A 144179-nucleotide genomic window follows, 5' to 3' on the forward strand; every position below is an offset into this window, starting at 1 on the left:
GGTTGAGTTTGTCAATCTATCAACAATAACCAGTATCCAATCCTTTTGCCTCCGCGTAGGATGCAAACCCACAATGAAATCCACATTAACATCTTCCCACTTCGAAGTGCGGACATCTATATCTTGAATTAACCCTTCCAGTCTCTGATGTTCGGCCTTGACTTATTGACAATTAGGACATTTGGCCACAAATTACACTATATCCCTCTTTAAACCATTCCACCAATAGATCTCTTGTAGATCTTGATACATTTTGGTGGCACCCAAATGAATGGTATATCGGGAACCATGAGCTTCTTCCAAGATTCGTCTTCTCAAGTCATTCACATCCGGCACACATAACCTACCTTGGTACCAAAGTACCCCATCCTCCCTTTGGAGAAGGATTCATTAGATTTTATATGAAACGATTCCTTCTTCTCCATCAATAGAGGATCAAGATGTTGATTCGACTTCACCTCAACCACTAAAGATGATTTGGAGTTATGATGAACCATAAAACCCCCTTTTGGAGAATCTTCAAGTCAAACATCCAACCGGGCCAACCTATGCACATTTTTTACTAACTATTTCTTGTTATCATCAACATGGGCTACATTACCCATAGACAACCGACTGAAAGCATCCGCAACCACATTGTCTTTCCATTGGTGGTACAGGACACTCATATCATAATCTTTCAAAAGTTATAACCACCTTATTTGGCAGAGATTTAACTCTTTTTGGGTGAACACATATTGGAGACTCTTATAATCAGTGAACACATCTACATGCACTGCATATAGGTTGTGTCTCCATATTTTCAAAGCAAACACTACCACTGCTAGTTTAAGATCATGAGTTGGATAATTCTTCTCATGCACCTTGAGTTTCCTAGAAGCAGATGCTATAACCTTACCATGTTGCATGAGGACACAACCCAAATCTACTCGAGAAGCGTCATAATATATCACAAACCATTTTTGTCATCCGGCAAGGCCAATACCAGAGCGGAGGTAAGCTTGTCTTTCAACAATAGAAAATTCCTCTCACATGCATCCGACCACTCAAACTTATCCCTCAAAAAACCTCCTATAGTACCCGGCCAAGCCCAAAAATCCTCGGATGTTGATAGGACTCAAAGGTCTAGGCCAACTTTTGATCGCTTCCATTTTTCTCGGATTGACTTCACTAGAAACAATATGACCAAGAAACAATCGATCTTGATCAAAACCTTCACTTACTATATTTAGCAAAAAGTTGGTTATCCTTGATGACTTGCAATACTATCCTCAAATGGTTCATATGATCATTCTCACTCTTAGAGTATATCAAGATGTCGTCGATGAAGATAATCACAAACAAGTCAAGATAACTTCTAAAAGCTTGATTTATAAGGTCCATGAAAGCCTCCGAGGCATTAGTAAGACCAAAGAGACATTACTAAAAATTCAAAATGACCATATCTAGTTCGGAAGGCCATTTTAGGAACATCATTACCTCTCACTCTAAGTTGGTGATACTCGACCTTAAGTCAACTTGAAAATAACTCGCTACTTGGAGTTATTCAAATAAATTATCGATTCTAGGGAGTGGATACTTATTCTTTATAGTGACCTTGTTCAATTGTTGGTAGTGAATACACATCCAAGAGAGCCATCTTTCTTTTTCACAAACAACACCGGGGCACCCCACGAAGATATGCTCGGTTGAATAAAACCTTTATCTAGTAAATCCTTAAGTTGAGCCTTTAATTTCTTCAACTCAATCGGGGCCATTCGGTAAGGAGGGATTGAGATGGGTTTTGTATCCGAGAATAAATTAATGCCAAAATCTATTTCCCGTTCAGGAGGAACTTCGGGCAAGTCATTGGGAAAAACTTTCAAAAAATCCTTCACTAAGGGGACCGACTCTAATAGGGGAATCTCAGACTTAAGATCCTTGACTCTCATAATATGATAGAGACATCCCATAAAAATCAACTTACAAGCTTTAAGACATGAAATGATTCGACTTTTTGGATCTAGGTTTCACCTCTTCCATTCTAAAACGGGTTCATTTGGAAATTGAAACTTTACTACTTGATTTCTACAATCGATGGAAGCAAAACAAGCATGTAGCCAATCCACCCCAAAAATGACATCAAAGTCAAACATATCAAGTTCTACCAAATCAACAAATGTTACTCTATTGGGCAATGCAATATGACAACCCCTAAAGACTCTCTTAGCAATTACGGAATCACCAACCGGGGTAGAAACCAAAAAGGGCTCATACAATACATCGGGGAGCATATAAAATATCATAGTCACTAAAGGATTTACAAAACATAAGGTGCCACTAGGATCCACCAATGCATAAACATTAATTGAAAATAGTTGCAACATACCGGTAACAATATTCGGAGAGCTCTCTTGATCACCTATGGTTTGGAGATCATGGAAACGACTATTTTTTGGAGCATCGGAGTTTGGAGAATTTATGGGAGCTTGGGTACATTCTCTCCCTTTGACCGCACAGATTGGACAATCCTTCAATTGGTGTCTAATTTCCCCACATCCATAGGAAACACCCATACCGACAAGACTTAGGGGTATTTCCTATTTGAGGCTTAGGGGTAGTCATCCTACCTTTATTTGGCTTTGGAACATTATAGGGACTTAGATTAGAAGACCTCTATTTGAACTTTGGTTTGTCTTGTACTTCAAACCTAGCCTTGGAGACATTTCCTTCATTGGGATTTGATCTTTTCAACTACCTATCAACTTGTTTAAGCTTTTGTTCCTCAATTTGTTTTGCATACCCTATAAGACAAGAAATTTCCATGCTTGGTATTAGTATAGACGACCTAAATTCATTAACCACAAGTTCTTATACCCCCATAACAAATTTATTCATCTTGGTCCTAGAGTCTGCCACCATAGTAGGAGAATGTTTGAATAGTTGAGTGAACTTGAGGCTATACTCCTTCACATTCATACTCTCTTGAGGAAGATTCATGAATTTTTACATTTTTCTCTCCCTTAGTTCCAAGGGGAAGAACCTATCAAGGAAAGCCATTTTTAATGTCGTCCAAGTAACCGGGCCTTCTCTAAACGGCCTCTCATCCTTCAATTGTTCATACCAAACTTGAGACACATCTTTGAGTTGATAGGCGGCTAGATCTGCATTTTATTGGTAAGACACACCCATAACATCTATCACTTTGAAGACTTCATCAATAAACCCTTGCGGGTCCTCCTCCACTTTGGATATAAGGAAAATAGGGGGATTCATCCTCGTGAAATCCCTTATCCTTGAAGCGGTTGTTCTAGCATTTGGGTTACTTGCACCCTAGTATCCCTAGGCACTTGGGTAGCCAACACTTGGAAACCCTTATCTCAACATTGGACACAACACCCTCTTCAATAGGGACTTGAGGGTTTTGGGGAGCTTGAGGGAGAACAACCTCATTCACATTCTCCTTTTCGGACAACCTAACGTTAGTCCTTCTTGTATTCATGACCTATAAGCACAAGAAACGAATTTGAAGGAAATAACTAGATAGAGTTAGGACTTCAATCAAGATCATAGAATAAAGAATAAAGAAAGGTTACTAATCATTCCATAGCTTTCTATTCATAGAGGTGGAACGCTTCACATTTATGAATAGAACTCTACTAGATATGGTGTGTGTGATATCAACCCTAATATTATCCCAAAACCTCATGCTCTGGTACTAAGTTTGTAACGACCATAAAGTGCCCACTAGAAGTTACTAGCGTACTCGACCTCAAAGAGGTATTATACAAGCCCTTACCATAATCATCGCTGCCTCATGAACTTGAAATATTGTGGAATTTAAAACTTTTTACTATAGTAATTCAAACTTCCTTTTCATAAAGCAAAATAGTTAGAATCTAATATCATTGTCACACATACACTATCTACTAATACGAGGTCAACATGAATTCTTCAAATAGGGTCCTTATCCCTTTAGACACAATAGTCCTTTAGAACAAAAGTACGTAGGAGAAGACTACTAAGTCTATTACATCAATAGAGAAATCATAAAGTGGCACCAAGTGCATCAGTCCTCGGATAATTGAGCACCTACCACAAGTCTTGCAGATAAGAAGTCCAAGCTTTGTTCAGGTATGTACAAGCAACCCAATTAGCCGGAACTTATACTAACAATAGAAAAGGAGAGAGGGTTAGTACAATTAATGCACTAAGTATGAAGAACTGCATAAAAACCTTTAAAACATGAAAAAGGACATTTGTATGAAAATATGCATTTATGAAGTTTTTGAAAGCCTTTCACATAATCAACACAACACACAAGGCAAACCCCCAATAATGTTCAATTACATTGAAGCAATTGATTTAGCACTTTCGAAGGTCCACTTGTGCAATGTGGAGTTAGCATCCCATAATACCAACCCCACCAAGCACCTCTCCACCTTTGTCACACACACATTATCTTTATATTCTATCACTTTTCATAGTCATAAGTGAAACACATGTATCATAGACCACATTTGAATATAGGTATATGCTTACTATAACAATTGTCTATTCAACACACATATTATCATATCCTTTCATAACTACAAGGAACCTCCTATAACACCTTTCCAAGCCTACTAGTGCAATGTACAAGTGAAGTCCCATACCCAACCTCTACTTAGTAAGCCTATTAGGAGATCATGGACTAGTTCATACTTCATTCATTACTTCATTATTTAGGGAAGATCAACCATAATCGATGTCGAAATTTCAATTAGTTATAAAAATAAATCACTAGCCACCAAGTGTCCAAAATGACATGTTTTAACAATGACAAACAACCTTATCACATAACATTGTGATAAGCTTTATTACATAGGTGAGACAATCAGAAAATGGCACAAGAGTTTATATACACTTAGGCCTTATTTGTTTGCACTTAATGGAGGTCTGAATCTTAATCATTCAGATTCAGCCCATTAAGTACGTTTGTTTTTAGGTCTGAATCTGAATCATTTAGATTCATCCCATTAAGTTCATATGTTTTATTTTTCAAGAAACCTCTTAATGGGTCTGAAGAGGTCTGAATGAATCAGGTCTGTAGAAGACTTTTAACAACATGCTGATTCATTTGATAAGTTATGAAATAATATATCATAACTTCTCTGCTTTGGGCATGCCTTTTTATCTCATTACTAAAAACTTTCTTTCTCTCGTTTCTCAATCAAACACCATTATTTATCAACATGTAAGTTTTCATAAATCCTTTCAAGGACTTTTATAGTAATAATTTTCTTGTATTGAGGTGTGTCAAGAACATTGGTTGCAATAATATTTTTGGTGTATGTTGATTATCAAGGTTTTAAAAGAAAATATTATACTCTAAATAAAGATTATTAAAATTTTCAAAACTTTTTTTTTATCAAAAGTGCTATATTTTGTTGAATGAAAATTTTATGATGTGTTATCAATATAATGTTCAATTTCACTTCCACATTCAGATATTAAAAACAAACTACATTAATTATTTAGTGTTCAGATTTAGAGACCAAATCTTAATATTCGGATGTGTATTCATATCAAAACACTAAAATCTTAATGCAAATCTTAATATTCAGATGTGTATTCAAATTTAGACTTTTTAATCTTAATGGAAACAAATGAGGCCTTAGGCTACCTACCTCCTACAATTATAATGTCAATAAAAAAGAGTCTTACATAATGTTCTAAGGAAATTCGAGAAGCATTGGAGAAAGCTACAACATCAACGGTATAGTTCTTCAAAGGAGTTATCAACAAATTTTTTTCTAAAGATCGACCTAAAATGATGAAGTGCTTCCCCATGTTCTCGGAGATCAATCACATTTCAAGGAGGTCTGGACCATCGTACATTTGAGAAATATGCTACTTTCAGTCCTCAAATCATGGAGAAAATTTAGGAAAGAAGAATCAAGATAACAACGAGAATGTACTCATAAGAATTTATCAATAAAATTATTTTTCCCTGATTATTTTAATGTAAGTTAATTTTTCGCCTCAAAATATATTGCAAAAAAATTTGGCATGCCGCAAAGGGACCAATTCTACTTTAATCTCTTCCTCTCGCAAATTTGTAAACTACAAAATCAACAAGTGTAATGGACTTCGAAAAAATCCATCATGCTTTACGCAAGAACTCTATTACTGCACATTTGCTTAGCTCAATCATGCTGGCCCCGTTACTCGATATAAGTCCAAAGCTAGTGGTTTTGATGGATCTGAATATTTCTCCTCTTTGGAGATAGAAAAACGAGGAAATCTCAAATGACAACTGTAACTTCGATCCCTGGGTCAAGCTTAGATCAATGTTGTTTGTTGAACTCTCTCATACTAGATTTACCTTTGGTGAATCTGAGGGTTCAACTGACTCACTAACTCTAACAAAGGTCAACACCTTGACAGATTATGCAATTGGCTTAAATGCAAAGTTCACAATGATGGACACATCATTGAGGCATTGAAAAAGTATGTGGATGATAAAAACTTCAAATCACTCAACTTATTAACAAGATGGAGGCATCTGCGCCTAGAGAGTCGAATCATTTCCTTGCTTGTCCTCATGGATTTTATTCCGTAAAATAGGGACGTTGATGAGCCACTAGCTTAGTCCGAATTTAAAAGGAGAAACAACATGCTTCAGTTGCAACATTGTTTATTCAGTAATTGACATGACAACAAATACCATCAGAGCTCTATATGGTGGAGCACCACAAAATTCATTGTAATACCCTAAGCTTTACACAAAGTGGATTGATCGTCTAGTCATGCCAATGAACTATAAAACATAAGAGTTTCAAAAAATTTATGGCAAATGGAACCCTAGGCAACACATCGTCCACTTTGTTCAAATTTGTAGGAATGTTGGAATGCATGATTACCATTTATTAAGATAGTTTATTCGTTCACTTAAGGTGAATAAATTCGACAGTTATATCAACCTAAAATATGACTCCATTGATAGTTATGAGCAACTGGACAAGGAATTCCTTAATTATTTCTACAATACTCAACTGAGCGTGAGAATTATAGAGTTGATCGGCACTAACAAAAGAAAGGATGAGCCTATGGTGGATTAAATCAATTGTTGGAGAACATTAAGTTTGGATGTAAAGACTGTCTTATAGATATATCTATGAAGGTAATATGCATTGGGGTCATTCGTACATCCTATTAGAAATAACATTATAAACTTTGGAGATCTTGATACACGAGCACATGATATGGAGTTAAGCATCATGTATCATGGGAAAGCATGTCCTTTTGCTGAGATGACAAAAGAAAGAAGGAGCTTAAGAAAGGTACAACCTTAAAGATTCATGCTAAAAACTCTATGGCGGTGAGAGAGACTTCTTTAAGGCTAGAACGCAAAAACTAAAGGAAAATCAACATTGAGTCAATATAAAAACGATGTCACAAAAGAAAGTATACCTAGGTGTAACACGACGTATAGAACCCTGAAGGCCCTTACAAGCCACTTATTATACATCATACAAGAAAATAGAAATACATATTTCAGAGAAACATTTTCATATTCAAAAAGAGTTTGACAGAACATAAGTCTAACATAGTCTCAAAAATCCATCTAAAACATAGAAAGAAAAGACTGAGACATAACCCATACACCACACAGGTCATCCAAAAATATTGGAAATATATAAAGCAAGTAAAAGTGTCTTGGTTTTAAGAATATGAGGACTCACCAGCTCTTGAATCTAGTAGGATGATTTATTTCACGTATCAGGACACTTCATCCAATACTAAGTGCCAACGATCGGGAGTAGTAATATAACCCCGCCGAATGGTTGGGTTCGTTACCACGGGGAGTGTTACATATTTGAGAATCAATATCCAAATGTAAATATGCTCTAATTAGTCATAGCTAAAAATATTTACGAATACTAACATGGATAAAATTATAGGATGACACAAGTATCAAATATCAAAAGGGGGTTTTGTATTCAATTATCAACTTAAACAACAAATAACACTAAAATACGAATATGGAGATGAGATTCATCGGATGTGATTGGATTATGGTCTAAGTTAAATAACGGGGTAATTGCAATTAATAGTAAATAACTGTAAATCAGTGAATAAGCTAGACTTTTGTGGGGATAAACTCTCTCTAGAGCAATTTACCTGAGATCAAATTGTTTTTTCTTGAACATCAATAATAAGCAATTAAGAACAACCTTCACTTTAGTCCATTTACTCTCTCGAGATAAACCCATGACAACCCAATACCCATACACTATCGATTCAGTAATCTTGGTTTTAACAACTCTCTCTCGAGCAAGCTGAAAATAGGACGGTATAGTTGCATTTACAACTGCAACCCTTTAGATTAGGCACAAATACTGAATGAAATAACTTTTAAACAACAAATGAACTATCAATTGACAGTACCGAACAGTTAAATCAATCCATAATCACACCTCAAGAATTGGGTTATTAGCTAGACATCATAAAAAGATAGAAATTCCTACCAAGTTGTGTTTTCATCAACTAGGTAAGATTAATAACGTCGTTACAAAGGTCTAAGATGAAGAATCTTCAATACCCACTTCCAGTTTTTCAGAAATGGAAATCTTCAAGTCTTCCAAGCTAAGGGAAACATCGTCTCTACACTCATACCTGAACAATAATGAGAACTCAATTTCTCATAAATGAAGAATTTCTTCTCACCAATGAAAAAGAACTCTTTAAACTAAGAATTCAAAAATGTATTTATAGCTGCCAAAAATGTGCTGCGAAGGACCATTCAACACAATAAGCCAGCATCCACGATCCGCCCTTTGGTCAGTTCCATCGCATTTTTGTTTTGGATTTCAGCATCTTTAAGTTCTGTAAGTTTGGGCGATATGACATTGCATTGCGGAATCGTTCGCCGACTGCTCCTTTTTATTGCTGACTTGATTTTCTCATCCAGGGCTTGACACACTAGAACATTAGTCTAGACCATCGCTATTCGGTGACTCTTCTAATGGTTTAGGCAAGCTACATGCCTTCTTTACTTCATTCTTTTAGTTGCGTTGTCATATTTTGCTCATTAATGTCCATGCTTTGTTCCTCAATCGAAATACCTGAAAATCAGGGATTTATATAAGTTATTATCACAAAATATGCATTCAAGGACATTAAATCTATGAAAACAAAGCCCTAAATGAGTCCAAATCATGGACTCAACAACACCTCCAACTTAAACTTTTGTTTGTCCTCAAGTATAATCAAGTTCAACAGTTCAAAAAGGATGTCTCAAACAGTACTACACAAGACTCAATCATGAATACACACAACAAGACTCAACTTATTCAAGCAAGGATCAATTGTGCACTCAATTATTCAAGTTGTGACTCACTATTACCAAAAATCTCAAGCTCACTATACTTGGTTCAACTGCAAGGTCAAACTCAACAAAGGTATTCAAATGCCCTCATACAAGGATTGATTCCATATCTACACACAATGGTTCGAAAGTTTAATATTTCGGAATCAAATGCAAAGCTCACACTTCCATTTAAAAATAAACACAATGCATAACTTCACCCATAAGTTTGCCCATATTTTCCAATCAACCCTTGTTTAAACTCACTCAAGATCAAAATGTGTTTCAAGGCTTATAACGGGTTCGAGTGCATGAGTTTGGTCTTTAGGATCATTGGATGTAATTCTCATGAAATACGATGTGAACAACACTTAATGTCCTTTTCTTCTTCATTTTTATTCTTGCTCATAAGTCATCCCATTATTAATTTCCCATGGACTGTTGGAAACCCCATTTCTCTTTGTATTTTCACAACTTTATTCCACAATTTATTTTCTTTCTTCTTTTTAATCTTGTTTTTGCATGGCTGCGTTCCATTTTTCTAAAAACATGGGTAAAAGGTTGACTTTCTAATGCTATTTGATTTACCTTCTCGTTACACCACACCCTTAACTTAGGATTTTTGCCTAAGTTGTCTATTTAAACAAACCACAAATCATGAGGAATATGGATAATGAATCAATAAAAAGGTTAAAATATCATCACGTTTATTCCAAGAAAAGGTTAAGATACAACGAAAGTTCAAAAAGGGTTTACACACTCACAAGGTAGGCCACAAAAAGAGGTATAATGTCAAATTGTTTCACACTCTTCAAAATTTTCAAAGATCATATGAAGATATTGCTTCACATAGTCAACCGAATCAACGATAGGGGTCATCAAATATATTTCACGGTAAGCTCATCACACAAGGCATTGACATCAATGTCATACAGGACTCCAGACTTTTGCTAGTGTGAAATGTTCATCACAAGAGACTCAATTTGATACTTGGGTAGTCACAACGAGATGCAAAGAGTTCACACATAGTCTTTGCAACTTCATTTTGCCTCATCGTAGCCACATATCCTATTTCCTTGATTATGAGCGCTATTTAATTCATCGATATTGATCAAAGCCGATACTCAAATTTATGAGAGAAAAACCACATTCAATACAAACAAGAGGTGGAAAAACTTGTTTGGAAGGGTTAAAATCATTTACAATTAAAACAAGGAGCCACAAGCTCAAAAATTCCACATAAAAGCAGTGCATAACACAATTCAACTCAAAACCCAAATATATAAACAAAATTTTTTTTCACAAAAGGTGGGCCTCACCCCCTCACAAATAAAAATATATGTCCTCAAATGCAAAAAAATAAATAAATCCAAAAGTCAAAATAAATGTAAGACAGAGAGGGAGGTAAAGAAGGAATCCTGTCTACACAATCGCTCCATCTGTTTAGGATTCAGTGCTTGGTGTATCAGTTTGATCTCAAGCCTCAATACCCGGAGTCACCTCAGAAGGACCTACTCCACTAGTCTCTTCCATGGTGGTGTCTCACAGAGAAATTTGACGTTGAATCTCACCCATGGCATCCTCTAGATCAACCAGATCTTCAAAGACTTCATTATGATGCATCTCGATTTGCTCCTCATCAATCTCTACATCCGAGTCATCAACTACTGCCTCACCCTTGTGTACATCTCCGGTGATAGCCGGAGGAACCTATGATGTCGTAGGAGCGTCCAAATCATATGCGGCCTCCAATAATGAGGTGAAGTTGGTAGACTTCAGATAGTCTACATATCATGTCTGCTACCTCGACTTTCAAAGCCGTAACCTCGGAGGTCTCTCCTTGACTGCTCTCACAAGCCTCGTCTTTTGTGGTGAGAGTGTCAATGGAAGTTTGAAGGGGGGGGGGTCACTGTAGCTAAAATGACAACCTCAATAAAATAAAAGGTATGTCTCTCTCAAGTCTGGTATCCCTCACGGCATCTGAATGGGCTAGATGCCCCATCTTTCGGATCATCCCCTAAGTAATCTTAGTCTTCTAGGAGAAGTGGATGTTCCTGGAGCATGTGAATAAGAGGTGGGGGCAGAAGTACTTGAAGGACCGGAGGCCAGAGTAGGAAAAGGTGCCTCTGTAGGTATTGATTCAACATCATGTGTCCATCAGAGCTGCCCTCCTCTTTTCAGCCTCCTCTGTTGTATATTTGGTTTGAATGTGCTAGATGTTAGTGGACGAAGAAGGGGAACCTTAATATCTCTCGTATCGTCCCAGGGAACTTCAACACATCATAATAACTTAGTGATCAGTACTAGGAATGTCAAGGAGGTCTCCCTCTGCTGGGCCCTCATGGTAATCTCTTTCTCAATGAGAAGTCTCATGTCTATGCTCCTCAGGGATAGACTCATTCTGGTATGGATAAACTCGTTCTAGTATGGCATGATCGTGCTGTTGATAAAGCTAAACCAGAGCTTGGAAGAAACACTCAACTCCCTCTTCTCAATAGGGGCTCCTGCCTCGATCCACCTCGGGGTGGTATAAAAAATCACAGGTTCCAGCCAGCCCTTCAATTCATCTAAGGACAGAGCAACATGTAATCCAACATAAGAGTGCATAGAATGCAGATCTCTACCTAGTATAGTGTTTATGTACTCACTATTACACCTAACTTATTTTCACTGTACCATGACATACTTAATCAGTCTGAGATCGCTTGCCTTCTTCTTTCTCATCATTGGGACCAATTCCCCGTAGGCTGTACAGAACTCTCGAACACATGAAAGAATGTAAGGGATTCGGGGCTTGGTAAAATTATCACACCTATGGTAGTGGAGAATTTCTGTCACATCTTAGTATTTTACCACCAAGGCCTCTGTGGATACCAACTTCTACTCGAGGATGGTTTTCTAACCATCGCCTTTCAATTTGTTAAAAAGTCTAGGCGGAGGGATGACGGGTGGAATAGGAGCCACAAGAGGTGCCTGAGCTGGAATTGAATATGCTGGTGTGGAAGCTGGAGGAACCCTGGTTGAGTCAGGGTGAGATCTAGCTCGGATCTCATCCCTCTGGGAGTGCAAAGGCTGGATGTCTTCAAGATCAGTTAAAGGAGCCTAGGAGCTAGTAGTAGCCCTGTCAGAGATTGGCCTCACCTGGTGGAGGATATTGTATGCTTTGTTTGGGGGATTTGATCCCCCTTTATTTATAGTGATACCTCATACTCTTTTGCATGGTGGCATATCTATGTTTGTTCTCACCATATTTCCAAAACAACAGGAAAAAGTTAAAAATCCTTCCAGCAAATTCACAGAAAAAAGTTACAGATAAACTCGCCGAATCACTTTGGCAAGCTAGATTAGGCTTTCCTAAAGTATTGGCGCTAAACTTTTAGCAAGTTGGTGATGTAAAGTCCTTTTAGATAATTGCCGACAAATTTCAGCAAGTAAAGATTATCCCGTCAAAATTTACAGTGTTGAAAGGGCTTATGGTTGCATACAAAAGGTGGTCAAGAAGACTTTCGGCGAGTCGCCAAGTGCCTTCCACGACCTCAAGTTTCTCTATGAAGGTTACACAACCCAACATTAAATATAGTATGAAATTAAAGGCGAGATCAGGACTTTCGGTGAACCGCCGAGTGGTTCGGCAAGATCGACCTAGCTCGCCAAACGACCCAACATGCCTACTTTCAACCCATCATCTTAAATTCTACCCAGCAACCCCCGAGAACATAAATAAAGCAAGCACTAGTTAAATTATAGAAGGACTCATAACACCCATTGCCCTAGAATAGTCAGACTTTGTTTGATTTTAAGCATTACGGGCAAGATTAACAATTCAAATTAGGCATTTAAGCATTCTACTCATATCAGAGAGTCCCAATACACTTCAATAAGAGAAAATCATTGCAAATGAGTTCAAATTATCAAAATAAACTTGGGGTTTGGAAACCAACCTTGAGTTCCAATTAAGATAAGATTGAAATGCTAGGTGGCAATGTAATACAAACCCGAGCCCAACTCAAAAACTAAAATACCATAGAAATGCAAAATACAAAAACTAATGCGCAGGTGTGAGTGTGACAAGATAAAAGGTGAGGGAAAGTGAAATTGTAGAAACTTTAAACCTTTCGCCTTTAAAAACTATCCATTTATTGCCCATTTGGTGATATTTGTCATGCTCGCCGATCCACTAGGTGACACACTGAGTGGACACTTACCTTGCCGAGTTTTACATGACCTCCAATTATTTTTGGGCGGTACAGACGACGGTCAGATTCTCAATCACCAACTCGGTTGGCGATTCACCAATCATCTCCAGGGCTCACCGAGTTTTACGGACTCCATTTTTATGTTTTCTTGAGTAAAACAGTGGCATATGTTGGGGTCTCCGACCTTTCGGCGATTCACCAACTAGACCTTTAGTTCGCCAACCTACACTTTCAAAACACTTTCCATACTTGAACCTTCAAAACCAACACACGATTATTCTAAAACAAAAATAATGCGATAAATGGTCTTGGGTTTCCTCCCAAGCAGCGCCTTAGTTAACGTCGTGGCACGGCACAAGTCTACATTCAAACTTTATTAGTGGGGTTGACCTTATTTTCATAAGGAAATCACTATTTTTGTTTTGGGAAGAGTTCATTCAGCACTTGGTCCATTTGAGATCCTAGTAGTTGAATGAGTGTGGAATAAGAGGTTGTTATTTGGTTTAGCATCAATATATTCTCCCTTAACTCGTCCAATACCCTATCATGCTCATAAGATTTTCGGAGAAGGAGTGTGAGCATTCCTTAAATTTTCCATCCTCCTTTTTTATTAAGTTTTCTTTGCTTAGAAGGAGGAAGATAACGATCCTTCTTTTTGCATTAGACTTTGAGCCTTCTCCCTTCTTGGTTAACTTATCCAACTGAGTTGAGAAGGCTACTATGCTAAAGTCCCATCCTACTTATTGGTTGGGCACAATCAGGTGATCAACCTGTTTGGCTGCTATCAGATATGGTTGTTGTACTAGACCACCCGAAATAAGTTGATCAACAAATCTTTTGTTCCCAATGCCAAGAATTTTATAGAAGTATTCCCTCAAAACTAGCTCGAGAATACTACGATTTGGGCATTGCATACCTAATGCTTTAAACCCCATCCACGACTCATGAAGGTGCTCACCTTTTAATTGCTTGAAGGTTAGGATGTTATCCCCAAACCTCATCACTTTTTGCGGAAGGTGATCCCTTTATTCACAGTTACTATTTACACTCATTCTTTCTATTTCAACACACAAACAAAACTAAAAATTAAGAAAGTTTCACTATAAGTAACAAGAAAAAATCAACTTAACTAAAAATTCTCAAACAACACCACTCCTCAGTAGCGGCGCCATTTTGATTTCATGTATCAGAACACTTTATCCAATAATAAGTGCCAACAATCGTGAGTAATAATATAAACCTACTGAATGTGTAAGAATCATTCCCACAGGGGTGGTACATATTTGAGAATCAATTACCAAATGTGAATATGCTCTAACCAATCATAGCTAAAATTATTTATGAATAAAATATGGTTTAAATTAAAGGGTGACCTAAATGTCAAATATCAAAGGGGTTCTGTATTCAGTTATCAATTAAAATAACCAATAACACTAAATACGAATATGAAGATGGGACTCTTAGGATGTGATTGGATTATGGGCTAAGGTAAACAACAGGGTAATTGAAAATATTAGTGAATAATTGTAAATCACTGAATAAGCTAGACTTTAGTTCGATAAACTCTGTCTTGAGAAATTTAGCCCCAACAAAATTGGTTTTCGTCAAACACAAGTAAGCAACAATTAAGAACAACCTTTGCTTTAGTCCATTCACTCTCTCGAGATGAATGTGTTGAAAAAGGTTTAGGATTCACTCTCTCGAAATGAACACCAGTAAGAAAAAATTAAGAACAACCTTTGCTTTAGTTCATTCACTCTCTCTCAAGATGAATGTGTTGAAAAGGGTTTAGGATCACTCTCTCGAGATGAACCCATGACAACCCGATACCCATATACCATTGATTTAGTAATCTTGGTTTGATGACCTCTCTCTCGAGCAAGACAAAAACACGAAGGTGGAGTTGCATTTGCAAATATAACCCTTTAGATTATGACATAAATATTGAATGAAATCACTTTTAAACAACAACAAACATTCAAATGACAATACCCAATAGTTAAATCAACCCATAATCACATAATCACAACCAATAATTGGGGTTTTTCTTAGACATCATAAAAAGATAGAAATCATTACCAAATTGTGTTTCCATCAACTGGTAAGATTTATAACATCATCATTAAGGTCTAACATGAAGAATCTTCACTACCCACTTCCAATTTCTCAGAAATAGAAATCTTCGAATCTTCCAAGCTTAGGAAAATATTGTTTATATATTCAAAACTGAACAACAATGAATACTCAATTCTCACGAATAGAAACTGTCTTTCATCAATTTAAAAAACTCTTTATACTAAGAATTTAAAAATTATTTGTAGTCGGTAAAGTTTCTTGCGAAGGACCATTTTGTGCAATAAGTTTGGATCATCGATGCACTCGGCGATATGCCCTTTGGTTAGTTCCATCGCATTTTTGCTTTAAGTTTTCAACATCTTCACGTTTAGTAACTTAAAGGGATAAGAACCAGCATAGTGGAATCGTTTAGCAAATCATCGGCTGCTTTTTTAATTGCCGACTTGATTTTCTCATTCAAGGATTGTGACACTATAACATTAAGCGAGACCATGTCCATTCGGCGGCTCGCCTAATGGTGTAGGTGATCCACATGCCTTCTTTACATCGTTCTCTTCAACTGCCTTGTTCCTTTTTTTTTGTAACACTCGTCAAAATAAAATAGGATGAACTAGATCTTCACATGGGTTTTAAGTGTTTTTAACTTGATGAAGTAATGTGAAATGAGATTTAGAAGTTAGTTTTGTTGTATTTGAGGTCAAACGTCAAGGGACGACGAAGACGTTTGGAGTCTAGTCTTATTGTGTGTTAGTAGGTCTTATGTGTTTTGTTGAAGTTAACTGTGTTGTTTGAGGTCTAAGTCGTGTGGAGGAGGATTATTTATAAAACATAGAGTTTTGGGGTTTCACTTCCAGGTACGACTCCCCGAGGACCCACAAGGGGCCCTTGAGGAGTACCCTATCTTGCAGCCAAGAAGCTGCCAGGCAACATCAATTGATGACCTCAATTAACGGCTCATCAATGAGGGGTTTTAACCAGTACTGTCAAGGCCTGCAAGTTTGAGCCTATAACTAAAATTATGGACCCCATTAACGGCCATTCAATCAATTGACGATCCGTCAATTGGGGGGGGGGGGCGTAAAATAGGACTGAAAAACTATCAACTTTTGGCCAAGTGTGGGGTGAGTTGGTATATTCACCCCACATTTTAATTAAATTATAGACTATTATTTTGGGTGTTTTAATGTATTTTATGTTAGTTTAAACACCTAGACCTAGAATTAGACTTCACTTCACAAATCGAAACCCCTCTTTCCAAATAAAGTTCCCTCAAGACCCCATGGGAGCATCAAACCAAATTGGAGCTAGGGTGGCAGATTCACATTGATTACTTCATCAATTTTTGTGGGATTTCTACTTATAAGGTATGGTGATTTCATCCTTGATTCTTCTCTATTCAAGAAACCAATTTCAAAGGTTTTTCAAAAGGTCTCAAAAACTTTAAAACCCTATTTTGAATTCTAAGCATGGATTATTGCATAAAAAGGTTTAAATTGATTTATGAAGTATACAATGTTAAGTGAAGGTTTTATGATAAATAATTTCGTGAACCTATGTATTCCTTGATTCCTAATTTTGGCTCTAAAGTGAGTGTATTAATTATGATCTAATTATGTTTAATTCAAGTTTAGATTGTTATGGGCTATTGAATTATACGTTGAACATTGATGGAATTGTTAATAGTTTGCCTTAGAGTATTGATAATTATCTCGGGCTCTTTTGAATTATTGATATGAATGAGTTAGAAGTCTTAGTCTTATGGGCATTTTCATTGGTAAGTTCTCATATTGTAGGAAGTTGTTGGAATGATAAGGAATGGTGATTGTGGCTATTGGAAGGTGGTGAGTTGACCTGATTCCATTATTTAATCGTGGCGGTGTTTAATTGTTATGAATGTTATGAACATGGCCTTGTTGGCATTATTATGTGAATTGTGGTGTTCTCAAGTTATGGTATATGTGAATGTATAAGGTGAAGGTGCTCAAATTATGTCTATGTGATCTTGTATGGGTACTATTAGGATATGATTGAAATCACTTCTTCTCTAATTATTGATATATGATGATAAAGGACTAAGAAGTCTTTATAGAATAATGTTGTATCTTATGTTAATAGACTTAGTTGTTCTACTTGGTACATAAATTATATTCAATAAGTGTAAGAATGAAAGTCTAGGATTGATATACCTAAAGTAGGTACCCTTCCATCAAAGACTAATATGGAATCTTGTATATGAAAACAAGGTTAATATTGAAGTGAATCGGATAGACCTAGTGTAACACTTCGAAAATCCAAGACGTGTTATAGAGCCTAACATAAGTGTAATAAGGTCTACACACTTTCTTAAGGTCCATTTTAATGAATATAAGTCGTTTAGGAAGTCTAGAAAATAAAACGTCCAAGAACGTCCATGACGTCTGGAAAGTAGTTCAACGAGGTACTAGCCTGCCTTAGCCTATTTTACTAGCTTTTAGTAGTTGTAAAATGATGAAAATTGGTGGAAGGGTGTCTAAAATGTGTTTGAGTTGATTCATTGTTGAAGGTTAAATATTGAAGTTAGTCTTAAGAGGATGTTCTTATGTATGAATATACTTATAATGCTATATGACATGTATATGATAAACTTGTAAATTGTTGATAGTATATGTTGATTGATGTCACATATGAATATGTGTTGGTCTATATTGTTAAAGTATGATAACATATACTCTTAAATGTTATGATATGTGAAGTGGAATGTTGGTCATAAATATTGGGTTACTTGATTGAGTAAGGTTATGAGGCTTTGCTTGGTCATTGCACTTGTTGACTTGATAGGGTTCATGGTTAATTATCTTGCTTTGCTTAGGTTGAAATTTACCCTTATTCATGCATGTTGATATTATGACTTGATGATAGAGTTATTTGACTATGTGTTCAATTATAGTATATGCATGTTTACTTGACTAGTTTTGATATTATTGGTCTTGTGATGTACATGCCAATGACTTAATGAATATGTCTTATTAATTTGGTATGGTCTTCTAGAATATGCATGTTTTTCAAAAGGGTAAACTAGCATGTTTTCAAGAAAGGTCCCTTTTTAGCATGTTTCGGTAATATGTGTGCATATGGTCTCATACAAAGTACAAGTGGCGTACTAACCCCATTTCTTCCTTTTTACAACATATTAGGTTCCGGTCATTGAAGTGCTTTGAAGAAAACTTGAAGAAGACTTGGATCTCTTGATCATCCAAGTAGGGTAGGTCCTCACTTTCCGAGGGAGATGCCACTATCTAGATAATGGAGTTGTTATAAGTTTAAGACTCTTATGTTTCTTTCTTTTCAATTGAGTACTAATTATTTGTATGACCTATATGTGGTCTTATTTAATTGATGTATGGGCTAGGCCAAAATTTGATATACTCTTATTAGATGGTTATGAGATTGGACGGCTATTATACTATGGGTCTATGTATACTCGATATATATCTGTTACGTGTATGTGGAGGTCTATGTAAACTTCAATGTAGTGGATGTAATGAAAAGTTTATAATTTTTGCTAACTTTGACCTATGAATGTAATAATGTAAGCTAGGAGGATAGTCCTAGTCCTCAAATAGGACGACGACGCCGGTTACGTCTATGGGGTAAACCCGGATGTTACAAACTTCGTATCAGAGGATGAGGTTAAATATCATTTAGTCAATGTCTCTCTCAACCACGTCTATGTAGGTTTGTATTTATAATTGTGAAGCGCGCCATAATTATGAATAGGAATCTATGAGATGCTTAGGAAACTCTCACTTTCTTGGAAGTCTAATATCGTGCCTTTAGAGTGTTAACTCTATGTGCTTTTTCATCTAATCCTCTTGTTGTGATTATAGGTAATGAATACTTGAAGGAATGAAGCACGAAGACTTGAAGAAGAGATTGCCAATGCGGGAGTTCCTTCGCGTGGTGATCAAGTTTCTTCTCTTGAGGAAGATTAGAATGATGACCAAGCCCCGGTGAATCCTCCTCCTTTGAAGGATGATAACATCAGGGTCGTTCTCTTGCAAATGGCCCAAGCCATTACTACCCAAGCACAATCCGCCACTACTCAAGCCCAAAGCGTGATGACCCAAGCTAATCGGGAGGTTGTACCCCTAGCTCATCAACAAGTTGCTACTTTGGCCTCTCGTCTAAGGGATTTAACTAGGATGAACCCTCCTACTTTCTATGGGTCCAAGGTTGGGGAAGACCCCCAAGAGTTCATCGATGAAATCTATAAGATCCTCTATTCTATGGGGTTGTCTACTAGTGAGAAGGACGAGTTTAGCTATTTATAAACTAAAGGATGTGTCTCAATCATGGTATGTCCAATGGAGGGACAATAGGCCTTTAAGAGGTGGACTTGTGACTTGGGAGGTGTTCAAAAAGGCTTTTCTTGATCGGTTATTTCCTAGGGAAAATAGGGAAGCTAAAGTGGTAAAGTTCATCAACCTTCTCCAAGGAGGTATGAGTGTTCATGAATACTCCTTGAAATTCACTAAATTGTCAAAATATGCCCCTTCTTTGGTTTCCGATCGTAGCGATGAAATGATCTGTTTTATGATGGGGGTGTCAGATTATTTGCAAGAGGAGTGTTATTCGTCTATGCTACATGAAAACATGAACATTTCTCATCTTATGGTCCATGATCAACATGGAAGAGTCAAGGTCTAGGAGGAACAAAAAATATGCTATGAGGGCAATATCTTTGATGGTGGTTCTTCAAAGAATAGGCTTGAAATACAAGACAAGCATAGGTGTAAGAAGCGGGTTTCTCAAGTTCCTTCTAAGTATCCAAAAGGGATGAGAGGGTGTCTAACCCTAAGAATAAAAAGGAAAAGGTACTAGTTCACCAATCGAGAAGCCAACTTGTGGAAAGTGTGGAAAGAAGCACTATGGTGATTGTCTTAAGGGAACGAACAATTGTTTTGGTTGTGGTGAAGGTGGGCACAAGGTTAAGGATTGCTCTAATGTGAGGGGTCATTACAAAGGTTGTGTTCAAGCTCAAGCAAGTGGTTCAAATGAGTCTCCAAAGAAGAATCTCTTCTATGCTCTCCGCTCTAGGGGTGAATAAGAGACTTCTCTTGACGTGATGACCGGTATGTTGAGAGTATTATCTATTGATGTATACGCGTTATTTCATCCGGTGCTACTTTATCAATTGTTACTCCTCTAGTAGCTAAAAAGTTTGACATTTTACCCGATATCTTACATGAACCTTTTGTAGTGTCTACCCTGATGGGTGAGTTGGTTGTTGAAAAAAAGGTGCATTGAAATTGTCAAATATTGTTGCCTAATAGAGTTTCTTATGTTGTACTAGTAGAACTTGATATGCTTGATTTTGATGTCATTTTGGGTATGGATTGGTTGCATACTTGCTTTGACTCTATAGATTGTTGAACGAGAGTGGTGAAGTTTAGCTTTCCAAATGAGCCCGTTGTAGAGTGGAAAGAGGGAAGTTCTATTCCTAGAGGTCGTATCATCTCGTGCATGAAAGCATGCAAAATGATCTTACAAGGGTGTTTATACCACATATTAAGAGTCCAAGATTTAGACTCTGAAATTCGTCCCATTGAGTCGGTCCCCGTAGTGAGTGAATTTTCGGAGGTTTTTCCTAATGATCTTCCCGGTATTCCTCCCGAATGGGAAATTGATTTTGGTATCGACTTGTTAGCGGTTACAAATCCCATTTCCATTCCTCCTTATCGGATGGCTCCGGCTAAATCAAAAGAGTTGAAGGCTCAACTCAAAGATTTACTAGACAAAGTCTTCATTAGACCTAGTATTTCTCCATGGGGTGCTCCGGTTTATCTGTGAAGAAGAAGGATGTGTCCCTTAGAACGTGCATTGATTACCACCAAGTCAATAAACTCACTATTAATAATAAGTATCTTCTCCCTCGGATTGACGACTTGTCTGATCAACTCCAAGGAGCAAGCTATTTTTCTAAGATTTACTTGAGATCAGGGTATCACCAACTTAGGGTGAAAGGTGAGGATATACCAAAGATGGCATTTTGGAAAAGATATGGTGTCACAATGAGTTCTTAGTAATGTTCTTTGGTCTCATGAATACCCCAGAAGTGTTTATGGATCTTATGAATTGGGTGTTTCAAAGTTCCTAGATTCATTTATCATTGTCTTCATTGACGACATCTTGGTATATTGGAAAAATAAGGGTAACCACATGAACCATTTAAAGATGGTGTTGCAAGTGCTTAAGGAGAACCAATTGTTTGCCAAGTATAGAGAGTGTTAGTTTTGGTTGAGGTTTGTGGCATTTCTTGGTCATATCATCTCTAGTGAGGGAGTTGAGGTTGATCTAAGGAAAAAAGAGGCGGTGAAAAATTGTCCTAGACCATTGACACAAACAGGAATTAGGAGTTTCTTGGGTCTAGAGGGTTATATTGGAGGTTTGTGGATGGTTTTGCGTCGATTGCATCTCCCTTGACCACTTTGACCCAAAAGACTAGGAAATTTGAGTGGTCGGAGGCATGTGAGAGAAGCTTCGAAATCTTGAAGGATAGGCTTACTTCCGCTCTGGTGTTGACTTTATCGGAGGGTACAGAGGGTTTCGTTGTGTATTGTGATGCATCCCGAGTTGGTTTAGGCTGTTTGCTTATGCAACATGGGAAGGTGGTAGCCTATGTTTCTAGGAAACTTAAGGTGCATGAGAGAAACTATACAACTCATGATCTTGAATTGGAGGCCGTGGTATTTGCCTTGAAAATATGGAGGAATTAATTGTATGGTGACAATGTTGATGTGTATACCGACCATACGAGTCTCCTATATGTGTTTAACCAAAAGGAGTTGAATCTCCGACAAAGAAGGTGGTAATTGTTGAAAGATTACGACATGAGCGTCCTCTATCACCCCAGCAAGGCCAATGTTGTTGAGGATGCTCTAAGCAGTTTATCTATGGGTAGTGTGTCTCATGTAGATTAAGCCAAGAAATACATAGTGAAAGATGTTCATAGGTTGGCTAGATTGGGTCTAAGGTTAGAAGATTCTCCGGAATGGTGGTTTCATTGTCCATCATAACTCCAAGTCATCTTTGATAGTCGAGGTGAAGTCCAAACAACACCTTGATCAATCATTGATGGAGTTGAAGAAATAAGTTCTTAGCAAGCTTAATGAGTCATTCTCCTTGGGGGGGGGGGATGGTGTGTTGAGGTATCAAGGAAGGTTGTGTGTTCCCAATGTAGATAATTTCAGGAGGAAGCTCATGGGTCCCGTTACTCCCTTCATCCGAGTGCTACAAAGATATTCCATGATCTTAGGAAATTGTTTTGGTGTGAAGGTTTTAAAAAGGACATAGCGGAATATGTTGCTAACTGTCCAAACTGCCAACAAGTGAAAGCGAAACATCAAAATCCGGGTGGTTTACTACAAGAAATCCAAGTTTTGAAGTGGGAAGACATCAATAAGGATTTTATAGTGGGTTTGCCTCGGACTTAAAGGCAATATGACTCTATATGGGTGATTGTGATAGGTTGACGAAGTCTTCTTGTTTCATTCCCGTCAAGTCTACTTATTTGGCGGAGGACTATGCAAGGATCTTCATAGATGAAATTGTGTGTCGCCATGGTATTCCGTTATCCATCATATCGGATAGGGGTGAACAATTTACATATAGGTTTTGGAGGTCATTCCAAGAAGGGTTGGGTACAAAGGTGAAGTTAAGTACCTCTTTTCATCCCCAAACGGATGGTCAAGTGGAGCGTACTATTCAAACCCTTGAGAATATGCTTAGGGCTTGTAGTATTAATTTCAAGGGAAATTGGGACAAACATTTACCTTTGGTGGAGTTTTCCTACAATAATAGTTTCCATTCGTCCATGTTCATGTCTCCATATGAAGCCTTTTATGGTTGGAGGTGTAGGTCTCTTATTCGATGGTTTGAAGTTGATGAGTCTTTGCTTCATGGTCCCGATTTGATATATAGGACTTTTGATAAGGTTCATATCATAAGGAATCACTTGCAAACGGCCTATAGTCGGCAAAAGTCTTATGCTGATCATAGGATAAGGGATTTAGAGTTTGAAGAAGGTGATAAAGTGTAGTTGAAAATTTTGCCTATGAAAGGGGTTGTTAGATTTGGCAAGAAAGGGGAGTTGAGTCCTCGTTATGTGGGTCCCTATGAAATCTTGCAAAGGGTTGGTAAGGTTGCTTATGAATTGAATCTTCCTACTGAATTGATTTTGGTTCATCGGTGTTTTCCATGTTTCCATGCTTAACAAGTGTAACAGTGATCCCGAGTCAATTCTTCCTATTGAGGGTCTTGGTGTTAAGGATAACCTCTCTTACGAGGAAGTTTCGATTCAAATACTTGATAGACAAGTAAAGAAATTGAGGATCAAGGAGGTGGCTTCCATAAAGGTGTTATGGAAGAATCACCTAGTTGAAGGTGCAACATGGGAGGCCGAGGAAGATATGAAGTCTTGTTACCCTCATCTATTTGACAACTATGGTTAGTAGTCCTTACTAATAATGAAATAATTATTAAAATTGAAGTTGCTTTGATTTTAGTGAAGTTTTCCAAAAAAGTGCATTTTGATGTAGATACAATGAATTAGTGAATTACAATGAATGTGCATTTTGATTTGAAAAATGTGCAATTTTGCTTGTTTTGAGTCATGTTGTGCATTTTGTGATAGTGAGTCTTTATGAGATGATATGTAGCATATTGATAAGTTAACATTTGGCATTATTGACTCATAATTGTTATGTTGAGCTCTTGTTGTTATGAGAAGGATATTTCCTCATAATGTAATGTTGATCCTTATAGGTGGTAATTGAAGTTTTTAATTGCCTCGTATAAGTGATATGGTTAATGTTTTCATTTATTATTTTTGGTTCAGCTTCTAGTGTTGAGGCTATTCCTTCCTTCAAAAGAATTGTAGTGTCATTTGGGTACGAATGTTCCTAAGGGGGGATAATGTAATACTTTTGAAATCCAAGACGTGTTCTAGAGCCTAACATAAGTGTCATAAAGTCTATACACTGTTTTAAGGTCTATTTTAATGAATATAAGTCATTTAGGAAGTCTTGAAACCAAAACGTCGAAAAACGTCCATGACGTCCGGAAAGTAGTTCAAGGAGGTACTAGCGTGCCTTAGCCTATTTGACTAGCTTTTAGTAGTCGGAAAATGATGAAAATTGATGGAAGGGTGTATAACATGTGTTTGAGTTGATTCATAGTCAAAACGTCTGGGTAAGACTCCCCAAGGACCAAGAAAGGGCCTTTGAGGAGGACCCTTGCGAATTGGCAAAAAGGCTGCCAAGAGGCAGTGTCTATCAACTGATTGCAGGCGACGATCCGTTGTTGAATCGACGGGACATCGATTCCACCCACCTATGAGTACTTAGCCTATTTTGTGGGAAGTCATTTTGGCAATGTCTCTGACCAAAATGACGGGTGTGCAGCACGGAAGGGGGGATTGGCCGTCGATGGACCAACGATCCGTCGATCGTGGTCTCATCGATGGGGTCTGTTATTTCCTTCACATTCTTAATTAGTTCCAAATAATTAATTAAGGGTGTATGTGGTTAGTTAGGGGTTAAGGTTGGTCTAATTAAGTTAATTGCTAACCTATATAAAGACCCTAACCTAAATTAGACTAACCTAAGCTCATAATTCCCAAACCCAAAACTCTCTTTCTTCTCTCTTCTTTCTCTCTCTATTGGAAGACTCCATTGAAGACCAAGCTAGGGGAGGGATCTAGGGCTGAAATCACCAAGGTTTCTCCGTCAATCTTCATCAATTAACAAGGTATGGTATCTAATTCACCTTTGAGACCTCTTTCCTCAAAGGGTTCCATTAAATTGATTTCCAAAGTTGAGTTTTCAAGTGGGTTTTCATCCAACACGAAATTGATGTTATGAATTGATTTTTTATGAATCCTTTTGGATATTATGAATAGATTAACATGTATTCTAACCTAATTTTGATACATCTTGATGGTTTTGTCTAGTTTTTAGAAGATGACCCTTAACCCTAAACCCTAGGTGATGATCTTGATACGAATTGTATTGTATTGGTTCAATTGACTTGGTTATTGGTTTAATTGATAATAGATAATGTTGTTATACTAATAAAGAATTAGGGTGATTTATGGTCTCTTCATGCTAGTTCTTGAGAATTTGATCTAGGTTATGAAGTATGTTATGAATTGGCCTAAGTTTCTTATCTTAAAGCTATGATCTAGTATTGAATTATGACGTAGTGATTCTTCTAGCCTTGTTATCATATATGTGGTTGAATTATGATGATGTTATACCCTAATTGTATTGAACTAAGGGTTGATGGTAAGACCTTGAAGATGAATTATGAAGGATACTTGGTAAATCTTATGATCCCTATCCTTTACTTAAAATTGTGGTTAATTGTGATTAAGTCATGATGTTATATTGGAGTATGCATTTTATTAGGATTTATAGGGTGGTAGGATGTTGAATTTAAATGTCTTGACTATGGTTGTGAGGTGTTGAGTTAAGATGTAAATGTTATATGGATGGTGAATGATTTACTGATGTGTCTTATTATGAAGTCATATGCAAATGTGCTAACATTGGCATATGATAAAATTAATAATGAAATGATGAAACCCTAGAAGGGTTAAGTAAGACTATGAAACACATTAAATGTCCAAGTCCATTGACATATGATGAAATTAACATTCACGTAATAAGTGGTGAGTAATAATGAAAAGCAAATGTGCTAAAGTTGAGGAATGTGGTGACAACATGATAAGAGGCTAATGTAAAAGATGAGAGAAATCTAAAATGAGCCTAAGTAAATGTTACCAAAACGTACTCATATATGAGAGTGTAAAAATAATGAAGAGACCAGTCTCTGTGAATACTCAAATGAAAGTATTGAGATTAATATACCCATAATACTAATGATGAGATGAGAAATCATCTATTGAGCTACGATGTCCTCATACTAGAAGCCAACTTCTATGACATATGAGTTAAATGTAATGAAACTTTATACTGAGCACTGATAGACTAGCTATGAGCAGTGATGCCTTCTTTTGAGAAGGGCGGAGGTTCACGTAACTCTCCTGAGATGAGACTGTACGGCATGCCGGGTATGGTCTCCTTATATCTCCTAGTCTTCGAACCTATACTGCCAATATAGGGATCTGGCGGGGTTTAATTCCCATGTACGGTAGCATATTTTTGGTCCCTTTGGCCGGTGATTCAACCTCTTTTTGGTGTGGGGGAGACACTGGATTTCATAATGCTCACATGATCTATGTCGGTTAAAGTTAAAGTTCCTAATGAATGAATAAGGCCAGTCTCAAATGATACACATAATGAAATGAATGATACCAAAGGTGTTAGGATAGGATAATCAAGAGGTGAGCTAGACCTAAGTAATGACACAAGGTCATTCTTGATCATTGCACAGCGAACCCGATGAAAGTCTTAAACTACATCCTAGGTATAGCTTGTGTTCACACTAGCCTATGAACGGAATAGAGTAATGTACGTATGAATGAATGAAGCAGACTCTGTGTTAGCTAAAGAAGGCTCCCTAGTTGACGTCCCATATGTTGAGCCCTCATTTTGGGAAGTCTTTATGTCTAGTCCATGATTCCAATGTCTCATGGCATATGAATGAATTATATGAAAGATGTTATGTGCTATATGCAAAACGATATGTGCTATGTGTAAGCTGTTATGTGCTATATGCAAAACGATATGTGCTATGTGTGACATGTTATCTGTTGTGTGCAGTATGATAAGTATGATGATGCATGTTACTCTCATGGCATGACTTTGCTAATCCAAATTTGGATAGCTCACTAACTTTCCTAATCCCATTTCGGCAAGTCCACTGACTTGATTTTCCATAATCATGTTGTTAGGAAAGAGCTGTTTTTACTCATGCATGTCCTTCGTGTGTGATTGCATGTACCCATAATTTGTACAAGTGTGTACTAATCCCATACAATATCTACTTTTAGGTGAAGACACATGTGGACGTTAGAGCATACGGTACGATGTTGGAGCAATTCGGACGTGGGCTTACATCCCGACTTGGTAGGCCCTCATGCTTTCGAGGATGTCTACTATTATTATCTAGATTAGATGTAGGCTTTAGCTATTGGAGTATGTTCCACTAGCATTTCATTTCCCATTTCATTTCAGACTTTGTATTGGTGCCGTTCTGGCAATAATACGTTTAATGCAATTATTAACTGCTTGTTTTATTTGATTATCTCTATATTAGATGGATGATTTGTGAACGTCTATGATGTTAAGTATAATATGTTTCACATGAAATAAGAAAACAAAAATTTCAAATTTTCCGCTAAAATTAACCTAGATGAAGTAAGTATGACGTATGTAGGCTTGTCTGCGACCTCTGAGAGGTCAACGACGCCGGTGTCGTCTAGGGTGCAGATTCAGTCGTGAAAATTATGATATATGTTGATGGTTTGGTCTAGTTTGTAGAAGATAACCCTTATCCCTAGGTGATGATCTTGACATGAATTGTATTGTATTGGTTCAATTAACTTGGTTATTGGTTGAATTTATACTAGCTGATGTTGTTATACTAATCATGAAATAATTAGGGTGATTTATGGTTTCTTCATGCTAGTTCTAGAAAATTTGATATAGGTTATGAAGTATGTTATGAATTGACCTAAGCTTCTTTATTTTAAGCTATGATCTAGTATTGAATTATGATGTAGTGATTCTTTTAGCCTTGTTATAATATTGGTCATTGAATTATACCTTAATTAGGTTGAACTAAGGGTTGATGGTAAGACCTTGATGATGAATTATGAAGGAGACTTGATTAGTCTTATGATCCCTATCCTTTACTTCAAATTGTTGTTAATTGTGATTAAGTCATGATGTTGTATTGGGTATGCCTTGTATTAGGATTTATAGGGTGGTATGATGTTGAATTGAAATGTTTTGACTATGATTGTGAGGTGTTGACTTAAGATGTAAATGTTATAAGGATGGTGAATGATATATCGGTGTGCCTTATTATGAAATGATATGTAAATATGAGAACTTCACTAATAGGAATTATAATGAAAGGATTTTTTTCATACAATTCCTATTGAGCTATGATGATGATGATGGTGATGATGATGATGTCTATACAAGGGTTAATACCTATGACCTACATTAAGTTATGATGATTAACAAGGGCATTAAAGACACTTCAGAAAGGGACGCTAGCTTAGTATCGAGTGAACTAGATTGAGGAGTGTCCCTTCCCACATAGGGAAGGTAGGATCACAAATGTACTCTTGAGATTGGGGACTACAATGCATGTATCATAAAGAGGGTCCCAATTATATCTCGTAGTTCTTGAACTATGTTGCCCCTTTAGGAATACTAGCTAGTGGATCCACGTAGTTGCTATGTTCATGTTTTGGTACTACCTTGGCAAGTAGTCCGCCTTCTTTCGGTGTAGGTTTATATGACACCGGATTCCATATTAGCTCGTATGGTATATTTCGATTAGAGATAGATGTTCCCAAAAAGGTAAAATGAATTAAAGGATTGAACTCTAACTAAGATGACCTAAGGGGTTTAGCTTAGTTGAGGTAGGGTTGTGGGATTCTACCTAAACATTGCACTAGTTAGCCTGTAAGGGAGTCTTAGGAGGATGTTCTTTTGTATGAATATGGTTATAATGCTCTATGAAATATGTATGATGAACTTGCGAATTGTTGATACTATATGTTGACTGATGTCACTTATGAATATGTGTTGGTCTATATTGTTAAAGTATGATACTAAGTACTCTTAAATGTTATGATATGTGAAGTGGAATGTTGGTCATAATTCTTATTGGGTTACTTGATTGAGTAAGATTATGGGGATTTGCTTGTTCATTGCACTTATTGACTTGATAGGGGTTCATGGTTAATTATCTTGCTTTGGTTGTGTTTAAATGTACTCTTATTCATGCATGTTGATATTATGACTTGATTATTGAGTTATTTGACTATGTGCTAAATTATAGTAATATACCTATACGAAGGGTCCATGTATACTCGATATATATCTATTACGTGTATGTAGAAGTCTATGTAAACCTTAATGTAGTTAATGTAATGAAAAGTTTTAAAATTTTCCGCTAAATTTGACCTATGAATATAATGATGTAAGATAAGAGGCTTGTCCTAGTCCTCAAATAGGACGACGATACCGTTTATGTCTAGGGGGTGAACCCAGATGTGACACCTAGCATGGTACCCGTTCACAAATAAGCTTTCCAAATGAAACTTGATAGATAGACCCTTATGGATCCTTTCTTGGTTGTGGTATTATGAGTTGGAGGGCTTAGAGATGGTACTTTCTCAAATACTCCTTTTTGAATAAACTTACTCTATGAGAACCAAGGCAAAGCACTGAGTGGATATGCTTAAGTTTGTAGCTCTACTTGAGTATGAGACTAGAGTACAAAGAAGAATTTTGATATCCCTTGAACCATTTACTTACATGGGATGTGTCCTTACTTCTACCTTTGGGAAGTAGAACACCTTCGGTGTGGTGTCTTATGACACCAGCTTCAATACTTAGTTTGTGTGGTCTATGTCATTTAATGCCTATTCTCATCATGTAGGATGTGCGTTCTACAACGTGAAGGTAGTGGAATGGGATGCTATCTACATATGACATGAGTAGGCTTTGAAGATGCTAGAGTGAGTTCCCTATCTCTTCCAAGAACATTATGTGAAGTCCCCAACTTGTTTAGTTGTCTCTTAAATGGCATTAATGAATAACGTTCACTTAGTAAAAGTATGTTGAATAGAAAGGTTCTTATCTAGGGTATCTTTGAGGATCACTTAGGTGTGCTTGAAGAGGGTGTATTGGCGGTATCTTCATGTCTTACTTAGGTGGGTCTTAGAGTGACCTTAGGTAAAAGGCTTACTTGTTGAATATGGAATTAAGTCCTATAGGGTGATGCTAGTTGAATATGTCTTATATGTGATTGTTTACTTGTATTATGTCTCTTAAACTCTTATGATGAATGTATTTATTAAAATAACATAAAAAACATATCTTTAAGTAAATGTCCCCTTTTTCATCATTTCATGCATGTTCACCATATTTAGTGCATTAATTGTGCTAATTTCATATGTTTCTCTATGTCTACAAGTGTAGGTGGTGGCAAGTGAGGATTCCTAAAAGTTGAAGCTTGGGAAGTAGATTTCTCTAAAGGTTGGTATGTCCTCATATGATCGAGGACATGGATTTTAATTCTAGTTTTCTTTTGTAAAATACTTTGTAATAGATATAAGTTTTGTATTAATGAAAGGGCTGTGACCGTATGATATTGACATGTGTCTAAGATGGCTCATGATGAGACTTAGTATTCTTACGTTTTACGAAAAAATTTCCTTATTGACTTTATTATGAAAAGTTTTAATACTGCAAACTACTTTTCATACTTATGTAATGAATGAATGCTAAAAGGTTTGTATAAGACCTACGAGAGGTCGAGTACACTGTCTGACGCTTAGGGGTTACTACTCGGTCGTTACATTTTTGCTCATTAGAGTCCATGCTTTGTTCCTCAATCCAAATACTTGAAAATCAAGGATTTATATCAGTTATTGGCATAAAATATGCCTTAAAGAACAATAAATCTATGAAAACAAAACCATAAATGAGTACAAATTGTTGAGTAATCAATGATTAAGTAGCCATAAGTGTGAGAGGTGGGAGCGTCAGTCCTACATTAATGAGATAATGTAGATATAAGTATGTATTAGTACATGGGATGTACCAAGTATGTAGAAATATACATAAATATATATGGTGACACAAAATATCTTAAAAATGTAATGAACAACAAGCATTTGAACATTTGGAATGTTTAAAAAACAACAACACATAAGTCATAAGATATAGTCAATACATTTAAAATAAGGGACATGAGGAAGCCTTGAAGAAACATAATTGTTTTTGTGCGATATTAGCTTTCGCTTTCAATAAGACCATGAGATATATATAATGGAATCCGGTATATCCCTCATACCAAAAAAGGGGATTGTATTTGCCAGGAAGAATCCATGCACAACAACTTTTGCTAATGTGGATCAACTAGCTATATTATTTAAGACAATGCTACGAGGGAAAGTAGTAATGAACTTGAGGTTACTACTAGATACTACTCTATTTGAGCCTCCACCTCAAAGTCATCGCGGTGCTAAGTTTTATCCCCAACATAATAGATAAAAATTAAAATATCATTATGGCATAGGAAGGGTAACGATCAATACCAAATTCATATCTTAAAGATCAACATAGAATAACTCCTTAAATTACAATTCAAGATACGTTAGAATGCCTTTGATCAATGTAAATCCATATGTGAGAAATGCCTTTCATAATCTTGATCATCTATGTAGTTGAGAAAACCTTTCACAGAAAGAAATTTCATCTAAAATCACCCTATCATCATAAACATCATTTATATAATACATGCATAACCCTTTAAAATTCATAGGTATAGGTTCATAGTTGAAAAATTATGAACCATGCATGGTTCGATATGATTTCAACTAAATATCATGTAATTACATTAAATCATTCAATAGAAAATAGATATAACAAGTTGAATCATTATTTGAGGATATTCCATGGAGACTTAAGAAGAACCCTAATTTGACAAATTGAAATTAAATTGAGAAATTGAAAACCTTGGAGACCTATGGAGGAATTGTTCTAAGGGTGAATATCTTGCTACTCAAAACCGAGATAAATGGAAAACAAGGACTTTGAGTGATTTATAGCTTCTTCTTCTTCTTTAGGTTGATAGGGAATTTAGGAGAACAAAACTTTCTAGACTTTTGGATAATAGGAGAATGAGTTTCAAGGGGGTAGTTTTAGGACTTAAAAGTCTTTATATAGGGCTTAGATGGTTTTGTATTTTCAACTAAAAACCCATTAACTTAAACAATGACCACTAGGTGTACTCACAATTAAAATGCATCTAATCCAATGAGAAAGCAAGATCCAACAATAATATCAACATATATTTGATACATCACACCCCAAGAATGAGGGTTTTTAGCCACACACAAAGCAATAATCAAATAATCACAAAATATATGAAGAAATCAAATGGTACAAGAAATTAAACCTTAATATGAGCAAAGTAAGAAGAATAGATAAGACCCACTTTCGATTTGAGGAAGAAGAACCTCTTTCTTTAAGTCTCCCACAAAACCCTCTCAAAATTTGAGAGAAAAATATAAAACTAGAATTGTAAAAGTGAAAAAGGAAATAATGTCCGGGCTTATAAAAACAATAAATAAGGCTAGTATTTATAGACATCAACTTTAGTGCTGGCGAATCCTTTCAGCGAATTGAGACACGAATCGCCAAGTGATTAAGTGTTTCACCCTTCTTCTAGTTCATCATAGTTTTTGCTTTGCCTTAAGAGGTTATGCATTTTGGATCATTTGGCGGAAGCATTCTGCTTTGCAAAACTACTTGGCAAAGTTTCCATTGCTTCTTTTCATCGCTTTTTTGATCCACTTCCTTTAGGGTTTCGCTTGCTGGAATAAAAGGCGAAATGTATCCTTTCGGCTGATCCCCAAGTATACTTGGTGATGCTTAGGCTTCAAAATCAACTGTTTTCATTCTTTTTATTTCCGTTGTGCGTCTAAGTGTCCATACTTACACTAAAACTTCAAATACCTGAAACATAAGAGTATTCATCAGATATTAAGATAAAATGAGCATTTGAGGACACTATTTTACATTAAAATAAAACCATAAATGAGTTTGAGGATTCATCAACATCTATAGACTTTTATGAACCGTAGAATAATCTTGTAGACCTGAACCAGTAGCAAAAATTCATGCAATCTGTTCCCTTTTAAAAATTTGAGGTGTTACAATAACTCTCCCTTAGGAACATTTGTCTTCGATTGGAACTCAAGTTAGCCTAAAAAGGGTAGGGAGAAGGGACTTAACAACCCAACGTGAATGCAATCATACAAATACACATAGTCAAAGAGAAAATTCACTCCAAGCTAACATATACTTTTAAACAGCTTTTTATAAAACATGCATGCATGCATATGGACAGATCCAAATGACTAAGACACATGAGTCTACAAGAAAGAACCATGAAGAACTAAATACCTCAACCTAGAGTAGAATAAGATGAAATGAGATGAGGATATTATGACATCAAACCAACCTTAGCCTAGGTACCACTGATCCACAACTAGTATTTGCAAGAATTGCAACCTACATGTCGTTCTGGTTGGCAACACTTTGGGCGTAAAGTTGGATAACATTCTGAAACACTGCATTCGAAACCTAATGGTGTGGGACCGCATCAGCATTGCGGGTATTGGCATTCCTTGCCTAAGATCTAAGGAGTCATGATCTAAAATGCATAATGTCAAGTTGGAAAGGAAGTCATACCCACACACAGTAAGAATAAAAAGATGTTAAGTTTTCCTTGAAACACTTTGTAGCCTCCCCCTCATAGGTATGACATACTTCGCACTTATTAAAGTGACTCTACTTAGTGAGGCTTTTTAGAAATCCTAGGAATCTTAAATGTGGTTCTGATACCATGTTTTTCATGTCCCAAGGCTACCTTATTGACGTAAACACGAGACCTAGGATGAAGAGTGACTCCAAGTTAACCCTGAACTGGTATATCATTATCATACTACAATATATTGAATTAAAGAGATATTGTGCACAAGCTAAAATATGAGATAACTAATGGTGGGGAATACTTAAAACTGGTCTGAATACATAAATACTAAAATCAGAGTTAGAGATAGTGAACTAGAACTCAAAATACTAAAGCTGAATCTGTCTATGTCAAAAATCCTATAGCCAACTAGAGATACTTACACATGCCTCAGCTAACTCAAGAAAAAACTGAAACTAAAATGAATAATTTAATGTAAAATAACATGTATATCGTCCATGATGAATTAGGGCTCACCACCGATACTATTGAATACGAATGGGAAACGATCTACAAGTAATCTGAATGCTGACCTGAACCTACTTCACCAAAAGATGTAGCACACAATATATGTAAGTATTCCAAGGTACAGAGCATGTAGTATATGATAAAGTTGAACAAGCACATAAATAAACAAAGCATACTAAGCAATGAAATAATCTAAACATAATGAACAAACAAAAATATATTGAATATGAACTAAACTGAATGCAATGACCAAGTACATAACATGCTAAACCTGAATAGTAATATATAACTGGGAAACTTGTCAATTACACTAGTATATGATTGTAGGAGCTACTATTAACCAACACAAAACCACCTCAGCTAAACTTGGAGTCCGATGTGTACGCCCCATTCAGAGAACATAATATACTTGCCAAGGGTATTACGCCATGATTGGTATGATCACTAAATCTCATGCCAGCAAAGAGTACTTATAAACCTAGGGAAACACGTAGTTCTGGGATTATAAGGGTGACTAACCCTAGTCCAACTCGGTGTTAAGCCTACACGTAACTAGAAATATTTACAATGCAACATAACCGAATTATTGTGGATGGCTCAACATTCTGACATGCTAATTGAAAAAGCAACATTAAGTACTAATAATAAAACATTTAAAAACTAAGGCATATGTATCTCTTTATCAGTCCTAGATAGTGTTATTTCATGAACTAAACAAATCTACACAACCAGGAATCTGAAGTTCATGCAAGGAACTAAGCAAAAACATAACAGCAACATAAATATCTGAACAGGACCCGAGAGAACACCCTAGAAGATACGACACCCTTGAATCAGAAAACGACGTACTTGACCTCTCGGAGGTCTTGTACAAGCCCTTTCGTATCGTTCATTGTATATGGGACGATAGTGTTTCCTTTCTTTTCTACTCCTATGTCGTACCGTAGTGTAAACGTTATGAGTACTATTTTCTTATGGTTTTCGTTGTCTTTATATGAGATGAATATTAAAGGATGGCAACTATAAGGTTGGGAGAGGGAAGGTTGAATGAGGAAATTCCTCCTCAAGTTGAGAAAGTTCTTCAAGATGGACAAGGAGTCCAAGATGCTCAAGGTGCTTTCCTCCACAACGTGTTCAAGTCCCTATTGGAGATCAAGGTAATGAGGTTCCGGTGGTTCCCTCGTAAATAACTAATGGGGAGATTAGAGAGGCTTAATTTGCTTTAGCCCATGCCATGACTACCCATGTGAATAGGGGTATTGAACCTAGAGTGAATTTTGTGGAGAGCACTATGACATCTATATTGAGAGATTTTGTGAGGATGAATCCTCCTATTTTTCTTTGTTCTAAGGTTGGAGAGGATCCCCAAGAGTTAGTTGATGCTGTGTACAAAGTATTAAGTGCCATGGTGGTGACTTCTAGGGAAAAGGCGGAGTTAGCTTCGTACCAATTGAGGGAGGTTGCTCAAGTGTGGTATACTCAATGGAAAGATAATAGGCCGATTGAATCGGGTTCTATAGAGTGGGAAGAGTTTAAGAAAGTTTTCTTAGAAACAATTTTTCCTCGTGAGAGGAGGGAGGTGAAGGTTTAGGAGTTTATTAACATCAAGCAAGGAAATATGAGTGTTAAGGAGTATTCCTTGAACTTCAATATGTTGTCAAGGTATGCTCCATCCTTGGTGTCTAACCATAGGGATGAATGAGTAGGTTTGTGACTACTGTGACCGACCTTGTGAAAGAAGAGTGTCATACGACCATGCTCCATGGTGACATGAACTTGTCAAGGCTCATGGTTTATGCTCAATCTATTAAGGACTCTAACCTTAGTAGAATTTCTAGAAACTTGAAGAGGAGTGGACAAAGTGATCAAAACCAACCTAGGTTCAAGAAGAGGGCTTAAATTCAGGATGAACCTATGGATCCTAAGGTCAAACTTTAGAAGGGAAGTGGTTCTTAAGATTGTAAGCCTACTTGTGCTACTTTGTGGGAAGAAGAACTATGGAAAATGTCTAGTTGTTTCCGGGAATTGCTTTGGTTGTTGTAAATATGGACATAAGGTGAGGGATTGTCCTACTATTGCGGCTAGAGTAAAAGAAGGTAAGCAAGATCCTCCTAGTTCTCTGTAAGGTGGTTTTGAAAAGGGGAAGGCTCGTTTCTATGCACTCCGGGAAAGAGGATCAAAGCCGGATGATAATGATGATGTTGGTAATTTATTGCTTCTTTATTTGTTTTATGAGTTCCTTCAAAGTGGGGGGAGTAGTAGAGTGTGATATTTGTATCTTCTCTTCTATTCTGCTCAATCTTGATAGTTAGAAAGTCATAGTAGCATGTTGCATGTGCATTGTGTTTAAGAGTTTTGTTGAAATTGAATTTCTTTGATTCCTAGGATTGTTCATTTTTTAAAATTGTGGTTATGTTGTATATTGAGTTTCTATGGTTTTATCGATCATCTTGTTATTATTTTATTATCAATTTCCTTAAAGATGCATTTGTAGAACTTTGAGGTGTATTCACTGTGTTCACTGCCAGGGAAATCAGATCACTATAAGGACTTTTGCAGATATGACTAAATTTTTCTCTTGTTGAAAACTGTTTTAATGTGTATGTAGTTGATGTGAATGAGTATGAAAATGAGTGGAGAAGGTGATCCTCCTAATTGAATAGAAGAATGTGAGTCTTAAGTGCATAATGAGTTATAGATGAGTTTCTATCTTCTTGTTGTGTTTTGTGTCTCTGAAAGTATGTGAAATTGTTGTTCCTTCTAAGTTGTTTATTATATATTGTTTGGTGTTGTTATTTGCTGCTAGTCATGAGTGTTTAATCTCTTGAAAGTGTCTAAAAAGAAGCAAGTGTCATTCGAGGATGAATGTTTCCAAGTGGGGGAGTATTGTTACTCACTCAAAATGACATAGGTGAAACTAGAGCCTAACACTTGTGTTATGATGTTTTAAAGTCACAAAATGGTTAATAATAGTGTTATTAGGCACTATATAATGCATACTTAGACTTCATACATAACAATCATGAAAACATACGTAACGATATTCTAAAAGTTGTCTCATATAAAAACCATCTAAAGAGTATGAATCTGGACTTAGCCAATAAAAGTTAATATGCCATATAGACCTTAATACATAAGAATCCAAAGAACGTAAATGGAATTAAAAGTATTCTTAATAACTAATAAAGTCTTCATAAGCTAGTACGGAAAGATAGCATCGCCGAACATGAGGACCTACCAACACATGGAGAAAGAGTTCCAAGCTTCTTCAATCGACCTTGTCATATTCAATGTCCAGACCCTACATTGTAGTAATATAACTAAATGGGGTTATTAAGCCACATTTACTAAGTATGGGTATATCACATAACATATAAGGACATGCATGAAAAATATCATTTCTTAGAAAGCATTGCTAAGTCAATTGAAAATCTTCAATGCACAAACCATAGAACATATACAAGTTAAGGATTCCATCAACGTAAAGCATGATCATAATCAAAGACATATTATCATAGAGTCATGTTAACATTTCATATTGAATAGATCGTATAAACATAACATAAAAAAATACTTACCAATGATCCCTTCCCCAACCTACAAGTGAAATGGTCATGTGAATCCCCATAACCCCACACAACCAAGTAGATTAGATAGGAGACCATAAGTAAAGATTTTCTTCATATAACTTGTAACATAAGTAGTCATCACCTCATAAAGAAATATAGACCAATAACATGTTCATCAACATAACCAACATCATATAATAACAGCATATATCATAAGCATCATAACTTTCATATGATCATATTACATAAGAACAATCTTCTAGGACTTCCCTTAGAGTCAACTTGTCCAATCTCTAGATAGAGTCCCATACCCCTACCTATACTAACTAAACTCTTCAAGTCACCCTAGTCATATACCATCTACTTGACTTTAATTTTACTTGAGGGAACAATCGCCTTAACTGACATAGACCATGTGAGATAAACATGGAAATTAGGTGTCATAAAACCCCACACAGAAAGAAGGTGGTCTACCGGCCAAAGTAAAACCAAACATGACATAACTATCTAGGTGGATCCACTAGCTAGTATCCAATGGTGGCAAGATAGTTCAAGAACTAGGAGATATAATAGAGACCTATAGTTCCACATTACATGTAAGCCTCTATCTCATGAGAGTTATTATGAACCTACCTTCCAACTAGGGAAGGGACACCTCTCATATCTAGTCCATCGGTACTAAGCTTAAGTCCCTTTGTGAATAACCTTTAAGTCATTATTTATTCATAAGTCTTATCATAAGTCATAAGAGATTAACTCATTGTATAAACATGATCATGACCTCTTTAGGATTAGATGAGAATTTCTTTTCATCGTAACCCTTTTTTTTGTGAGATTAACATATGATAAATCATATTGTGTAAAGCATACAAGAGAATATCATAGACTTACATTATCGTATTGTTATTGTGATCTCACAAATTAGCATATTCATATCCCATCATATATGCATAGCATCATCATACATACTTCCCTAGCATTGTAACATAATTTATAGGCTAGCATAAATATCATAGATTAAGCACAAATTTAGAAGACAACCTCTTGGTTCCAAGATCCTTGTTGAAGAACTTATATTCAACTCATAAACAAGACTAATTCGTCAAGTAGAATAAGGGAAAGGGTCATTTAGGAGTTCATTCAAGTCATAGTCCCAATCCCAACAATTTCATGTAATCAAGTAGTAGATATAACTCAATCAAAACCATGAATCTGATAAGAACATGTTTCACACGAAAATATAACATTTATAAGCAAAAAATTCGACAAGATATACTTAATCAACCATAGAAAACCATTATTTTTCACCGATAGTTATAAATCTAGAGTTAAAAAGAAAACCCGTTTTGTAGAGTAAAAATCCTAGGAGTTGAATTTCTTGAAAACCATCTTTGAAAGGACCTCTTGGGGAAGGAATCCCAAGAGTCAAAAAGCCATACCTTATTGACGAACAATCCACAAATTTTGAAAGAAAATCTTGAACTCTTCGTCTTCTTCCTTAATCTCTTTTTGTTCTTCAATGGAGTTTGGAAAAGAGAGTGTTCCTGAGAGAGATGAGAGAAATTCGTTTGAATATGATTTATTGTATAAAAAGTGGTCTAAAACTGACCTAGAATCAATATATATTCATCCTACAAGATACCCAAAATACCATTCACTTAAATGAGTCTTTTTATGAAGTTAAATTACCAAAAATATGACTTCAACGAATCTTGGAAGTGGCTGCGCGTCACAGGGACAATTCCCATTTTTTTTCATGAATTTTTGGGGGCAGTGAGCCTTGTGTCAGCTCCGCATTGCGAGGCTGCCTATCAATTCTTGAGGCAGTGAACCTCGTGTGGGCCTGCCTACCCATGTTAGGGTCCTTCCCAAGGAGCCTTCAGGTGGTCCTTGGGGTGTCCGTACCGGACCTTTGAACCCTTTGTACTACATGCTACCTATACAAAGTCTTTTTACTAGTTTTAGATTTCATTTGACACTTCCAAACCTTCACCAAACATAGGGACGTCAACTTGTTCAATTTAGCTAGTTTTCGGACGTCAAGGTCTTTCTTTGTCGTTTTGGCTCTAACCTTTTCCAAATGAACTTCTTACATAAATATAGGTCTAGAAATATCATTATGAACATTATTTAATAGATTAAACTCTAATCTAAGTCATGGAATTTCTGGAGTGTTACATTATCCCCCCCCTTAGGAACATTCATCCTCGAATAACACTAAAATCTTTTAGAGGGTAAGAAGAGACTCAACACTAGCAGCCAACCAACAACAACATATAATCATAATGAGTCACAACTTATAGGAGTACATCACAACTCCTTTCAACACATATCACAACATTACACATAGCACTCATTTCATGATGGACAACATATAAGAGCTCCATATTCATAACACATAGTGAGGAACTTCCTTCTTAACGTTATCATGATCTCAAAATACATCAAGAAGTTACCATGCTATGATTCTTCTCAAGACAACTACAAAACAACAAAATCGTAAAAAAACACATGCATACAAATTTCATATAAGTGCAAGAATAGAGCACAAAGACATTTTCTTAAAAGTCTAGCTGGTACAACTTTTACCAAAACATGCACCTATCCAGAAACAAGTCAAATTCATGATTACTCATTAATTTCTTTACTAAGAGGAATGTCTAATATCGACGAGTAAAAATATGAGGGTATCGGGACTTCATGTAGGCTTTGGCCTCCTATGTTGCACCATCAACAAGATGGTTCCTCCATAGAACTTTTACGGAGGCAACCTCTTTCTTCCTCAACTTATTGACTTGGAAATCTAGGATCTCAACTGGAACCTCTTCATAGGAGAGGTTCTCATCCACCCCTAAATCTTCAATAGTAAGAATGGACAATGGGTCGCCTATGCATTTCTTGACCATAGAAACATGAAACACCGGATGAACCGAAGCTAGTTCACTAGGTAGTGTTGGTTCATAGGCAACCTTTCCAGCCCGTTGTAAAACCTCATAAGGACCAATATAGAAGGGACTTAACTTCCTCTTCATATCGAATAGCAGCAACCCTTCCATAGGTGAAATCTTCAAGTAGACATGATCACCTATTTCAAACTCAAAGTCTCTTCTTCTATTGTCGGCATAATACTTTTGCCGAATAAAGGCTGTCATAAATCTATCTATTATAATTCAAACCTTCTCTATATCCTCATAGATAAACTCTGGACCAACGAGTGAGGACTCACACAATTCAAACAATCCAACTGTAGATCTACACCTTCTACCATAAATAGCTTTAAATGGTGCTATGGAGATGCTCGAATGATAGCTATTGTTGTAGGAGAACTCAATCAAAGGTAGATGATCATACCCATTTTTTTTGAAATCAATAACACTGGGTCTTAAAATGCCTTCAAGGGTCTGAATCGTACGTTCTGCTTGACCATCTGTCTGAGGATGAAAAGCGGTACGATGTTTCACTTTTTACATAAACATTTTTGGAAATATTTCCATAAACAAGAAGTGAATTGGGTACCTTTATCCGAAATGATGGACAAAGGAATCCCATGAAGATTCACAATCTCATTAATATATATCCTTGCATATTCTTCAAGTGTATATGTAGACTTAACATGAATAAAGTGGGCATATTCGGTCAACCTATCCACAATAACGTATATTGAATCATTTTGCCTCTAGGTTCGAGGCAACCCAACAACAAAATCAATATTGATGGCTTCCCACTTCCATGTAGGAACATCCATGATTTAGGTTAAACTATCCAGTTTAACATGCTCAACTTTAACTTGTTGGCAGTTGGGACACTTAATAACAAACTCTGCTATGTCCCTTTTTAAACAATCCACCAATAGACCTCTCTAAGGTTATGATACATTTTGGTGGCACCCGTATGTATAGAATAACGAGAACCATGGGCTTTTTATACAATTCGATTTCTCAAATCCTCAATATCTGGTACACATAATCTCCCTTGGTACATAAGAACACCACCTCACCTTGGGATAATGACTCATTGAGCTTACCAAGTACCGCTTCCTTCAACTCCATCAATATTTGATCAAGATGTTGCTTAGATTTCACCGCCACCACTAATGATGAGTCGAAGTTACGATGGACTATGAAACCGCCATTTGGAGAATCTTCTAACCGCACACCTAATTGATCCAACCTATGAACATCTTTTACAAGTTTTTTCTTCTCTTCTTCCACATGAAAAGGACACTCATGTCGTAATCCTTCAACAATTCTAACCATCTTCTATGTCGAAGATTTAACTCATTTTGTGTGAACACATATTGAAGACTTTTATGGTCAGTCAACACATCAACATGCACACCATACAAGTAATGTCTCCATGTTTTCAAGGCAAAAAATATAGCAGCTTACTCAAGATCATAAGTTGGATAATTCTTCTAATGAATTTTGAGTTGCCTAGAAGCATAAGTTATTACCTTTCGATGTTGCATGAGAACACATCCCAAGCCCACTCGGGAAGCGTCGCAATACACTACAAGGCCTTCATTACGCTCCGGTAAGGTCAATAATGGAGTGGAGGTAAGCTTATATTTCAAATCTTGAAAACCTTTTTCACAAGCTTCCGACCACACAAACTTCACCTTCTTTTGGGTCAAAGCTATCAAAGGAGAAGCAACGAACGAAAATCCATCAACAAACCTTTTATAGTACCCGACTAGACTCAAGAAACTTATTATGTTAGTAGGAGTCAAAGGTCTAGGACTTTTTTTGACCGCATCCGTCTTCTTCGGATGAACCTCTACACCCTCACTAGAGATAACATCGCCAAGAAAATCAACTGACCTCAACAAAAATTCACACTTACTAAATTTTGCATAAAGCTAGTGTTCTTTGAGGACTTGCAAGGCCAACCTCAACTGACTCTTATGTTCTTTCAATAACATATTCACCTCTCACCCTAAGTTGGTGATATCCCGACCTTAAGTTAATCATGGAAAAGTAGCTAGCACCTTGGAGTTGATAAAAAAGATCATCAATCCAAGGGAGAGGATACTTGTTATTTATTGTGACCTTATTAAGTTGGTGATAATCAATGCACATAATAAGAGACCCATCCTTATTCTTAACAAACAAGATCGGGGAACCCAATGGAGAAATACTAGGCTGAATAAAATCCTTTTCTAGTATATCTTTGAGTTGGAGCTTCAAATCTTTCAATTAACCAGAGCCATCCTATATGAGGAATAGAAATGGGGTTTGTATCTGGTAACAAATCAATGCCAAAGTAAATTTCTCGTTCGTGAGGAACTCCTGGAAGGTCATTAGGAAAAACCTCTGAGAATTCCCTTACCACGGGGACGGACTCAACAGAAGGAGTTTCATATTATAGGTCCTTCACCCTTGCAACATGCTATAGACAACCCTTGGCTATCATCCTACATGCCTCGGAGCAAGAAATGATTTGACCCCTTGGCATAGAATTTTCCCCCGTCCACTCAAGAATGGGTTCATCTGGGAAATGGAACTTCAATACCCTTGTTCTACAATCCTTGGAAGAAAAACATGCATGAGGCCAATCCATACCCAAGATTATATCAAAATCAAACATGTCAAGTTCTACAATATCATAACCGTACCTAACTCGTCAACTTATAAACAAGACTAATTCGTCAAGTAGAATAAGGGAAAGGGTCATTTAGGAGTTCATTCAAGTCATAGTCCAAATCCCAACAATTTCATGTATATAACCCAATCAAAACCATCATTTTGATAAGGACTTTTTTCACACAACAATATATACTTATTAAACCATAGAAAACCATTATTTTTCATCGATAGTCGTAAATCTAGAGTTAAGAAGAAAACCCATTTTGTACTGTAAAAATCCTAGGAGTTGAGTTCTTGAAAACCATCTTTGAAAGGATCCATTAGGGAAAGGAACCCAAGAGTGAAAACCCATACCTTATTGATGAAAAATCCATGAATTTTGGAAGAACATCTTGAAGTCTTCATCTTCTTCCTTAAGCTCTTCTTGTTCTTCAATGAAGATTGGAAAAGAGAGCATTCTTGAAATAGATGAGAGAAATTCATTTGAATCTCATTTAATGTGTAAAAACTAGTCTAATACTGACCTAGAATAAATATATAGTCGTCTTATACGATACCCAAAAGACACTTCACTTAAATGGGTCTTTTATGAAGTTAAATTACCAAAAATATGACTTCTAAAAATTGGGGAAGTGGCTGCGCATCGCGGGGAAAATTCCTACTTTTTCTGAATTTTTGGGTCGAGGCAGTGAGCCTCGTGTCAGCTCCGCGTCGTGAGGCTGCCTATCAATTCTTGAGGTAGTAAAACTCATGTGGGATGTGCGTCATGCAGCAGCCCCTTGGTTCTTTATCGCGTAGGCTGCTTTGGCGAATTGCCTACCCAGTTGGGGTTCTACCATTGAAGATAAGAAGGTAAATTGAAGAAGCTTGGAACTCTTTCACTAAGTGTTGGTAGATCCTCATGTTCGGGGATGGTATCTTTTCGTACTCTAGGTTATGAAGACTTTAGTATTTATTAAGAAAACTTTTGATTCCATTTACATTCTCTAACACTTTGAAAATCCAAGACATGTTGTAAAGCCTAACATAGGTGTCATAAAGTCAAAGTTCTGTTTCTAAGTCAATTTTAAATGAATATACGTCATTTAGGAGGTTTAAGAACCAAGACGTCCAAGAACGTCCATGACGTCCGGGAAGGTTGTTCAAAGGGATGTTAGTGTGCTTTAGCCTATTAGACTAACTTTTAGGAGTTGGAAATTTATGTAATTTTGTTGAAAGGCATATAATAGGTGTTTGATTTGTTTCATGGTTGGAACGTCTGGGTACGACTCCTGAAGGAACAAACATGGTCCCTTGAGGAGGACCCTTGTAGTTTGATGCAACACTACCTCGCAGTGTGCATCGACGGGACAGAAGATGGCCCGTGTGTGGATCGATGGGGCGTTGATGCCACCTTCGTCCCACACTTAGGTTGGTGGAGAAGGCCCCTTCACTCGCACAACCTCTGAACTCATTGACGGAGTGCACAAGTGATGGATATGGTCCGTGTGTGGAAAGACGCGGCGTCAATGCCACCGTCGTCCCACACTTAGAAAATTGGAGGAAGCCGCTCGCCTGCACAGTCTCTGACCAAGATGATGGAGTGCAGGACGGAGGCGCGTATGTCCGTCGACTCACAGATGGCCTGTCATTGGGGTTTCGTCTGTGAGGGTCAAGTTTCCTGCCTAATTTAAGTTGTTCTCATTCAATTAGTTAGGGGGTTAGGTGGTTTAATTAGGCTTTAAGGGAGTCTAATTAAGTTGATTTAAGAACAAATATAAATACTCCTAGCCCTTATTAATCTAAAGAAAACTCTCAAATACACTATCTTCCTTCTCTCTTATTTCTCTCTCTACATGAACTCACCATTCAATAATAGGAAGGACTAGGGTTAGGGTTAATGAAAGGGACGGATTCACCATCAAATTATTGAAAAACTTTAAGGTATGGGTTCTATTCACCTTTGAGACTCTTTCGTCAAAGGGTTCCTTTAAAATAGATTTCAAAAGTTGAGTTTATTATGGGTTTCATTCAATTACGAAATTGAAGTTACGGATTGAGTTTTTAATTATTTGACTAGGTTATATTGAGTATATTAACACGTAATTCAACTTCTTTAAGGTAATTGTTGATGGTTTGGTCTAAATTGAAGAATATGATTCTTCATCCCTAACCGTAGGTAGTGATCTTGACCTATATTGTATTTTGATGATTTGATTACTATCCTTTGGTGTTATTATGATTAAATTAAGATGAATTATAGGACTATAATTCTGGTTATTGAGATGTGATTTAGGTTATGAATTATAATATGAAATTAGCCTATGTATCTTGTCTCAAGTTGTGCTCTAGTGTTGGATTGTGTTATAGAGATGCAATTGGCCTTATTATCTTATTGGTTATCATTGTCTGATGATGTTATTACCCAAGTTTGGTTGAGTTATGGTTTGATGGTAAGGCCTTGATGATAGGCTATGAGGAACACTTGGTAAGTTTTAGAATCTATACTTTTACTCCCAATTGTGATAAATTGTTGCTAAGTCTTGATATTACATTGGAGTATGCCTTATACTAGGATTATAGGGTGGTATGATGTTTAATTGAAATGTCTTGACTATGTTGTGAGGTTGATTAAGGTGTATGTGATATAGGGATGGTAAAAACTATCAATGTTCTTTAATAAGCTATGAAATGCTAATGTGTTAACCTCACTTATATGAATTGTGATGAAACGACGTATACTAAAAAAATTCTTATTGAGATATTGATAATGATCATTATACAAGGGGTAGACCCTATGACCTAAATTAAGCCATGATTGATAATCAAAGGCTTAAACACATTTAAAAAAGGGACTCTAGCTTAACACCGACTGAACAAGATAGAAGAGTGTCTCTTCCCACATAGGGAAGGTAGGAACACTATATTACTCTTGAGATTGGAAACTATAATGCATGGCACATAAAAAGGGTCCCAACTATATCTCATAGTTCTTGAACTATGTTTCCCTCATAGGAATACTAGCTAGTCGATCCACGTAGTTGCTATGTTTTATGTTTTGGTACTACCTTGGCAAGTAGTCCGCCTTCTTTCGGTGTAGGGTTTTATGACACCACATTCCACACTATATCATGTGGTCTTTGTCTGTTAGGTCAAGATTTTCCTAAAAAGTATAATGAATTAAAGGACTTGAACTCTAACTTGGATAACCTAAGGGGTCTAGCTTAGTCTATGTAGGGGTATGGGACTCTACCTAAATATTTGCACTATTTAGCCTTGAGGGGAGTCTTAGGAGGAGGTTATTATATATGTTTATGTTATGATAATATATGATTTATCCATGATGACCATGTCACATTGTTGATACTATATGTTGATTAGTTCATTTATGCATATGAATTGGGTTATAATGTTAATGTATGATGAAATATAAACCTAGATGATATGATATGTAAAGTTTGACATTGGTCATGTTTTCTTGTTGAGGATACCTGATCGAGTAAGGTTATGGGGCTTTGCTTAGTCATTGCACTTATTGATTTGATAAGGACTTGTGAGTAGTTGTCTTTCTTATTATGATATGTTTGACTTTTATTCTTTCTTTTGATATTATTCCTTGATGTAAGGGTTGTAGTAAATCATGGGTTTAAAGTATGTTGGGATAAGTATTACTTGTTGATATAGTAAGCATGTTTGGTTGGTTGATATGACTTACTTGACTTTGCATTAAGTCCCTAAAGGGGTAAAATGGAATGTTTGACTAAAAAGTCCTTTTTAGCATATTTTGCTTATGTATGTGAAATAATATCCCATACTTAGTACATGTGAAGTAATAACCCCATTTTCTTCCCTTTTCCCAAACATTTTAGGTTCCAGTCGTTGAAGAGTTTGGAAGGTGACATTGTTGAAGGCTTGGATTCTTCCTTTCATCTAAGTGAGGTAGGTCCTCAACTTTCTAGGTAAATTCCATCCTCTAGTTTACGGATTTCGTTATGAGCTTATTTAATCTTTCATTCATTTTCTTTTTAATTGAAGATTGTACTTTTGTATGACCTATACATAGTCTTGTTGAATTGATGTTAGGGCTCTGCCCATATTGTGATAATTGTTTAGATGGCATGATATGAGAGAATCGTTGAGACTATTTCTATATTTTACGTAATTGTATGTGCAATAAAGTAGAAGGCTATGTAACCTTTTGATACGAAGGGTCTATGTATACTCGATATGAATATATATTATGTGTATGTAGAGGTCTATGTAAGCATTTAAGTACTGATGATGAACGTTTTAAAATTTTCCGCATTTTTCAACCTATGAATGTAATGACATGAGACTAAGAGGCTAGTCTTAGTCCTCAAAAAGGACGCCGACGCCGGTGACGTCTAGGGGGTAAACCCGGATGTGGCAAACTTGGTATCAGAGCATGAGGTTGAATATCGTTGAGTTATGTTTTTGTCTCTACCACATCTAAGTAGGTTTGTGTTAATAATTGTGAAGCGTGCCACACTTTTGAGTAGGGACTTATATGATGCTTAGGAATCACTCCTTTTCTTGGAAATCTTATATCGCGCCAATAGAGTATTTATGGTGTTATTTTGCATCTAATACTATTGTTGTGCTTATAGGAAATGTGAACACTCAAAGGAATGCGGCTCGAAGACTTGAGGAGGAAGTTGCTAATGCTGGAGCTCCTCCCCATGATGAGCAAGTTCCTCCACTTGAAGAAGATGCTAATGTGGAGCAAGCCCCGGCTAACCCTCCACCTATGACGGAGGCTGAGATGAAGGCTATTCTTGCTCAAATGGGCAAAGAATGACTTCTCAAGCACAAGCCACGATGGTTCAAGCCCAAGCTATGACGATCAAAGACAATCGAGATATTGCTCCCCATTCTTATCAAGAGGTCACTACTATGGTTTCTCGTCTAAAGGACTTCTCTCGAATGAACCCTCATACTTTCTATAGATCTAAGGTTGATGAAGACCCCCAAGAATTGATTGATGAGTTCTACAAGATACTATATGCTATGGGGGTGTCCTCAAGTGAAAAGGCCGAGTTGGCCACATACAACCTCAAGGATGTGGCTCAAACTTGGTATGTGCAATGGAGGGATAATAAGCAGTTAAAGGGTGGTTCGGTGACTTGGGAGATCTTTAAGGAGGATTTTCTAGATCGGTTCTTCCCTAGGGAGATGAGGGAGGAGAAAGAGACGTAGTTCATCATCTTCTCCAAGGAGGAAAGAGTGTCCTTGAGTAATTTTTGGAATTCATTAATTTGTCCAAATATGCTCCTTCTTTGGTCTACGATCCTAGAGACCAAATGAGCCATTTTGTGAAGGGGGTGTCGGAGGACTTACAATAGGAGTGCCAATCTTCCATGCTACATGACAACATTAACATTTCCTGTCTTATAGTTTATGCAAGAAGGATTGAGGAGGCAAGGGCTAAGCAAAAGAGTAGAGATGCTAAGAGAGCTAGGTCATTTGATGGAGGTTCTTTAAAGAATACGCTTGAGATACAAGACAAGCCTAGATTTAAGAAGCAGGTTTCTAATCAAGTCCATTGCAAATTCCCAAGAGCTAGTGGTGATAGGGTGTCTAACCCTAAATTCAAGAAGGGAAAAGGTACTAATTCACCAAATGAGAAGCCAACATATGTAAAGTGAGGTAAAAATCACTATGGTGATTTCCTTAAGGGGACGGATAATTGCTTTAGTTTTGGGAAGAGTGGTCACAAGATGAGAGATTGTCCAAACTTGAACAGGCAAGACAAGGGTAGTGGCCAAGCTAAAGCAAGTAGTTCTAGTGATGCTCCAAAGAAGAACTGCTTCTATGCTCTCCACTATAGGGTGAGAAAGAGACCTCTCCCGATGTGGTGACCGGTATGTTGAAAGTTTTCTCTCTTGATATATATGCCTTATTTGATCCCGGCGCTACATTATCATTTGCTACACCTCTAGAAGATTAAATTTTTGATATTTTACCTGATATTTTGCATAAACCTTTTATAGTGTCTACTCCAGTGGGTGAGTCGGTTGTTGAAAAAAGGGTGTATAGAAATTGTTCTATATTGTTGTGCAGTAGAGTTTGTTATGTTGATCTAGTAGAACTCATATTCTTGATTTTTATATTATATTGGCTATAGATTTGTTGCATGTATGTTTTGCATCCATTGATTGTATGACAAGAGCGGTGAGGTTTAACTTCCCAAATGAACCCGTTGTTGAGTGGAAGGGGGGAAATTCTATTCCTAGAGGTCGTATTATTTCTTGTCTAAAAACATGCAAAATGATCTAAAAAAGTTGTCTTTACCATTTAGTAAGAGTCCAAGATCTAGACTATGAAGTTCCTCCCATTGAGTCGGTACACGTACTGAGTGAGTTTCCGGAGGTCTTCCCTAATGAACTTCCCGGTATTCCTCCCAAACGGGAAAATTACTTTAGCATTGATTTTCTACCGATACAAATACCATATTAGTTCCTCCTTATCGGATGACTCCGATCGAGTTGAAAGAGTTGAAGGCTCAACTCAAAGATTTACTAGATAAGGGTTTTATAAGGCCTAGTACTTCTCGTGGGGTGCTCCAATTTTCTTTAGAAGAAGAAAGATGGGTACATGAGAATATGTATTGATTACCGCCAACTCAACAAGGTCACTATTAAGAATAAGGTCACCATGACATCAAGGAAGTTGGTTCAAAGGGATGTTAGTGTGCCTTAGCCTATTTGACTAACTTTTAGGATTCAGAAATGTACGAAAATTGGTGGAAATGTAGATAATAGGTGTTTGACTTGTTTCATTGTTGAAATGTATGGGTAGGACTCCCCAAGGACCAACCAAGGGCCCTTGAGAAAGACCCTTGTAGTTTGATGCAACACTGCCTGGTGTGCATCGACGGGACAGAAGACTGCCCCGTGTGTGGATCTATGGGGATTTGATGACACCGTCATCCCACACTTAGGATGGTAGAGAATCCCCCTTCACCTACACAAACTTTGAACTCATCAACGGAGTGTAGAGGTGTAGGCTAGGTTCGTGTGTGGATCGACGGGGCGTTGATGACACCGTCGTCCCAAACTTAGACAATTGGAAGAATCCCCTCGCCTGCACAGTCTCAGACCAAGACGATGGAGTGTAGGACGGAGGGGGGATGTCCGTCCACTTACAGATGGCCCATCAATCGGGGTTTCGTCAGTGAGGTCGAGTTTTCTGCCTAATTTAAGTTAGTCTCATTTAATTAGTTAGGGGGTTAGATTGTTTAATTAGGGGTTAAGGGAGTCTAATGAAGTTTATCTAAGACCCATTATAAACACTCAAAATCCTCATTAATCTAAAGACAACTTTCAAATAAACTCTCTTCCTTCTCTCTTATTTCTCTCTCTACGTGAACTCGCCATTGAAGACTAGAAAGGACTAGGGTTTGGGGGCTGGAGAGTGACGAATTCACCATAAAATTTTTGAAAAACGTTAAGGTATGAGTTCTATTCACCTTTGAGACTCTTTCCTCAAAGGGTTCCTTCAAAATAGATCTCAAAAGTTGAGTTTTCTTATAGGTTTCATTCAATTACGAAATTGAAGTTATGGATTGAGTTATTAAAGATTTGATTAGTTTATATTGAGTTTATTAACATCTAATTCAACTTGTTTATGGTAATTGTTGATGGTTTAGTCTAAATTGAAGAATATGATCCTTCGTCCCTAACCATACGTAGTGATATGGACCTATATTGTACTGTGATGATTTGATTACTATCCTATGGTGTTATTATGATTAATTTAAGATGAATTATAGGCCTATCATTCTATTTCTTGAGATCTGATTTAGGTTATGAATCATAATATGAAATTAGCCTATGTATCTTGTCTCAAGTTGTGTTCTAGTGTTGAATTCTTTCATAGCTATGCACTTGGCCTTGTTATCTTATTAGCTAACATTGTCTGATGATATTATTCCCCAAATTGGGTTGAGGTATGAGTTGATGGTAAGACCGTGATGATAGACTATGAGGAAGACTTGGTAAGTCTTAGAATCTCTATCTTTACTTCCAATTGTGATTATTGTTGTTAAGTCATGATATTCTAGGATGATAGGGTGGTATGATGTTGAATTGAAATGTGTTGACTATGTTGTGAGGTTGATTACGATGTATGTGATATAAGGATGGTGAAAACTATCAATGTTCTTCAATATGCTATGAAATGCTAATGTGTTAACCTCATTTATATGAATTGTGATGAAAGGACATATACTCATACAATTATTATTGAGATATTGATGATGATGATTATACAAGGGGTAGACCCTATGACCTAAATTAAGCCATGATTGATAATTAAAGTCTTAAGGGCATTTCAAAAAAGGACTCTAGCTTAGCACCGAGTGAACTAGATAGAGGAGTGTCCCTTCCCACATAAGGAAGGTAGGAACACTATATTACTCTTGAGATTGGAGACTATAATGCATGGCGCATAAAGAGGTCCCAACGATATCTCCTAGTTCTTGAACTATGTTGCCTCCATAGGAATACTAGCTAGTGGATCCAATAGTTGCTATGTTTCATGTTTTTCTACTACCTTGGAAACTAGTCCTTTTTCTTTTGGTGTAAAGTTTTATGACACTAGATTTCACACTAGCTCATGTGGTCTTTGTCGATTAGAAGGTTTTAAATTTTTCATCAATTTTAACTGATCACATATTATGACGAATACCAATTAACTTTTTTGAATCCTCTAAGATAACAATGATGCCAGTCGCATCTGGGATGTACTATCTAAATGTGACAAGCTTCACGACCCGAGAGCACACCCTAGAAGATATGACATTCTTGAATCGGAACACGGCGTACTCGACCTCTCGGAGGTCTTGTACAAGACCTTTCGTATCTGTAATAATATATTTAATTCGAAATCATAGAAAATACTAAGTCAATCACATCAAAGCTTAGAAACAAGAATACTTGGGATAAGGCCTATACATCATAATATAGAAATACTTAGTCTACAACAATAATTCAATATAAAGGAAACCTGAGATACTATGACCTCAAATCAATAGAGGACATACTTCAACTTCACTTGAATGATGCTACAAACGAAGCGTTGCTTCCAATGCTCTTCACGTATCAATCACGTTAGAGATAGACAAAATATATGGAATTAGTACAAACACATGTACTAAGTATGGCATAATGCATAAAATCATGAGAAACAGATATTTATTATAAATATGCTTTTTTTGATCAAAACATCATATCATACGTATAAAAGCCACATTTAAGTATCAGACATCACAAATAGCATCAAGTGTACATAAAAATATATAGATAGGAGATCCTCATACCAAAGGTGATTCTAAATCTTACTAAAGAAAGTTAAAAATCGACTGCCCATACAATGCCTTCGCACCTAAGACATCCTTTAGACTACCTAAGATAAGATAATTCTCACTTCACAAAATAGTATAAATATAAAATTCTCTTCTCCAAAAATTATTGAAACACTTACTTAAGTAATGCAAGAATAGACGTGTAACAACCCTAAAAATGGATATGCTAAGTAATGCTTAATGTGTCTAGAATGCCAACGACTAGACCGGGTTCACACGGATAGATGCGCATAGAACCATACCTCGGAACCCTTTCTACATACAATCTAACTAACTTAAGGAGTTAGTTGACCTAGCAAACGTTGGGTACAACCATGTAGGGCTCTCAAGTACGAAGATTTACTTGAAGGAGTTTTTACAGAACTTAAAAAGGGAAAATCTTAGGTTTGGAGGATCTAGGGGTAAAATGGTCTTTTTCCAGGCTATTGGTAGTATCGTAATTACCGTAAATATATAATTATTTAATTAATTAATAAGGTGGAGGGGCGTTTTGGGGAGAGAGGGCCGAAATTGGGCTCTTGAAGTGAAGTCTTGCTCCACCCGTGTTCGAACCTAGGTGGAAGCAATGAATTAAATTGTTTTTAATTTAACTTGGTAAATTAATGTAATTAATTTATATTTATTAGTTATTATCTAATTTAAAATAAAAGGAAATCAGATTTTTAATAATTAAATAAAACCTTATTTGATTAAGTCCTAAACTAGACTCCTAAGCCTAAGAAAACTCTTCTCTCCCACGCACATCTCTCTCTCACGTCTCTATCACTCTCATTCACGTTTTCTCTACAAAAATAACTCCAAAAACAGTATTTAAACCAAATCTATTCATAATTGAAGAACTCACACTAAAAAAAAATAAGAAAAACACACGTTAATCAATGACGTAGGCAAAGAGAAGGTTTTCCGTTGAGTTTGGTGTTGGACGTGTGTTTGGAGGAGTTCTTTGGGAAACAAGTGGAGGTTTGAACGTCAAAAAGGTATGGGTTCTCTTCTCTGTTGGTCCCTTTCCCAAGAGACCCCTTAAGGTTCAGAATATTCATTCTGAAAACTAGGATTGTTCCCCATTGCATGTCCCTGTCATTAGCTCCCATTGAATCATAAGTTGGTTATGTTTGCTGGTAGAAAACTAGGGATGAAACCTGTTTTCTTGATGATTATGAGTTTAAATGTATGTTTGGAATCATGAGACTTATGTTGTTGTTTCCGAAAATGTAACTATGTGTGTATGTGTGTGTTGTCGTTGCTATTGTTAATGGTTTAGGACTTGAAATGGCATGATAGTTCTTTATATTTCATGTACACATGTTGATGTAAATGTGATATTCATATGAGTTGAAATATGTATGTTTTGAGGGATAATGTCTTAACTAAAAAAATACATGAAGACGCACCTAAAACGTTCTAAATTCACTACGAAATTCCTCTAAGAACTAAGGTGTAACTTGATGAAAGTATGCTTAAAAATAAAAAGAAAATTTCCAACTTCTAGTGATGATTTTCTGTCAGCAAAGAGGGTTCAAAACGTTGAAAAAAATGAATTAAAACAAGTGAGGTCATGGAGGATTTAACATGTGACTTCACCATGTTAAAAATCATGAAAATAAAGAAGTAAAAAGAAATGTGGTGAAGGGGATTCGAACCACGGTATTGGCTTGAAAATGTAATTTAAAAGAAAAAATAAGAAATGAGAGGAATGGGATTCGAACCCACCACCTTTCAATCATATTTAAGGAGGAGAATAAAAGAAAAATAATGGGGGAGGCGTGTGGGAATAGAACCCACGACCTCTTAGGCAGATTAAGGAGGTGAATAAAAGTAAAATAAAAGGGGAGGTGTGTGGGAATCGAAACCATGACCTCTTAGGCAGATTAAGGAGGAGAATAAAAGAAAAATAAAGGGGGAGGTGTGTAGGAATTGAACCCACGACCTCTTAGGCAGATTTAAGGAGGAGAAAAAAAAGGGGGGAGGCGTGTGGGAATCGAACGCACGACCTCTTAGGCAGATTTAAGAAGGAGAATAAAAGAAAAATAAAGAGAGGCTGTGGTTGTTTGATCCCACAACCTCATGGTCAAATCGAAATAGACAAGGAGAAATAGATGAAAAAAATAACAGGGGTTGTGCTGTTTGATCCCGCAACCCCTCGATCAAGTAAGAGGTAATTCAAAGGAGAAAAATAAAGAGGAAACATTGATGTTGGGGATCGATCTAGGGTCCAAATGTCATGCAATCCAAAATATAATAAATGAAAAAAAATGTCAATGTTGTCTAAGGGATTCAAAAGTGGGTTCCCTTGCCCAAATTCCCTATTGATACATAAGTCATACGTGAATTAAATGATCAAGAATAATTACACCTACTTAGATCAAAATCGAGATCTTGGCATACATACAAGATGCATAAGTCTTGTATTACATAATCTTAGGAAGATACGAATCACTTAACGAACTATCAATGAAGCCTCATGGCTTGTATGTATAAACCCATAAGTCTAGCATACGTTTAAAAATAAGTGAACCTAAGATGTATGTAATGGAATGATGTAACCCTAGAAGAGTTAAATAAGAGAGTAAAACACACTAAATGACCAAGTGCATTGGTATATGATCAAAATGATTATTAAGTAATGAAATGATGAAATCCTAGAAGGGTTAAGTAACAGTGTGAAACACACAAATGGCCAAGTGCATTGGCATATGATGAAATGAACGTTCACGTAAAAAGGGGTGAATAGTTATGAAGAGCAAATGTGCTAATGTTGATGAATGTGGTGACAAAATGATATGAGGATAATGTAAAAGATGTAAGCAATCTCAAATGAGCAAAAGTAAATGTTACCAAAACATACTCACCTATGAGAGTGTAAAGTTAATGAAGAGACCGGTCTCTATGAACACTCTAATGAAAGAATTGAGATTAACACACTTAATACTAATGATGTGATGAGAAATCATTTATTGAGCTATGATGTCCTCATACTAGAAGCTAACTTCCATGATGTATGAGTTGAATGTAATGGATCTTTATACTGAGCACGGATAGACTAGCTATGAGCGGTGATGCCTTCTTTTGGGAAGCGCGAAGGTTCATGTAACTCTCATGAGATGAGACTTTCCGGTATGCCGGGTATGGGTCTCCTTATATATCCTAGTCTTCGAACTTATACTACCAATATAGGGATCTGGCGGGGTTCAATTATCATGTACGCTAGTATTTTTTGGGTCACTTTGGCCGGTGATTCCACCTCTTTTCGGTGTGGGGTTTCATGACACTAGATTTCATGATGCTCACATGATCTATGTCGGTTAAAGTTATATTTCCCAATGAATGAATGAGGCCAGCCTCAAATGATGCACATTATGAAATGAACGATACCAGGGTGTTAGGATTGGACAATAAAGAGGTGAGTTAGACCTAAGTAATGACATTAGGTCATTCATGGTCATTGCACAACGAACCCGATGAAAGCCTTAAAATAAATCCTAGGTATAGCTGGTTTTTACAGTGGCCCATGAATGAAATGAAATGATGTACGTATGAATGAACACAACAGACTATGTGTTTGCTAATGCAGACTCCCTATTTGAGGTCCCATATGTTGATATCTCATTTTGGGAAGAGTTAATGCCAAGTCCATGATTCCAAGATCTCATGGCATACGAATAAATGATATGAACAACGTTATGTGTTATATGAATTATGATATGTGCTATGTGTACGCTTTTATGTGTTGTGTGCAAAATGTTAAATATGATGGTGCATGTTACTCTCATGGCATAACTTTCCTAATCCAAATTTGGAAAGCTCATAAAATTTTCCTAATCCAAATTTGGAAAGTTCACCCACTTTCCTAATCTCAATTTGGCAAGTCCACTTACTTGACCTACATTAATCATGTTGCTAAGAAAGATCTATTCTTACTCATGCATGTCCTTGGTGTGTGTTTGCATATACCCATACTTAGTACAAGTGTGTACTAACCCTATATAACTCTAAACTTTTAGGTTCAGGCATAGGTGGACGCTAGAGCAACAGGATTAACGCTGCAGCTATCCGGACGTCGAGCATTAATCCGAACATAGTAGACCCCCATGCTTTCGAGGATGTGTGCCCATTTACATTCTAGCTTAGTTGTAGGATTGAGCTAGTGGAGTATGTTCCACTAGCGTTTCTCTCCCGTTTTTGTTCAGACATTGTATTTGTGCCATTCTGGCAAGTACATCTTTATCGTTATAATGAAATACTTTATTTTATTTGATGATCTAAATGTTAGATGGTTGATGGGGAACAATTATATATGTAATAGATTGTGTAGTAAACGTATTAGGAAATAAAAATTTTCAAAATTTCCACTAAAATTAATCTAGATGAAGTAAGAATGACGTATATAGGCTTGTCCGCGACCTCTGAAAGGTCAACGACACTGGTCTCGTCTGGGGTTTAGATTCTGGTCGTGACAAGACGGCCCATACACCCTCTCCAAGCTTACCTAAAAAAACCTTAAGACTACCTAAGTCTAGATAATGTCTACTTATTATAGTTACTTTGCCTATCTACAATCATTCTTATAACTTACCTAGGTAAGACATGAAGTGACCATTCCTATGCCCCATTCATACCTTAACTAAGTAACCGTTAAACTACTCTAGGTAAGTACTTAGTCATTAACATAATTTCCAACTTAAGTCATAATGTTCATTAGTTCATTAAGAGACATTCAACACATAAGGACATTCAAGTAATGGTCTTGGAAAATACCTAGGGACTCACTTACTAACATCATCAAATCCTAATCGTCCAATGTCTAGATAGTGTCCCGTACCACCACCTAAAATTCATAGAATTTCTCAAGCACTAGTAGGTATACCGTATGTTGAGAATAGGAAATAACCAACATAGACCATACTAGTAATATAAGGAATCTGGAGTCATAAACCTACTCCGATGGAGGGTGTTAAACTTGCCTACGGTAGAACTTGGACACATCCCATGTAGGAACATGGTTAAGGAATATTGAGGGTTCCTTTTGTAAGACCCCAAAGATGACCTAGGTTCATTAGATCCTAACATGTTGGGATTTATATTCTAAGGTCCTAATTATTTCTAATATATGGTATGTAGGCATTAGTTAAAATATTAGAGGAGTTGAAAGTCAAACGTCAAGGGACGACAAAGACGTTCGACGACTAAGTCACCTAATTTCTAAGATGTGGTTCTATGTGTGTATGTGTGTTTCATGGTGTTTTTAGGTTCGTAATAGTAATATATCATGTATACACATTGGTAATAGTTTTGAGAAGTTTGGAGATCAAACGACCAAGAACGTCCAGGGCGTTCAAAAGATATGCCTTGAGTTGACCTTGTACGTCTAGGTGTGTTTTGTCGAGTTTTACGTTTTTGTTTTTGATTAAAATTCATGCGAGAGGTTTTAAAATTATATACCATCGTATTTGGTTTGGAAAATTCCATGAAATTATCCCGAAGGACAATGTAAGGGTCCTTGAGGGAGGACCCAAAACTGTTGGCATGACAGTCCCAGGCAGACCCCAAACGACGGAGCGGTTGATGGCCAGTCGTGGCTGTGACGCCCCGTCAAAGGGTGTCGTCGATGGAGACTTACCATGGTCGAGGTAAGGAAGCTTTTAGATCCGCTTTAGCCAATGACAGAGGGCTGTGACGCCCCGTCAAGGGCAGGTGTCGCACACACTGCCTTCCTGCGCGGGCTGCTGCCAAGTCAAGGGGTGAATTGATAAATTCACCCCACTTATAAATTAAGTCATAAAAGGTTTATTAAGTGTCTTTTGGGGTATTTTAATTAAGTATATAAAGGGTAATCACATGGAAGACCTCATTCTTAAAAATTATAAACCCAAAACACTTAGAAAATATTCCAAAATCTACATTAAAGTCAAACTTGAAGAGGCAGCTTGGTGAGGGGTTTTTGTGACGAAGATATTCCTCAAAGTGAATAATTATCATCCTTGAGGGATGGATTTTGGTCCTTCAAACTCGTGTTATAAAGGAGACAATCCTCAACATGTTTTTCAAAGTTTTCCAAAGTAAATTGTCCAATTTCATGATTCTACCATGGGTTCTTGCATAAATGATTTTAAACATTTAATTATGATATTATTTATATTGTGTTTATGATTTCAATATAAATTACCTATGAACCCATGTAAATTCATGAACCCTAGTTTTTGACTATAATATGGGTTACTTGATATTATGCTAATATTGTTGAATTGTTATGTAGTTTCTTGTGGATTTTCTAATGATATAAGAATTGTATTCAATTGTTATCTAATTGATCCTAGATTGTTAAAACTAGATTTAATTGATAGATATTTTATTGGATTTTATGATTATTGCTTGAATTGTTGGTTATGGCCATGGGTAAGGGCCTTGTGATGTTGAATTGGACGACTTAGCACTGAATTGAAGTGTGAATATGGGAATGAAGGTATGCTGCCCCGATTTATTTAATTTGATATTAATTATACTTCAATTCTATTGTGATTGGTATGGTCAACTTATGGTGGCGATGTTATGTGTTTTACTTGCAATTGACGTGGCCTTTTCGGCGTTACTTTATGAAATATTATGAGCATGACCTTATTGGAAACTACTTGAAGTTATGTGGATATTTGTGTAGTTTTATTATGTGATGCATGACGTTAGCTATCTACATGTGAAGTTATCTAGTCATATATTTATTCTTTTAGTTATGTTGCCATAAGTGATCATGTTAGACTTTGATTTAACATTATGAGTATAGTGATTGGTTAAGTCTTGGTTATTTCTCATTGACTTTATGAGTCTATGTGGAGTATATTAATTATGTTATGATGGCATATATGATGACTTGAAGATTTTAGGTTGTTTTAAAGGTGTTTCTAGAATGACTTGCATTATGAGTTAAAAGTGAAGTAGGTGATGTCTTGTCTTGATTGACTTGTATCTCTTGTTTGATGTATATATGATTATGAATATGTGATCCTTTATTTAGCGTGTTACGACTCTTAGTTTTGAATGTATGAATAATATGTGACTTAAATGATGATATGAGAGTCTATTATGTAAAAACCTTGACTTACGGGTAAGGTTAAGAATGATTGAAGTGTAAGCTGTAATAGTATCATTCAAAGTAAAGGAATGATGGACTTAAGGTTAGTTAGCTGGAACGAGATCATATTAATCCTTAGGAAAGTCATCATGAGCTTCTTGTCGCCATTGTGAGTTAGACCTAGTAGACCTTCCTTGGTAGCGTAAATGTGATTGGATTATGAACTAGGTATGGGACCCTTTTATGTGAACCTAATGTATGAATTACTCTATGAGAACGAAGGCTATCTCCGAGTGACTATGGTAAGGGAAAGTAGTTCTAGTTATGTATGAGACTAGAATACAAAGAATCCCTTCATATTCCTTAATCATGTGCCTACATAGGATGTGTCCAACTTCTACCATTGGCAAGTAGAACAACCTCATCATAGTAGGATAGAATTCCGGATTCCATGTATTTCTATCATGGTTATGTCAGTTATTGCCTATTCTCATCATATGGAATACATATTAGCATTTGAGGAGTTTATGGAGTTTAGGTGGTGGTATGGGACGCTATCTAGACATTGCACAAAACACTTTAAATGTGTTATGTGGAGTTCCTATGTCTTGTTCAAGACCCTTATTTGAATGTCCTTTATGTGATGTATGAGTCTTAATGAACTAATGAATTAATGAATTATGTTAAGGAGTATGTAAGTAAATGAGTACCTAATCTAAAGTGACGTAAGGATTTCTTAGCTAAAGTGTGAAGAGGGCTTAAGGATGATCTCTTCATGTCTTATCTTTGGAAGTCTTGAGTATGACTCTAGTTAGGGAAGTTTTTTAATTTTGTGGAGATGTTCTAAGCCTTAGGTAGTCTTAAGGAATATTTAGATAATCTTGGAGAGGTCACTATGGACGTTCTCTTCTCGATTTACTTAAGTAGGTCTTTTGATAGACTTTGGAAAGAGAATGCCATATCATCTATGTATTAGTGATTTATGTGAGCATGATTCTATCTTAGGGAGTCTATTGGATCTCTTAAGTGTGTGTGTAAGCGATTGTATAGGCGGTTGCTTCACAACTCACTCAAGTAAGACTTAAAGTTAACCTTTGGTAGAAGAATCTTACCTTGATGTTATTATTGCTTTATAAGTATGTATGTGACTTATGATAGGTAATCTTAAGGGGCGTTTAGGCATATCGAGAGAGGTTGTATGGGCGGTCTCTCTTTGTGTGACTTAAATGATTCTTAGGATGACTTTAAGTGAGAAAATTACATGCTAGAAGAATCTTATGTGTTTCTAAATTGATTTATGATGTTATTAAATTATAATATGATTTTAAATAAAAAGATGCATATTTCCAATAAAGTCTGTTTTTATGATTTTATGCATAAGCCATACTTAGTACCTGTGGTTGTACTAACTATATACTTTTATCTATATATATAATTCTTGGTAGGTGAGGAGCTTTGAGAAGTGAAGACTTGGACTTAGAAGATCGTTCAAGAGAAGTTGAAGTATGATCTCACTTGACTCGAGGGCATATATGTTTTCATTCAAAGTATTGTAATAGACTAAGTATTTCTATATTCGTATTTTGAAGTATGGGCTGTGTCCCAAGTATTCTTGTGTCTTAAGATGATGAGATCGAGACTTAGTATTTCCTATTACTTTTATATGAAAGAGATTTTGAAGAATATATTATGCCTTGTGAAAAGTTTTAATTCCGCACTACTTTTCACTATGTATATGCAATGAATGATATGAAAGAGGCTTGTCTAGGAACTGCGAGAGTTCGACGAAGGTGTGCCATATTCCGAGATTGTTCCCTAACTTCTAGGGTGTGGTTTCGTGTTGTGACAAAGCTTGGTATCAGAGCATAGGTTGGTGAAAGTAGTACTAAGAATCAAGAAGTCTCATAAAGTCACATCTAGCAGAGTCTTGACACTCGGTGTTAGTCGCGACACATCTATGGGTAAGAGGCTATAGGATGATAGAGTTTCCCTTCTTTTCTACTCCTATGTCATGCGGTAGAGTAAATGTTATGATTATCCTTGTTATGAGTTTCCCTGTGTTTTCTAGGAGATGAATACTAGAAGGATGGCCGCTAGAAGGATGGAAGAGGAGAGGGTGAATGAGGAGGTTTTCCCTCAAGTTGAGCAAGTTCCTCAAGGTGGGCAAGGAGTTCAAGGTGCTTAAGATTCCCAAGTGCCTCCTGATATACCATGGTTTCACGATATTTTTAATACTTTTTCCTTAAGTTTAGTGTGTGTTCACAAGCCTTTTTGTATTAATTTTTATGTAAGTTTCTCTTTATTTGCAGGAAATCTGTCTAAAGAGGAACGCAGAAGTTTTTGAGCAAGAAATCCATAAAAGTTACCACCTACGGAGCTTATGAATGTCCGTCGTGCCTGTGACGGTCCGTAGGTGGCACCGTAGTGAAGCTGATAATGGAAGATGGGGAAGTCTGACCAAGTGTGGGGTTACGAAGTGCATGATGGACCGTCGTAGCCATGACGGTCCGTCCTGCTTGTTCGTCGTGATGACCAGAGAAGTAGTCCTAGTACCTGAATTCCAAGAGTTTAAGTGTTATGGAACGGAGACCCTCGATGGACCATTGTTCATATGATGATCCGTCATACTTGATGTCAAGGCTAATGAAGAGAGCAGTAGAAGAATTTGCGAAGTATGGAACGACGGTGTCCATGATGGCCCGTCATGACCACGACGACCCGTCACAAGGTCTGTCGACTCGGATGCGTTTTGACAGAGTTTTAGCAAATAGAGTCCTTCTTTTATTAGGTTTTATTTTTTATAAATAGTTGGAAAAACCTCATTTTTGGGGTTAGACTCTCCGATAGTTAGACTCTTTATTGGAAAGAGACTTTTAGGTTGATTCTTTGTTAGTAGATTTTTTTTGGATATTAGACTTTATATTGTTACACTTTTCTCTGGAGTTGATTATTGGTGATTTTGTCAATTAATCAAGTAGATTTATGGATTTTATTCTTTCTCATTGAAGTAAGTGCATGAATTCTTATATCATATATATGAACATTGTGATTATGACAATGGGTAACTAAACTCCATAACTAGGGTTGTGGGAACCATGGGTGAATAATAAGGTAAAATCTAACTAAAATAACAATTCTAGAATAGTGTCTTGCATGTATTGATAATTCTTTCGCTTAGAAGTCTTTTTAACGGATGGCCAACATTAGAACTCGCCTTAATGCTACTAGCCAGACCAAGGAGGTAGATAATAGGAAAAGAATTATCAATTAGACTTAGTGTATACTATCTAATAGGGTAGTACTGATTGGTATGAGGTAATAACTTAGTCAAATATCGAATACAATGCTTAATATGAGGTAAAGGTAAGTGTTAGTATAGCAACAGACATAGCCGGAGCAAGGTGCAGAGTGAAATTTTCTAGATGCCGAACCAAGGATTTAGTGATACATAACTTATCACTTTGCATGCAAGATACTAGGAAAGAATTGTTATAGTTAAAATTATCAAGTCAGGAACATGTGGGGAACACTTAAACCCTAGTTACTTTTATTAATTGATTAAACTCCAATATTTGAATCTGTTAGTTGTCTACTTTAATTTAGCTCATTATTTTCATTCATTTAGAAATAAAAACCTCCCTTTTATTGTCTTTGTTTTCTAAGGAAATAATTGATTAAATAATAGTAATAATAGATTGAAGTTAAGTATGAACTATTTTCCTCGTGGGAACGATCCTAACCTCATTAGTTGGGTTCCTTACTTGGTACGACCGCTTTACTTATTATTTGGGAAGTATGTTTGAGCGTATCACCTCCCCAAGGTGATCCTATTCCTAATGTGGAAGGAGATATTGAGGTTATGGAGATGTATAATATGGAGATTAGAGAGGCTTTGATTGCTATAGACCGAGCCTTGACTATGCAAGCTAATTTCAATATGATGCCTTGGGTTGTGGAGAGCACTATGACATCTAGGTTGAGATATTTTGTGAGGATGAATCCTCCTATCTTTATTGTCTCTTAAGTAATGAGGATCCCCAAGAGTTTCTTGATGGAGTGTACAATGTTTTGAGTGCTATTGGGGTTACATCTAGGGAGAAGGCGGAGTTGGCTTCATACCAATTGAGAGATGTTTCTCAAATTTTGTACACTCAACGGAAGGATAATAGGCCGGAAGGATCGGGTCCTATTGAATAGGAATAATTTAAGGAAGCTTTCCTTGATATGTACTTCCCCCGAGAGAGGAGAGAAATTAAGGTTGAAGAGTTTATCAATCTCAAGCAAGGCAATATGAGTGTTGCAGAGTGCTATTTCAAATTCTCAACTTTGTCTAGGTATGCCCCTTCTATTGTGTCTAATACCAGTGATGAAATGAGTCATTTTGTGACGGGGGTAACCGACTTAGTGGTGGAAGAGTGTCGTACTGCAATATTGCATGATGATATTACCCTAGCTAGACTCATGATGTATGCACAATCAATTGAAGAGTCTAAACTTAGGAGGATGGGTAGAAGTATAAAAAGGAGTGTTGTTAGTGATCAAGATCAAACTAGTCTTAAGAAGAAGGTTCAATATCAAGGAGAATCTAGGAGTGCTAAGTTAAAGGTTGAGAAAGGAAGTGGTTCCAAGGATGGCAAGCCTACTTGTGCAAATTGTGGCAAGAAACATTATGGTGAGTGTCTATTGGGTACCGGGAGTTGCTTTATTTGTGGAAAAGATGGGAACAAAATTAGAGATTTTCCTATGATTGCTTCTAGAGGAAGAGTGGGTAAGCAAGTTTCTCCTAGTGTTCCAAAAGATGATGCTTCAACAAAGAAGCATTTCCATGCACTTCGTTCTAGAGTGGAGAAGACAAATGAGAAGGAGAGTGATGATGAAGTTGGAAAGTTCTCTTTCTTTGATGAAGATATTAGTACCTTCTAAGTGGGGGAGTATGGTTTGTAGGTAGGATAAAAGTCCTTGAAATTGTTGCTTGTGCATGATGTTTAGGAGTTTGGTTGAAATTGAATTTCATTAGCTTCTTGCATTGTGAATTTTATGAAGCCATGATTATGTTGTAAGATGTATTTATATGATGTTACTTTGCATATTAGCATGTTTATATCATGAATTGCTTAAAATGTTGATTTTGAAAAAAAAATTATCTTAAAAGTTATTGTTTCTCTAGAAACTGGCATGCTGCCATATTTTTTAGAAAATGACTAATTTATTCGTTTGCCTAAAAAATTGTGATGCGGTTAGAACCGATGTATATGAGTAGGGTATTGACTATAAAATGATTTCTTTTACTATTTGGAATGAAGAATGTGAGTTTTGTAGCGTAATGAGTTATAGAATTGTTTCCTAGTTTCTTGTTGTCTTGTGAATCTCTTGACTATGTGAAGTTGATGTTTTTTTCTTGGTTATGTGTTGTATGGAATGGTTATTAGCTGCTAGATTGAGTCTCTAATCTTGGAAGTGTTCGGAGAGTGGCAAGTGTCATTCAAGGACGAATGTTGTCCAAGTGAGGGAGATTGTAAGACCCCGAAGATGACCTAGGTTAACTAGAGCCTAACATGTTGGTATTGATTTTATAAGGTCCTAAATATGTCTTATATATGGTATATGCAGTTAAAATATTAGAGGTGTTGGAAGTCAAACATCAAGAAAGACGTTTGACGACTAAGTCACCTAAATGTCTAAAATGTGGTTCAATGTGTTTATGTGTGTTTCATGGTGTTTTAAGGTTATTAATAGAGTTAATATAGCATGTACATACATTGGTTAAAGTTTTGAGAATTTTGGAGGTCAAATGACCAAGAACGTCCAAGGCGTTCGAAAGATATGCCTTGAGTCGACCTTGTACGTCTAGGCGTGTTTCGTCGAGCTTTACGTATTCGTTTTGGATGAAAATTCATGCGAGAGGTGTTAAACTTATAGACGATCATATTTGGGTTTGAAAGTTCGGGAAATTATCCCCAAGGACCATCTAAGGGTCCTTGAGGAAGGACACAAAACTGTTGGCATGGCAGTCCCAGGTAGACCCCAAATGACGCAGCAGTCGACGGCCAGTCGTGGCTGTGACGCCCCGTCAAAGGGTGTCATCGATGGGTATTTAACCATGGGTGAGGGAAGGAAGATTTTCCAGTCGCTGTAGCCAATGACGGAGGGGTGTGACGCCCCGTGATAGCTGTGACGCCCCGTCAAGGGCAAGCGTCGGACGCACTGTCTTCCTGCGCAGGCTGCTGCCAAGTCAAGGGGTGAATTGGTAAATTCACCCATATCTAAATTAAGTCATGGACGGTTTATTAAGGGTCTTTTGGGTATTGTAATTAAGTATATAAAGGGTAATCACACGGAAGACCTCATTCTTCAAAATCATAAACCCAAAACAATTAGAAAATATTCCAAAACCTCCATTGAAGTCCAACTTGAAGAGGCAGCTTTGTGAGGGGTTTTTGTGTAAAAAATCTTCATAAAAGTGAATAATTATAATCCTTGAGGTATGTATTTTGATCCTTTAAACTCGTTTCATCAAGGAGCCCAATCCTCAACATGTTTTTAAAAGTTATCCAAAGTAAATTGTCCAATTTCATGATTCTACCATGGGTTCTTGCATAAATTATTTCTAAACATTGAATCATGATATAGTGATATTGTATTGATGATTTCAATCTCAATTACCTATGAACCCATTTAAATTGATGAACCCTAGTTTTTGACTATAATGTGGGTTACTTGATATTAATCTAATATTGTTGAATTATTATGTAGTTTCTTACGGGCTTTCCATTGATATAAGAATTGTATTTAATTGTTATATAATTGATCCTATATTTTCAAACCTAGATTGAATTGATAGAGATTTCATTGGATTTTATGATTATTGCTTGAATTGTTGGTTATGGCCATGGGTAAGGGCCTTGTGATGTTGAATTGGATGATTTAGCATCTAATAGAAGTGTGAACAAGGGAATGAAGGTATGCTGCCCGTATTTCATTAATTTTACATTAATTATACTTTGATTCTATTGTGATTGGTCTGATCTACTTATGGTTGAGCTGTTATGTGTTTTACTTGCAATTGACGTGGCCTTGTCGGCGTTACTTTATGCAATATTATGAGCATGGACTTATTGGCAACTACTTGAAGTTATGTGGCTATTTGGGTAGTTTTATTATGTGAAGCATGACGTTATCTATCTACATGTGAAGTTATGTATTCATATATGTATTCTTTTAGTTATGTTCCCTTAAGTGATCATGTTAGACTTAAGTGATCTTGATTTATGAGTCTATTTGGAGTATATTAATTATGTTATGATGGAATATATGATGACTTTAAGATGTTAGGTTGTTTTTGAGGTGTTTCTAGAATGACTTGAATTATGAGTTAAAAGTGAAGTAGGTGATGTCTTGTCCTAATTGAATTGTACCTCTTGCTTCATGTATATATGATTATGAATATGTGATGTCTTTATTTAGGGTGTTAGAACTATTAATTTTGAATGTATGAATGATTTGTGACTTTAAATGATGATATGAGAGTCTATTATGTGAAAACCTTGACTTAAGGGTAAGGTTATGAATGATTGAAGTGTAAGCCGTAATGGTATCATTCAAAGTAAAGGAATGATGGACTTAAGGTAAGTTGGCTGGAACGGCGTCACATTAATCCTCAGGGAAGTCATCATGAGCTTCTTGTCGCGATTGTGAGGTAGCCCTAGTGGACCTTCCTTGGTAGAGTAAATGTGATTGGATTATGAACTAGTTATGGGACCCTTTTATGTGAACCTAATGTCTGAATTACTCTATGAGAACGAAGGCTAGCACCGAGTGAGTATGGTAAGGGAAAGTAGTTCTAGTTAAGTATGAGACTAGAATACAAAGAGGCCCTTCATATTTCTTAATCATGTGCCTACATGGGATGTGTCCAAGTTCTATCACTGGCAAGTAGAACAACCTCATCAGAGTAGGATAGAACTCCGGATTCCATGTCGTTCTATCATGGTCTATGTAGGTTATTGCCTATTCTCATCATATGGAATACTTATTAGCATTTCATGAGTTTAGGGAGTTTAGGTGGTGGTATGGGACACTATCTAGACATTTCACAATAGACTTTGAAGGTGTAATGTGGAGTTCCTAGGTCTTGTTCAAGACCATTATTTGAATGACCTTTATGTGATGTATGAGTCTTGATGAACTAATGAACTAACGAATTATGCTAGGGAGTATGTAAATAAATGAGTACCTAATCTAAAGTGACTTAAGGATTTCTTAGCTAAAGTGTGAAGAGGGCATAATGGATGATATCTTCATGTCTTATCTTTGGAAGTCTTGAGTATGACTCTTGTTAGGGAAGTTAGTTGATTTTGTGGACATGATCTAAGCCTTAGGTAGTCTTAAGGACTATTTAGGTAATCTTTGAGAGGTCACTGTGGATGTTATCTTGTCGATTTACTTAAGTAGGTCTTTTGATAGCCCTTGGAAAGAGATGTCATATCATCTATGTGTTGGTGATTTATGTGATCATGATTCTATCTTAAGGAGTCTATTTTATCTCTTAAGTATGTGTGAAAGGGATTGTACGGGCGGTCACTTCACAACTCACTCAAGTGAGACTTAGACTTCACCTTTGGTAGAGGAATCTTACCTTGATGTTATTATTGCTTTATAAGTATGTATGTGACTTATTATAGGTAATCTTAAGGGTCGTTTAGGCACATCTAGAGAGGCTGTATTGGCGGTCCCTCTTTGTGTGACTTAAATGAATCTTAGGATGACTTTAAGTGAGAAAATTACATGCTAGAAGTGTCTTATGTGTTTGTAAATTGATTTATGATGTTATTAGATTATTATATGATTTTAAATAAAAAGATGCATATTTCCAATAAAGTCCGTTTTCATGATTTTTATGTATAAGCCATACTTAGTACCCGTGGTTGTACTAACTATATGCTTTTATCTATCTATACAATTCTTGGTAGGTGAGGAGCTTTGAGAAGTGAAGACTTGGACATAGAAGATTGTTCAAGAGAAGTTGAAGTATGTCCTCACTTGACTCGAGGGCATATATGTTTTCTATGTTTTCATTCAAAGTATTGTAATAGACTAAGTATTTCTATATTCGTATTTTGAAGTATGGGCTGTGTCCCAAGTATTCTTGTGTCTTAAGATGATGAGATCGAGACTTAGTATTTCCTATTACTTTTATATGAAAGAGATTATGAAGACTATATTATGTTTTGTGAACAGTTTTAATTCCGCACTACTTTCGACAATGTATATGTAATGAATGATATGAAAGAGACAAGTCTAAGAACTCCGATAGTTCGCTGACGCCGTCCCACAATCCGAGATTGTGCCCTAACTTCTATGTTGTGGTTTTGGGTTGTGAGACCTTTGTACTCTATCCTCATCCTTAACTAGAGATACTACCCAAGAATACTCACTCGGTGCTAGCCTTTGTTCTCATAGAGTAATTTACAAAAAGCTTCACATGAGGAGTTTCCATATCTAGTTCATAACCCAATCAGATTTCACCTTACCAAAGAGGGTCCACTAAGGCTACCTACAATGGTCAAAAGGATAGCTCAATGAATTTCCTAAGGATGATTTAATTCCGTTCCATCCAATCAACCTTAAATCCAACATTCACACAAGAAGGATACCATTACGATTTTCAACTTCAAGGATATCATAACCTTCTAACTAAGTATAAGATTCCACAAAAAGGACCTTCTTAGCAATGTTCAATGTCACATGTCAATCACACATACAAGACTAAGAGGCTTTAGAATCATAAGTCAAGAACTGATATTCACATTGTACATGTATCAAGTAAGGAACACAGGTCTACCAAAAAATACACACACATACTTCCCCATATGACATATAACATATCATTCTAGAAGCACATAGATATAAGCAATTTAATCTATAGGTCATCCTAATCATTACTATATCATCAATATAATTATAACAAGTATCATATCATCAATCGTTAAACATCATACGTCAATATCAAGTAATCCACGTAATGACTACCCTGTAGTCTACTTAGCGACACATATCATTAATGAGAAGAACTCAAGCTTTGAGTCCATATAAAAACATAAGTAAACTTGACATTCATAATATCCAAATAATCAATTTATAACATGATAAAGCCATAATACATAAAGTAATGTGGACGAGGCTCTATCATTCATAATTCATAAAGTAGTGCCGAAAAGGCCGCATTAATCAATAATATTGCACATAATCACCGCCACCATAAGAGGACCATAACAAGATACATAATCATCTAAGAACTAGACTAAACAATACAGAGAAAGATAGGTCAATATACTATGAATCAAACCTCACAAATTCAATCCATAGCCAATTCATCCAACACAATACTAAAGACCCTTATCCATGGCCATGATCATCAATTAAACCCAACAATTACAATACATAATGAATAAAATATAATTCAACATTGATTTATGGAGTTAGGGAAGCGTACTTACAATTTTAGCGTGATTGTATCATAATTCAATAGCCCTAATAAATCTACACAATAATTCAATAGCATTTAACCCATAAATTAGTCAAAACTGGAAGTGCATGGTTTGCATGGGTTCATAGATTTTTTTGGTTAAAATCATAAAATTAATATCAATTTAATCATAATATAAAGTTTCAAAACCTTTAATGCAAGAACCCATGGATAGATTACAAAATTAGACAATTCATGTTTTTGATCATCTTTGAAAATCATTGGCATTGACTCCTTAATGAAAAAGATTTCAAGGATGAAAATCCATACCCTAATTGTGATGAAAATCCAACAAGATTGATGAAGAAAACTTGAGAAAATTAGGCTTATTCCTTGGAGCTTAAAACCTTCATCAATGGAGGTTTTTGAGAGAAGAATGGAGAGGTTTTGATTGAGTTGAGGGTTTTGGCTTTTATTGGTGAGGTTAGGGGTTTAAATAGGTCCAATAACCGTCCATAATTCCCCCCTAAATTACCCAAATTACACCTGAACTTATTGGAAAAATTAAGAAACCCAAATTTGATTGAAAAACAACGCAACGAAATCTAGGACTTTACTGCGCGTCGCGGAGGCACTTTCGAATCCTATTTTTTGAAAATTCATGAAAAAAAATGTTTGTGACAGCCCCTATTTGCATGGAAAGACTTTTTCCACTGCGTGACATCTATCTATGCGCAGCCACCGCCTAAAACAGGCTGGCGCGGTATCTTGGCAGTCCAAGTTTGGGTTCTCCTTGGGGATCCCTTTGATTGTCCCCGGGGCGTCGTTCTCGGACGTTTCGACCCTTTGTATGTCAGGATACGTGTAGGAACAATAGATACTCAATTTCACCTTTAAAATGCCCCAAAACATCACTACAAAACAGTACAATACACTAGTTCAACTTCGACTAATTTCCGGACGTCTTGGACGTTCTTGGGCGTTTGACCTCCAAACTCTTCTAAACATTATATACTACGTAATAAAACTATTATTAAACATTTAATGAATTTAAAACATCAATACACAAGTGTTAGGCTCTAGTTTCACCTATGTCATTTTGAGGGTGTAACAATACTCCCCCACTTCGAAACATTCGTCCTCGAATGACACTTGCTTCTTTTTAGACACTTCGAAGAAATGAAACACTAAAGACTAGAATCAAATAAACATAACACACAATATACAATAAACAACTCAGAAGGAAAAAGAATTTCACATACATTAAAGAGACTAAAAATACAACAAGAAGATAGAAACTCATCTATAACTCATTATGCACTTAAGACTCCCATTCTCTTTTCAATTAGGAGGATTACCTTCTCCTATTATTTTCATACTCATTCACATAAACTATATACACATTACAACAATTTTCAACAGAAGAACAAATTAGTCAAATCTGAAAAAATCCTTACAGTGAACTGATTTCCTGGTAGTGAACACAGTGAATACACCTCAAAAGATCCAAAAATTCATCTTCTAGGAAATTCATTATATAAGCATGTAAAGATGATAGAAAAAACTATATAAAATCAATATACATTATAATCAAAACTTTATAAAATGCACAATGGAAGGAATCAATGGAGTTCAATTTCAACAAGACTCCTAAACACAATGCACATAGAACATGCTACTATGACTTTCTAACTATCAAGCTTGAGTAGAATAGAAGAGCATAGATAACAATCACACTCTACTACTCCCACCACTTAGAATGAACTCATAAAACAAACAAAGAATCTATAACTTACCAACATCATCATCATCATCCACCTTTGATTCTCTTTCCCAGAGTGCATAAAAACGAGCCTTCCCTATGGAGCACCACCTTCCGGAGCACTAGGAGGATCTTGCTTACCTTCTTTTCCTCTAGCCGCAATAGAAGTACAATCCTTCACCCTATATCCATCTTTATCACAAACAAAGCAATCCAGGAACCAACTAGACATTTCCTATTGTGCTTCTTGTCACTAATAGCACAAGTAGGCTTACCTAAGAACCACTACCCTTCTCATGTTAGACCTTAGGATCTCTAGGTTAATCCAGAATTTGAACCCTCTTTTCGAACCTAGGTTAGTTTTGATCAATTGGTCCACTCCTTTTAAAATTTCTAGAAATCCTACTATGCTTAGACTCTGGAATAGATTGAGCATACACCATGAGCCAAGACAAGTTCATGTCACAATGGAGCATGGCCTTAATATACTCTTTTTTCAAAAGGTCGGCAAAACTGGTCAACCTACTCATCTCATCCCTAGGGCTAGACACCAAGGATGGATCATACCTAGACAACATGGTGAACTTCAAGGAATACTCGTCAACACACATATTGCCTTGCTTGAGATTAATAAACTCCTCAACCTTCACCTCCATCCTCTCATGGGGAAAGTGCTACCTTAGAAAAGGCTCCTTAAACTTTTCCTACTCTATAGGACCGACTCAACCGGCCTATTATCATTCCACTGAGTATACCACAATTCAGCAACCTCCCTAAATTTGTACGAAGCTAACTCTTACTTCTCCCTATAAATCACCCCCATGGCATTCAACACTTTGTACACACCATCAAGAAACTCTTGGTGATCCTCTATCCCCTTAGAGCCAAGAAAAATAGGAGGATTCATCCTCACAAAATATATTAATCTAGAAGTTATTGTTGTCTCCACAACATTCACTCTAGGTTCGAGACCCTTATTCACATGTGTAGTCACGGCTCGAGTTAAACAATGTAAAGCCTGTCTAATCTCCCCATTAGTCATATCCCAGGGAACACCCGGAACCTAATTACCTTGACCTCCAATAGGGAGTTGAACACCTTGTGGAGGAATTTGAGAACCTTTAACTCCTTGTCCATCTTGAAGAACTTGCCCAACTTGAGGAGGAATTTCCTTATTCACCCTTCCCTCTTCCAACATTCTAGTGGACATCCTTGTAGTATTCATCTCCTATAAAGACAAGGAAAACCATACGAAAAGATTACTTATAACGTTTACTCTACGGCACCACATAGGAGTAGAAAAGAAGGGAAACTTATCGTCCTATATCCTCTAGCCCATAGATGTGACACGACTCACACCAATGGTGAAGACTCTACTAGACGTGACTTGATAAGACTTTTTGATTCTTAAGTCAACTTTCATAACCTATGCTCTGATGCCAAGTTTGACACGACCCGAGATTACACCCTAAACGATATGGCACTCTTGAATCAGAACACGGCAGACTCGACCTCTCGGAGGTCTTGTACAAGCCTTTCATATCGTTTATCGCATATACATAATGAAAAGTACTACATCATTTAAACTTTTCACAAAATATTGGAATATATGCAAAAATATCTCTTATAAGAAATCATAATAAATACTAAGTCTCAATCTCATCAAATCTTAGACACGAGAATACTTGGGACATGGCCCATACATCAAAATATGGAATTACTTAGTCTATTACAATACTTCAATATAAAGAAAACCTAAGATACTAGCTCCTCTAATAAAGTAAGGACATACTTCAACTTCAGTTGAATGATGCTACAATGCAATACTTGATTACCAATGCTCTTAACCTACCAATCAGTTTACAGATAGACAAAATATATGGAATAAGTACAAGCACGTGTACTATGCATGGCTTAATGTATAAAATCATGAGAAATGAACAATTATTAGAAATTTTCTTTTTGATTAAAACATCATATCATAAGTATAAGAGCCAAATTTAAGTATCAACATCACAAATAGCATCAAGCGTACATCAAGACATATAAATATGAGATCCTCCTACCAAAGGTGATTCTAAGACTAACGCAAGTGAGTTATGAAGCGACCGCCCATACAATCCCTTCACACACACATAAGAGATCCTTTAGACTACCTAAGATAAGATCATTCTCACTTCACACAATATTATACATATAACATTATCTTCTGCAAAGGTTATCAAAAGACATTGTTAATTAATGCTATAAGAGTTTGTCGATACACCCTCTCAAAGCTTAACTAAATAACCGTTAAGACTAACTAAGTCTAGATCATGTCTACTTATTAAAGTTAATTTTCCTATCTAGAGTCATTCTTAAGACTTACCCAGGTAACACATGAAGTGACCATTCCAATGCCCCATTCATACCTTAACTAAGTAACCCTTAAAATACTCTAGGTACGGACTTAGTCATAAACATAATTTCCAACTTAAGTCATAATCTTTAGTAGTTCATTAAGAGACATTAAACATATAAGGACATTCAAGTAATGGTCTTGGAAACGACATAGGGACTTACTTACTAACATCTTCAAAATCTAATCGTGCAATGTCTAGATAGCATCCCATACCGCCACCAAAACATCATAGAACTTCTCAAACACTAGTAGGTATCCCATATGATGAGAATAGACAAGAACCGACATATAAAATATTGCATGGACCGGAGTCATATACCTACTCCGATGGAGGGTGAGGGTTCCTTTGTACAGTAGCCTCATCCTTAACTAGAGCTACTACCCAAGCATGCTTACTTGGTGCTAGCCTTTGTTCTCATAGAGTAATTTACATAAATATCCCAAAAAGATATTCCATATCTATTTCATAACAAGATCACATTTCACCTTACCAAAGAAGGTCCACTAACGCTACCTACAATAGTCATGAGGATAGCTCAATGACTTTTCTAAGGAAGAATTCATGCCGTTCCATCCAATCAACCTTAAGTCCACCATTCACACAAGAAGCACACCTTTACGACTTTAAACTTCAAGGATATCGTATTTTTTTAACTATGTTAAAGATTCCACATAAAGGACCTTCTTAGCAATGTTAAAGGTCACATATCAATCAAACATACTAGAAAAAGAGACTTTAGCATCCTAAGTCAAGAACTCATATTCACATTGTGCATGTCTCAAGTATGGAACACAAGTCTACCGAAACAAGACACACACATACTTCACCATATCATATATAGCATATCAGTCTAGAAGCACATAGGTATATCAATGTAATCTATAGGTCATCCTACTCACCACTATAGTATCATCAATCTAAGTATCAGAAGTATGATATTATCTATCATGAAACATCATACTTCAGTATCAAGAAATCCACATAATGACTACACTATAGTCTACTTAGCGACACATATCATCAATGTTAAGAACTCATGATTTGATACCATATAAACATATAAGTCACCTTTACATTCATAATATCCACATAATCAAGTTATTACATGATAAATCGATCGTACATAAAGTAATGCCGACTAGGCCACATCATTCATAATTCATAAAGTAATGCCGACAAGGCCATATTAATAACAAATATAACATATATTCACCTCCACCATAAGTGGATCATACCAAGTATAATTATCATCTAAGAACTATACTACACAATATAGAGCATGTTAGTTCAACATACCATGAATCCAAACTCACAACTTCAATCCATAGCCAATTCATCCAACACAATACTTAAGACCTTGACCCATGGCTATGACCATCAATTCAACCCAATAATAACAATACATAATGAATCAAACATAATTCAACATAGATTTATGAACTTAGGGCTGCATAGTAACAATTCTAGGAAGATTCTATCATAATTCAATACCCCTAATCAATCTACACAATAATTCAATAGCATTAAGACATAATAAATTCGCCCATAAAGTAGTGAAAACTAGAAGTGCATGGGTTCATAGATTTTTTAGGTTAAAATCATCAAATTAACGTCAATTCAATCATATTATAATGTTTCAAAACCTCTAATACAAGAAATCATGGATAGATTACAAATTAGATAATTCATATTTTTGATCATCTTTGAAAATCATTGGAATTGACTCCTTGAAATTTCATGGATGAAGAACCATTCCTTAATTGTGATGAAAATCCAACAAAATTGATGAAGAAAACTTGAGAAAATGAGTCTTCTTTCTTGGAGCTTCAGACCTTCATCAATGGTGCTTTAGAGAGAAGAATGGAGAGGTTTTGTTTTTAGATGAGGGTTTAGGCTTTGATTGGTGAGGTTAGGGGTTTAAATAGGTCCTATAACCGTCCATAATTCTTATCCAAAAGACACCTGAACTTATTGGAAAGATTAACCAACTCAAATTTTACTTAAAAACGACACAACGAAATCTGGAACATTACTACGCGTCGCGGAGGCACTTTGAAATCTTATTTTTTGAATGTTCTTGGAAAAAATGGTTCACGACATCCCAGTGTTGCAGGGAAAAAACTTTTCCCACTGTGTCACAACTTCTTGGCGCGCAGCCACTGCCTAAAACAGGCTGGCACGGCAGCTTGGCAGTCCAAGTTTGGGTCCTCCTTGGGGACCCTTTTGATGGTCTAAAGGGCGTCGTTCTCGAACGTTTAGACCCTTTGTATTCAGGATATGCATAGGAACCATCGATTCTAAATTTCACCTTCAAACCATCTTCCAGAACATCACTACAAAATAGTACGATCCACTAGTTCAACTTCGACTAGTTTTCGAACATTTTGGATGTTCTTGGACGTTTGACCTCCAAACTATTCAAAAGTTTATATACTTCCTAATAACATTATTATTAATAATTTTATGACTTAAAAAATCAAGACACGTGTTTGGCTTTGGTTTCACCTATGTCATTTAGAGGGTGTAATAATACTCCCCCACTTGGAAAAATTCGTCCTCGAATTACACTTCCTTCTTTTTAGACAATTAAAACAAATGAACACTCAATACTAGTAGAAAATAACCATACCACACAATATACGATAAACAACTTAGAAGGAACAAGAATTTCACATACTTTAAGAGACTCAAAACACAACAAGAAGATAGAAACTCATCTATAACTCATTATGCACTTAAGACTCACATTATTCTTTTCAATTAGGATGATCACCTTCTATAATCATTTTCATACTCATTCAAATAAACTACATACACATTACAACAATTTTCAACAAAAGAACAATTTAGTCAAATCTGCAAGAATCCTTATAGTGAACTGATTTCCTGGAAGTGAACACAGTGAATACACCTAAAAGTTCCAAAAATGCATCTTTATAGGAAATCAATTATAAAATCATGACAAGATGATATAAAAAACCATATAAACTCACTATGCAACATAATCACAACTTTATAAAATGCACAATGCCAGAAATCAATAAAATTAAATTTCAAGAAGACTTCTAAACACAATGCACATACAACATGCTACTATGACTTTCTAACAAAAAATCTTGAGTAGAATAGAATAGAAATGACAACAATCTCACTCTACTACTACAACCACTTAGAAGGAACTTATAAAACAAAGAAAAAAGCTATAACTTACCAACATAATCATCATTATCAGGCTTCGGTCCTCTTTCCCAGAGTGCATAGAAATGAGCCTTCCCCTTTGGAACACCACCTCCTGGAGCACTAGGAGGATCTTTCATACCTTATTTTCCTCTAGCCTCAGTAGTAGGACAATACCTTACCTTATGTCCATCTTTACCACAACGAAAGCAATTCCCAGAATCAACTAGACATTTCCCATAGTGTTTCTTCCCACAAGTAACCCAAGTAGGCTTACAACCGTGAAAACTACTACCTTTCTCAAGTTTGACCTTAGGATCTCTAGATTCATCGTGAATTTGAGACCTTTTCTTGAAACTAGGTTTCTTTTGATCACTTGGTCCATTCCTCTTGAAGTTTCTAGAAATCCTACTAATCTTAGACTCCTCAATAAATTGAGCATACAACCTGATCCTAGAAAAGTTCATGTCAACATGGAGCATGGCCCTAGACACTCTTCTTTCACATGGTTTGCAACACCTATCACAAACCTACTCATCTCATCCCTAGGGTTATTTACCAAGGATGAAATCATACCAAGACAACATAGTGAACTTCAATGAATATTCCTCCACACTCATATTGCCTTTCTTGAGATTAATGAACTCCTCAACATTCACCTCCGTCCTCTCACGGGGAAAGTACTTTCCTTAGAAACACTCCTTAAACTCTTCCCTCTCTATAGGACCTGACTCGACTGAACTATTCTCTTTCCATTAAGTATACCACTCTAGAGCAACCTCCCTTAATTGGTATGAAACCAACATCGCCTTCTCTCTAGAAATCACCCCCATGGCACTCAACACTTTGTACACACCATCAATAAACTCTTGGGGAACCTCTTCCACCTTAAAGCCAAGAAAAATAGAAGGATTTATACTAAAGGAATATCTCAATCTAGACGTCATAGTGCTCTCCACGACATTCACTCTAGTTTCAATACTCCTATTCACATGGGAAGACATGGCTCGAGCTAAAGCAAGTAAAGCCTCTCTAACTCCCCGCTAGTTATTTCTGGGGGAACCATTTGAACCTCATTACCTTGACTTCCAATAGGGACTTGAATACCTTGTGGAGGAATTTGAACACCTTAAGCACCTTGGACTCCTTATTCATATTGAAGAACTTGCTTAACTTGCTCAACATGAGGAGGAATTTCCTCATTCACTCTTCCCTCCTCCAACCTTCTAGCGGCCATCCTTATAGTATTTACCTCTTATGAAGACAAGGAAAACCATATGAAAAGAGTATTCATAATGTTTACTCTACGACACGACATAGGAGTAGAAAAGAAAGGAAACTCTATCGTCTTATAGCCTCTAGACCATAAATGTGTTGTGACTCACACCTATTGTTAAGACTCTACTAGAAGTGACTTAATTAGATTTTTTGATTCCTAAGAATACTTTCATAACCTATGCTCTGATACAAAGTTTTTCACGACCCGATAGCACACCCTAGAAGATATGACATTCTTGAATTGGAACACGGCGTTCTCGACCTCTCGGAGGTCTTGTACAAGCCCTTTCGTATTGTTAATCACATATACATAATGAAAAGTAGTTCGGAATTAAAAGTTTACACAAAAAATAGGAATATTTGTAATATTATCTTTCATTAGAAATCATAAAAAATACTAAGTGTCAGTCTCATCAAAGCTTAGACACGAGAATACTTGGGACAAGACCCTTACATCAAAATATAGAAATACTTAGTCTATTTCAATACTTCAATTTAAAGGAAACCTAAGATACTATATCCTTGAATCAAGAGAGGACATACTTCAACTGCACTTGAATGATGCTACAGTCCAAGCCTTTCTTCGCAATGCTCTTCACCTTCCAATTACTTTAGAGATAGACAAAATATATGGAATTAGTACAAACACGTGTACTAAGTATGGCTTAATGCATTAAATCATGAGAAACAAACATTTATTAGAAATAAGCTCCTTTTGATTAAAACATCATATCATAAGTACAAGAGCAACATTTAAGTATCAAACATAAAAAATGGCATCAAACGTACATCAAAACATATAGATCTGAGATCCTCCAACCAAAGGTGATTCTAAGTCTCTCTAAAGTGAGTTATGAATCTACAGCGCATACAATCCCTTCATACACCCCTAAGATATGTTTTGGACTAATTAAGATAAGATCATTCTCACTTCACACAATAGTATACATATAACATTCTATTTCCCAAAGGTTATCAACAGACTTACTGAAGTATTGCAAGAAGAGACCGCCCATAAACCCTCTCCAAGCTTAGCTAAAATACGTTAAGGACTACCTAAGTCTAGATCATGTCTACTTAATCATGTTCATTTCCCTATCTACAGTCATTCTTATGACTTACCTAGGTAAGACATGAAGTGACCATTCCTATGCCCCATTCATACCTTAACTAAGTAACCCTTAAACTAGTCTAGAAATGTACTTAGTCATTAACATACTTTCCAACTTAAGTCATACTCTTCATTAGTTCATTAAGAGATATTCAACATATAAGGACATTCAATTAATGGTCTTCGAAAAGAACTAGGGACTCACTTACTAACATCAAATCATAATTGTGCATATGTCTAGATAGCGTACCATAACACCACCTAAATGTCATTGAACATCTCAAACACTAGAAGGTATCCCATATGATGAGAATAAGCAATAACTGACATACACCATACTAGTTATGCATGGAATCCGGAGTCATAAACCTACTCCGATAGAGGGTATTCTACTTGCCAATGGTAGAACTTGGAGACATCCCATGTAGCACATGGTTAAGGAATATCGAGGGTTCCTTTGTACTCCATACTCATCTTTAAGTAGAGCTACTACCCAAGCATAGTCACTCGGTGCTATACTTTGTTCTCATAGAGTAATTTACATTAAGTATCACATGAAGAGGTTCCATATCTAGTGCATAACCAATCACATTTCACCTACCATAGAGGGTCCACTAAGGCTACCTACAATGGTCAAGAGGGCTCCATGACTCTCCTAAGGATGATTTCATGCTTTTCCATCCAATCAACCTTAATTCCACCATTCACACAAGAATGATACCATTACGACTTTCAACTTCAAGGATATCATAACCTTCTAACTAGGTTCAAGATTCCAAATAAAGGACTTTCTTATCAATGTTCAAGGTCACATGTCAATTACACATACAAGACTAAGAGGCTTTAGCATCCTAAGTCAAGAACTAATATTCACAATTTACATATATCAAGAAAGGAACACAAGTCTACCAAAACAAGAAACACACATACTACACTATATCACCTATAGCATATCATTCCAGAAGAATAGGTATAACTAATATAATCTATAGGTCATCGTACTCACCACTATAGTACCATCAATCTAAGTAACACAAGTATCATATCATCTATCATGAAACATCATACTTTAGTATCAAATAATCCACATAATGACTACACTATAGTCTACTTAGCAAAACATATCATCAACGAGAAGAACTAATGCTTTGACTCCACATAAACACATATGTCACATTGACATTCATAATATCAACATAATCAAGTTATAACATGATAAATCCATAATACATAAAGTAATATCGACGAGGCCACATCATTCACAATTGATAAAGAAATGCCAACAATGCCACATTAATCACAAATATAGCACATAATAACCCCCACCATAAGTGGACCATACCCAGCATCATCATCATCTAAGAAATAGACTAAACAATATGTATAAAGTTCCGTCAACATTCCATTAATCCAACCTCACAACTTCAATCCATAGCAAATTCATCCAACACATTACTCAAGGCCCTTACCAATTGCCATTATTATCAATTAAACTCAATAATTACAATACATAATAAATCAAAAGATAATTCAACGTATATTTATGAAAATAAGGGAATAATACTAACAATTCTAACATGATTCTATCATAATTCAATTGCCCTAATAAATCTACACAATAATTCAATTGCATTAAGGCATAATCAATTCACCCATAAATAGTGAAAACTAGAAGTGCATGGTTTGGATAAGGTCATATAGTTTTTAGATTAAAATCATCAAATTAACATCAATTCAATAATAATACAATGTTTCAAAACCTTTTATGCAAGAACCCATGGATAGATTACAAAATTGGACAATTCATGTTTTTGATCATCTTTAAAAATCATTGGAATTGACTTCTTAATGAAATAGATTCAAGGATGAAAAACCATACCCTAATTGTGATGAAAATCCAACAATATTGATGAAGAAAACTGGAGAATATCACACTTCTTCGTTGGATCTTCAAACCTTCATCAATGGAGGTTTTGGAGAGAAGAATGGAGAGGTTTTATTTTGAGATGAGGGTTTTGGCGTTGATTGGTGAGATTAGGGGTTTAAATAGGTCCTATAATCGTCCATAATTACACCCTAAATTAACCCAAATACGTCTTCAATTATTGGAAAAAGTACCAACTCAAATTTTACTTATAAATGACACAACGAAATCTTGGACATAATGCGCATCGTGGAGGCTCTTTCAAATCTTATTTTTCAAATTTCTTGGACATAATGGTTCTTGAAAGCCCCTCATCACAAGGTAAGACTTTTCCCAATTTTGGTGACAGGTGCGCAACGTGCAAGAAGTGCGTAAATAGGCTGGCACGCAAGCTTGGCAGTTCAAGTTTGGGTCCTCCTTGGGGACCCTTTTGATGGTCCCCAGGGCGTCGTTCTCGGACATTTCGACCCTTTGTATTTCAGGCTACGCATAGGTACCATAGATACTAAATTTCACCTTCAAAACATCACTACAAAAATGTACGATCCACTTGTTCAACTTCGACTAGTTTTCGGTCGTCTTAGACGTTTGACGTCCAAACTCTTCCAAACTTTATATAATGTCTAATAACACTATTATTAACCATTTTATGACTTTAAAACATCATGATACAAGTGTAATACTGTAGTTTAAGATATGTCATTTTGAGGATTTACCAATACTCCCCCTCTTGGATACATTCGTTCTCGAATGAAATTTTCTTCTTTTAGACACTTTCAAGAGATGAAACACTCAATACTAGCAGAAAATTACCATTCCGCACAATATAAGATGAACAAATTATAAGGAACAACAATTTTACATACATTAAGAGACTCAAAACACAAAAAGAAGATAGAAGATCATCTACAACTCATTATGCACTTAAGACTCACATACTTCTTTTCAATTAGGAGGATCACCTTCTCAACTCATTTTCATACTCATTCACATCAACTATATAAACATTAAAACAATTTTAAATAAAATAACAATTTAGTCAACTCTTAAAAAATCCTTCTAGTGGATTTCCCTGGCAGTGAACAGAGTGAATACACCTCAAAGTTCAAAAAATGCTTCTTTTAGGAAATTTATTAAAAAAACATGACCGGATGATAGATAAAACAATATAAACTCAATATAAAACATAATCACAACTTTATAAAATGCACAATGCAAGGAATCAATGAAATTAAATTTCAAGAAGACTCTTAAACACAATGCATATGTAACATGCTACTATTACTTTCTAACAATCATGCTTGAGTAGAGTAGAAGAGAAGAGACAACATTCACACTCTACTACTCCCTTTTATTTAGAAGGAACTCATAAAACAAACGAAGAAGCTCTAACTTACCAACATCATCATCATCATTCTGATTTGATACTCTTGCCCGGAGTGCATAGAAACGAGCCTTCCCCTTTGAAGAACCACCTTCCAGAGCAATAAGAGGATCCAACTTACCTTCTTTTCCTCTAGTTGTAATAGTAAGACAATCTCTCACCTTATGTCTATCTTTACTAGAACCGAAGTAATTCCCTAAACCAACTAGACATTTCCCATAGTGCTTATTCCCGCAAATAGCACAAGTAGGCTTACCATCTTGAGAACCACTACCCTTCTAAAGTTTGACCTTAGGATCTCTAGGTTAGTCCTGAATTTGAGCCCTCTTCTTGAACCTAGGTTGGTTTTCATCACTTGGTACACTCCTTTTCAAGTTTCTAGAAATCCTAGTAAGCAAAGACTCCCTTACAGATTGAGCATACACTATGATCCTAGACAAGTTCATGTCATCATGGGGCATGGCCGTACGACACTCTTCCTTCACAAGGTCGGAAACAGCGGTCACAAATCTACTCATTTTATCCATATGGTTATACTCTAAATATGGATCATACCTAGACATTATAGTAAAGGACAAGGAGTACTCCTCAACACTCATATTGCCTTGCATGAGATTAATAAACTCGTAAATCTTCGCCTCCGTTCTCTCACGGGGAAAGTACTTTCCTTAGAAAGCCTACTTAAGTTCTTCCCACTCAATAGGACCCGACTCAACCGGCCTATTATCTTTCCATTGAGTATACCACACTTGAGAAAACTACCGAAATTGGTATGAAGCTAACTCCGCCTTTTCCCTTGAAGTCACCCCCATGGTACTCAACAATTTGTACACTCCATCAAGAAACTCTTGGGGATCCTCTCCCACCTAAAAGCCAAAAAGAATAGGAGGATTCATCCTCACAAAATATCTCAATCTAGATGTTATAGTTGTCTCCACAACATTCACTCTAGGTTCAATACCCCTATTCATATTGGTAGTCGTTGCTCGGGCTAAAAAAAGTAAAGCCTCTCTAATCTCCCCATTAGTCATTTCTGGGGGAACCACCGTAACCTCATTACCTTGACCTCTAATAGGTACTTTAACACCTTCTGGAGGAATTTGAGCACCTTGTACTCCTTGTCCATCTTGAAGTAGTTGCTCAAATTGAGGAGGAATTTTCTCATTCATCCTTCCCTCTTCAACCCTTCTAGCGGTCATCCTTATAGTATTCATAACCTCTAAATACAAGGAAAGTCATTAGAAAAAGTACTCATAACGGTTACTCTATGGCATGCCATAGGAGTAGAAAATACGGAAAATTCTATCGTCCTATAGCCTCTAGCCCATAGATGTGTCGCGACTCACACCAATGGTTAAGACTCTACTAGACGTGACTTGATGAGACTTTTTGATTGCTAAGACCACTTTCATAACCTATTCTCTGGTACCTAGTTTGTCGCGACTCGAGAGCACACCCTAGAAGATATGGCACTCTTTAATCGGAATACGTCATACTCGATCTCCAAGAGGTTTTGTACAGGACCTTTTATATCGTTCATCGCATATTCATAATGAAAAGTAGTGCGAAAATAAAACTTTTCACAAAACATTGGAATATTTGTAATAACATCTTTCATTTGAAATCAAAGGAAATACTAATCCTTAATCTCATCAAAGATTTGACACTAGAATACTTGGGACATGACCCATGTATAAACACATGTACTATGTATGACTTATTACATAAAATAATGAGAAACAAACATTTATAAGAAATATGGTCTTTCTGATTAAAAAATCATATCATAAGTATAAGACCCACATTTTAAGTATCAAATATCACAAATACCATCAAGCGTACATCAAAGCATATAAATATGAGATTATCCTACTAAAGGTGATTCTATGTCTCACTCAAGTAAGTAATGAAGTGTCCGCCCATACAATCTCTTCACACACACCAAAGATATTCTTTAGACTACCTAAGATAAGATAATTCTCACTTCACACAATAGTATACATATAACATTCTCATCTCCAAAGGTTATCAAAAGACTTACTTAAGTAATGCAATAAGAGACCGCCTATACACCCTCTCCAAGCTTACCTAAATAACCCTTAAGACTACCTAAGTCTAGATCATATCTACATATTCAAGTTATTTTCTCTATCTAGAATCATTCTTAAGACTTACCTAGGTAACAAACTCAGTTCTTCAAAAAATGTTTTTAATTTATAGACCAATCCTATTTTCAAAATTCATGAATTCTCTCCTGAAGCTTTTCATAAACATTAAAATGAATTCAATACCTTAGGAAGAATCAATGACTAGCTCTTGAAGCTCAAGATTACTAAGGGCGGAAAAATTAGCGCTCTAAAGGATACACTCCCCTATTCCAAATTTTTTTATTCCAGACCTTCTCTTCCCGATGTTCAATTCGAAGAAAACCACATGAACCGTCAAGGAGTCGCAGATGGCACATGAATTACAGAATAAAATATAGATGGAATGGAAGATGGCCAGATCTACAATAAACTCCAAGAGATGGGCATGAATGTCACAGTTTATATATGGAAGAATTCCACAGACAGGCAAGCGACTAACAGGTTAGTTGCAGGCTTTACTGGAACTCTTACAAATTGGTGGGATAATTATCTCACAGAACAAAACAAAGATGACATTATAGATGCAGTCGCCAGTAATACAGTTGTCAAAACAGAAGGAGGTCAGACTTCTACATCAGAACAAATTGTTGAAGATTCAATTGCTACTCTTATTTACAGTATTGCTTAACATTTCTTGGGAGAACCACATCTTTTTCAAGATAGAAGTTTAGAAATTTTAAATAATCTTTACTGCAAGAGACTAACTGCTTTTAGGTGGTATAAAGATATGTTTATAAACAAAGTCATGACAACAGAAGATTGTAACAATGACTATTGGAAAGAACGTTTCATTAGTGGTTTGACTCTTCATTTTGCTGAAAAGGTAAGATAAAAAATAAGAGATGTGTGTGAAGGTAAAATTCCTTATTAACTCTCTTATGTTGATTTAATTAGCTTAATTAACTTCGTAGCCATGGAGCTGTGCACTGATCTTAAGCTAATGGAACAACTTAAGAAAGATCAAAAGTTTTCAACTTTTGAACTTGGTAGCTTTTGTCAAGATTTTCGATTTCCTAGTCTTAAACAACCTTCAAAAAGGAAGGTTTCTACGAAAGAAAGAGTAGAAGAATCTTCTCATACCGAGAAATCCTCGAGAAGGAAAACCATTTAAGGAAAAGGAGCAACAAAAAATTTTCTCATAACACTTCTCTTGATGAAAAGTGTTGGACATGTGGCAAAAAGGGCCATAAGTCTCATGTCTGTCCAAGAAAAAAGAAGAAAATGAAAAAGATGAATCTTCTTGAAGTAGACGAAGAAACAAAGAATAAGTTTCTCTCTATATTAGAAGAAGAAGAGTCATATACTGATTCCTCTTTAAATAGTGAAACTACCGATGAGGATTTTCTCCAAGGAGCCTTTTGACTTTGTGACAACTAGTCTATTAGAGTAATCTTAGAATATTCTGCACAAATCTTTTTCGCCACTATTGAGCATATCAAAGAAGAATATGCTCAAAGAAATTATCTACTGGAATTTAAAAAACTGGTTAGTAACCACAAAGAAAAGGAAGTTGCTATAGGAGTTACTCCTTTAAGTATGAAACAAATTATGAATAAATTTGACAGTAAGAAGGAAGAACCTTCTACAAATGAGCTTCGATCAGAAGTCAATCTTCACAAGGAAGAAATAAGAAAATTCAAATCAAGACTTCATAAAATTGAAATAGATACCCTAACAAAACAAATCCTAAAAAGAGTAGAAGGGAAATCTAAAGGAAAAGAACTGACTCATTTGGATAATGAGGAAAAAGGTAACTAAGATTCTTCATCCCAGGTAAGAAACTGAGGTAGGTGGAAACACGATTACAAAAATTAGACCTCAAAGTTCTTACATCCTTATTAAATTAGTCATTAATAATAATTTTGTTCTTAAAAAATTGCTTTGTTAGACAGTGGTGCAGATAGAAATTGCATTGTCGAAGGTTTAATCCCCACTAAGTACCTTCAAAAGGGAACCACCAAGCTATACAGCGCAATTGGTGATCGTATCCTTATTAATTATAAATTACCCAATGCCCATATATGCAATGCTGGTATTTGTCTTTCAAATGATTTCGTAATTACTAAAAATATTAAATAAGAAATCATTCTTAGAATCCCTTTTATAACTCAGATAAAATCCTATATTTCATATTATGATTCTATAAGAACAAAAATTTAGGGAAAAGAAATTTCATTTCCTTTCATAAAAACACTTTCTCTGGAAGAAAGTAAATTTTTACATAAAAAACTGCTTTTAAAATAAACCAGATTTGTTTTCTTAAAGAAATGATAAAAAATTAAGAAATTTGAGAAAATTTTAAAAACCCCTGGAATGGTGGATAAAATTGCTAATCTTCAAAGAAGTTTCGAAAGAGAAATTTGCTGTGAATTTCCAAATGCTTTTTTGGCTCGAAGAACTATATTGTAGATTTACAGAATATTGATGTATTCGATGAAAAGACCATTTCAAAGAAAGCTAGGCCTAATCAGATGAACCATGAATTAATGGAAATCTGTAAAAAAGAAATTAACTCTCTTTTGGTCAGAATTTCAAAACATTATGCACTCTAGTTTTAACCACATTAGAAATATATCGATTGTATATATTGATGATGTATTCATGTTCTCCGAGGACATTGATTCTCATTTTAAACGTCTAAATATTTTCTTAAAATCATTTAGCATAATGGTCTGGTTATTAGTGCTAAGAAAATAAAATTATTTGAAACAAAAATCAGATTTCTAGTACATGATTTATATCAAGGTACTTATAAACCAATTTGTAGAGCTATTGAATTTTTTGAAAAATTCCCTGATATCATTCTTGATAAAACTCAATTGCAAAGGTTCATAGGAAGCTTTAATTATGTTGCCGACTTTATTCCTAAGTAAGGCAAATTTGTTAACCTCTTTTTGATAGGTTAAAAAAGAATCCGGCACCCTGGAGTGACAAACAGACTAAATCTGTTATTCTTCTTAAATAAATGGCTAAAGACCTTCCTTGTCTATGTATTCCTAACCCAGACTTTTTATGATTGTTGAAACAGATGCATCTGATAAAGGATATGGTGGTATTCTTAAACAAAGAAACCCCCCAAATTCATCAGAACAATTGATTCGTTATTCCTCAGGAATCTAAAATTCTGCTCAAATGAATTATAGTACTATTAAGAAAGAACTTATTTTTATAGTTCTCCGCATAATCCAAGATGATCTTATTAATAAAGAATTCTTGCTTAGAGTAGATTGTAAATCTGCTAAAGATATTCTGCAGAAAGATGTTAAAAATCTTGTTTCTAAACAATTTTTTCTAGGTGGCAAGACTTATTATCCAGCTTCGATTCTCAAATTGAATTCATTAAAGGAAAAGATAATTCTTTGCCAGACTTTCTAACGTTAGAATTCTTGCAGGGAATATCATCATGACGACCTCTTCAAGAGCCATAATAGGGAGCCCTTTCAAGAATAAAGGAAAGAGTCCTGAAGGAAAACCTTCAGCTAAACCATTTTCTATCAGGCCATCATTAAATGACAAAAATAAGCATTCAACTTTGGCAAGCTTATCACCCATAAACCCAGCCTTTTCAATAACTCCTTTTCCTCCTTTGCCTCTGAGCTCTAATAAACCCATTAAACAGATTTTTGAACCTTGCTCACACTTAGCATCAGGAGTACCCAAATACTCTTCACCCAAAACAAAAGATTCATACACCATGAAAGCTCGAGAGAGTTTCTAAGAAGCGGCTGCTCCAACTACTACTTCAACAACGGATAAAACGCCAAAGGTAAAAGAAACCTTTGAAATCATTTCTTTGTAGGTCTCTCCAATATTAGCCCTTGAGAAAGAATATGAAAATTTTGTGGTAAAGCATCTTGTTAAACCTCAAGTTTCTAACATGAATAATGTGAATACTTATAATCCATTAAAAACAAGAAAATACTTCGAGGTCATTCTTGTTGATACCGGTTCAATTGAAGTTGAACATAAGCTTAATGATAACTATGATCCTGATAGAATTGCTTACTCTAAAGTTACTATCAAGAAAATTTTATCTCATTTTGAGTGGCAGGTAGATCACTTGCATACTCCTATTAATCTATCGAGGGAACACATACCTCAAACATTCAATTGGCATGACTACAGATCAGCCTGTTTCAACTTCCTATATCTTAGGTCAACTACTCAAATATGGTTTGTCAAATATAGTCCAGAAGTGACCAAAAGGTCATCCCAAGATGGTTTTAAGAATGGTAGAACTTTTTTGGCGGTGATAAACATGTTCAGCCAAAGAACTTCACTGACAAATTCAGTCAGTTTCAGCTAGATCAAGACATATCTTGTCTTTGAGAGAATATAAAGCTATATAAATATTTTATTCAAAATAGAATTTCTTACATTATTAGTTGGACTTTGTGTATTGCAGAATTTGACAGGATCAAGTATCTGTGAAGAGAAGTCTTGAATAAAGGATGGTCTCCAGCTCCCAAAGAAGCTGCGATCGTCAACCAATCGATCTCCAAAACATCTACCCAGAAATCTATATCTAAAAATTTGCTGAAGAAAATGTTACAAAAGGCCTTATCAGTCTTAGACTCTAAAAATATTGAACAATCTATAATGAAGCTCCTTGAATAAGCTTCGTCCTCTCAAAGTGACGATAATGGAGATATGTAAAAACCTAAAGTTTTGGCACAATATTAATTTAGATCAATTTTATGATTAACCACTAGTTGAGGTATTAAAATTCAGATTAACTAGTCTTTCAGATAGAAGCTGAAAGAACTTGAATTATCTAGAAAGAAAAGGAAGAGTCTCAAAGAGATGGAATTTCCTTTTGATCAAATTAATAATGTACTCAATCAGGACCCGCAAAGCGTGGTTGACAAAGCATTATAAAAGAACGTGGCCGACAAGAATGGCAGACAAAGCTTTATCAAAAGATAAAGACAGAGATTAAGATAAAGTTGCTTTTCCCAGGGAAAAAGTAGTGGGTGGAAGCTTATCTTGAAGATTATCTTACTTTACAAAAAGCAATGGATGGAAATCAACAACGAATGAAAAGAGAGCTTTTAGATTTCCCTTTTATCTTTTTAAGTCTATATACGACTTCTACAATAGAGAAGACAAACATATTGAAAATCATCACAACACTTTGTAATATTTTCAACAATGTTTTTACTTCTCTTCATATGTAAATCTTGAAGATTCTACAATATATAGTAAAATAAGTTTTATTTATCTCTTACCTTGTGATCCTGAAAAATGGTATCAAAGCCAAGTTGGCATTATTTTTACCTTGTAATAACATGCACATAGGAATTACCTTTAATCCCTCGTCATAGTAATACTACAATCATATCACAACCATCATATACAAAGCATGTTCATACATCCATAACTTCATCATTCATACCTCAATTAAGCAACATTAACTAAGATAGACCAACAACAATACAACAACATAGTCATGACCTTGAAGATCTTACCAATGGACTCCATGAAACCCATTCAAGAATTCATCCCAAATAAATGATATATATTCATCAAGTCAATTATAATCATCGAAGTAAGTCAATTATAAAAGAACACACCTAATTACATCACCTCTAGTCATTAATCAATGCAATTCAAGAGTTTAGGGTTATGAGGGACATTCAAAATTTCTAAAAATATTAGATTAGTAACCCAATTAATACATGATATAAGTCAGTCCATGAAATAATAATATAATTAGAACAAATATATCAATGTATATACTCATCATCTTCAGCAATTTATCAAACAATATCCAAGATTATGAAATTTAGGGAATACGATGGGTCCTATGGAATTTCAATTAAACAACATCAATTACCCATCATTATACACTTATATAAACCTAAGTAATCGTACTTCATCATACTTGATCCACAATTTAGTTTTAAAAGAAGACCAATGTGTAGAGAAAACACTTTATTTTTTGGAGGATTTGAGATCATCTTTGAATGGAACTCTTGGGTAAAAGAATACATACCTTAATGAAGGATTTACCCACAAATATAAGTAGAAAACTTCGAGAATTGGTCTTCTTCTTCAAGCTCCAATGCCCTTCAATGGAGTTTGGGTAGAGAGAGAATTTCAGCGAGAAGTTAGAGCGATTTGGATTTCAATTTGGGGATATGATTTGGGTGGGTAAATGTGGTATAAAAATTGCTTAAAATTAATTAGACCTTTTTGTGAAGTCAAACTTTACTTCAAATTTCAGGTTTTTCGTCAAGGATCAAATTCGCGTCGCGGAGATTTTCCAACATGATTTTCGTAATTAATTTTTGATACAGTAGAGTCCGATAGGTGGACTAAAATTTTTCTCCTAGGTTAACCTCGTCCGCGATGCGGACTGGTTTCATGCAAGTACAATTGCCTGCTGCCTTACGCAGCTTGTTAGCCAATAGTTGGGTCCTTCTCAATGATACCTAGTGTGGTACTTGCGGGGTCGGACCTGGACATTTTGACCTTATAAACATTATTTTACCCATTTAAAGTATTTTTAGAAGTTTTAGGTTTTATAAAACACTCCCAGACCTTAACAAGACCTATCAAATTTTACTAGTTCAATTATACGTGTTTCCAGATGTTATGGTCATCTCTTGACGTTTAAGCCCTAATACTTCTAAATCGAGTTTATGTTTTGACGTTTAGGCTCTAATACTTCTAAATCATGTTTATCACATTATTATATGCTTATACGTGTGAGTACTGAGCTTATTAGGTCCTAATATCAGTTATTATAGTGTTTATTTTAATTGAGTCAATTTTCATGAAGTTTGGAGGTCAAACGTCCAAGATTGTTCATGATGTTTGAAATGTTTGCCTTGAAATGACCTTTCGTGTCTTAATATGTTTCATCGAGTTTAATGTATTCACTTTTGATGAAATTGATGTGGGAGGTCCTAAACTTGTATACGAGCATATTTGAGCTGGAAACGTCTGGGCAAACATCCCCAAGGACCAATGATGGGTCCTTGAGAAAGGACCCTTCATTTTAGGACAAGGCTGTCTAGGCCAGCCCCAATAGACTGAAGCAATCGACGACCAGTAGTCTGGTCGATGCCCCGTTGTTGGTGGACATTGTTCAAGACTTATCCTAGTGATCTTAAGTTTCCATAGGCAAGTATCTGAACCAAACAATGTCCAGCCAGGATGGTTCCTTTGTAAACAAACGGTATGTCGATGGATAGGCATCGATGGTGCCTGCAACTCGCCTGCTTCACTGTTAAGTGAAAGGGTTAATTGGTCATCCAAATAATAGTTTGGGCGGTTAATAAGGGTATTTTATGTATTGTAACTTTATATGTAAGTCCTAAATACCTAGATAAATTCATTCTTCCAAATCGAAACCCTAAATTCTCTAAGAAGTTTTCTAGAATTCCATTGAAGCCAAAACTCAAGCAAGAGCTTGGATTGAAGATTTGATTGGTTATTGTTCATCAATTTCGTGGTTTATCTTCATTGAAGTATGGTTTTTGTTCCTTGAAACTTGATTTATTAAGGAGCCCAGATTTCAAAGAGATACCTAAAGTTTTCTAAAGATGAACTTGTCCAATTTTATGATCTATCCATGGGTTCTTGAATTAAAGGTTTTAAATCATTTTATATTGATTGAATTTTTGTTAATTATATGCTTTTAAAAAAATTAACCTATGAACCCATGCAATTCATGAAACCTAGTTTTTGACTAATTTGTGGTTGACTTGATATTGTCTTAATGCTTATGAATTCTTGTGTAGTTTTCTGTGGGCTATTGAATAATATAATAATTATATTCAATATGTATATAGGATTTCTTAGATTGATAATATATATTTAATTGACCTAGGTTCATTGAGTATTATGATTTTTGTGTTGAATTGATTATCATGGCCATGGGTAAAGGCTTTTGGTATTGTAATGGATTATTTAGCTATGAATTGATGTGGTGAGAATGGATTGGTGGTACACTACCCCAATTCTCTTTATTTTATGCAATCTATATCTTGAATTATGTTGTGAGTTGTATGTTACACTTATGGTGGAGGTGCTATGTGTTATGATTGTGAATGATGTGGCCTCATGGGCGTTACTTTATGTATTATGATGATCATGGAATTGTCGACAACTAGTTGATATACTATGATAATTTGTGTAGTTTATTATGTGAAGTATAATCATATTCATCTACTTGTGATTACGGTTAAAGTATGTGATCTTCTATTGCTTTTAGGTGATCATGTTAGTCTATGACTATGTCCTTACTGTGTAGTGTTAGAGTTAATGTATGATGTTTCCTATTTGGTTGTATGAGTCTACGATGCTTATATTGATGATTTTTTAGTAGTGTATAGGATGAATTATAGATTATAATGGTTATTCCTATGTGCTTCTAGAATGATATGCAATATGTGCTAAAGTGAAGTCTTGGTGTGTCTTGTGTGGTAGACTTGTGTCCCTTACTCGATACATGTATGGATGTGAATATGAGATGTCTTGACTTATGATGCTAAAGTCTCTTATTCTTGTATGTATGAATGATATGAGACCTTGAACGTTGCTACGAAGGTCCGTTATGTGGAACCTTCAATCTAGTGGTAAGGTTTTGATCCTTGAAGTCGAAAGTCATAATGGTTCCTTCTTGTATGAATGGTGGACTAGAGGTGTGTTGGCTGGAAAGGCATGAAATCATCCATAGGAAAGTCATTAAGCTATCCTATTCTCCATTGAAAGGCAGTCCTAGGGGACCTCTTTGGTAGGGTTAATGTTATTGGGTTATGAACTACATATGATACCTCTTCATGTGATCCTTAATGTGAATTACTCTATGATAACAAAGGCTAGCACCAAGTGATTACGGTAATGGGAGTAGATCTAGATAAGAATGAGGCTAGAGTGGAAAGAAACACTTCATATTCCTTAACCAGGTGCCTATATGGGATATGTCCATGTTCTACCATTGGCAATCAGAACATCCTCCATCGGAGTAGGTTAAAACTCCAGATACCTACTAGTTTTGGAGAAGTTATATGAAGTGTAGGTTATGGTATCGTATGCTATCTAGACATTGCACAATAGGCTTTGAAGATGTTAGTCAGGGTCCGTAGGTCTTCTCCAAGACCATTAATTGAATTTCCTTATATGTGATTAATGTCTCTTAAATGAACTAATGATGTAATGACTTAAGTTAGAAAGCATGTTAAATTAAACTACTTACCTAGAGTAGTTAAGGGTTTTCTAGTTAAGGTGTGAAAGTGGCATAGGAATGGTCACTTCATATCTCACCTAGATAAGTCTTAGGAATGACTCTATTTAGTAAAGTTTGTTGATTAAGTAGACATGATCCAAACTAAGGTAGCCTTAAGGATTACTTAGGTAATCTTGAAGAGGTCAAGTATGGACGTTCTCTTCTTGATTTACTTAGGTAAATCTTTTGATAACCTTTGGAAAGGAGAATGTCATATTGTGTATATGTTATTATATTAAGTGAGAATGATCTTATCCTAGGTACTCTACAGGATCTCTTATGTGTGTGTGAAGGGATTTTATGAGCAGTTACCTGACAACTCACTCAAGTGAAGCTTAGAATCACCTTTGGTAGAAGGGTTTCATGTTTATGTGTTTGGTGTGTTGTAAGTGTGTATCTCATTATAGGTGTTGTTAAGGATCATTTTTCTGTGCCTAGAAAGGATATATGGGCGATCTCTCTTTGTCTTTCTTAAGTGAGTCTTAGGATAACTTTTAGTGAGAAAGATGCATGCTATGTATGTCCACAGTAATGTTGGAATTTCTTCATTGTGAAAAACTAGTTGACTGTAATATTTGATAATTCACTCTAACATTCCTTAAAATGTGATAAAATGCTTATGTGATATCTTGTGTGTTTCTAAGGTATTAAATGTTGTTCTTATGCTTATACTATGAGGTTTTAATAAAAAAGAGCATATTGCCATTAAATGTCAGTTTTCATGATTTTTATGCATTATGTCATACTTAGTGTATGTGGTTGTACTAATTTCATGCTTTTATCTATCTCTAAAGTAATTCCTAGGTGAAGGTGCTTTTGGGAGCGAAGCTTGAATTATAGAACCTTTTATGAAAGTTGAAGTATGTACTCATTTTACTCGAGGACATAGATGTGTTTGATTTCTTCTTTCAAAGTATTGTAATAGACTTAGTAGTACTATATTTCTATTGTATGGGACGTGTCCCAAGTATATTTTGAGTTCATATATGTATATGCGATAAATGATATAGAAAGGGCTTGTACAAGACCTCCGAGAGGTCAAGTATGCCATGTCTCGACTGAAGAATGGCCTAGCCTCTAGTGATTTTCCTCGGTCGTTACAAACGTGGTATCAGATTATAGGTTATTAAACTTGTATTTGGAATCCAAAAGTCTTATAAAGTCATGTCTAGTAGAGTCTTGACTATTGGTGTGAGTCGCCACAAATCTATGGGCGAGAGGCTATAGGACGACAGAATTTCCCTTCTTTGCTACTCTTGTGTCGTTCCATAGAGTAAAAGGTATAAGTATTCTTTTCTTATGGTTTTCCTTGTGTTATAGGAGATGAATACGAGGAGGACACCAACTAGGAGAGTTAAGGAAAATGATGTGAATGAGGAGATTCCTTCTCAAGTTGAGCAAGATGAGCAAGGTGCTCAAGGTGATCAAGCCCTTATTGTGGGTGGACGTAATGATGTTCCGGTGGTTCCCCCGGAAATGACTAATGGGGTGATTAGAGAGGCTTATCTTACTTTAGCCCGAGTTTTGACTACCCATGTGAATCTGGGTATTGGTCTTAGAGTGAATATTGAGGAGTTCACTATGACATCTAGTTTGAGAGAGTTTGTGAGGATAAATCCTCCTATCTTTCTTGGCTCTAAGAAGGGAGAGGATCCCCAAGAGTTCCTTAATGGTATGTACAAGGTTTTTAGTGCCATAAGGGTGACTTCTAGGGAGAAGGCGTAGTTGGCTTCGTATCAATTGAGGGAGGTTTCCCAAGTGTGGTACACTCAATGGAAAGATAATAAGCCGGTTGAGTCGGTTCCTATAGAGTGGAAGCATTTAATGAAGCATTTCTTGGAATGTACTTTCCCCGAGATAGAAGGGAGGTGAAAGTTGAAGAGTTTATGAATATCAAGCAAGGCAATATGAGTGTTGAGTAATACTCATTGAAGTTTTCTATGTTGTCTAGATATGCTCCATACCTTGTGTCTAACCTTAGAAATGAGACGATAGGTTTGTGACCAGGGTCGGCGACCTTGTGAGAAAAGAATGTCGTACAACCATTCTCTATGATGATATGACCCTATCTAGACTCATGGTTTATGCTCAATCCATTGGGAGTCTAAGCTTGGTAGAATTGCTAGAAACATTAAAAGGAGTGGTTCAAATGACCAAACTCAACCTAGGTTCAAGAAGAAGGTTTTAAGTCAAGAATAACCTAGGAGTGCTTAGGTGAAATTTGAGAAAGGAAGTGGTTCTCTAAATGCAAGCCTACATGTGCTACTTGTGGAAAGAGGCACTATGGGGAATGCCTATTTGGTAGAGGGAGTTTTTTGGATGTCGTAAAGATAGACAAAAAGTGAGGAATTGTCCTACTAGAGATGGTAAGGAAGTTTCTCCTAATGCTTCGAAAGATGATGCTCCAATGAAGAGGCATTTCTACGCACTCCGGACTAGAGGAGCGAAGCCAGATGAGGTGGGTTGGGTACATTAGTTCATTGCCTCTATTTTATGATAATACACTAGATCCCTTCGCTAGACATTATATAACGAAGGAAGGAACTGATTGTAACCAGAACACGTATTTGGGGAACTTAGTGAATAAGTTACGATCTTTGAGAGTTTGTAGGAAAACTTTCAAATAATTCGAATTTTCTTCCTCATTCCTAGAGTAAATGAGAATATTGTCAATAAAGATGATAAGAACAAGTCCAAAAACTGCTTATACACCTTGTTCATGAAATCTATGAAACGTTTAGAAGCATTGGTTATTCCAAATTACATGACTACCAATTAATAATTACCATTACAAGTTATGAAGGATGTTTTTGACACGGCACGATTTGTAACTCTTAGTTGATGATAATTGAAGATTCCACAAATTGGACTCATTTAGGTCTTTATTTTGATAGAAAAATTATCCTCAAATGTTTATTTTTTCCCTATATCTGATAAAAAACTCTTTAGTTGTAGGTATTTGAAGATTTATGGGAAGCATGGACAGTATTACGGAAAAGGGAACAAAAAAGGATGAAAATAACAAAGAAGTTGAAGCTTGAGCATCGCCAAGTACACTTTGGGAGTAGCCGAAGGGACATACCTTGCCCTTTGTTCTAGTACGTGAAGACCTGAAGGCAGAGGATAAAAAATGAGAAGAAAAGAATAGTCGGTGGACTTCCAAACAGTTCTTCGAAGTAGTACTTTACCTCCTAATGATCCAGAACTTGAAGATGCGAGCACAAGCATAGAAAAGCGATGAACTAGAAGAAGGGAGAGCTGTCGAGTAATTCAGCAAACATGACTTATGTCACGATCGGAGAGCACCCCTAGTCATAAGCGGCATCTTTGTCCTATTAGAGGCCTTATACAAGCCCTTAGCATACATCACCTCACCATTTATAGAATAAAAAACAGAAAAGTTAAAACTTTTCTATGAAGTTCAACTTCAATGAGCATATATCAAGATAGAATCTATAATTGTTTCACATGACCATATAAACATAAAAATAAGAGAAATGGGACTCAGTACATACATCATTACAATACTGTCACGACCCAAAGTAAACCCTAAAATGTAGGTCATCCCTCATGTCGGAACACAGTTTGCTTGACCACTCTGACGTCTTGTACAAGCCCTAAGACATCATTCATTGCATATATACGAAAAGTAGTGCAGAATTAAAACTTTAATTTCAAAACATAATGCGGAATCATTTCATAAAACTTCTAACATATGTCTCAAAAACCATTTATGACATCATGAGTGTTGGGTAACAACTTAGAAAAGTCTAACATAGAAATAACATAAAAGACAACATAGAAGATATGCCCTTGGATGCTATGAGGACTCACCAATCTTCACTTGTTTACAAGCCTTTGAAACTCTACCCTTGAAAGTAACTCAATCTCCTCAAGACCCTACATTTGATTAGAATGTAGGCAAAATATGTGTTACTATGAAATGCACCAAGTATGGAAACTATCATACCAAACATAAGATATCTCAAAGGGTTAGTCAACAATAAACATAATCATAAGAGATAAAATCATAAGCATAACATGAGTATCATAAGTACAATAAAGCATCATAAAGCATATAAGAGTTCATACTTAAGTCATTCTCCTTCTTATTCAAATACAGTACTTCCCAAGCCACCTCCAAGTATACTTGTGCAAAGCTAATGTATCATACCATACTACTACCAAAACTAAGTACCTCTATTTGGTATTCTTGATCATAATCCCCTATCATAATTAAGACCTTAAGTTCATCATAACAAATGAGCTAAGACCCTAGGCCACCTCAAAACACACTTGTGCAATGAATCTGAAGCATCCCATAACATATGAGCTAAACCCCTATTCTCTTTCTTTTAGTTTAGGAGTCTCTTGTAGACCTATTTCATATTGACAAGGAACTATCATATTCTGTCAATCGTGTCACGGAAGGAAACTATAACACTATCAAAACTAAGGATGCATCATGTATTAGTCATGTCTTAGGTAGGTTCAAGTCATAATTGTGCAATGTATGGATAATATCACATACTACCATCCACACTAAGTAATTCTCTAGACTAACCTAATCAACGCTAACTAAAGAAGGAAGTACCCATCCTAGAAATAAGACAACCAATAATGTAGATGCAAGCTAATCATAGCGGATCATGAATTATTAACCCTAATCTATCACAATAAACTAATCCCAAGATAATTAATGTAATGAACTTTGACTGCAAGACATTATCATGAAATGTACTTAGATTTCAAGTAAATCTAACATTAGGAGTGTATAGGTCTTTCCCTTAAAGTTTTCATGAAATGGTTTAGGCCAAACTAAGCCAAGCTATCATGAAAAAACTCTAATCATTCTACTTCAAGCTATTCTTAGGAAAGCTTAACTACTCAATCCCAAGTATCATGAGAACACCATCCCAAGCTATCATGAGAACCACAATTCCCAAGCTATCATGATCAAGCATCCTACCAACACATGACAAAGCTAAACGTTAGAGAGCCTACTTCAACCATACCAATCTATCATGATATTCATAACCTCAAGCTATCATGAGATATACTATCTCACGTTATCATGAGAGCTATCATCTCAAGCTAAGTGACCTTGGTCATATCTTACAAAGTCAACCATAAAAAGTGACTTGTTCAATACAACTTCCAACTATTCTATTTCATCATGTTTGGATTCATTTTAGGTTATAAGGTCATCTTAGAATTCATCTATGCAAGAAAACAGGATTCTTCTACTTGTTCATGTCTAAGTGTAAAAGAGAAAGAAAATATCATCACAATTCCTTCATAATGACTTCACCCCCAAAGCCCTAGAAACACTGGCATACCATCCCTACAATCAATTATAACTTTCAATCTATCATGATCCACGTGCAATTGCAAGTTAAATCATTCAATTTGATCATTAGAATGTAAACCTAGGCATACATGATCATATAGGTTCAATTCAAACATTACAAGTCAAGACCATCCTAAATCAATTAGGCCTAATTCAATTTATATCTAGGTGATTCAATCATGATTAGATAGCATACAACACAATTGAATTCACAAGATCAACTTAGAACCTTTATATTGTCTAAAATCACCATAATCACCTTTCAACATCAATTACTACAATTCACCATGATGACCTCATGAAAACATCACATAATCATCATATGAACAGAATTGAATGCTACGCACTAGATTGAGATCACAATCAATCCTTAGCCAAAATGAAATCATTACCCTCTCTAGATTGGGTATTTTAGATTCATAATTGAGGAAATCTATGGGACTTCATGGATGGAAGAATCCCTGGATGAATAGGCTTCAAATACCATAGATTAGTAACACTTTGAAAATGCAAAACTCATGGTAAAGCCTAAAATAGGTGTCATTAAGTCTAAACACTGTTTCTAAGTCAATTTTTAATGATTATAAGTCATTTAGGAGGTTTAAGAACAAAAACGTCCAAAAAAATCCGGGAAGTTGGTTCAAAGAGATGTTAGTGTGCCTTAGCCTTTTTACTAACTATTAGGAGTAGGGAATGTACGAAAATGGGTGGAGAGGTATCTAATGGGTGTTTTAGTTGTTTCATGATGGAAACGTCTCGGTAAGACTCCCCAAGGACAAACCAAGGGCCCTTGAGAAGGACCAATATAGTTTGATGCAGCATTGCCTGGTAGTGTGCATCGATGGGAAAGACGACGGTCCATGCATGGCTCGATGGAGCGTCGAGGCCACCGTATTCACACACATAGAATGATTCATAAAGTCTCTTGCTTACCTAGCTACTGTTACACGCGATTGAAGGGGGTTGACGGGGCGTCGAGACCACGTCATCCCACACTTAGAAAAATTGTACGAAACCCTCGCCTGCAGAGTCTCTGACCGAGATGGTGGAGTGTAGAACAGTGGGGGATTGTCCATCGACTCACTGACGGACCATCGATCGGGGTCTCGTCAGTGAGGGTCGAGTATCGCCTATAAATTTTAAATGATTTCATTCAATTGATTATGTGGTTTAGGTGTTAGTTAGTGATTTAAGGTATACTAATTAAGTTAATTAAGCCCCTCTATAAATACCCTTAACCCTCATTAACCTAAAGACAACTCTCAAAGGGTTCCTTAAAAATAGATTTAAAGAAGTTGAGTTCGCTTATGGGTTTTATTGAATCGATTTGTTGATGTAAGATTCTTCCCCTGTCCCAAAAATTTTAGGTTATGGTCGTTGAAGTGTGCGGAAGGAGATATTATTGAAGGCTTGGATTCTTCCTTTCATCCAAGTGGGGTAGGTCCTCAACATTCGAGGGAAATGCCATCTTCTAGCTTTGGATTTTGTTATGATCTTATTGACTCTATAATTTCTCTCCTTGTTATTTGAATATGTACTTTCGTATGACCTATACATGGTCTTGTTGAATGGATGTAAGGGTTATGCCCATATTGTGATATCCATTTAGATGGTATGAAACAATATAATCGTTGAGACTATTTATATATATATATATATATGTGTGTGTGTGTGTGTGTGTGTGTGGGTGTGTGTGTGCAATACAAGTAGAAGGCTATGTAACCTTCCTATATGAAGGGTCTATGTATACTCGATATAAATATATATTATGTGTATGTAGAGGTCTATGTAAACCTCAAAGTAGAGAAAATAAATGTTTTAAATTTTTCTGCATTTTTCAACCTATGAATGTGATTACATGAAAATAAGAGGCTAGTCTTAGTCCTTAAAAAGGATGACGACGGCGGTTACGTCTAAGGGGTAAACCCGGATATGAAGTACATGATATCAGAGCATGAGGTTGAATACCGTTGAGTTATGTCTATCTCTCTACCACGTCTATGTAGGTTTGTATTCACAATTGTGAAGCGTGCCAGACTTATGAGTAGTAACCTATACGATGCTTATGAATCACTATCGTTCTTGGAAATCTTATATCTTGCCAATAGAGTATACTTATGGTGTGCGTTGCATGTAATCATATTGTTGTGCTAATAGGAAGCATGAACACTCGAAGGAATGCAACTCGAAGACTTGAGGAGGAAGTTGCTAATGCGGGAGCTCCTCCTCATGATGAGCAGGTTCCTCCATTTTAGTAAAATGCTAATGTTGTTCAAGCCCCGGCTAACCCTCCACCTATAACGGAGGCGGAGATGAGGGCTATTCTTGCTCAGATGGCCCAAGACATGACTACTCAAGCATAACCCGCAACAGTTCAAGGCCAAGCTATAACAGGTCAAGCCAATCAGGATGTTGCTTTTCGTCCTCATCAACAAGTCACTACTATGAATTCCGATCTACGGGCCTTCACTCGGATGAACCCTCCTATTTTATATGGGTCAAAGGTTGATGAAGACCACCAAGAATTCCTTGATGAGGTCTACAAGGTGATAAATGCTATGGAGGTGAGTTCAAGTGAGAAGGCCTAGTTGGCCTCATATCAACTCAACGATGTGGCTCAAAGTTGGTATGTGCAATGGAGGGATAATAGGACGTTGAGTGGTGGTCCGGTGATATGGGAGATCTTTAAGGCAACTTTTATATATCGGTTCTTCCAAAGAGAGACGAGGGAGGAGAAAGTGACAGAGTTCATCAATCGTCGCATAAAAGGGAAGAGTGTTTATGAGTACTCTTTGGAATTCGTGAAGTTGTCCAAACATGCTCCATCTTTAGAATCCGACATTAGAGACCAAATGAGCCGTTTTGTGACGGGGGTGTCGATGGACTTACAAGAGGAATGCCAATCAGCCAAACTACATGACAACATGAACATTTCCCGTCTGTTGGTTTATGCAAGAAGGGTTGAGGAGGGAAGAGCTAAGAGAAAAAGTAGAGATTCTAAGAGGGCTAGGTCATTTGATGGAGGCTCCTCAAAGAATAAGCTTGAGATACAAGATAAGCCTAAATTTAAGAAGCGAGGTGAAAATCAAGTCCCTATAAAATTCCAAAGAGCTAGTGGGGATAGGGTGTCTAGCCCTAAATTTTAGAAGGGAAAAGATACTAATTCACCAAAGGAGGAGCCAAATTGTGGAAAGTGTGGTAAAAATCACTATGGTGAGTGCCTTAAGGGGACTATAGTTGCTTTAGTTGTTGAAAGGGTGGTCACAAAATCAGAGATTGTCAAAACTGGAATAGTCAAGACAAGGGTAGTGGCCAAGCTCAAGCAAGTGGTTCTAGTGATGTTCTAAAGAAGAACCGGTTCTATGCTATTCGCTCTAAGAGTGAGCAAGAGACCTCTCCCGACGTGGTGATCGGTATGTTAAAAATCTTCACTGTTGATGTGTATGCTTTACTTGATCCGGGTGCCACTTTTTCCTTTGTTACACAGCTACTAGCTAAAATATTTGATGCTTTACCCGATATTTTGAATGAGCCTTCTCTAGTGTGTACTCTGGTGGGAAAGTCGGTTGTTGCTAAAAGAGTCTATGGAAATTGTCCTATTTCACTGTCAAATAGAGTTTCTTATGTTGATCTAGTAAAACTTGATATGCTTGATTTTGATATTATATAGGATACAGATTGGTTGCATGCATGTTTTGCATCCACTGATTGTAGGACAAGAGTGGTGAGGTTTAACTTCCTAAATAAACCGTTGTTGAGTGGAAGGGGGGAAATTCTATTCCTAGAGGTCACATCATATCTTGCCTAAAAACATGTAAAATAATATCAAAGGGTTGTCTCTATCACATATTAAGAGTCCAAGATTCAAATTCCGAAATTCCTCCTATTAAGTCGGTCCCCGTAGAGAATGAATTTCTGGAGGTTTTTCCTAATGACCTTCCCGGTATTCCTCCCAAACGGGAAATTGATATTGGTATCGATTAACTACCGAAACAAATCCCATTTCAATCCCTCCATATCGGATGGCTCCGGCAGAATTGAAAGAGTTGAAGGCTCAAATCAAGGATTTTCTTGACAAAGGCTTTATAAGGACTAGTATATCTCCATGGGGTGCTCCGGTGTTATTTTTCAAAATGAAGGATGGGTCTTTGAGAATGTGTATTGACTACCGCCAACTTAACAAGGTCACCATTAAGAATAAGTACCCTCTCCCTCGGATTGATGACTTCTTTGACCAACTCCAAGGGGCGAGTTACGTTTCAAAGATAGACTTGAGGTTGCGGTATCATGAAGTTAGGGTGAGAGGGGATGATATACCGAAGACGGCCTCTCGGACTAGGTATGGGCATTATGAGTTCTTGGTCATGTCTTTCGGTCTCACTAATTGTCCGGCGACATTTATGGACCTAAAGAATAGAGTATTTCGAAATTACCTATATTCGTTTGTCATTGTCTTTATTGACGATATCTTTGTATATTCAAAGAGTAAGGATGATCATATGGATCATTTGAGGGTAGTATTGAAAACCCTTAAAGATAATCAATTCTATGCCAAATGTAGTAAGTGTAAATTTTGATAAGATCGGTGACTTTTTATGCACATCATTTCCAGTGAGGGAGTTGAAGTAGACCCAAGTAAAATGGAAGCGGTGAAAAATTAGCCTAGACCATTGACTCTGACTAACATCAAGAGTTTCATGGGCTTAGCTGGGTACTATAAGAGGTTCGTGGATGGTTTCACGTCCATTGCGTCTCCTTTGACTACTTTGACCCAAAAGAGTAAAACATTTTAGTGGTCGGAGGCATCTGAGAAGAGATTACAACTGTTGAAAGATGGACTTAATTCTGCTCCGGTGTGACCTTACCGGAGGGTACAAAGGGTTTTGTTGTTTATTGTGATGCATCCTGAGTGGGTTTGAGGTGTGTGCTTATGCAAAACAGGAAGGTGATAGTTTATGCCTTTAGGCAACTAAAGGTACATGAGAGGAATTACTCCACTCATGACCTTGAATTAGCGGCAATGGTATTTGCTTTGAAAATTTTTAGCCATTATTTTTATGGGGTTCATGTGGATATTTTTACCTATCATAAGAGTCTCCAATCTGTGATTACCCAAAAGGAGTTAAATCTCAGACAAACAAGGTGACTTGAGTTTTTGAAAGATTATGATATGAGTGTCCTTTATCACCCCGACAAGGCTAATGTAGTTGCGGATGCCCTAAGTCGGATTATTATGGGTAGTGTATCCCATTCTGATAAATCCAAAAAGGAGCTAGCAAGGGAAGTGCATAGGTTTTCTAGGTTGGGGATGAGGTTGGATAGTGCTCTAGATGAGGGTGACATAGTTAATCAAAATTCTGAGTCATCTTTAGTGGTTGAGGTGAAGTCCAAACAACACCTTGATTTAGATTTGATGGATTTGAAAGAATCGGTTTTGGCAAGTTGAATGAATCATTCTCCCTAGCGGGGGATGGTGTGTTAAAGTACCAGGGTAGATTATGTGTCCCTATGTAGATGGGTTGAGGGTTCAGATCTTAGAAGAAGCACGTGGGTCTCGCTACGCAATTCATCCAGGGTCGACAAAAATAAACCATGACCTAAGGGAAATATATTGGTGGGAAGGTCTAAAGAGGGACATAGCGGAATTTGTCGCTAAGTGTCCGAATTTCCAACAAGTAAATACCGAACACCTAAAGCCGGGTGGCTTACTACAAGAGATCCAAATTCTAACTTGGAAGTGGGAAGACATCAATATGGACTTTGTAGTAGGTTTACCCCGGACCCAAAAGTCCTATGATTCCATATGGGTGGTTATGGATCGATTGACTAAATCCGCTCGCATTATCCCTTTAAAATCTTCATATTCGGCGGAGGATTATCAAGAATCTTCCTAGATGAGATTGTGTGCTGCCATGGCATTCCTTTATCCATCATAATGGATCGGGTCACATAATTCACATATAGATTTTGGAGGTCGTTCCTAAAAGGGTTAGGTACTACGGTAAAGTTGAGTATCGCTTTTCATCCACAAACGGATGGTCAAGAGGAGCGTACATTACAAAACCTTGAAGATAAGCTTAGAGAATAAATTATTGATTTTAAACGGAGTTGGGATAGATATTTACCTTTAGTGGAGTTTTCCGACACAACATTTTTCATTCATCCATTTCCATGGCTCCTTATGAAGCCTTGTATGGCAAGAAGTGTAGGTCTCCTATTGGAGGGTTTGAAGTGGGTGAGCCATCACTTTTTGGTCCTGAGTTGATTTTTAAGACCTTAAAAAAGGTTCATATAATAAGGAATCGGTTGCAAACGACCTATAGTCAGCAATGGTCTTATACAGACAATAGGAGAAGGGATTGGAGTTTAAAGAAGGTGATAATAAAAATCTCACCAATGAAAGGGGTGGTTAGGTTTGGAAAGAAACGGAAATTGAGTCCTCGTTATGTGGGTCCCTATAAAATCTTGCAAAGGGTTTGTAAGGTTTCCTACGAATCGAAACTTCCTAGTGAATTGACTTTGGTTCATCCAGTTTTCCACGTTTCTATGTTTAAAAAGTGTATCGGTGACCTAGAGTCTATTCTTCCTTTGAGGGTCTTGGTGTCAAGAATAAATCTCTTATGAGGAAGTCACGGTTCAAATTCTTGATAGGCAAGTATGGAGGTTGAGGAATAAAGAGGTGGTATCCGTAAAAGTGTTATGGAAAAATCAATTATTTGAGGGTGCTACATGGGAGGCCATCCGATATGAAGTCCCGTTATCCTCATATTTTTGAGAATTAAGGTTATTCATTCTTTTTAAATATATAATTATGATAAATATTTGTGTTTTCTTGATTTTTTGGTGAAGTGTTAAAAAGTGGCATTTTTTAAAACCTCACGGTAAGTTTTATAGTGAAGTCACTGTAGTACTGCTATTAAAAACTTGAAATTTTGCTTTTTGCTTGCTTTGAGTTATGTTGTGTATGTTGATATGGTGAATCTTCATGAAATGATAGGTAACATGTTGTTAAGTTTAACTTTTTTCTAATTGACTCATGTGATGTATGTTGAGCTCATAAGTGTTGTGAGAAGGAAATGCCTCATAATGAAGTGTTTAAAGCCTTAGGTATGGTAATATCAGTTTTGATATTTGCCTTGTTGAAGTGACATGATTTATGTTAAATTGATAATGTTGATTGGTTGGGCTTCTAGTTTTGGGTCTATTCCTTTCTTCTAAAGAATTTTAGTGCCATTTGGGGACAAATGTTCCTAAGAGGGGGATAATGTAACACCTTGAAAATCCAAGACTCATGCTAAAGCCTAACATAGGTGTCATAAAGTCTAAACACTGTTTCTAAGTTTATTTTTTTTGAATATAGGTCATTTAAGAGGTTTAAGAACCAAAACGTCCAAAAACTTCCAGGAAGTTGGTTCAAAGAGAGTTAGTGTGCCTTAGCCTTTTTACTAACAATTAGGAGTCAGAAATGTACGAAAATTGTTGGAATCGTAGCTAATGGGTGTTTGAGTAGTTTCATGATTTAAATGTCTGCGAACGACTTCCCAAGGGCCAACCGAGGGCCGTTGAAGAGGACCCCTGCAGTTTGATGCAGCACTGCCTGACAGTGTGTATCGATGGGACCGACGACGATTTGTTCGTAGCTCGACGGAGCCTCGAGGCCATCTTCGTCCCACACTAATAAAGATTCGTGAAGGCTCTTGCTTACCTAACTACTTTTACACGCGACGGAAGGGGGTTGACAGGGCGTTAGTGGATCAACGGGGCATCGAGGCCACCGTCATCCCACATTTAGAAAAATTGGAGGAATACCTCGCCTGCAAATTCACTGACCGAGACGAGATACTGTAGGACGAAGAGGGGGTTATCCGTCGACTCACCGACGGACCGTCTATCGGGATCTCATCGGTGAGGGTCGAGTTTCACTGATAAATTTTAAATGATTTAATTTAATTAAATAAGTGGTTTAGGGGTTAGTTAGGGGTTAAAGGTAGACTAATTAAGTTAATTAGTCTCCTATATAAATACCCTTAACCCTCGTTAACCTAAAGAACACTCTCAAAATAAACTCTGTTCCTTCTCTCTTATTTCTCTCTCTACATGAAATCACCATTGAAGGCTAGCAAGAACTAGGGTTTGGGGGTTGGAAAAAGGGTGGATTATTAATCAAACTGTTAAGAAACATTACGGTATGGGTTCTATTCACCTTTGAGATTCTTTCATCAAAGGGTTCCTTCAAAATAGATTTAAAAAAGTTGAGTTTTCTTATGGGTTTCATTCAATTACGAAATTGAAGTCATGGATTGAGTTGTTAATGAATTATTAGGGTTATATTAAGTATATTAATATGTAATTTAACTGGTTTATGATAATTATTGATGGTTTGGTCTAAATTGAAGAATATGATCCTCTATCCCTAACATTAGGTAGTGCTCTTGACTTATGTTGTATAGTGATCATTCCAATGAGTTGGTTGTTGATTAGATTACTACCCTATGGTGCTATTATGATTAAATTAAGATGAATTATAGGACTATCATGCTAGTTCTTGAGATGTGATTTAGGATATGACTTATAATGTGAAATTAGCCTATGTACCTTGTCTTAAGTTGAGATCTAAAGATGAATTGTGTTTTAGAGATGCAATTGGCCTTGTTATTCTATTGGTTATCATTATGTGATGATGTTACTACCAAAGTTGGGTTGATTTATGGGTTAATGGTGAGACCTTCATCATAGACTATGAGAAAGACTTGGTAAGTCTTAGAATCTCTATCTTTACTTTCAAATTGTGATTAATTGTTTCCATGATATTACATTGGAGTATGCCTAATACTAGGATTATAAGGTGATATGATGTTTAATTGAAATGCCATGACTATGTTTTGAGGTTGATTAAGGTGTATGTGCTATAAAGAGGGTAAAAACTATCAACGAGCCTTAATATGTTATGAAATGCTAAAGTGTTAACCTCACTTATATCAATTGTGATGAAAGGTCTTATACTCATAAAATTCTTATTAATCTATTGATGATGATGTTATGCAATGGGTAAACCCTATGGCCTAAATTAAGTTATGATTGATAATTAAAGGTTTAAAGTCATTTAAAAAAGGGACTCTAGTTTAGCACCGAGTGAACTAGATAGAGAAGTGTCCTTTCCCACGTAGGGAAGGTAGGAACACTATATTAATATTGAGATTGCACATAAAGAGGGTCCCAACTAAATCTCTTAGTTCTTGAACTATGTTTCCTCCCTAGGAATACTAGCTAGTGGATCCACGTAGTTGCTATCTTTTATGTTTGGTATTACCTTGGACAGTAGTCCCCCTTCTTTTGGTGTAGGGTCTTATGACATCGGATTCCACAATATCTCATGCGGTCTATGTGGGTTAGGGCAAGATGTTCCCAAAAGGTAAAACAAATTAAAGGACTTGAACTATAACTTGGATAACCTAAGGGGTCTAACTTAGTCTAGGTAGGGTATGGGACTCTACCTAGACATTGCACTAGTTAGTCTTGAGGGGAGTCTTAGGAGGAGGTTCTTATATGTTTATGTTATGAGGGGAGTCTTAGGAGGAGGTTGTTATATGTTTATGTTATGACAATATATGATGTATATATATGATGACCATGTCATATTGTTTATTCTATATGTTGATTAGTTCCTTTATGAATATGCCTTGGACTAAAAAGATAATATATGATTATATGCAAGCCTAAATGCCATGTTATGTAAAGTTGGACATTGGTATTGTTTTCTTGTTGAGGATATTTGATTGAGTAAGGTTATGGGGCTTTGCTTTGTCATTACACTTGTTGACTTGATAAGGACTTATGAGTAATTGTCTTGCTTATTATAATATGTTTAACTCTTATTCATTCTTGTGATATTATTTATTGATGTTAGGGTTGTAGTAAATCATGCTTCCAAGTGTGTTGCGATAAGTATTACTTGTTGAGATAGTAAGCATGTTTGGTTGATTAATATGACTTACTTGACTTTGCATTAAGCTCCTAAAAGGGGTAGAATGGCATGCTTTTATAAAATATCCCTTTTCGCATGTTTTGCTTGTGTATGTGCATAAGATATCATACTTAGTACATGTAGAGTACAAAGCCCGTTTTCTTCCCTTGTCCCAAACATTTTAGGTTACGGTCATTGAAGAGTATGGAAGGCGATATTGTTGAAGGCTTGGATTCTTCCTTTCATCCATGTGGGGTAGCTCCTCAACTTTCGACGGCAATGCCATCTTCTAGGTTTTGGAAAACTTCACCAAAAATGCAGAAATTTCAATTTTTAGTCATTATTCTTACTACTAGTAAGAGCTACTTAACTTAGTTATCAAATATATGAGGATAACGAGACTTTATGTCGGCCATCGCCTCCCATGTTGCACCCTTAATTATGTGATTCATTCATAACATTTTACGGAACCCACCTCTTTATTTCAAAATATATTTTCTTGCCTATCATGGATTTCAGCCGGAACTTTCTCATATGAAAGGTAATCCTTCATACAAAGACCCTCAATAGAAATAATAGACTCGGGATCACCAATACACTTCTTAAGCATGGAAACATGGAAAACCGAATGAACAGAAGTCAATTCACTAGGAAGTTTCAATTCGTAGGCAACCTTACCAATCATTTGCAAGACTTCATAAGGACCCACATAAAGAGGACTCAACTTCCCTTTCTTTCCGAACCTAACCACCCCTTTCATAGGCAAAATTTTCAAATACACCCTACCTCATTCTTTAAACTCCAAATCCCTTCTCCTATGATCACCATAAGACTTTTGCCAACTATAGGCTATTTGCAAATGATTCCTTATAATATGAACCTTCTCCAAAGACATATAAATCAAATCAGGACCAATAAGCAAAGGCTCACCTACTTCAAACCATCAAATAAGAGACCTGCACCTCTTTCCAACAAGGCTTCATAAAGATCCATGCATATGGATGGATGAACCGTTATATCGTAAGCAAACTCCACAGAAAGAAACTGCTTGTCCCAATTTCCCTTGAAATCAATAATACAAGCCCTAAAATATATTCAAGGGTTTGAATAGTAGTCTCATCTTGACCATCCATTTGGGGATGAAAAGCGGTACTTAACTTCACCTTTATACCCAACCCTTTTTGGAAGACCTCCAAAACCTAGATGTGAATTTTACACCCCTATATGATATGATGGATAATGAAATACCATGGCGATACACAATCTCATCTATGAAGATCATTGCATAGTCTTTCACAAAATAAGTAGACTAGATGGGAATGAAATAAACGGACTTAGTCAACCTATCCACAACCACCCATATAGAGTCACATTGCCTTTGACTGAAGCAAACCTACTACAAAATCCATATTGATGTCTTCCTCTCAAGGTAGGAACTTGGATTTCTTGTAGCAAGCCACCCAGCTTTTGATGTTCGACTTTTAGTTATTGGAAATTAGGACACTTAGCAATCAATTTCGCTATGTCCTTTTTAAATCCTTCCCATCAAAATACTTTCGTAAGGTCATGGTACATCTTTGTAGAACCCGGATGAATGGAGTAACGGGACCCATGGGATTTCTCAAGGATCCGGTTCCTGAACCCATCTATATTAGAAACACACAATCTTCCTTGATACCTCAAGACACCATCCCCTTCAAGAGAATGGCTCATTAAACATTCTAAGAACCGATTCCTTCAACTCCATCAATGATTGATCAAGGTGTCGTTTAGACTTCATATCTACTACCAAAGATGATTCGGAGTTATGATGGACCATCAGACCACCATTCGAAGAATCATTGACATTTTTTACTAGGTCTTTCCTAGATTTATCAACATGAGACACACTAGCCATGGATAAATGACTTAGAGCATCCACAACCACATTGTCCTTGTTTGGGTGATAGGGAACACTAATGTCGTAATACTTTAACAATTCAAACCACTTTCTTTGTCGAAGATTCAACTCCTTTTGAGTAAACACATATTGGAGGCTATTATGGTCGGTATGCATATCAACATGGATAACATACAAGTAACGTCTCCATATTTTCAAGGCAAATACCACGGACGCTAACTCAAGATCATGAGTTGGATAGTTCCTCTCATGCACCTTAAGGTTCTAGAAGCATAGGCTACTACCTTCCCTTGTTGCATAAGCACACACCCTAAACCCACTCGGGATGCATCACAATATACAACGAAGCCCTTTATACCCTCTGGTAAAATCAACACCGGAGAAGAAGTAAGTCTATCCTTCAAGATTTGGAAACTTCACTCACATGCCTTCGACCACTCAAATTTCTTACTCTTCAGGGTCAAAGTAGTCAAGGGAGATGCAATGGATGAAAAACAACTCAAAAACCTCCGTTAATAACCCGCTAGACCAAGAAACTCCTAATGTCCGTTGGAGTCAATGTCCTAGGCCAATTTTTCACGGCCTCAATATTCCTTGGATAATCCTCAACTCCCTAATTAGAGATGATATGATCAAGAAATGCAACGGACCTCAACCAAAACCCATACTTGCTAAACATAGCAAACAATTCATTCCCCTTAAGCACTTGCAACATCACCCTCAAATGGTTCATGTGATCACCCTCATTTTTTGAGTATACCAAGATGTCATCAATGAAGACAATGACAAATGAATCTAGATAAATTCGAAACACCCTATTCATGAAATTCATGAACGTCGTTGGGGCATTCGTGAGCCTTCAACTATATCAATTCGGACGGAGCCATCCGATAAGGAGGAATTAAATGTGATTTGTTTCCGGTAACAAGTCGATACCAAAATAAAATTCCCATTCGGGAGGAATACCGGGAAGATCATTGGGAAAAACATACATAAATCCCCTCACTACAGGGACCGACTCAAAGGAAGGAATTTGAGAGTCTAAATCTTGGACTCTTACTATGTGGTATAAACACCCTCTAGAGTTCATTTTACAAGCTTTGAAACAAGAAATGATACTACCTATAGGAATAGAATTTTCCCCCTTCCACTATAAAGCGGGCTCATTTTTAAAGCTAAACTTCACCACCCTAGTTCTACATTCAATAGAGGAAAAGCAGGCATGCAACCAAGCCATATACAAAATTAAATCAAAAATAAACATAAAATGTTATACTAGTTCAACATAAGAAACTCTACTGGGCAACTTTATTAGAGAATTTCTATACACCATTTTTTTCAATAACAAACTCACCTACCAAGGTAGACACTGTAAAAAGTTCATGCAAGATATCGGGGAAACTGTCAAACATTTTAGCTACTATAGGAGTAAAATATTATTAACTAGCACCAGGATCAAGTAAGGAATAAACATTAATAGAGAAGACCTTCAACATACCCGTTACCACATCGGGAGAAGTCTCCTGCTCACCCCTAGAAAAAAGAGCATAAAAGCGATTCTTCTTAGGAGCATCATTAGAACCACTTGTTTGAGCTTGACAACTACCCTTCTCATGGGCCCTCACATAGGGAAATCCCTAACCTTATGCCTACTTTTTCCACAACCAAAACAATTATCTGATCCATTAAGACAATCACGATAGTGCTTCTTACCACACTTTCCACAAGTTGGCTTCTCGTTTGGTGAACTAGTATTATTTCCCTTTTTAGGCTTAGGGTTAGACACCCTACCATACCTATACTTTAGAAACTTAGAAAGAACCTTATTAGACACCCTCTTCTTAAACCTTGACTTGTATTGTATGTTAAGCCTTTCCTTTGAAGAACCACTATCAAAAGTTCTTGCCCCCTTAGAATCTCTAATCTTCCTCTTAGACCTTGACTCTGCAACTTGTTGAGAATGAACAATGAGACGAGAAATTTTCACGTTGTCATGTAGGATAAAGGAATGACATTCTTCTTGCAAATCATCCAACACCCCTGTCACAAAGCGGCTTCATTTCATCTTAGGGATCGAAAACCAAAGAAGGAACATATTTTGAAATTCTAGTGAATTTCAAGGAGTATTCATGAACAGTCATACATACTTGGCGAAAGTTGATAAACTCAACCACTTTAGCTTCCCTCTTCTCCCTAGGAAAGAACCGATCAAGAAAAGCCTTTAACACCTCCAAGTCATCAGTCCACCCCTTAATGACCTATTGTCCATCCATTGGACATACCATGCTTGAGACACACACTTAAATTGGTAAGTGTCTAATTCGACCTTATCACTAGTAGACAAGTTCATAGTATAAAGGATCTTGTAGATTTCATCGATGAATTGTTGGGGGACTTCATCAACTTTGCACCCGTAAAACGTAGGAGGATTCATCCTTGTGAAATACCTTAGACAATAGGCAATAGTAGCAACTTGTTCGTGTGCTCATGGTGCAACCTCCCTATTAGCTTGGGTCGTCATGGCTTTGGCTTGAGTACTGACGACTTGTGGTTGGGTAATGATGGCTTGGGACATTTGGAAGAGAGCGGCCTTTATGTTCTCATCTGTCAAACAAGGAAGATTGACCGGGGCTTGGTAATCATTAACATTTTCCTCATCAGGAGGAACTTGATCACCACGAGAAGGAACTCCCGCATTGGGAATCTCTTATTCAAGTTTTTGTGCCGTATTCATTCGAGTATTCAGTGCCTATAATCACAATAAGAGGATTAGATTCCAAAGCACATAGAGTTAACACTCTAAAGGCACGATATTGGACTTCGAAGAAAGTGAGAGTTTCCTAAGCATATCATAGATTCCTATTCATAAGTGTGGCAAAGTTCACAATTATGAATACGAGCCTACATAGATGTGGTTGAGAGATACATTGACTCAAATATATCTAATCGCATGCTCTTATACCAAGTTTGTCACATTCGGGAAAGCCCCATAGACGCAATAGGCGGCGGCGTCCTCTTTGAGGACTAAGACTAACCTCTTAGCTTACATAATTACATTCATAAGTCAAATTTAGCAGAAAATTTAAAACTTTTCATTACTTCAATTTGGATATTTACATAGACCTATACATACACATAGTATATATATATTGAGTATAGACCCTTCGTATAGAAAGATTACTTAGTCTCAACTTTTATTGCACATAAATATATATAGAAGGTAACGTAGTCATCATAGTCGTCTCATCTCATAACCATCTAGTAAGAATATATCAAATTGGGCCTAGACCATACATCAATGAAATAAGACCAACATATAGGTCATACAATGTTTAGTAATCATATAAAGGAAAAAAACATAAGAGTCATAATACTAAAACAACTCTATTAGCTAGATAGTGGCATCGCCCTCGGAAATTGAGGACCTACCCTACTTGGATGAATAATAGATCCAAGTCTTCTTCAATGTCGTCTTCAAAAGCACTTCAATGACCGGAACCTAAAATGTTGCGGAAAAGTAGAAATGAGGTTAGTACGCCACTTGTACTAAGTATGAGACCATATGCAAACATACTTTGATATAATGCTATGAAAGGGAACATTTCAATACGTATGCATTTTTCATTAAAAACCTTAGGCACATTCAAAAACACCATACCAAATAAATAATATGTTTAGAGTCATAAGCATGTATATCACAAAACCAACAACATCACAACTTAGAAAAGTCAACATGAATATCATGAAACTAGACACATAGTCAAAGAAACTCTACCATCAAGTCATAACCTCAACAAGCATGAATAATAGTTCATTATAACATAACCAAAGCAAGAAAATTACACAAAACCCTTATCAAGTAAACAAGTGCAATGACTAAGCAAAGCCCCATAACTTTACTCAATCAAGAAACTCAACAAGAATCATGAGCAACCTCCTACTTCACATAATATTACATTTAAAAGTACATATCAACATGCTTTAACCATGTATACCAATGACATGTTCAAAGGAGTAATGGACATCACATAATATCATTAGAATGTAAGATAATCATATACATATTCCTTAAGTCTAAATACTTCATTATATAGTCCCATAATCCAACCTAGACTAAGCTAAAACCTTTAGATCATCTTAGTTAGAGTTTAATATTTCAGTTCATTTTGCCTTTTGGAAACATCATGCCCTAACTGACATAGACCACATAAGCTAATGTGGAATCCAGTGTCATGGAACCGTACACCGAAAGAAGGCGGACTACTTGCCAAGGTAGTACCTAAACCTGAACACAGAATCTACGTGGATCCACTATCTAGTATTAACGTGGGGCAACATAGTTCAAAAACTAGGAGATATAGTTGGTACCTCTTTATGGTACATGCAATGTAGTTTCCAATCTCAAGAGTACATTAGTGATCCTACCTTTCCTATGTGGGAAGGGACACTCCTCACTCTAGTTCACTCGGTTCTAAGCAAGTTTCCCTTTTTGAAATGTCTTTAATGTCTTTATTTATCATCATAGATTAATATAGGTCACAAAGTCTAACCCTTGTATAGACATCATCATACTCATCATAGCTCAATAAGAATTGCATCAGTAAAATCCTTTCCTTACAATTCATATAAGTGAGGTTAGCACATTTACATATCACTTCATAATAAGGCACATTGATAAATCATTCACCATCCTTATAACATTTACATCTTAAGAGAAAACCTCACAACCATAGTCGTGACATTTAATTCAACATCATACAACCCTATCAATCCTAATACAAGGCATACTCTAATACAACATCATGACTTAATCATAATTAACCACAATTTGAAGTAAATTATAGGGATAATAAGACTCACCAAGCTTCCTTCATAACTCATTATCAAGGTCTTACCATCAATACTTTTTTGAACCCAATTAGGGTATAACATCATCATAATTCAATGACCAACATGATATCAAGTCTAAAAGGATCAATGTATCACAATTCAATACTAGATCAATGTTTAAGACAAAACACTTCGGTCAATTCACAACATACTTCATAAGCGAGATAAAATTCTCAAGAACTAGCATGAAGAGACCATAAATCACCCTAATTCTTTAATGACTAGTGTAAAAAAATTATCTAGTATTAATTCAACTAATAACCAAGTCAATTAAACAAAAACAATACAATTCATATCAAAATCATCACCTAAGGTTAAGGGTTAAGGATCATTTTCTACAAACATGACCAATTCATCAATATATAAAATAATAGAGTTAAAATAAATGTTAATATATCCATAATATATAAAATAAAACATAAAAAAATCAACTCATAACATTAATTTCGAGATTGGTTGATGAAAACCCAACTTTGGAAATCAATTTGGTGGAACCTTTTGAGGAAAGAGGTCTCAAAGGTGAAAGAGATCCCATACCTTATTTTTTATAAATATTGATGGATAAACCTTTGTTATTGAGCCCTAGAACCCTTCCCTAGATTTGTTTTCAATGGACTTCTTCCACTAGAGAATGAAAGAAGAGAGAAGGAAGAGAATTTTGGTTTTGAGAGTTGTGATTATTATGGGGTTGGGGTCTTTATATGGAGAATTAATTAACTTAATTAGGCTTCAATAATCCCATAAATAACGACCTAAACCTTTAAATAATTGATTGGAGTTAATTGAAAACGTGCAGCAAATGGGACCCCCACAGAGGAGACCCCGATTAATGGTCTGTCTGTGAGTTGACGGTCACTGTGCCTTTCCGTGCTGCACATCCGTCGTTTGATTCTATGCAATTGAGGTACTTCAAGTATTTTTCTACGTGTTGGTTTAGGGATGGCATCGGCGCCCTTTCGATCAACCTACGCCCCGTCTTTTACCTCCGTAGCTGAACACTACCCAGGCAGTGTTGACCCCAAAATGCAAGGTTCCTTATCAAGATACCTTCGTTGGTCCTTGGGAAGTTATGCCCGGACATTTCGAACATGAATCAACTAAAACACATATTAGGAAACCTTCAACCGTTTTTCATTATTTTATGACTTCAAAAATCTAGTCAAATAGGCTAAGACACGCTAGAACCTCATTGAACTAGTTTTCGGACGTCAGGGATGTTCTTGGACGTTTTTGTTTCTGGACTTCCTAAATGACTTATTTTTTTTAATGGACCTTAAACTAGAGTCACGACCTTATGACACTTATGTTAGGCTCTAGAACACGTCTTGGATTTTCGAAGTGTTACAGTAGCTCTCTTTGTTCATTCTTGATCACAATCCACTATCATAATTAAGACATTAGATTCATCATAACATATGAGCACTATGGCTCTAGGACACCTCAAAACACACTTGTGCAATGCATGCGGAGCATCCCATTATACCTCACACACTACGCATATCTTGACGTCACCCTAATCGCTTTCATTTTAGTTTAGGAGTCTCTAGTAGATCTATTTTATATTGATAATGCACTATCATCTTAAGTCAATAATGTCATTGAAGACAACTATAGAACAATCCAAGCTAAGCATACATCATGTAGTGGTGATGTCATAGGTAACTTGAAGTCATACATCTGAAATGTATGAATAGCATACCACACTACCATCCAAACTAAGTACATCTCTAGACTGACCTTATCCAAGAAAAATAAGGAACGAAACACCCATCCTAACCATCATTCAACCAATCATGTAGATGAAAGATAATAACAGGAGAGCATGAATCCTCAACCCTAAGCTATCATGAGAAACTAATCCCAAGATAATTCATGTAATACACCTTTCATGTAGGACAAGCTATCATGAAATGTACCTAGTATGTATGTCAAGATAACATTGGAAGAGTATAGGCCTTTCCTCTAAAGTTGTCATGATATGGTTTAGGACTAACCAAGTAAAGCTATCATGAAGGCACTCCAGTAATGCTATTTCAAGCTATTCTTAGGACAACTTCACTATTAAATCCTAGGCTATTATGAGAACCACCATTCCCAATTTATCATGAACAAGCTACCTTAAAACATATGACCAAGCTAAATTTGAGAGAGCTTACTTCCTCCATCCCAAGCTATCATGATATTAATCACCTCAAGATATCACGAGATTTACTATCTCAGTCTATCATGAGACCTATCATGTCAAGATAACACACCTTGGTCTAAACTTACAAAGTAAACTAAACAAGGAGAAACTTATTGAATATAACTTTAAAATATTCTAGCTCATCATGTCTTGATTCATTTTTGGTTATTAGGTCAACCTAAAATTCATCTATGTGAGAGAACTTTATTCCCCTACTTGTTCATGTCTACGTGTAGGAGTGAAAAAAAACCTCATCACAATACTTTGACAATGAATTCACCCCCAAAGCCATAGAAACAATGACATATCATCCCTACAATTGATTATCACCTTCAATCTATAAGATCCGTGTCCAATTTAAAGTTAATTTATTTAAATTGATCCTTAGAAGGTAAATCTAGGCATGCATGGTCACATAGGTTCAATTCAAAATTTAAAAATGTAGACCATTTTAGATAAATTAGGCCTAGTTAAATTCATATCTAGGTGATTCAATAATGATCAAATATCATACAATACAATTGAATTAAGAAGATCAACTAAGAACCTTCATCTTGCCTAAAATAACATGATGAACTTCAACATAAATGACATATATTAACCATGAAAAAAACATAACATAATAGTCATATGAACATAACTGAATGATACCTTCTAGATTGGGATCACAATCAAACCTTACCCACAAGACAATCACAAACTTTTCTAGATTGGGGTATTTGGGATTCACAATAGAGGAAAACAATGGGGACTCCATGGATGGAAGAATCAATGCATTAATAAGATTCACATACCTTATATTAGCGCTTTACATCCATCTTGAAAAACATGGTGAATTTTGTGCTAAAAGTTCCCTCAATTTCTCTTTTTCTTCAATGGTGTTCTTGAGAGTGCTTTATGGAAGGAGGGGTTTTGATTTGGAGTCTAAAGTATAAATGACTATTGTAATATTTAAATAAACTTCAAACCCCTAAAATAATATCCAATCATTAATCTCTTGAAGATTACAATATATTTTTGTGGCACCCAGATGAATGTAATATCCGTAACAATGAGACTCTTCTAAAATTTGTCCCTGTAAGTCATCTACATTTGGCACAGACAACATACCTTGGTACCTATGTACCCCATCGCCCCTTTGGAGAATGACACATTGTACGTACTAATAACCAATTACTTCAACTCCATCAAAAGAGCATCAAGATATTGCTTAGACTTCAACTCAACCACTTAAGATTATTCGGAGTTACGATGAAACATTAAACCCCCTTTTGGAGAATCTTTATGTTGAACACCATACCGGGATAATTTATCCACATTTTCCACTAAATCTTTCTTATCATCATCAAAACGGGCTACACTACCCATATAAATTTAACTCAAATCATCCGCAACAACATCGACTTTCCTGGGATTGTAAAGGACAATCATATCATAATCTTTCAAAAGCTTTAAGTACCTTCTTTGTCGCAGATTTAGCTCTTTTTGAGTGAACAAATATTGGAGAATCTAATGATTAGTGAATATTTCTATATGCAGTCCATATAGATAATGTCTCAATATTTTTAAAGAAAACACTACGGCCGCTAGTTCAATATCATGAGTTGGATAATTCCTCATACACCTTGAATTGCCTAGAGGCATATGCTATCACCTTATCATGTTGCATGAAGACACAATCCAAACATACTCGAGAAGCGTCACAATACATAACAAACTCTGTGGTAACCTATGGTAATGTAAAAACCGTAGTAGAGGTAAGCTTATCTTTAAAATTTTGAAAGCCTTTCTCACAAGCTTCCGTCCATTCAAACTTAACTTTCTTTGGGTTAAGGTATTTAATGAAGAAGAGATACATGAAAATACATCAAAAAATCTCCTATAATATCCGGCTAAGCCCAAGAAACTTTTAATATCAGTTGGAGTCGAAGGTCCAGACCAATTCTTCATCGCCTTCATCTTTTTCTAATCAACCACAATACCATCACTAGATACAATGTGCGTAAGAAAATCCACCGACCTTAGGAAAAATTCGCGCTTACTATACATACAAAAAGAGTTAATGTTCCTTGAAGAATTGCAATACTATCCTCAAATGACCCAAGTGTTCATCCTCGCTCTTGGAATATACAAAGATATCATCAATAAATACAATTGTAAATGAGTAAAGATAATTCTGCAACACCCAATTCATAAGGTCCATAAAAGCCGCCGGGACAATATTTAAATAAAAAATCATTTTTGTCACGATTGGAGAGCATTCCCTAGTCATAACCGGCGTCATCTTCCTCTTAGAGGATTTAGACAAGCCTTAGCATACATCATCCCATCGTTGATAAAATATAAAGAGGAGAATAAAAATATTTCTTTTAAGTTCAACTTCAATTAACATATATAAAAATATAATCTATCACACGACCATCTATATATAAGAGTAAGACAAATTGGAATTATCCCCATTGTCTTTTCATTGAATCTACCAAGTTTCCACATCCTTGAGTTGATAAGGAAAAGCTTGGCCTCCTCATTTGAACTCATTCCCATAGAATTCAAAATCTTATAAACCTATATCTAGAAAGTCTTGAGAATCTTAATTTAACTTAGACCAATGAAAATTAGAGGGTTCAAACCTTGTGAAGTCTCTAAAATGACAAGCCATTGTACTAGCATTTTAATTCACATGGGGTGCAACTTTCCAATATTCTTTTGCTGTCATAGCATGACCTTGAGTAGTTACAACATGAGTTTGAGTAGCTATGACATGACTCAATGTTAGGAAATCTGCCCTTATTTACCCATACGACATGAGTGTAGGGTTGACCAGAGCTTGGCAACTTAAAGGAACTTGTTCTTGAGGAGGAACTTTTGTTTCTTTTGGAGGAACTCCCGCATTAGCAATCTACTCTTGAATCCTTCTTCCGGCTGCCCTTATAGTTTTCAAAGCCTATAAACACAAGTAAAAGATTCGAAGAAAAGGACACATAGAGTTACGACTCTTGAGGACGACTTAAGAATACAAAAGAAGTGAGAAGTTCCTAAGCATCACATAGCCTCTCATAGATAAGGGTGACGAGCTTCACAATCATGAACAAAACACTACATAGACATGGTTTTGTGATACATCATTCCTAAGATTATTCAAATTCATGCTCTAATACTATGTTTGTCGCAATCGGAGAGCACCCCTAAGTCGTAATCAACGTCTTCGTCCCCTCAGAGGCCTTAGACAAACCCTTCGCTTAAATCAATGCATCATTGATAGAATAAAAAGCACAATTAAAACATTTCTTCGAAGTTCAACTTCAATTCACATATATCGAAATAGTATCTATAATTGTCTCACATGACCATCTAAATATTAGCGTAAGATAAATAGGACTTCGCCCTTACATTATTACAACGTTTCTCATAATAGGAATTACAAGAAAGTCTTTGAAAAAGGAAAATTAACTTGAACTAGCATCTCCATCCTCGGACTTGACAACTCATCAACTTGGGGATATCATTCCAAGTTCTTCAAGAATGATAGAAACTCTTCAATGGCCTGAACCTACACTTTGTCTAGAAAATAGAATAGATATGGGTTAGTACAATCCACATGAATATATGGAAGTAAATAATTTAAAGACATGAACAAAGGGACATTTTAGTATAAACATGACAAGATCACTTTTAAAATTTTTTATGCACATTCCAAAAACATATACAAGTCCATACCACACCAGCATTAAGACATATTAATATTCATGTTAAAGCATATTGTCATTTCATATTTGTAGTCCATTTCATCAATATCTCACAATACCTTATACATAATCTCCATCCAATTCCACAGTGCAATGTTTATGTGAAGCCCCACAACCCCACAAAAACAAATAACCTAGCAAAGAGATCACAAACATTGTCTTATACCCCATATAATATAATAACAAGTGTAATAACATCAATCATTACAATTTAGACCAACATCATGTATATCAAGTGAAACCAACATCATACACATCCTTTATGCATGAAGAATCCACCCTAGAACTCCCGTTAAGGTCAACTTTGAAATGTATAGGTAAACTCCCATAACCTTACCTACACTAAGTAACACCTCTTAAGTAGTACTAATTAGTTTTCATCTTCTTACTTTCATTCATTCTAATTTCGGGAAACATCTCTATAATCAACACTAGACCATGTCAGCTAAACATGGTACATGGTGTCTACCCCTTACACTGAAAAGAGGGAATCCTACTTGCCAAGGTAGGCCATGAACATAATAATAACATCTAGGTGGATCCTCTAGCTAAGTTTCTTATGGGGGGACATAGTTAAGGAACTAGGATGTTGTTACTAGAAACCCTCTTTATGCTAATTCTCATTGTAGTTTCCACCTCATGAGAACATTGGGGGAAGCTTTCTCATGAAGAGACCCTTTTCATTGTGAAGTTCACTAGGTGAAAAGCTAAACTCCATTTTTCTAAGTATCTTTAATTCTTTCATAAAATTAGTACATATCATAGATCTTTGGAGTTTAACCCCTCATATAACATTTTCATAGCTCAAAGGTTATAGGATGAGAAAGTAATTTCATAACAAACCTAACATCATCTAAGGACATTAGATCATAGACAAATCATAAGATGCAAATAAGAATTACCTTCATTCCCTCATTATAGTACACCTATGGTCATAGCACAACCATTATAATCATAGCATGTTCATACATTCAAAACTTCATCATTAATACCTCAATTAACACACATTACCAAAGATAGACGAACAACACTACAACAACATAGTCTTGACTTGCAGATATTACCAATAGCCTCCATGAGACCCAATCAAGTCTTCATCCAAATCAATTATATGTATCCATCAAATCATTTAAAATCATCATAGGATAGTCAATTATACAAGAACATACACAATTACATCACCTCTAGTCATTAATGAATACAATTCAAGGGATACGAGAAGAGGGGAGTCAATGGTTTCTAATAGAATGTGATCAATAACACAATAAAGATATTATATAAGGCAGTCCATGAAATAATAATGCAACTAGCACAAATATATCAATGTATAGACTCATCGTCTTCAAGCAATTCATCAAACAAGATCCAAGATCTCTGAAATTTAGGGAAGAACATGGGTCCTATTGAATTTCAATAAAACAACATCAATTAACCATCATTCTACACTTAAATAACCCTATATAATCATAATTCATCACAATTGATCCACATAAAACCCTTGATATTTTGTGGGATTTAAAATGATCTTTGAAAGGATCTCTTGAGGAAAGAAATCCCAAGAATGAAATGATTAATACCTTAATGAATAATTTATCCACAAATTTGAGTAGAAAACTTTGAGAATTGGTCTTCTTCTTAAAACTTCAATGCCTTTCAATTGAGGTTGGGTAGAGAGAGAATTTTAGAGAGAGGTGAGAGTTATTTAGATATAAAAATTGGATTTGATTTGGGTGGGTAAATTTGGTATAAAACTGATATAAAATTCATATTTTTACCCTCCCCTAAAATACCCAAAAGACCCCTCACTATATTAGACCTTTTTATGAAGTGAAACTTGACTTCAAATTTCATATTTTTTGTAGGGGAACAAGTTCGCATCGTGGAGATGTTCCCACAAGATTTCCAAAATTAATTTTTGAGACAGTAGAGTACGCGATGTGGCCAAAATTTTTTGGCACACAGTGAGCCTAATCCGCGAGTATAACTTTTTTAATGCATCTACAGTTGCCTGCTGCCTTGGGTAGTTTGTTGGCCAATAGTTTGATCCTTTTCAAGGACCCCTAGGTTGGTCCTTCGGTGGTTGTACATGGTAGTTTTGACCCTATAAACATTATGTTACCTATTTAAACAGTTTTTACAAGTTTTAGACTTCACACAACAATCCTAAACCTTCACAAGACATAAGGATGTTGATTAGTTCAATTTAACTAGTTTCCGAACGACATGGTTGTCCCTTGACGTTTAGGATCTAATACTTCTAAATGAAGTTTACTACATTAGTATAGGTATGGAAACATATTTTTATAAGTTATTCAATAGGTGAGGCTTCAGTCTAGATTATTGGATTTCTAAGGAATAACAATATCCCCCCCATGGGGAACATCCGTCCTCGAATGACACCTTAAAATCTTTCATTGGACTTTATGACTCAATACTAGAAACCCAACCAGCACTTGTATTTAATGATAACTCAATTAAAAAAAGTAGGCAACATCAACTCCATTTTTAAACACAACAATGCATCACAATAAAACAAAAATTATACCAACTACCAATTTTGCACACGTTTCATCATTTCACATTTTCAAGGAGGAATATCCTTCTCCTTCTCATATAGATCAACATATTCGACAAAAAGGAATACATGATATCACACTTATGAAATTTCACAAGAAGAAATAACATATAACTGATTAACTATACCAACCATATAATCAAGTATAATCATATACGAAGAACATATAATTCAAGATACATATAAAACATGGATTTTCACAAGAACATGCATAATTAAGGGAAATCATAGAAGTTGAAATGTACATAAGACCCTTCATAAATCAAAGGTAGGAGAAGTTACTAACCTCAACCATTAAAATAAGATAAAATAAAAATATGAGGATATCGTGACATCATATCGGCCTCGGCCTCCCAAGTAGCATTTTCCACAAGATGATTCTTCAAAAGAACATTACGGAAGCTGCTTCCTTATTCCTCAACTGCATCCCTTGCCTATCTGAAATCTCAATCGGAACCTCTTCATAGGAAAGGTTACAATCAACTTCTAAACATTCTAAAGGAACGATAGACACCAGGTCGCCGATGCATTTTTTTAGCATTGACACATAGAACACCCGATGTACCGGAGCCAACTCAATAGGTAGTTTCAACTCATAGGCAACATTTATAACGCGTTTCAGAACCATATAAGGCCCCATATATCGGGGACTAAGTTTCTTTTTTTATTAAACCTCGTTACCCATTTCATGGGTGATATCCTCAAATAGACTAAGTCCCCTTCCATAAACTCAAGGTCCTTGTTTCTATTGTCGGCATAAGATTTTAGCCGACTGTGGGCCATCATCAATCTATCTCTCATGAGTCAGACATTCTCCACAACATCATAGATTTCTTGAGGACCTATTAAAGCAAACTCACCTACCTCAAACATTCAAATTGGAGATCTATTTATCCTCCAATAAAAGGGCCTCAAAGGGTGCCATGGCGATACTTGAGTGCTAGCTATTAGTGTAGGAAAAATCAATAAATTTTATATGGTCATCCCAATTACTATTGAAGTCAATTACACATTCCCTCTACATATCCTCTAAGGTTTGGATGGTTCCTTCCACAAAACCACCCGTTTGTTGATGAAACATAACACTAAGTTTCACGTTGGTAGCAAGTCCACTTCATAATGCTTTTGAAAAGTGAGAAGAAATTTGCGTACAACTAAAGGAAATGATAGAAAAAGGAACTCCATGCATTATCAAAATCTACTTGAGAGACAGCTTAGCACGTTCTTCTATGAAATAAGTAGCTTTGACGGGGAATAAAATGGAATGATTTCGTCAACCAATCAATAATAACCCAAATCGAATCATATTGCTTTTGTATATGAGGAAAACATACAACTAAATCCATACTGACATCTCCCCACTTGCAAGTAGTAATAGCTATATCTTGAGTTAACCCTCCCAGTTTTTGATGTTCAACTTTGACTTGTTGAAACTTAGGACATTTTCCCAAAAATTCCACTATATCCTTGTTCAAACCACTCCACTAATAGATCTATTGTAGATCACAATACATTTTGGTGGCACCCGGATGAATGGAATACCGATAACCATGAGACTCTTCTAAAATTTATCCCCTTAAGTCATCCATATCCAGCACACACAACTTACCTTGGTACCTAAGTACCCCATTCCCCCTTGGGAGAATGACTCATTGTACTTACTAAGAACCTATTCCTTCAACTGCATCAAAAGAGGATCAAGATGTTTGTTAGACTTCACCTGAACCACTAAGATTATTTAGAGTTATGATGAACCATTGAACCACCTTTTGGAAAATCTTCAAGTAGAACACCCAACAGGGCCAATTTATGCACATCTTCCACTAACTCTTTCAACCATCACAAACATAGGACACACTACCCATACACATTCGATTCAAAGAATCTGCAACCACATTGACATTCCTGGGTGGTAAAGGAAACTTCTATCATAACCTTTCAAAGACTCTAAACACCTCCTTTGTTGGAGATTTTGCTCTTTTTGAGTGAACACATATTGGAGACTCTTATGATTGGTGAACACATCTACATGAACTCCACATATATAATGTCTGCATATTTTTAAAACAAAAACTACGGCCGCTAGTTCAACATCTTGAGTTTGATAATTCTTCTCATACAACATGAGTTGCCTAGAGACATATGCTATGACCTTACGATATTGCATGAGGATACAATCCAAACCTACTCGAGAACCTCCCCAATACACTGCAAACCTATTGGTACCCTCTGGTTAAGTCAAAACTAGAGCGTAGGTAAGCTTATCTTTCAATTTTTGGAAGTGATTCTCACAAGCTTCCGTCCACTCAAACTTAACATTCTTTGGGTGTAGAGTAATTAATGGAGAAGATATATATGAAAATTCGTAAACAAATATCCTATAACACCCTGCTAAACCAAAGAAACTTTGAATTTCCATTGGAGTCAAAGTTCTTGGAAAATTCTTAACATCCTTCGTATTTTTTAGATCAACCTCAATGCCCGCACTAGGCACAATGTGCCCAAGAAATACTATCGAACTTAGCTAAAATTTGCACGTACTCTATTTAGCAAATAGTGATGTACCTTGAGGACTTGTCATACAATCCTCAAATGACCCACATGTTCATCCTCACTCTTGGAATATCAAAGATATCATTAATAAAAATAATTACAAATGAGTCATGATAATTCTGGGACACCCTATTCAAAAGGTCCATAAAATCCGCCGGGGCATTAGTTAAACAAAAATCTATGTTTGTCACGATGAGAGAGAACCCCATAGTCATAACAATCGTCTTCGTCCTCTAAGAGGTCTTAGACAAGACCTTTGCATACATCATCGTATCATTGGTAGAGTAAAAAGTGGAAAAATTAAAAATTTTCTTTGATGTTCAAATTCAACTCACATATATAAAAATAGAATCTATATTAGAATCACATGACCATTTAAACATAAGACAAAGATAAATGGGACTTAGCCCTATTGTCTTTCCGATAAGTGTATAAGTTTGAGACACATCCTTGAGTTGATAAGAGTCTAGCTCGATTTAGTCGTTTGAACTCACCCCCACAGCATACAAGATCTTATAAACCTCATCTAGAATGTCTTGAGGATCTTTATTTACGTTAGACCCAATGAACATTGAAGTGTCCATCCTTGTGAAATCTTTAAAACGAGAAGCCACAATACTAGCATTTTTATTTACATGGGGTGCAACATCCCAATTTACTTGAGACATCAGAGCTTGAGCTTCAGTAGTTATGACTTGAGATTGAGTAGCAATGACTTGAATCAAGTTTTGTAAAGCCTCCCTAATTTTTCCATCCAAAAATAACTATAGGGTTTACCGGAGCTTGGCCACCTACATAAACTTGCTCTTGAGAGGAGCTTGCTTTTCTTGGGGAGAAACCCTCGCGTTAGCAATGTCCTCTTCAACCTTTCTTGTAGATGCTCTTCTAGTAAAAATAGCCAATAACCATAGGAAAATGATTAAAAGAAAAGGACACATAGAGATAAGACTCTTGAGGCACGACTTAAGAATAACAACGAAGTCAGAATTTCCTAAGCACTTCATAGCATCTCATTCATAAGAGTGGCGCGCTTCACAATCTTGAACAAGACTATACGTAGACGTGGTTTTGTGAGACATCATTCCTAAGATTATTCAACCTCATGCTCTGATACAAAGTTTGTTACGATCATAGAGCACCACTTATTCGTAATCGGCATCTTCATCCTCTTAGAGGCTTTAGACAAGCCCTTAGCACACATAATCGAATCATTTGAAGAATAAAAAATTAAAAAACTTAAAACTTTTCTTTGAAGTTCAACTTCAATTCACATATACCAAAATATAATCTAGATTTGTCGCACATGAACATCTAAACATAAGAATAAGATAAACGGGACATAGCCCTTAAATCATTACAATATGTCTCATGATAGGAATTACAATGAAGTCTTTGAATAAGGAAAAAAGAAGTAGAATTAGCATATCCATCCTCGGACTTAAAGACTCACCAACTTGGGGATAGTAGTCCAAGTTCTTCTACAAGCACTATACACTCTTCAATGGCCCGAGCCTACATATCGTGTGGCAAATAGAAGAGAGTTGAGTCAGTAAAAACCACATGTACTAAGTATGGATATATTAAAGTAAACCATTTGAATCCATGCACATAGGCATATTTATGTATAAACATGTCAATTTCACTTTGAAAGTAATATGTGCACATTCCAAGAACATATCAAAGTCCATACCACAACAACATTAATAAATTTTCATATTCATGTGCAAGAGTATCAACATTTCATATTTAGAGTCCATTGCATCAATACTTTACAAGACTTTACTCATAATCCCAATATAAGTCCACTAGTGCAATATGCATGTGAAGCCCCATAACCCACATAAAGCAAGAAACTAGAAAAGAGATCATTAACATTGTCTTTTACCTCATATAACATCACAACCAGTGTAGTTAACGTCATACATAACAGTTTCGACCAACATCATATATATCATTTATAAATAAAGAACCCACCCTCGAACTCCCCTCAAGGTCTACCTATGCAATGTAGAGGTAAACTCCCATGCCCTTAACTACCCTAAGTAACACCTCTTAAGTAGTACTATTTAGTGTTCATCTTCTTACTTTATTTCATTCATTTTACTTTCGGGAAACTTCGCCATAACTAATATTAGAGAATATGAGCTAAACATAGAATCCGGTGTCAACCCCAAACATTGAAAAGAGGGAATCCTACTTGCCAAGGTAGAACATCAAAATCATGATAACATCTATGTGGATCCACTAGCTAGGTTTCCTATGGGGGAACACACTTAAGGAACTAGGAGGTTGTTACTAGAAACCCTCTTTATGCGAATGCACATTGTAGTTTCCATTTCATGAGAATAACGGGGGAAGCTTCCTCATGAAGAGACCCGTCTCATTGTCAAGTTCACTCGTTTCTAAGATAAATATCGTTTTTGAAGTATCTTTAAGTCTTTGTTAACATTATTTCATATCATAGGTCTTAGGAGTTTAACCCCTCATATAACATGATCATAGCTCATAGGTTATAGTATGATAAAGTCCTTGCATCACAAACCCAACATCAAGTGAAAATATTACATAGAAGTATAATCATAAGATGCACATAGGAATTACCTTCAATCCCCCATAATAGGACACGTATCATCATCTCACAATCTTCATATTCATAACATGTTCATACAATTATAACTTCATCATTCATACCTCAATTAATCAACATTACCAAATATAGTCCAACAACAGTACAACAAATTAGTCATGACCTTGAATATCTTACCATTGACCTCCATGAAACCCATTGAAGACATCATCCAAAATAAATGATATGTATCCATCCAATCAATGATAATAATCATAGCATAGTCAATTATACAAGAACATACACAATTACATCACCTCTAGTCATTAATCAATAAGATTCAATAGTTAAGGTTAGAAGAAGAGGGACATTCGTGGTTGATTAAAGAATAAGATCAATAAAAAAATCAGTACATGAAATAAGTCCGTTCATGAAATAATAATAAAATTACCACATATATCAATGTATATACTAATAATCTTCAAGCAAATTCATCAAACCAGATCCAAGATTTAAGGAATATATGGAAGAACACGGGTCCTATTGAATTTCAATTAAACAACATCAATAACCCATCATATACACTTAAATAACCCTAATTAATCCTAATTCATCACAATTGATAAAAGTTTAGGTTTTAAAAGAAGTCCATTGGGTAGAGAAACCATACATGTCTTGGGGCATTTCAAATCATCTTTGAATGGAGCTCTTGGGGAAAGAAATCCAATGAGTGAAACAATTCATAACTTGATGAATACTCTACCCAAGAATTTGAGTAGAAATTTTGGTTAATTTGTATTTTCTTCAAACTCCAATGCCCTTTAATGGAGGTCTGATAGAGAGAATCTTGTAGAGAAGTGAGACTGATGTGGATTTCAATTTGGGGATTTGATTTGGGCGGGTAAATGTGGTATAAAAATGAATTAAAATAAATATCTACTTTCCCCCAAAAAATTCAAAATACCTCTCACCTAATTAGACCTTATTGTGAAGTCAAACATGACATCAAATTTAAGATTTTTCATTAGGGAACAACCTTGCGTCACAGAGCTGGTCCCACAAGATTTCCAAAAACTAAATATGAGACAGTAGATTCCGGGACGTGGACCTAACCTCTTCGCCCAATGTGAACCTAGTCCGCGACGTGTACTGGTTTCATACATGTATAATTGCATGCTGCCTTGGGCAGCTTGTTGGGCAATAGTTGGGTCCTCCTGATGCACCCCTATGGTGATCCTTGGGTGGTCGGACCTGTACGTTTTTAACCTATAAACATTATTTTACATATTTAAAGTATTTTTACAAGTTTTGAACTTCATATGACAATCCCAAACCTTCAGAAGACCTAAGAACATTTACTAGTTCAATTTCACTAGTTTTCGGACGTCATGGTCGTCCCTTGACGTTTAGGCTTTAATAGTTCTAAATGAAGTTTATTGCATTAGTATAGGTCTGGTTACATCATTTAAACAATAATTAATAGGTGAGTCTCTAGTCTAGGTCATTGGATTTCCAAGGTATAACAACTAACCTCGTCGAATTATCTTCCAAAACAATAAATCAGACAAATACAAATACAAGCCATGGTTATTCATTTAACAATACGAACATTATTATAGTTTTTACCTGAGAATACTATTTTTCTTGTATTCCCTCTCATGTTTTGATAGGGTTTCATGGAAGACTTAAAAAAGAAGTTTTTGATCTTCCCCAAGTTAGAAATGTGTCTTCTCAATTCTTCTTCCTTTGCTTAAATAAAGGTTTAATTTCTTATACCCATTTCATTTTAATATAATTTTAGGTGAAATTTGTTATTTCTTGTTGTATGACTAAAACCCCCATCCTTTGAGTGTTATTTAGCAAATATGAGTTGATATTATTGTTGAGCCTTGCTTGTTGATATGTTAGATATATTTTGAATGGTTATTTAACCTAGTGGTTGTGGCTTAATTTAATGTTTGTAGTTAAAAATACAAAAAACACCAATGTATATTTTGCTTGCTCGAGAGAGAGGTCGCAAAACCAAGACTACTAGACTAATAGCCTAAGACATGGGTCGACACAAGGTTCAGCCCGAGAGGGTGAGCCCTAGGACCATATAATAAAACACAACTCGAGAGACTTAGTCGGGTAAGGCGTAGACTGACCTTTATGCAGAAAATGGGTGTTCAAAGGAACCTATTTGAAAGGGGGTAAGTTGGTCGAGAGAAAACTTATTTCGATCTAAAGCTTAGCCTAGTCACTCTTATCTTGACAATTTCCTGTAGAAAGCATGTTACCAAAAATTTATGTCATCATGTACTGCGGTCACACTCCAAGAACTTCTCCTTATTCTTGATTTTCCTTTCCTTTCTACTTTTTTACTACTTGTGACAAACCCCATAAATATTTGACACTTTAGTGTAACCATTATTCAATTTACAATGTTTTTATTTGTTAATCTCTTCAGACATGACTAATTCGAATTAAATTATATGTCTATATATATTCTCGAAACCGCTCATTTTGGGCATGACCACAACCTTCAGTTGGGTTACTTTATTATAGATCATCCTAGAACTTGAACTGTAGTTAGTGTCGTTGGTAACGATAAACATTAAAATGGTGGACCTGCCGGGGAGTGCAGTTATGTGTATGTAGCAAAGTAGAGACTTTGTTTTCTTTTTGCCATAGTTTTACTAGCCTTACTCTTGATTTTGTTCTGTTAAGCTGTTCTTTGAAGTAAGGTAACTAAGTTGAATACGGACACACAAATCTATGGATTTCCCTCCACAGGAGGTAAAGAGGATCCAAAACTGCCTATAGACCTTTAAGTAGTTGGAGGGAGAACAAATGGACAAATTGTGGGAAAGATTTAATGATCTAATTGCTCAAGGCAAAAATCATTTTATCCATGATATGTTCTTGTAAGATTCTTTAATATAAACCTATGCCCCGGAAACAAGCAGTTACTTGACCATCCTATTCCTAGAGGGATTGCACAACTTCCTTACATGATGGCCAGCTAGTTGCTAGACAACATAGCTGAAGTTGAGCGAGAAATAGAGAAAGACGTTATGCTAGCCATGTTGAGGACATAGGTAGATGGATTGGACAAATGGGTGATGAAGATAGAATCTCAGTGCAAATGAAAAGGACAAATGTTTCCCTCTTTAAGAAAAAAGAGTCATAGGGACAAAGAGGTGGACGCTTTCCATTGAAATGCTCTCTACCATTTCATTCAAGTTGAGTGAGCAAGGTGGAGCAGTGGATGAGCTGAAAGAGGACACTGAAGGTATGAAGCGCATAATTTGGTCTCACTCCCAAAGTGTCAAGCAACTAGAAAATCTTGTAGAGAAAGCATTACCTCATGTTCACACACAAAAAAAAGGGGTTACCACAACATGATGTGGGTGACTCTAACTCTGAAGCTTAAAGCATTGACTTGCATCATGCCACAATGTTAACTATGGCGCTGTTTTTGAGACGAACCAAAACCCTTTTAATTGATTTTTTTATTGATAAAATAACAGTGTGATGTTTGTGTAGATTTAATGTAGGGGATTGATTTAAAAAAAGTGTGAAGGCGAGCGACAAATCCGATAGGCGAACCGAGGTCGGGTGGGCGAACTCGATCTCTTCTCCGATGCAACTCATGACACCTTTAGCTTGGATCATGTAAAACTCGGTGATCTATTGTAAATGAGTCGCACATCTCCAACTAGGTTGGTGATCTAAATGGATACCATGGTTGAGATTTCCGCATGAGCCGGAGATCCTATTCTATTTGGCAAAGCCACCAGATACTCGACATTTTGCTGAGTGAATGGGCAAGATTAATTAGTATCATCGAATGCACAGATGCTGGACGGTCACTCCGAGCAAGAGGGTTAAAAGTTCATTTTCATTTGTTGTCTCTCATTATTTTTTCTCTGCAAAAACTCTCACCAGCCACTCTAGATTTATATTTCTTGCACGTTTTAGAGTATTTTAGTTGTGGAACCATGCTTGGATTTTTATTGCATACTCCTTAGCATCTCTGTAGTATTTTTAATCGACATCAAAGGTTGGTAATTCGAACTCTATATCTATTTGTATGAAATTGTACTGATTTTTATAATGTGAAACTAACTGCATCTTTATTGGATATCTCTAGGTCAATGCAATTGCGCATTTTATCAATTACTATTTGATAGTACTTTCTTTAATGTAGGAATCTCGTTCGAGTGTGCTTTAAGTTAAAATCATTTTTTATATAAGAATGTGCACATGTTATGAGTATTGGTTGAATCATTTCAGTAAATGATTCAAATGACATGATCAGGGGTTGCAGGTTGAATTAAGAAGACGGGTTTTACATTGGCATGTTAAGCCATTTAGTGAGCTAGATCAGGCTCACAAACCACTCGACGGTTCTCATAACCTCACTTTTCACTTTAAACATAATGATAAATGAGTTGAATTTTCTATAACATTTAGAGAAATGTGTGATGTCTCCGAACGTCTTGGTGACTCACCGAAAGACTTCTTCATTCACACTTTTTTCTGCACCTTTTTACACTATATGAACTATGTTTAGCGAATCACCTAAGTGGACGACCACTTCACCAACTGGTTTTGTGATGTTATTGTACACTCGAAATCCCGCTGCTCTTATTTATATAAATTCTGACATTGTCTTCATGTCTTTATCAAAATCTCTAGACCAAAGGTAGTAGGGAGAGACATACCACCCCGACATGTAAGAGTACAAGAGTTTAAAAGAGATGAAAAGATAGTATACCTAGCAAAGGATAAGAGAGAAGAAGAAGGCAAGTTCTTGTAGGAGCGTTTCCATTGACCCCACTATTCAATAGTGGGAACGGGGTTCCATAATTTCATCCATGCCTTCAAAGCAGCTCACGACATGGATAAAATTGTAGTGGCAGATATAGTTGCTGAAGCCACAGCTGACGCAACAAAAGCCGCTGAAACCCAAAAGAAAAATGATGCAACTTCAAGTACTAGAATCCATATCCAAATCTATGCACCTAGCGCTGATGCTCTAACAGACGAAGCGAGCATTTAGACATGATCCTTTCTTAACCTCTGTCTCTATCTTACTTTAGTTACACATTCAGATACTTTTATCATTTGCATTTAAGGACAATTATTTTTTATGGTGGGATGAGACTCACCTTTGTATTGTTTTAAATCATGATTTTAGTATAGTTGGGTTGCCTGTTTTACATTGTGTCTTATACTACTTTTCGCGGATGTTTAAGATTATGACTTATTTTTTATTATAAGATAATTCAAATTTTTACCCTGCAGAAAAATTTTCATTTTTCGAAAATTTTTGTTAACCACTTGTGTTTAAATTGTCTAACCTCGTACAAATGTAATTCTTGATGTAAATAAATTTCAATTCTTAAATAGTTCTCTCAATCAAACAAACATGATATTGCAGCTACAACGAGATCAAATGAAGTCACATAGAATATATGTGAACTCTTGGCATATCATTGTAATTAGCCATGTATCAAAATTGATTTCTTTTGTGATGATCATTTCACACAAGCGAAAGTGTGTAGACATGTTTGTCTTTAGTATCAATTCCTTATGTGATGAGCTTACAATGAACCATGCATGAATAAACCTAGAATTTGCCTTGTTACTATAGTATACTGTGTGATGCTTTCTATCTATATGATATTAGGAAATTTTATAGAGTGTGAGTCAATTTGAGATATACCTCTTTCGTGACCTCCATTGTAAGTGTGTGAATCTCTCTTGAACACCCCTTGAACTTTACCTTTCTTTGGAAGAAACTTGTTAAAACATAGACTTTTGTTCAACAACTACCTATAATTCTCATGACTTGTGATTTAGGGAATATGTAACTTAAGCCAAAAACTTATGTTGGGGGTGTGGTGAAAAGAAAAAGGGAAAGTCACGAAGTGCAAGAAAAGTCTCCCTTAAATCATGATATTGCAATGTAATGGAAACCCTCCATATAATATAAACGAAGAAGAAAGAGAAAAATAAAAAAAATAATGAAAAGAATGTTTTGGGATAAAAGTACAAAAGGAATTTGGATTTCAAAGCAATCAATGGACGTGAATTTTAGGATGACTTAGAAGCACTGGATGAAAAAAATTGATAGAAGAAGGTGAAGAAAAGGAAGTGTTGTGAGCTCCACAATTCATGAGGATCGTTAGTCACTAATCCTAAATTACCATACCTTCGCAGTCAACCCCATTACTTTCCTTTAAAAGGCCTCTTTGATCTTGAGAGAGCTGAAACGGTTGTTGACTAGAAAATAAGGGCAAACATATGGGTGAAAATATGCATTGTGTTCATCATTTTGAGTGTGACCATTGCATTAGATTCCTGACCTTTAGTTGATTAACCCGTGTGCATAAATATGGAATCATTATTTGTATGTGAGCATTCAGATACTCTTGTTAAGCGTGAAAATGCATTAATAGCAAGTATTGTGAGTATGAGAATCTTTGGTTATGGTGTGTCACAACTTCAATCTTAGAGTACAAAATTGATCCTTGCATAAGTAGTATAAGTCTTGTCGTGTGCATTCATTATTGAGTCTTGTTTATCTCTATTTGAGATATCCCTCTTGAGCCACTGAATTTGAGTTTTACTTAAGAACAAACAAACATTTAAGTTGGGGAGGTTAATGAGTCAAGAAATTGGACTCATTCATGGCTTTATTTTAATAGAAATAATGTCCTAAAATGCTTATTTTATCCAGATATCTAACTAAAACCTTTTAAGTTTCATGTATTTGAAGATTTAAGGAAAGCATTGACACTATGGCGCTAAAAGGAACAAAGAAGGCTTAAAAGAACAAAGAAGTTGAAGCCTCAGCATCGGCAAGTACACTTGGTGAGTGGCCGAAGGGATATACTCCATCCTTTGTTCGAGTACATGAAGTCTTGAAGGAAGAGGTTCAAAATAATGAGAAAGGAGAAGTTGATGCACCGCCAAACAGTTCGACAGAGCATTACTATACAGCCCAATGGGCTAGACTTTGATGATTTCGAGGGATAGCACAAAAAAACAATGAAATAACAGAAGGGGGAGTTGCCGAGTCATCCGCAGACCTCGACAAACCTCGTCGAATTATCCACTACACCAATAAATAAGAAAACTATAAATACTAGTCTTAGTTGTTGTTTTTATGAATTCGAACATAATTATAGTTTTTAGCTAGGAATACTAATTTTCTTGTATTTTTTCTCATGTTTTGAGAGGGTTTCTTGGAAGACTCGAATAAAAAAGAAGTGAGTCTTCTCCATTTTTCGTTCATTTCTTAAATAAAGGTTTAATTTCTTATACCCATTAAATTTTAATAAAAATTTAGGTATAATTAGTAATTTCTTGATGTGTGGCTAAAACCCCTAATTCTTGGGGTGTCATTCAGTATATATGAGTTGATATTATTGTTGAGTCTTGCTTACTGATAGGTTAGATGTATTTTAATGGTGATTTCACCTAGTGGTTGTGGTTTAATTGAATGAATTTGTAGTTGCAAATAAAAAATCTTTTCTGCTTGCTCGAGAGAGATAGGCTGCGAAACCAAGACCGCTATATTGATGGATTAATGAGTGGGTCGACATGAGGTTCAGCCCGAGAGGGTGATCCTTAGTCCCATATCCTAACATTCACCTCGAGAGTGTGTGATGTAAGGCGTAGGCTGGCCTTCATGCAGAAATTGGGTGTCTGAGATGAACTCATTCGAAATGAGATAAGGTGCTCGAGAGAAAACTTATTTCCATCTAAAGCTCAACCTAGTCACTATTATCTTGCAAATTTCCTATCGAAAGTATATAACCAACAATTGATACAAATTTATATTGCAGTCACACCCCATGAACTTCTCCCCAGACATGATGTTCTTTGAATTTCTATTATGTTTACTACTTGTGAAAAAACCCCATCGATATTTGACACTTTAATGTCACCCACTTTTTATTTACAATGTTTTTATCCGTTAATATATTATCTACGACTAATTAAAATGAAATTCTTATGAACTAAATATACTCGAAAACTCTCGCCTTCCACCTACACCTTTAGATATAACAAAATATATGGAATTGGTACAAACACATGTACTAAGTATGACTCAATGCATAAAATTATGAAAATGGACATTTATGAGAAATATGCTCTTTATGGTTTAGACTTCGGAGTATAAGCATAAGAATCACATTTAAACACCAAACAACACAATTAGAAGACTATACAAATAATAGCCTCATTATATGAAAGTTACAATAAAATTACAATAAAGCTTACAGTGACTTCACTGTAAGTTTATGTAAAATTCAAATATCACAATATAGCATTATAATACATCCAAAACAGATATCAAAGAGATACTCCTACCGAATATAATGCTAAGTCTCACTTTAGTGAGTTATGAAGCGACCGCCCATACAGTCCGTTCACACACACCTTAGAGAAACTTTAGACTATATATCGTAAGATCATTCTCACTTCATACAAAAACATATAAATATATATAATATAACATTCCCCTCCCAAATTTTATCAGAAGACTTAAGTAAATCAAGAAGATAACGCCCATACACCCTCTCCAAGATTAGCTAAATAATCCTTAAGTACCTAAGTTGAGTTCATGTCTAATTTATCAACCAACTTTCCTATCTAGAGTCATTCGTAAGATTTTACTAGATAAGACATGACATGAACATTCCAATTCCCCCTTCACGCCTTAACTAGGAAACCCTTAAGCTACTATACATAAGTAATTATTCATTTACATACTTTCTAACTTAAGTCATTATCTTTATTAGTTCACCTAAGGGACATTCAACATATAAGGACATTCAAGTAATGGTCTTTGAGAAGACCTAGGGACTCACTCCCTAACATCTTCAAAGCCTAATTGTGCAATGTCTAGATAGCGCCTCATACCACATCCTAAACTTCATAGAACTTTTTAAAATTAGTGGGTATCCCATCTGATGAGAATAGACAATAACCAACATAGACCATACTAGCTATGCATGGAATCTGGAGTCATGAACCTACTCCATTGAAGATTTATTCTACGGGTCAATGGTAGAACTAGGACACATCCCATATACGCACATGGTAAGGAATATGAAGCGTTTATTTGTACTCTAGTCTCATCCTTAACTGGAACTACTTCCCAAACCATACTCACTCTGTGCTAGCCTTTGTTCTCCTAGAGAAATTCAATAAAGGATTACATGAAAAGGATCCATAGTGAGTTCACAAACCAATCACATTACCCCTTACAAAAGAGAAATCCTAGAGTTGCCTTACGATGGTAAACATGATAGCTCATGATTTTCCTAGGGATGACTTCATGCTGTTCCAGCCACCTAACATTAATCCAACATTCACACAAGAAGGATACCATTACATTTTTCGACTTCAAGGATATGATAACTCTACATCTAGGTTGAAGGTTCCACATAAAGGAGATTCTTAGCAACGTTCAAGGTCACATGTAAATCACCCATACAAGACTAAGAAGCTTTAGCATATTAAGTCAAGAAGTCGTATTCACATTATACATGTATCAGGTAAGGGACTCAAGTCTACCAAAACAAGACACAGACATACTTCACATATATCATACCATTCAAGAAAACATATAAGTATAACTAACATCATCTATAGGTGTCCCTATTACTACTATAATATCATAAATATAACCAGCATAAGACTTACATAATCAAGTAGGAAGAATCATGCATCAACCCTAGGACTACACACATAAGGACGTAGTCATAGTCTAACATGATCACCAAATGTGAATAGAAGAAACATACTTTCACATTACTCATTTTTAGATAGATAGGATAATACTTCACATAAAACAACTACACAAACCATCATAATACGTAAAGTAATGTTGGAAATGCCATGATCATCATAATTCATAAATTAACGCCGACTAGGCCACATAATTGACAAGTAAATTACACAGCACCGCCACCATAAGTGGACCATACCAATCACAACATAATTTAAGACTTAAACTACATAAAATAATAGAATTAGGGAAGCGTACAACCAATTCAATCTCACAACTTCAATCCATAGATAAATCATCCAAGACAATACTCCAAGTCCTTTACCTATGGTCACGATAACTAATTCCATCAAATACTTATCATAGACAATGAATTAACGGTAATTCAAAATAGATTTATGAATTTAGGGCAGCATACTAACAATTCTAACATAATTATATCGTAATTCAATAGTTCTAATCTAACTAAATAAGAATTAAATAGCATAAAGACATAATCAATTCACCAACAAAGTAGTCAAAAACTATGGTGCAAACCACCATCAATGGTTGCCCATGGACGGGGCGTGAGTCCACAAATGGACCATCCTGCTTTACCGTCGATGGGATCAGAGACTTGACTTTGGGAGATAAATAAATTAAGGCTAAGTGATAACATATGCCTCCCACCTATGGGGCGTCATTTCATCTACTGGGAGGTGATGCCCTCCGTAGTTGTTGCTAGTCTGGACAACCTTTACCTAAAAGATGGGTCCTTCCTCAAGATTGGTCCTTGGGAAGTTTAGCCCAAATGTTTCCAACCCGAATATGTTTTTATACGAGTTTAGGACCTCTCACAAAAATTTCATCCAAAAAAAACACGTAAAACTCAATGAAACACTCTAAGACACACAAGGTTGTTTCAAGGCAAACCTTTTAGACGTCATGGACGTTCTTTGATGTTTGATCACCAAACTCCATGATCAAACGTAAGTCGTTTTAGAGGTATTACAATCTCCCCCACTTAGACAACATTCGTCCTCGAATGACACTTTCTTCTTTTTAACCACTTTTAAGAGACAAGAAACTCAAGACTAGCATTACATAATCATACAACACCATACACAATATACCATTAGGAACACCAATTTCACATACTTTTAGAGTCGCAAAACACAAAAAGCTAGAAACTAATCTACAACTCATTACTCAATAAGACTCAGATTATTCATTTCTAATAGCAAAAACTCCTTTTATATTAATTATCATTCTCTTCTATATAAATTATATACACATTGCAACTTTTTCAAACAAAGAATGATTTAGTAAATTTTCCAAAAATTTTGCAGTAAGCTGCCAGGCATTATAGTTAAACATGCTTCAAAATATCAAAAATGCAATTCTTAGGTAATTGATGATAAAAGCATGCCAATATGATAGACAATATGATATAAACTCACTTTAAAATATAATCATAAGTTCATAAGATGCACAATGCAAGGAATAAATAAAATTCAATTCCAACAAGACTACTAAGCACAATGCAACATGCAACATTCTACGATGACTTTTTATTCTCAATCTTGAGTTTAATAGAAGAGATGAGACAATAAATAAAAACTCTACTACTCACCATGCTCCCCCACTTAGAAAGAAATCAGAACACTAAAGGGACAAAGACAAGAACTTCCATCATCATCATCCTCATCCGGCTTTGATCCCCTAGCCCAGAGTTCATAGAAATAATTCTTATTTGGAGCATCATCACCCGACAAACTTGTAAGAACTTTCTTATCTTCCTTTCCTCTAGACTCAATAGTAGGAAAATTCCTCACAGCGTGACCACCCTTAACCCAACCATAACAACTCCTGGTACCCATTCGGCATTGCCCATAGTGTTTCTACCCACAAGTAGCACAAGTAGGCTTACCACCTTGAGAACCACTACCCTTCTCATGTTTGACCTTAGGATTCCTAGGTTCATCTTGAGTTAGAGCCTTCTTCTTGAACCTTGGTTGGTTTTGCTCACTTATTCCACTCTTCTTCAAGTTTCAAGAAATCCTACTAAGCTTGGACGATTTGATGGATTGAGCATAACCATGACCCTAGACAAATTCATGTAACCATGGAACATGGCCATACTACATTATTCTTTCTCATGGTTGTCGACACCGGTCATAAACCTACTCATCTCTTACCTAGGGTTAGAAACAAAAGATGGAGATTACCTAGACAACCTAGTGAACTTCAAGGAATACTCCTCAACACTCATATTGCCTTGCTTGAGATTGATAAACTCTTCAACCTTCACCTCCCTCCTTTCACGGGGAAAGTACTTTCCTAAGAAATCCTCCATAAACTCTTCCCTCTCTATAAGACCTGACTCAAACGGCCTATTATCTTTCTATTGAGTGTACCACACTGGAGTAACCACCCCATCTAGGAACTCATGGGGATCCTCTCTAACCTTTGCACAGAGAAAAATAGGAGGATTCATACTCACAAAATCTCTAAAACTAGATGTCATATTGCTCTCCACAACATTCACTCTAGGTTCAATACCCCTATTACATTAGTAGTCATGGCTTGGGCTTAAGTAAGTAAAGCCTCTCTAGTTTAACCATTAGTCATTTCAGGGAGAACTACCAGAACCTCATTACCTTTACCTACAATAGGGACTTGAACACCTTGAGCACCTTGAAGAACTTGATAAACTTGAAGAGAAATCTCCTCATCCACCCTTCCCTCTTCAACCTTCTGTCAGTCATCGTTATATTATTCATTCTCTTATAAACACAAAGAAAAGAATTAAGAAGGATGCTAATAATTTTTACTCTATGGCACGACAGAAAACTAGAGAAAGAAGGGAAACTCTATCGTCCTATAGCCTCTCACCCATAGATGTGTCGCGACTCACACTAATGATCAAGACTCTACAAGACGTGGATTATTAGACTTTTTCATTCATAAGACAACTCTGGTAGATATGCTCTAATACAACCTTTGTCACACCTAGAGAGCACACACCCTAGAAGATATGTCACTCTCGAAGCGCAACACGCCGTACTTGACCTCTCGGAGGTCTTGTACAAGCCCTTGAGATCATTCATTGCATACATGTATGAGAAGTAGTGAGGAATTAAAACTTTTCAAACGAAATATCTTAAAATGTATTCCATATTAAAATTATAAGAAAATGCTAAGTCTCAACATATGTAAAACTAAGACTCGAGAATACTTGGGACACGACCCATACAATATGAAATACAGTATTACTTACTCTATTACAATACTTTGAAATAAAGAAATCTAAATAATACTATGCCTTCGAGTCATGTGAGGATATAATTCAATTTTGCTTTAATGATAACTAGATTTCAAACATGCTTCAACGATACCTCTCACCTTCCACCTACACCTTTAGATATAAATTTTTTTATAGAATTAGTACAAACACATGTACTAAGTATGGATTAAATCATAAAATCATGAAAAAGGACAAATGAAAAATATTTTCTTTTTGATTAAAACATCGTATTATAAGAATAAGAATCACATTTAAACACCAAACAACACAATTACAAGACATTACAAATGATAGCCACATTACATGAAAGTTACAGTAAGATTACAG

Source organism: Solanum pennellii, chromosome 4 (genome assembly GCF_001406875.1).
Source record: "Solanum pennellii chromosome 4, SPENNV200".
Classification (NCBI taxonomy): Eukaryota; Viridiplantae; Streptophyta; class Magnoliopsida; order Solanales; family Solanaceae; genus Solanum; species Solanum pennellii.